The following is a 144,179-nucleotide window of genomic DNA, read 5'->3' on the forward strand; positions in this document are numbered from 1 at the left end:
ATGGTAAAAGCATTTACCTACCCCAACTGGGCCTGACATGTCTATCTAGAAGGTCCCAGTAAATTGCAGTGTAGGTGGCTAAGTTTTCCATGGTGTCTGTCCCTATTTCTTTAACACATTATTCCAAACAGTTCCTTCATTGAACTTTCTTCAATTACCCAAATTTGAAATTGTTATCCATGTTCTGCCTGAATCCTGAACAGAATGATGACTTTTTTAAATAAAGAGTAGCCCTAGGAAATGCCTCCTTGTGGTTCTGGGAATAGGTTGGCCACATATTTGAAAATGTGTTAGTCATTCAGTTGTATCTGACTCTTTTGTTACCGTAGCTGGCCAGGCTTCTCATTCCATTGGATTCTCCAGGCAAGAACACTGGAGTGAGTTGCCATTTCCTTCTCCAGGAGATCTTCCTGACCTAGGGATAGAATCAAGGTCTCCTGCATTGCAGGTGGATTCTTAACTCTCTGAGCCACCACGATTATTAAAATAATCTCATTTTCTAAAGAAAAAGAGACATGGGAAATTTGTGGCCTCTGGTGATATCATAATTACACAATTTACTAACATTTCTGAGATGAGAAGCATTGCTGGTGGAAAGAGAGATAAAGGGATAATCAGATATCTGATTTAAGAAGATAACAAGAGTGCTAAATGCAAATAGAAACCTCTTCTCACCAAACCTTCTTTTCAGTTCCCTATCTGGACTGACCTACTACTCTTGAAGTTTGTGTATATTAACACATATAAATACAAATATATATACATATATATGGGCTTCCCAGAAGGAACTAGTGGTAAAGAACTCAATAGCCAATGCAGGAAACATAACAGACTGGGGTTTGATCCCTGGGTTGGGAGGATCCCCTTGAGGAGGGCATGGCAACTCACTCCAGTATTCTTGCCTGGAGAATTCGACAGATACAGCAGCCTGTTGGGCTACAGTCCAAGGGGTCATAAACAGTTGGACACAATTTAAGCAACTTAGCATGCATGCTCACATAAAGGCATGTATTCCAAATTAACAAATACATTTGCTATGTGCTTGTTGAAAATGTAAACAAAATATAAATGAAAGTCTGTGTTCTTTCTAATTTCCTTTCTTACTTTCAATTCAGCATCTAAAAACATCATTTTGGAGAAAAAATTTTAAAAAGGAATTCATTTAGTCAAAATAACAGCAGCATTTGCATGAATTATAATATGTCATGAAATAGAGGAAATCAGATTAATGAGGTTTTGTTCTAACTACATCTTCTTTTATGTGATTTGTATTTCATGAACCTCATAAATGCATATAAATCACAAGGGAACATTATGAGAGCTTTTATTTTGACTTGTAATCAGAATTACGAAGTAAAGACTACATAGTTATATTCAATATTCATTGAATTATGAAGTAAGGCTGTTTCTAAAATCTTAGAGACACATGAAAAAATGTTCAACATCATTAGCCATTAGGGGAATGCAAATTAAAACCACAATGAGTTATTACTACATTTATATTAGAGTGACTAAGTTTAAAAAATAATAAAAATGCCAAATGTTGGCAAAAATGAAAAGAAGCAGTATCTCATGTACATTGCTTATGAGATGTAAAATGGAACAGCACTATGGAAAATATTTCAGCAGTTTCTTATAAAATTAAATATGCATTTATCATATAACATAACAATCATATTCTTGGGCACTTATCCCAGAAAAAAAAAAAAAAGGAACTTGTGTTTGCACAAAAGCTTGAACACTAAGGTTCTTAACAACTTTATTTTTAAAAGCTCAAAACAAGAAACATTGACAATTTCCTTCAACAAATAGATGGTTATGCAAATGGTGGTACATCCATACAAAATGCTACTCAGTAATAAAAAGGAACCAATTAATGATGCATGTAACTACCTGAATGCATTTTAAGGACATTATACTTAGGAAAAAAAGCATCCAATCTTAAAGGTTTACATATTGTGCAATTTCACTTACATAGTACCCTTGAAAAGATAAATTATAGAAATGGAGAACAGATTAGAAATTAACAAAGGAAAAGGACAGTGGTGGGGCAGATGAATACAATTCTAAAGGGGAAGTAAGGGCGTTTTCCTGTGGTGATGGGACAGTTTGTATTTTGACTGTGTGGGATCACATACATATATATACATGGGATCAAATTAGATAGAGTTAGGCACACACACCACTAATGCTAAAAAAATCTGAAGTTGAACGGTCCTATGAAGATGTACAAGACCTTCTAGAATTAACACACACACACACAAAATGATGTCCTTTTCATCATAAGGCGCTGGAATGCAAAAGTCAGAAGTCAAGAGATACCTGGAATAACAGGCAAGGTTGACCTTGAGTACAAAATGAAGCAGTGTAAAGGCTAACAGAATTTTGCAAAGAGAATCCATTGGTTATAGCAAACACCCTCTTCCAACAAAGCAAGAGATGACTTTATACATGGACATCACCAGATGGTCAATACCAAAATTAGATTGATTATATCTTTGCAGCCAAGATGGAGAAACTCTCTTCAGTCAGCAAAAACAAGACTGGGAACTGACTGTATCTCAGATGAATTCCTTATTGCCAAATTCAGATTTAAATTGAAGAAAGTAGAGAAAACAATAAGGACTGTCATGTATGACATAAATCAAATCCCTTATAATTGTACAGTGGAAGTGACAATCAGATTCAAGGGATTAGATCTGATAGACAGTGCCTGAAGAACTATGGACAGAGATTTGTAACATTGTACAGGAGTCATTGATCAAAACCATCCCTTCAATAAATAAATAAATGTTTCAAGGGAAAATGGTTGTCTGAGGAGGCCTTACAAAGCTGAGAAAAGAAGAGAAGTGAAAGGCAAAGGTGAAAAGGAAGGATATATCCATCTGAATGCAGAGTTCCAAAGAATATCACGGAGAGATAAGAAAGACTTCCTAAGTGACCAATGCAAAGAAATAGAGGAAAACAATAGAATGAGAAAGGCTAGATAGCATTTCAAGAAAATTAGAGATACCAAGGACACATTTCATGCAAAGATGGGCACAATAAAGGACAAAAATGGTGTGGACCTAACAGAAGCAAGAGATATTAAGAGGTGGCAAGAATATACAGAAGAACTATACATAAAAGATCTTAATGAGCAGATAACCATGACAGAGTGATAACTAACCTAGAGCCAGATATCTTGGAGTGCGAAGTCAAGTGGGCCTTAGGAAGCATCACTATGAATAGAAGTAGTGGAGGTAATGGAATTCCAGCTTAGCCGTTTCAAACCTTAAAAGATGATGCTGTGAAAGTGCTGCACTCAATATGTCAGCAAATTTGGAAAACTCCACAGTGGCCACAGGACTGGAAAACAACAGTTTTCATTCCAGTCCCAAAGTGCAATGCCAAAGAATGTTCAAATTACCACACAATTTTACTCACTTCACATCCTAGCAAAGTAATGCTTAAAATTCTCCAAGCTAGGCCTCAATAGTATACGAAATAAGAATTTCCAGATATTCAAGCTGGATATTGAAAAGGCATAAGAACTAGAAATCAAATTGCCTATATCCGCTGGGTCATAGAAAACCAAGAGAATTCCAGAAAAAACATCTGCTTCTGTTTCATTGACTACACCAAAGCCTTTGACTGTGTAGATCACTACAAACTGAAAAATTTTAAAGAGATGGGAATACCTGCCTCCTACGAAAATTTTATGAAGGTCAAGAAGCAATAGTTAGAACCAGAAATGGAACAACAGACTGGTTCAAAATTGGGAAGGGAGTATCTCAGGGCTGTATATTGTCACCCTGCTTATTTAATTTATACACAGATTACATCTTGTGAAATATCGGTCTGGATGAAACACAGCTGGAATCAAGATTACCAGGCAAAATAATAATCTCAAATATGCAGAAGACACCACCTTTATGGCAAAAAGCAAAGAACTAAAGAGCCTTTTTATGAAGGTGAAAGAGGAGCGTGAATAAGCTGTCTTAAAACTCAGCATTCAAAAATGAGAATCATGGTATCCGGTCCCATTTTTTCATGGCAAATAGATGGGGAAACAATGTGTAAACAGTGACAGACTTTACTTTCCAGGGCTCCAAATCACTGCAGATGGTCACTGCAGCCATTAAATTAAAATATGCTTGTTCCTTGGAAGAAAAGCTATGACAAGCCCAGACAATATATTAAAAAGCAGAGGCATTACTTTGCTAACAAAGGTCCATAGAGTCAAAAATATTGTTTTTCCAGTAGTTATGTATGGATATGAGAGTTGGACTACAAAGAAAGCTGAGGTCAGAAGAATTGGTGCTTTTGAAATGTGGTGTTGGAGAAGACTCTTGAGAGTCCCTTGGACTGCAAGGAGATCCAACCAATCAATCCTACAGGAAATCAATCTTGAATTTTCATTGGAAGGACTGATGCTAAAGCTGATGCTCCAATACTTTGGCCACCTAATGCATAGGGCTCACTAATTAGAAAAGACCCTGATGCTGGGAAAGATTGAAGGCAGGTGCAGACAGGAATGAGAGAGGACATGACGGTTGGATGGCATCACCAACTTAATGGACATGAATTTGAGCAAGTTGCTGGAGATGGTAAGCGACAGGGATGCCTGCCTTGCTGCAGTCCATGGGGTCACAAAAGGTCAGTCATGACTGAGCGACGGAACAACAACAAAATGCACAGACACAAATGAGTGCATGTAAACACTGATGAAACTGGATGAGGTGTTTAGTCTATAAAATACTTTATCATTAACTGTTTTCTGGGTTTGATGTCGATCTACAGCTATATGGACTTTTCGGGTGGTTCAGACGGTAAAGCATCTGCCTGCAATGCAGGAGACCCCAGCTCGATTCCTGGCTTGAGGAGATTGCCTGGAGAAGCGAATGACAACCCACTCCAGTATTCTTGCCTGGAGAATCCCACAGACAGTGGAGCCTGGCGGGCTACAGCCCCTGCGGAATAAAGAGCCAGACATGACTGAGCAACTTTCATTTTCACTTTTCCTCCTATAGTGTGACTAACCATGAAAGAGTGTCAGTGTTCACTTTCTAGTGAGTCTCACCAACTGTCCAACATACCATTTCTTGTGGACCATCCATTGCACACCAGCACTTTCATGTAAACTTTTTGACTACATAATATGTAGTTTTTGTGGCCCACCTGCATTCTTTTGCAAGGGTCTCAGTCACAGGGTGGCGGCTGCTTCTGTTGATTAGCTCCATTTCACATATGACAAGTTTCTTTGTCATGTTTGCTTGCTCATGTGATAGCCACACTGGTGGATTCTTTACCATCTGAGCCACCAGGGAAACTTAGTACTTAATAGGTAATGCTAATTATACAATAATAACGATGATGTTAATTATAGTGAACCATAAGGGACATAAAATATTTATATAATTAAGTGCTAATATCAATTATTATTTCTAATTCTTCTAATTAAATCAGTATTGCATTCAGATGCTGGATATTTATTTATGGTTGTGCTTTTATTTCTTGGGTCAAAATTATCAAATAATTGTGCTGTTATTTACTAACAAATTAGTGTTTCACAGATGTGTGGTATATATGTGGAATCTGTTGACTTGTTTCTCTATTTATGATTATTTTCTTTCCCCCATTATTTGCATTACTTGGCTAGTGAAAGCAAAGTAAATGAAGAAACATACAAAATTTTGATTAAAGATTCATCATATATCACAGTGTTTGTGATTGGCCCACTTAAGTAGATTCTGTTTCAGGAAAAAAAAAAAAACAAACTTTAATAGGACCATAGTCTGATCAACATATTCTGATAATAATACATTGATTTAGTTCTGTGTTATATTACCTTTTGTTTTCTATGGCTTCTCAGAATATCTTTAAGTCATGTTAACACTAGATAATCAAAAGATTCCTAAGAGAATAGATTTCAGACTGAGTCCTTCTGGGTCTTTAGACAAATATCGATTACTCTTTGAGGAGCCTTTGGAATTCATCTGTGAGCGTATCATCTCATTGAAAGGCCCCATTTTCCCCCCACCCCCATATAGCTAAAAACTTAAGATGATGACAAAAGTTCTCTACAAAATATTAAAGATGCTCCTGGAAAGTCAAAACTTATAAGATTTCTAGATTCTGAAAAACTGAGAAATCTTTACTATTATGATATGGCACACTCTAAATAAATCCCTGGGACTAAATTCTACCAACAAATGTAAAAAACAAGTAGTATTTATCAAGAATAAAAAATCCTGTGTGATTTAATAACAATATTAGAGGCTTATATAAAAACTCAAGATATGTCTTCTTTTCACTCTTAAACAGTGGTGAGAATTATATGAGTGTATTCTCATTTCTCTTTTGATAAAATAGAATGAATGATGTTCCTCCCCTCGATAAATTCTTTGAAAAACTAGTTATTTTTTCTGTAAAATTAAATGTTTTATAAATATTATATGTCAAATATAAGGTACTGTTCGAGGTTGCAGATCCCCTGGAGAAGGAAATGGCAACCCACCCCAGTACTCTTGCCTGGAAAATTCCATGGACTGAGGAGCCTGGTAGGCTACAGTTCATGGGGTCACAAAGAGTCAGACACCACTGAGCAACTTCACTTCATTTACTTCTAGGTTGCAATCTATGGATAATCTGTACTAACAACATGATGATAGTATTATTTCTTTATCATATTCTCTGTTTTGTGTTGTAAGTGAATTATAAAATTTTTATAAATTATAAAGTCATCATAAAAAAAGGAAAAAATAAAACTCTCAAAAGCATTTTTAATGAGAAGAATTTGATTAAATAAGTACTATGAAGAAGGTAATGAATCAAACCTAAATAACAAAATGGAACGACTCTATTGGGATTCATATAAAAGTATTTACAGATGTGTTTTTTTACAGTTTGTAATATGGAAGAGTAAATTAAAATAACATTTCAATAGATTTGTAACAACATGTTGCAATAAAAGTAAATTGAGTATGTTTGCTTAATTTGAATTTACATTTAACTGTCTCTTAACCTGCAAAAAACTTGGTTAGTAACACATTTCACCCTCATAATGAAATAACATCATCCAAATTAATTTAACCCACTTAATTCCTTCCTCTTCCCCATACACACAGTTTCCCTAACAATAATACTTTCATTAGTGTGGTTCATTTGTTGAAATTATGAGCCGATTTGTTTAGTTACAAAGTTTTGTTCAACTTTTTTGCAACCCTCTAGGCTGTAGCCTGCCAGGCTCCTCTGTCCATTGGATCTCCCAGGCAAGACTATTGGAATGGGTTCCATTTTCTTCCCCAGGGGATATTCCTGACCCCAGGAATTGAACCTACATCTCCTCCACTGACAGGCAGGAAAACTGAGCCACCAGGAAAACTTTATGATCCAATACTGATACATCACTTTAACTTAAGTCCATCTTTCACATTAGTCTTTATACTTTGTGTTTTACATATGCATTTTTGCAAGTGTAAAAATGACAAATGACATGAATCCTCTAGTACAATGTCATGCAGAATAATTTTACAGCCCTATACAAACCTTGAGCTAAACCTATTTTTCTCTTCTTTCCTCCCCTTGAGCCCCTGATAACCATTGATCTTTTAACTGTCTCCATATTTTTTCCTTTTCCAAAGTATTGCATAGCTGGATCATACATTATGTAGCTTTTCAGACTAACCCTTCTTTCACCAAACGATTGATGTTTAAGGTTCTTCCATGTATATTCATGGGTTGATAGTTCACTTTTTATTGATGAATAATATCCAGTTGTGTGCATGTATCACAGTTTGTTTATCCATACACCTATCTTCTTTGTTTCCAAGTTCCAGCATTATGAATAAAGTTGTGATGAACACTTTTATACAAATTTTGTATGGACCTAAACTTTCAGTTAATCTGAGTAAATATCAAGAAGTAGCATTGTTGGAATGTATGGCAAGAATATGTTTAGTTGTGTAACACACTGCCGAAACGTCTTCCAAAGTGGATTTTGCATTTTGCATTCCTACCAATAGTTAGAGATCCTGTTGCTTCACATCCTCACCACCATTTTGTTGTTGTTGGTGGTGGTGTTTCAGATTTTACCCATTCTAATAGGTGTGGTAGTTATCTCATTGCTAAAGTTTGCAGTTCTTTAACATGTGTTGCTGAGCCTCTTTTCATTTGTAATGTATGTCTTCTTTGATTAGTTGTCCAAATCTATTTTCAGTTTTTAAATCAGGTTGTTGCTATCCTGTTGCAAACTTAAGTTTTCTTTGTATGCTTTAGATAATAGTCCTTTATGAGATAGTTTTGCAGATATTTTCTCTTACTTTTTGACTTGCTTTTCATTCTCTTAATATTTTCTTTTGCAGAGCAGAATAACTTCATTTTTTGAAGTTCAACTTTTTTTCTTTCTTTCATGGATTGTTCTTTTGGTATTCATCTAAAAGGTAATTATCAAACGCAAGGTCATCTGTTATGTATCCTATGTCATCTTTCAGGAGCTTTATAGTTGTGCATTTTACATTTAGGTTTATGAATTTGACTGGATTTTCTGGAATGTTAAAAGGTCTATATCTAGATTTATTTTTGCTCATATGGACTTATAGTTGTTCCAGAACCATTTGTTGAAAAGACCATCATTTCTCTATTTAATTGTCTTGGTCAAAGAACAGTTATCTATATTTGCATGTGTTTATTTCTGGGTTCTCTTTTCTGTTCCATTAATATAATTGCTGTACTCCTAACAACACCATATTGTTTTGATTACTGTGACTTTGTAAGCTTTGAAGTCAGGCAGTGTCCATCCTTCATCTTTGTTCTGCTCCTCTAAAGTTGTTGATATTCTGGTCTTCTGATTTTCCATGAGAATCAGTTTGTCTATATCCAGAAAGTAACTTAGTGGTATCATCATTGTGATTGCAGACATTTGGCAATACTGAGTCTTCCTATCTATATAGGTGAAATATCTCCATTTATTTGGCTCTTCTCTGATTTCTTTCATCAGAATATTATAGTTTTCCTCAGATAGACCTTTACATTTTTGTAACACTTATACATAAGCATTTCATTTGGGGATACTAATTTCAATGATATTGAGGTTTAGTTTCAAATTTCAGTGTTCATTAATGGTATATAAAAAAGTAATTGACTTTTGTAGACTAACTTTTTGTCCTGCTACTTTGCAACAATCATTTTTTATTCTAGGAGTTTCTTTCTATGTTAAGTTTTTGTAATTTTCTGTACAGAAATCATGACATCTGAAAACAAAGACAATTTCATTCCTTCTTTCCCTATTATTATTACCATGTCTTACTTTGTTGCATTAGCTACAACTTGCAGTAAGCTGTTGAATAGGAGTGGTGATACCCGGCGTCCTTGTTTTGTTCCTTATCTTAACAAAAAAGCATCTAGTTCTTTGCCATTAAGTATAGGGATGACTATAGGCATTTTTGTAGATATTCTTTATCAAGTTGGGGAAGTTCCCCTTTTACCCTTAACTTCTGAAGAGCTTTTATCATGAGTAAGGATTTAATTTTGTCATTTTTTTTTCTAAACTTGTTAATAAAAACTTATATTAAAAAAAATATTTGGCCTGTTGGCGCAACAGATTACATTAACTACATTTCCAATGTAGAACCACCCTTACATATCTGGAGTACATTTTGCTTCATTGTAGTGTATAATACTTTTTATACATTGCTATTTTTATCTGTTAATAGTTTGTAAGGGAATATTGTACTCTAGTTGATGATACATCTGCCTTGTCATCATGACTCAACCTGTTCCTCAGTCTTATCTCCATTGTGATAGCTCATCTCAGTTTGGGTACACAACTAGTTATATGGATTGTTTTTACTATCAACTAATCAAAAAGCAAGAGAGTTCCAGAAAAAATCTATTTATGCTTTATTGACTATGCCAAAGCCATTGACTCTGTGGATCACAATAAACTGGAAAATAATGAAACAGATGGGAATACCAGACCAGCTGACTTGCCTCTTGAGAAACCTCTATGCAGATCAGGAAGCAACAGTTAGAACTAGACATGGGACAACAGACTGGTTCCAAATAGGAAAAGGTGCACGTCAAGGTTGTATATTGTTACCCTACTTATTTAACTTATATGCAGAGTACATCATGAGAAACACTGGGCTGGAGGAAGCACAAGCTAGAATCAAGATTGCTGGGAGAAATATCAATAACCTCATATATGCAGATGACACCACCCTTTTGGCAGAAAGTGAAGAAGAACTACAGAGTCTCTTGATGAAAGTGAAAGAGGAGAGTGAAAAAGTTGGCTTAAAGCTCAACATTCAGAAAACGAAGATCATGGCATCTGATTCCATCACTTCATGGCAAATAAATGGAGAAACAGTGGCTGACTTGAATTTTGGGGGCTCCAAAATCACTGAAGATGGTGATTGCAACCACAAAATTAAAAGATGCTTACTCCTTGGAAGGAAAGTTATGGCCAACCTAGACAGCATATTAAAAAGCAAAGACATTATTTTGGCAACAAAGGCCTGTCTAGCCAAGGCTATGGTTTTTCCAGTGGTCATGTATGGGTGTGAGAATTGGACTATAAAGAAAGCTGAGCACCAAAGAATTGATGCTTTTGAACTACGATGTTGGAGAAGACTCTTGAGAGTTCCTTGGACTGCAAGGAGATCCAACCTGTCCATCCTGAAGGAGATAAGTCCTGGGTGTTCATTGGAAGGACTGATGTTGAAGCTGAAACTCCAATACTTTGGCCACCTGATGTGAAGAGTTGATTCATTTGAAAGACCCTGATGCTGGGAAAGATTGAGGGCAGGAGGAGAAGGGGACAACAGAGGATGAGATGGTTGGATGGCATCACCGACTCAACAGATATAAGTTTGGGTAAACTACTGGAGTTGATTATGGACAGGGAGTCCTGGTGTACTGAAGTTCATGGGGTTGCTAAGAGTTGGACAAGGCTGAGCAACTGAACCTACTGACGGAGTCCTCACTGATTTTATTTGTGACAATTTAGGAAATTTATTTGGCACTGAAAAGATCAATACCTCCTTCAAAACCAGAGAACAAACATTGCAGAAATTTGAACTTATGCGCATTTGTATTTTATGACTGAGAGAATCTCACTGAATTCTAAAATAGTATGGTAAACAATGGAAGCATTCATAGTTCTAAATGGTTTATTGTTTACAACTTATAAACAACTGAATAAATATACAGACTGGCAGATGTTTAAAGAGATATATTTACCTCATAATTACATTAGAATATCTTGATAAATATTTAATTCAGTATAAAAATTGATATTATTTAGTCTCATTTATTATGCTTCTTGCCATAGGAGTAAAATGAGTGAATATCAACAAATTATTTCTTCAAATGCTTTGAATAAGTTGTCATCAATGGAAGTGCCAAATCAAACAGACATAGCAAGCATTAAATGCTTAGACAGTTCCACACGTTTATTTGAAATGGAAATAACAGATTTCTGTGCTTGCAACTTAAAGCAAATTCTTACATAATTATGGAGCATGGTATACCTTTTTCCATAAACTTAAATTATTTTCCTTCATGATGAAATATAAGTGTACTCTTCATATGCTCACATATAGCAAAATATATAATGAATATTATTAACTAGTAATTGCTATTTAAAAACTCTTAAATAGCTCTTAAATAAAATAATTGAAGATCACAGCAGTATTGAGAAATAACACAAATTTAAAATGATATGTGTAATTTAATATGTAATTATATTTGTAATTTAAATATAAAATTTAGTATTATAATTTTAATATATAAAATTATTAAATATATAGTATTTTCTACATTAGTAATTTAAAATAACATTATACATCTTGCTTATTTAAAATTTATATTAGCCAACAGACTCAGTTATCTGGCTGTACTATATAAAACAGAGTATTAACAGAACATTTGACCAAAGTTTTTATTTTTTTGATTTTAGTATACTGCAATGAGAAGAAAGGCAACATAGAGTACACTTTGGGTAGAGATTCAGAGTTTGATATGCAACTTTTACCCATGAAACTTCTAACAGTAAGTCTTTGATCAATGTTTGTACCAAGTGTGTAAATCTATTTTCCAGAAGACAGAGCTCAACAGAGATACATATTTTTAGACTAAGAATATTGCCCTCTTGTAGAAATTGAGGTATTTCCCAATTAAAAACAAATACTTTTTGGCTTTTTGTAAAATATCTTTAAACAATAGGGAGTAACAGAGTAAGAGCTGTCATACCTAGAAAAGTTCTCACGTCTTCTATACAAATCTCTCATATTATTGACCTTCTTCCTGAACTGAAACTACTTTAGTTTTAACTCCTAATTTAACCTCTTCACGGACAACTTGAACAAAATGGACTAATTCTTAGAAAAGTATAACCTTCCAAAACTTAATCAGGAAGAAATAGAAAAACTTAAAAGGCCCATCACAAGCAAGGAAATTTAAACTGTAACAAAAAATCTTCCAACTAACAGAAGCCCAGGACCAGATGGCTTCACGGGTGAATTCTACCAAAAATTTAGAGAAGAGCTAATACTTATCCTACTCAAACTCTTCCAAAAAATTGTGGAGGAAGGTAAACCACCAAACTCATTCTAAGAGGCCACCATCATGCTATTAACAAAACCAGACAAAGATGCCAAAAAAAAGAAATCTACAGGTCATTATCACTGATGAACATAGATGCAAAAATCCTTAACAAAATTCTAGCACACAGAATTCAACAACATTGTAAAAAGATCATACTTCATGACCAAGTGGTCTTTATCCCAAGGATGCAAGGATTCTTCAATATTTGCAGATCAATCATGTGATACACCACATTAACAAATTGAAAGACAAAAACCATATGATTATCTCAACAGTTGCAGAGAAAGCCTTTGACAAAATTCAACATCCATTTATAATAAAAGCACTCCAGAAAGTAGGCAAAGAAGGAACATACCTCAACATAATAAAAGCCAGATATGATAAATGCATAGCAAACATTCTCCTCAATGGTGAAAAATTAAAAGCATTTCCCCTAAAGTCAGGAACAAGAAAAGGGTGCCAGTTTTGGAAGTTTTAGCCATAGTGATCAGAAAAGAAAAATAAATAAAAGGGATCCAAAATTAGAAAAGACTTAAAACTATCACTGTTTGCAGATGACATGATCCTTTACATAGAAAACCTTAAAGACTCCATCAGAAAATTATTAGACTTAATCAATGAATATAGTGAAATTGTAAGATATAAAGTTAACACACAGAAATCCCTTGCATTCCTATACACTAAATAATGAGAAAACAGAGAAATTAAGGAAACAATTCCATTCACCAATGTAACAAAAAGAATGAAATACTTAGGAATAAATCGACATAAAGAAACAAAAGACCTATATACAGAAAGCTATAAAACACTGATGAAAGAAATCAAAGATGACACAAATAGATGGAAACCATGTTCAAGTATCAGAAGAATCAATATACTGAAAATGAGGATACTGTGTGATTAGTCACACAGTCGTGTCTGACTCTTTGCGACCCCATGGACTGTAGCCTACCAGGCTCCTCTGTCCATGGGATTTTCCAGGCAATAGTACTGGAGTGGATTGTCATTTCCTTTTCTGGGGGTCTTCCCAACCCAGGAATCAAACCTGGGTCTCCCAAATTGTAGACAGACGCTTTACCATCTGAGCCACCAGGGAAGTCCATGAGTATACTACTCAAAGCAATCTATAGATTCAATGGAATCCCTATCAAGATACCAACAGTATTTTTCAGAGAACTGGAACAAATTATTTCACAATTTGTATGGAAATACAAAAAACTTCGAATAGCCAAAGCAATCTTGAGAAAGAAGAATGGAATTGAAGGAATCAACCTGCCTGACTTCAGACTATACTACAAAGCTACAGTCATTAAGTCAATATGGTACTGGCACAAAAACAGGAATATAGATCAATGGAACACAATAGAAAGCCCAGAGATAAATCCACACACCTATGGACATCTTATCTTTGACAAAGAATGCAAGAATATACAATAGAGAAAAGACAATCTCTTTAACAAGTTGTGCTGGGAAAACTGGTCAACCACTTGTAAAAGAATGAAACTAGAACACTTTCTAACACCACACACAAAAATAAACTCAAAATGGATTAAAGATCTAAATGTAAGACCAGAAACTATAAAACTCCTAGAGGAAAACATAGGCAAAACACTCTCTGACATAAATCACAGCAGGATCCTCTATGACCCACCTCCCAGAGTAATGGAAATAAAACCAAACATAAACCAATAGGACCTAATTAAACTTAAAAACTTTTGCCCAATGAAGGAAACTATAAGCAAGGTGAAAAGACAGCCTTCAGAATGGGACAAAATAATAGCAAACAAAAAAAATGATACAGAATTAATCTTAAAAATATACAAGCAGTATTGTAAAGTAAAATAAAGCAAAAATAAAATTTAAAAACATAATACAAGCAGCTCATGAAGCTCAATTTCAGAGAAATAAATTACCCAATCAAAAAAAGGCCAAAGAACTAAAAAGACATTTCTCCAAAGAGGACATACAGATGGCTAACAAACACATGAAAAGACGCTCAACGTCACTGTTTATCAGAGAAATGCAAATTAAAACCACAATGAGGTACCATCTCCCGCCGGTCAGAATGGCTGCTATTAAAAAGTCAGCTTTTGATGTTAAGTCACTTCAATCGTGTCTGACTCTGTGCAACCCCATAGACGGAAGTGAAAGTGAAGTCGCTCAGTCGTGTCCGACTCTTAGCGACCCCATGGACTGCAGCCTACCAATTTTCTCCATCCATGGGATTTTCCAGTCAAGAGTACTGGAGTGGGGTGCCATTGCCTTCTCCAATTAAAAAGTCTATGAACAATAAATGCTGGAGAGCGTGTGGTGGAAAGGGAACCCTTTTACACTGCTGGTGGGAATGCAAACTAGTACAGCCACTCTGGAGAACAGTGTAGAGATTTCCTTAAAAACTGGAAACAGAACTGCCATATGACCCAGCAATCCCACTGCTGGGCATACACACTGAGGAAACCAGAATTGAAAGATACACATATACCCCAATGTTCATTGTAGCACTGTTTATAATAGCCAGGACATGAAAACAGCCTTGATGTCCATCAGCAGATGAACAGATAAGAAAGCAGTAGTAGATATACAGATTGAAATATTACTCAGCTATTAAAAAGAATGCATTTGAATCAGGTCCAAGCCAGGCTTCAGTAATACATGAACTGTGAACTTCCAGATGTTCAACCTGGATTTAGAAAAGGCAGAGAAACAAGAGATCAAATTGCCAACATCCGCTGGATCATTGAAAAAGCAAGAGAGTTCCAGAAAAACATTTGTTTCTGCTTTATTGACTATAGCAACGCCTTTGACTCTGTGGATCACAATAAAGTGTGGAAAATAATGAAAGAGATGGGAATACCAGACCACCTGACCGGCCTCTTGAGAAACCTGCATGCAGGTCAAGAAGCAACAGTTAGAACTGGACATGGAACAACAGACTGGTTCCAAACAGGAAAAGGAGTACAGCAAAGCTGTATATAGTCACTCTGCTTGTTTAACTTATATGCAGAGTACATCATGAGAAACGCTGTGCTGGAAGAAGCACAAGCTAGAATCAAGATTGCTGGGAGAAATATCAATAACCTTAGATATGCAGATGACACCACCCTTATGGCAGAAAGTGAATAAGAACTACAGAGCCTCTTGATGAAAGTTAAAGAGGAGAGTGAAGAAGTTGGCTTAAAGCTCAAAATTCAGAAAACTAAGATCATGGCATCTGGTACCATCACTTCATGTCAAATAGATGGGGAAACTGTGGCAGACTTTATTTTTTGGAGCTCCAAAATCACTGCAGATGGTAATTGCAGCCATGAAATTAAAATACGCTTGCTCTTTGAAAGGAAAGTTATGACCAACCTGGATAGCATATTCAAAAGCAGAGATATTATTTTGCCAACAAATGTTTGTCTAGTTAAGGCTGTGGTTTTTCCAGTAGTCATGTATGGATGTGAGAGTTGACCTGTGAAGAAAGCTGAGGGCGAAAGAATTGATGCTTTTGAACTGTGATGTTGGAGGAGACTCTTGAGAGTCCCTTGGACTGCAAGGAGATCCAACCAGTCCATTCTGAAGGAGATCAACCCTGGGATTTCGTTGGAAGGACTGACACTAAAGGTGAAACTCCAATACTTTGGCCACCTCATGCAAAGAGTTGACTCACTGGAAAAGACTTTGATGCTGGGAGGGATTGGGGGCATGAGGAGAAGGGGACGACAGAGGATGAGATGGCTGGATGGCATCACTGACTCAATGGACATGAGTTTGGGTGACTCCGGGAGTTGGTGATGAGCAGGGAGGCCTGGCATGCTGCGATTCATGGGGTCGCAAAGAGTCGGACACAACTGAGCAACTGAACTGAACTGAATGAGGAGGATGAAACTGGAGTGTATTATACAGAATGAAGTAAATCAAAAAGAAAAACACCAATACGGTATATTAACACACACACACACACACACACACACACACACACATTTATATATATATATGGAATTTAGAAAGATGGTAATGATGACCCTATATGTGAGACAACAAAAGAGGCACATATGTAAATAACAGACTTTTGGCCTCTTTGGGAGAAGCTAAGGGTGGGATGATTTGAGAGAATAGCATTGAAACATGATATTGCCATATATGAAATAGATTACCAGTCCAGGTTTGATGCATGAGACAGGACGCACAGGGCTGTTGCACTGGTATAACCCTGAGGGAAGGGATCGGGAGGAAGGTGAGAGGGGTGTTCAGGATGGGGGACACATGTACACCCATGGTTGTTTCTTATGAATGTATGGCAAAAACCCCTACAATATTGTAAAGTAATTAGCCTTCAGTTAAATAAATAAATTAATTTTTTTAAATGCCAAATGTTGAGAGTTTTAAAAAATTGTTCAACTTAAAAGGAGACCCTAAATTGATAATAAATAGAAGTACTACATCAGAAAAAAATAAAGCAACTTTCATACTGGCAAAAAAAAAATTAAAAAATTTTTAAATCTTGATTTTTTAAAAACAATTGGAATTTTAATTTAAAAAAACCACTTTATTCACCTGTCGTTTTGAAGATAAAGTGCAGTGAAGATTTTTCTGTAACCTATCGTTCCTTATGTAAACTCTAAACAGTTTTTCTAAACTACCATTATCCCAAGAAGAAAAGGAATAGCTAAGTGGCGATGTTACATATGCACAGTCCATATGTGTGCATATATATATACACACACACGTGTGTTATATATATAATCTCTAACATGATTCATCATAATTATTGTTCTCCTTTAAAAAATTCAATTTTGTAAAATTACATTCAAAGCTACGTGAAAGTGGGATTGGACCAAATATCAAGACTTATGTCACAGCATTGAAAGAGATGATAAACAAGAGCTGGTTGCTGAGAAAATGGTATCTCAGACCACCAAGGCAGGCAGTTCAGAGTAACTGAATGTGCCACAGCAGGTATGAAGGATGCAAAGATTTGAAAATAAAGTGAAACCAATACAGTGATTCAATAGTAATTTAGATAAAGCAAGGTTGGTTGATGTTAAGGCAATATCAGGTGGGAGATTTGAGGAAGTGAGAGTGTTAACATCAAAATAAGAGGTTATAAAACCTGACGAAACTTAACTGCTGTACAAAGCTGGAGTCTACCTCTGTGGTTAGGCAGTTCCCAAAAGAAACTGTTTACTTTTACATTTTTCAGTTCAGTTCAGTCGCTCAGTCAAGTCCGACTCTCTGTGACTTCATGAACCACAGCACACCAGGCCTCCCTACTCATCACCAACTCCGGGAGTTTCCCAAACTCATGTCCATGGAGTCGGTGATGACATCAATCATTTCATCTTCTGTCATCCCCTTCTCCTCCTGCCTCAATCTTTCCAAACATCAGGGTCTTTTCAAATGAGCCAGCTCTTCGCATCACGTGGCCAAAGTATTGGAGTTTCAGCTTCAACATCAGTCCTTCCAATGAGCGCCCAGGATTGATTTCCTTTACGATGCACTGGTTGGATCTTCTTGCAGTCCAAGGGATTCTCAAGAGTCTTCTCCAGCACAACAGTTTAAAAGCACCAATCCTTCTGACCTCAACTTTCTTTGTAGTCCAACTCTCATATCCATACATGACTACTGGAAAAACAATAACCTTGACTAAAGGAACCTTGCTGACAAAGTAATGTCTCTGCTTTTCAATATGCTATCTAGGTTGCTTGTAACTTTCCTTCCAAGGAGTAAGCATCTTGTAATTTCATGGCTTCAATCACCATCTGCAGTGATTTTGGGGCCCCAAAAATTCAAGTCAGCCACAGTTTCCACTGTTTCCCCATCTATTTGCCATGATCTTAGTTTTCTGAATGTTGAGCTTTAAACCAACTTCTTCACTCTCCTCTTTAACTTTCATCAAGAGGCTCTGTAGTTCTTCTTCACTTTCTGCCATAAGGGTGGTGTCACCTGCATATCTAAGGTTATTGATGTTTCTCCTGGCAATCTGGATTCCAGCTTGTGCTGCTTCCAGTGCAGCATTTCTCATGATGTACTCTGCAAATAAGTTAAATAAGCAGGGTGACTATATACAGCTTTGACGTACTCCTTTTCCTATTTGGAACCAGTCTGTTTTTCCATGTCCATTTCTAACTGCTGCTTCCTGACCTGCATACAGGTTTCTCAAGAGGCCTGTCAGGTGGCCTGGTATTCCCATCTTTTTCCGAATTTTCCACAGTTTATTGTGATCCATACTGTCAAAGGCGTTGGCAAAGTCAATAAAGCAGAAATAGATGTTTTTCTGTTTCTCTTGCTTTTTCCATGATCCAGTAATGGTGGCAATTTGATCTCTGGTCCCTCTGCCCTTTCTAAATCCAGCTTGAACATCTGGAAGTTCATGGTTCATGTATTGCTGAAGCCTGGCTTGGAGAATTTTAAGCATTACTTTACTAGCGTGTGAGATGAGTGCAATTGTACGGTAGTTTGAGTATTCTTTGGCATTGCCTTTCTTTGGGATCGGAATGAAAACTGATGTTTTCCAGTCCTGTGGCCACTGCTGAGTTTTCCAAATTTGCTGGCATATTGACTGCAGCACTTTCATGGCATCATTTTTTTAGGATTTGAAATAGGTCAACTGGAATTTCATCATCTCTACTACCTTTGTTTGTAGTGATACTTCATAAGGCCCACTTGACTTCACATTCCAGGATGTCTGGCTCTAGATGAGTGATCACTCCGTGGTGATTATCTTAGTACTAAAGATCTTTTTTTGTACAGTTCTTCTGTGTATTTTTGCCACCTCTTCTGAAATATCTTCTGCTTCTGTTAGGTCCATACCGTTTCTGTCCTTTATTAAGCCCATCTTTGCATGAAATGTTCCCTTTGTATCTCTGATTTTCTTGACGAGATCTCTATTCTTTCCCATTCTGTTTTCTTCTATTTCTTTGCATTGATCGCTGAGGAAGGCTTTCTTATCTCTCCTTGCTATTCTTTGGAACTCTGCATTCAAATGGGTATATCTTTCCTTTTCTCCTTTGCTCTTCACTTCTCTTCTTTCCACAGCTATTTGTAAGGCCTCCTCAGACAGCCATTTTGCTTTTTTACATTTTTTTAGGTAAAAGCTAATAAGTGCTTCTTTCTCAGAGTAACAGTTCTGCTGCAGATATTTTCCTTTCTGTCTAAAGATTGAAATTCTCTCTGTACTATTTCACTTTCTCTTGGATTTAAAAAAAAAAAAAGAATGAACCAAAACCAAACGTTTACATTACATGGATACCAGTCCTAAATTTATCATTTTTATGGCCTAATCCATACTATATTAATTGACATGCATATTGTAGGTGAGTAGATTGATCACAGAAACATGCACATACACACACACAGACACACTCACTCTAGTGTGAAGAAGGAGATGCTGTGATGTTGGAAACTGTAACATCCCTCCTCCTTTCCTTCAGTGTTAGATCTTGGTATATGGAGCTATGTTTATGGAACTATGTTTCTTAGCATCCCCTTCCTTATATGTTTCTGGGTTAATGTTGGTCAAAAGTGAAACTTCATGTAACTTTTTTGGAGCTGGAAGTGAAATAGCAGCCATTATACTCTGAAAATGATCTCTTCTTAGATAGAGTGGGACAGGACTGAGTGCCTTCACGTTCTTCTTTCTTTCTTAGATAGGTAATGTAAAGGTACACAAAGGCCAAGTTGCTGTCAAATTTCATCTTGTCTTTGCTGCTGACAATTTTATGTTCCTCTCCTTTTCCTAACTGATAGATTTGCTGACCAACAGAGATTTCATATTCACTATCAGATGCTTCACTGTGCACTCACATACGTGGTGCCATTTCTGAAAACCATTATTCCAGAGATTTCTACATTGCCTTCTTTTTTGTAGTCCTCGTCCTGCATTTGGATATGCCTAACTTCTAGATTTTCTTGCAAGCTCCAGTTCACTCACCACCTCCAGGAAGTCAATGTCCCTCATTTTAGATATGAACTACACTCTGTGTGTGTGTGTGTGTGTGTGTGTGTGTGTGTGTGTGTGTATGCACTCAGTTGTGTCCAATTCTTTGCAACCCTTTGGACTGTAGTCTGCCAGGCTTCTCTCTCCATGCAATTTTCCAGGCAAGACTACTAAAGTGGGTTGCCATTTTGTTGTCCAGGGGATTTTTCCCATCTAGGGATTGAACCTGCATCTCTTGCATTTCCTACATTGGTAGGCAGATTCTTTATCATTTGCACCACCTTGGAAGCCCCAGTTAACAACACTAGCATCTCACAAAATTGTGTAAGTTCTCATATCTATAACAAAAATCTTAGTCCACAAAATTCACCGTGGTTTTTCTTCTAAATTCACCATATCTGAAATAGGATCTTCCAAAGATAGCCACAGAATATCTCTCATGCAATGTAATCTTTGCCATGTGTCCTTGCCTATCTCCTTCTTAGGCATTGAGGCTGGATGGATCATTTCATTGTACAGCCTTTAATGGGCATAGCAGCTTCTATTTTCTGTTTTAGGAAGTCAGATTCTATGTAAAAAAGTGGAGACATACTAAAACTAGCATGCTGTGAAAAACCCAAACTATACTGAGACCCTCTGGAAGATGAAGTGCCATGTGGAAAGAAAAAGAAGCCTAGAGAATCAAGGTACTAGACATGTGAAGGAAGATTATATCTTGGAATTGGATCCTAGCCATCCACCAACCCCAGCCATCTCATTTTTGTCAGAGCTGAACCACTGTGAAATGTACATCTCAAAAACTAGACTCAAAACTGTAAGTAAAATAAAATAGTTGTTTTAGACAACTTAGTTTTACAATACTTTGAAAAGCATCAATAGGTAACCAGAACCTCTCCTTACTCCCAGGGAACATCCCTGATGAACCAAATAGCTTTGTTAGAAAGGACTTTGTGCCCATATCATGAATCAAAAATATTATTTTTAAAAAATATTATGACTACATAACTATAATAAGAGAGTTGTCTATAATCTTAGTTATACCATTTACCTGAGCATTGAAAGTGTAACAGTTTTAGTCACTCAGTCGTGTCTGACTCTTTGTGACTCCATGGACTGTAGCCTACCAGGTTCCTCTATCCATGGGCTTCTCCAGGCAAGAATACTGGAGTGGGTAGCCATTCCTTCTCTAGGGGATCTTCCTGACCTATGGATCAAACCTGCATTGCAGGCAAATTCTTTACCGGCTGAGCCACAAGGGAAGCCCTTACCTGAATATTGTATGTGTGCTCCATGCTAAGTTGCTTCAGTCATGTTCAACTCTGCAATGCTATGGACTATAGCCCACCAGGCTCTTCTATCCATGGGATTCTCCAGGCAAGAATACTAGACTGGTTTCCATACCCTTCTTCAGGAAATCTTCCTGACCCAGGGATTGGTCCTGCATTTCTTATGTTTCCAGCATTGGCAGGTGGGTTATTTATCACTGGCACTACCATTACCTGGCCTCATATTCATCTGGGGCAGTTTTTCTCACATTGACTGACTATTGAGGTTGAGGTTTCTGACCTTAAGTACTTGGCTTTCTTCAAGATTAATTTCTTTCATTTATGTGTTTGCCTTTTGTAATGACAGCTTATAAATCACCATGATTCTAAGTACAAGGAATTATTATAATCTTTTAAGAGTAAGAGTTTATACTATTGTTCAAAAACTACTCTATGACAGTATACGTTTGGTATATTGAGACTATTCTTGCCAAAAAATCATGACAAAGGTGAAATGTTCATGATAAAATAATTTACCACTCCAAGTATGTATCAGTTCAGTTCAGTTCAGTTCAGTTGCTCAGTCATGTCCGACTCTTTGCGACCCCATGAATCGCCCCATGCCAGGCCTCCCTCTCTGTCACCAACTCACGGAGTTCACACAAACTCACGTCCATCGAGTCAGTGACGCCATCCAGCCATCTCATCCTCTGTCATCCCTTTTTTCCTCCTGCCCTCAATCCCTCCCAGCATCATAGTCTTTTCCAATGAGTCAATTCTTTGCATGAGGTGGCCAAAGTACTAGAGTTTAGGCTTTAGCATCATTCCTTCCAAAGAACACCCAGGGCTGACCTCCTTTACAATGGACTTGTTGGATCTCCAATTTATAAACGCTTTCTAGGGTGAATTGTAGTTATATATATAGTTTGTTTGTCTGTTTTATTAACTCTGCTTCAGTATGTGTGCTGTGCTGTGCTTAGTTGCTCAGTCATGTTCAACTCTTTGCAACCCCGTAGACTGTAGCCCACCAGGCTCCTCTGTCAGTGGAGATTCTCCAGGTAATAATACTGGAGTTATTGCCATGCCCTCCTCCTGTTTCAGTATATGCTATTGATATTCTCCAAAATTTTCTTTCTAACGAACCAAAATGTATTTTAATGAGTGGTGTTCCTGCCAAAAAATGCATAAATTGAGTGTATAATGAGGAGACAAGAAAACTCAAATTGAGAAATATACTACATGACAGTCTTGTTGTTCAGTTGCTCAGTTATATCCTATTATTTGTGACCCCGTGGACTGCAGCATATCATGCCTCTATATCCTTCAATCATATCTTGAAGTTTGCCCAAGTTCGTGTCCATTGCATCAGTGATGTTATCCAATCTTCTTATTCTCTGATACCCTCTTATCCTTCTGCCCTTAATCTTTCCCAGCATCAGGGACTTTTCCAATGAATTAACTGTTCTCATCAGATGACCAAAACACTGGCATTTCAACTTCAGCATCAATACTTCCAAAGAGTATTCAAGGTTGATTTCCCTTTAGATTGACTGGTCTGATCTTCTTGCTTTCCAAGGGACTCTCTCAGGAGTCTTCTCCAGCACCATATTTCAAAGGCATCAATTCTTCAGCATTCCACCTTCTTTATGGTCCAGCTCTCACAACCATACATGACTACTGGGAAGACCATAGCCTTGATTATATGGACATTTGTTGGCAGAGTAGTATCTCTGATTTTCAGCACACTGTCTAGATTTGTCATAGTTTTCCCACCAAGAAGCATTCGTCTTCTAATCTCATGAGTACGGTCACCATTTGCAGTGATTTTAGAGCCCAAGAAGAAGAAATCTGTTACTACTTCCACCGTTTTCCCCTCTATTTTCCATAAAATGATGTGGCTGGATGCCATGATCTTAGTTTTTTTGTTTGTTGTTATTTTTTTTTGTTTTGTTGTTGTTGTTGTAAGCTGGCTTTTTCACTGTCCTCCTTCACCCTCATCAAGAGGTTCTTTAGTTCCTCTTTGTTTCTGCCATTAGAGTGGTATCATCAGCATATCTGAGGTTGTTGATATTTTTCCCACCTATCTTGATTTCAGCTTGTAACTCATTCAGTCTGGTATTTCTCATGATATGTTCAGTGTATAGGCTAAACAAACAGGATGACAGCAGACAGATCTGATGTACTCCTTTCTCAATATTGAACCAATCAGTTGTTCCATGCAGGGTTCTAACTGTTGCTTCTTGATCCACATACAGGTTTCTCAGGAGACAGGTAAGATGGTCTGAAATTCCCATCTCTTTAAGAGCTTTCCATAGTTTATCATGATCCACACAGCCAAAGGCTTTGGTGTACTTTCTGAAACAGAGGTAGATTTTTTTTTTTTTTTTTTAAATTCTCTGGCTTTCTCTATAATCCAGCAAATGTTGGCAATTTGGCCTCTGGTTCCTCTAACTTTTATAAATCTAAATTGAACATCTGAAAGTTATTGGTTCCTATAATGCTGAGGCCTAGTATGCAAGATTTTATGCAAGACCTTACTAGCATGGGAGATGAGTGCAGTTGTCTAATGGTTAGAACATTCTTTAGTACTACCCTTCTTGGGAACTGGGATAAGGATTGGCCTTTTCTAGTCCTGTGGCCACTGCTGGGTCTTCCAGATGTGCAGACGTATTTAATTTAACACCTTGATTGCATCATCCTTTAGGATTTTGAATACGTCTACTGGAATTTTACAGGGCTTCCCTGGTGGCTCAGACAATAAAGCATCTGTCTGCAGCATGGGAGACCCAGGTTCAATCCCTGGGTTGGGAAGATCCCCTGAAGAAGGAAATGGCAGCCCACTCCAGTACTCTTGCCTGGAAAATCCCATGGATGGAGGAGTCTGATAGTCTACAGTCCACGGTGTTGCTAAGAGTCAGACGTGACTGAGCACTTTCACTTCACTTGAATTTTGTCACATCCACTAGCTTTATTAACGGCAGTTGTTCCTAAGGCCCACTTGACTGATTTCCAGAATTCCTTTCTCTGGGTGGCTAACCACACCATCCTAGTCACTGGGTTCTTCTGGATCTTTTTATACAGTTCTTCCATGTAGTCTTTCCATCTCTTCTTGATCTCTTCAGTGTCTGCTAGGTCTTTACCATTTACGTCCTTTATTGTGCCTTTCTTTGAGGAAATGTTCCTTTGATATCTCTAATTTTCCTGAAGAGATCTCTAGTCTGTCCCCTTCTGTTGTTTTCTTCTATTTTTATACACTGTTCATTGAAGAAGGCCTTCTTTTCTCTCTGTGCTGTTCTTTGGCAATGTGCATTTAGTCAGATCCCCTTCACAGATCACTTCCGTGCCATGGTGAAGGGGCTTGCATTAGTTTATGAAGCTATCAGTCATGCCATGTAGGGCCACCCAAAATGCAAAGATCATAGGAGAGAGTTCTGACAAAATGTGACCCACTGGAGGAGCAAATGGCAAACTATCCCAGTATACTTGTCATGAAAACCTCATGGAAAGTATAAAAAGACAAAAAAGAAGAAAATAAAGAGACTCTCTTATATATTCCTAAAATATCAAGCTGAAAAAATAAAAGAAGAACTAAGAAACTGACAAAGACTAAAAGAAGCTAAATGTGTTTGAAATTTGGGAGCTCATTTGAACTACAGAGATTGGTAGTTTGTGCAGAAGATTAAGGATCTATTTATTAATCCATCTATCTATCTACACATAGATATATTTTTATTAAGACAATTTACATACAATTTACATACATTAGGGTGCAGAACTAGATGAATTTCTACATGTTCTTATTCAAGTACTGAGAATTCATATTAACATATACAATATTGCCAGCACTGCTTCAGATTTTCTTTTTCTTCTTTTAGTCACTTTCACCCTAAAGATATCAGGAAAAATATGTGAAGAAATAATAGCTGACAGCTTCCCAAAGTTGATGAGATATAAATATAGAGATCCAAGACATTCAGTGAACCCCAAACAGATAAATATTAATAAAACTGCATCCAGACTCATAATGATCAGATTGTTGAAAATGAAAAGAAAAGAAGAGGTCTGGAAAGCAACCAAAGAAAAACATCACATTATATAGAGAAGAATAATTATTGAAATGAATGTAAATTTTTCACTGACAATGATTTAAAAAGCCAGAGGAAAGTGGTAAACCAAATTTAAAGGTTGAAAGAAAAAAACTGTCAATCCAGAATCCTTTGTTCAACAAAAATATGTTTCAGGAATAAAGAAGGAGGAAAAGTACTTCTTGGGTTAAAAGTATCTTAAAAAGAATGCAAATAGAAGTTCTTCAAGTGAAAAAAGTGATAGTAGAAGGGAAACTGGAACATCAGGAATACAGAAAGGCTTCTTAAGCAATATCCCTTTAAAATTTATAATTACAAATCTGCTTTACAGTATCAATAAGATATTATTATATTTGCACACTTTTTTAAAATGCCTGAAAGTAATTTATGCTGACATTACTACCTAGGCAGGGAAGGCAGGGGAAACTAGCAATTCAGAAACAACAAAAACAATTTTCCAAAATACTAAAATATTAAATAGAGGACATAACTGAAAATATACAGGAAAACAGAGATTCAAAATGGGGATCCAATAGGAAACAAACAGGGTTTTAGTATACTCCGGCTCATATTATGCTGAAAGGCATCATTCTTTTCACTTCATCAAGAAAAAATGCTGTTGTTGAGAGGCCTTTGTAAACTAAAAATGTCTGAAAGCAAAAAATTACTATGTCCGACTCTTTGCGACCCGTGAATGGCTGCACGCCAAGCCTCCTGTCTGTCACCAACTCCCGGAGTTTACTCATATTCATGTTTATCGAGTCGGTGATGTCATCCAGCCATTTCATCCTCTGTCGTCCCCTTCTCCTCCTGCCCCCAATCCCTCCCAGCATCAGGGAGTTTCCAATGAGTCAACCCTTCACATGAGGTGGCCAAAGTATTAGCATCAGTCCTTCCAATGAACATCCAGGACTGATCTCCTTTAGGATGGACTGGCTGGATCTCCTTGCGGTCCAAGGGACTCTCAAGAGTCTCTCCTATGCCACATTTCAAAAGCATCAATTCTTCGGTGCTCAGCTTTCTTCACTATTGTTATTAGTACACTTTAAATTCAGTTCTCTCCACTTTCTTATGTTTCTGTATTTAAGTGGAAACTGAATGGGAAATAAAATTAGTGTATTGCTATATTGTAAACTCAGTTCTATTATAGTAACAACATACTACAACAGTAACTAAAAGTCTAGTCATAGTGCCTCCTTATCTGAGAGGAAAAAATACAAATTTGGTATAACATTAGTGCATTAAGAGTGAAAAAATGCCTCTTTTATACTGAATTGGGTATTCGATTTTATAAAGTTTTGTGTTCATCTTTTATAAAAAATAAAACAGTATTTTACTTAAAACTAAGATGTGTATTGGAGTTTCAGTCTCAGCATCAGTCCTTCCAAAGAACACCCAGTACAGGTCTCCTTTAGGATGGACTGGTTCGATCTTCTTGCAATCCAAGGGACTCGCAAGAGTTTCTCCAGCACCACTGTTCAAAAGTATCAATTCTTCGATGCTCAGCTTTCTTCACAGTCCAGTTCTCACATCCATACATGACCACTGGAAAAACCATAGCCTTGACTAGATGGACCTTTGTTGGCAAAGTAATATCTCTGCTTTTTAATATGCTATCTAGGTTGGTCAGAACTTTCCTTCCAAGGAGTAAGTGTCTTTTAATTTCATGGCTGCAATCACCATCTGCAGTGATTTTGGAGCCCAGAAAAATAAAGTCTGACACTGTTTCCACTGTATCCCCATCTATTTCCCATGAAGTGATGGGACAGGATGCCATGATCTTCGTTTTCTGAATGTTGAGTTTTAAGCCAACTTTTTCACTCTCTTCTTTCACTTTCATCAAGAGGCTCTTTAGTTCCTCTTCACTTTCTGCCATAAACATGGTGTCATCTGCATATCTGATGTTATTGATATTTCTCCTGGCAATCTTGATTCCAGCTTGTGCTTCTTCCAGCCCAGTGTTTCTCATGATATACTCTGCAAATAAGTTAAATAAGCAGGGTGACAATATACAGCCTTGATGTACTTCTTTTCCTATTTAGAACCAGTCTGTTGTTCCATGTCCAACTCTTAACTGTTGCTTCCTGACCTGCATACAGGTTTCTCAAGAGGCAGATCAGGTGGTCTGGTATTCCCATCTTTTCAGAATTTTCCACACTTTATTGTGATCCACACAGTCAAAGGCTTTGACATAGTCAATAAAGCAGAAATAGCTGTTTTTCTGGAACTCTCTTGCTTTTTCCATGATCCAGTGGATGTTGGCAATTTGATCTCTGGTTCCTCTGCCTTTTCTAAATTCAGCTTGAACATCTGGAAGTTCATGGTTCATGTATTGCTGAAGCCTGGCTTGGAGAATTTTGAGCATTACTTTACTAGCATGTGAGATGAGTGCAATTGTGCAGTAGTTTGAGCATTCTTTGGCATTGCCTTTCTTTGGGATTGGAATGAAAACTGACCTTTTCCATAGGCATGTTTAAATAAACCACAGAAGAAATAATAATTTTCTATTTAGTTTTGTTTTGTTGCTTTCCATTATTTTTTTTTATGTTTTTGTAATCAACTTTTAGAATTTTTTAAAATCAAACATGCATTCCCATAACATCTTTCTGGGTCATCCCCATGAACCAACCCCAAGCATGCTGCATCCTGCGTCAGACATAGACTGGCGATTCAATTCAAATGATAGTATACATGTTAGAATGTAAATAACTTTATTAAGACTATTAGAATAAATCAAATGCTATGAAGTAAATCATATATAAAAATTATAAGATAAAGTTACAATAATACATATGTTTGTAGATTGATAACAATCAGTTTATTCACACATTCACGTTTTGAATGATATTTGAGCTTGTTTTCACCTTTATCAGAGGCAGGTCAAGTTATATAATTCTTTCAGGATAATTATAGAAGTTGTAAGTGATATCAACCCACCAAATGACTTGATAACTGCCATGTTGCTCCTTGTTAGTTTCAATGGTTAATAAGTGAAAACACTTCCCCATTTTCTGGCCAGTTGGTTACAATCAAGAACAAAAATCAGTGCTAATATTAGCACCTATAATCCTACATATCTGAAGCAACTACTACTTTTAAAATGTTTCTTGCACTATTATAGGTTTTCCATGACTTTACCTAGTGTGGAAGACCATAATTCTATCAAAATTATCTTAAATCATTTTGAACTTATAACTATCTGAGCGCAGTGAAATATAAACAAGATTTAGCTAAAATGTAAAACAATAGAAACAGAGAAAGGAATGGCACCCCACTCCAGTACTCTTGCCTGGAAAATCCCATGGACGGAGGAGCCTGGTAGGCTGCAGTCCATGGGGTTGCCAAGAATTGGAAACAACTGAGTGACTTCACTTTCAATTTTCACTTTCATGCATTGGAGAAGGAAATGGTAACTCACTCAAGTGTTCTTGCCTGGAGAATCCCAGGGATGGGGGAGCCTGGTGGGCTGCCGTCTATGGGGTTGCACAGAGTCAGACATGACTGAAGCGACTTAGCAGCAGCAGCAGCAGCAAAACAATAGAAAAATTAAAATCTAACAGATTTTTCACACTAGACTGTCAAAATGCATTTTCCAGGAACATGTTACTTACGTTTTTAGAAAAGGAAGAAATCACTTATGATTTCTTGATTTTGTGTATTTGTATAATATTTGTATAAGATTCCTATCATTTCTTGTTGAATCTCTTCTCTTTCTCTCACCTTCATACCAAGGAGTGAAATACAAATAAGTAATTATAAGGTTAATGAAACTTAATTATACCTGCACCTATTTATGAATGTCTTCTTCTACTTAATCAGTGTTTTCATTACTGAGTAACAAGCTAGTATTTTGACTTAATTACTCATTGTAGTAATGGTTATCATCAGCCTATTTTTAATATTTAAAAACATTACACAATAATTAGGCTTTATTACTAATATGGACATGATTGGGTTATATGTCATGTATTGAATATATTTATATTCAATATATATAACTACATATAAATAATTATATATATGCATGTATTGAATTTTCCATTTACAATTCAAAATATCAAGTTTTACACAAAGAAAAGCAAGTTGTACAACAAAGATCTAAGTTTTTGTTCCTTTATATAATAATAAATTTGCATGGCTGCACTATATTCAGAGTTTTTGCTTAAATATAACTGCATAGACTCTGCATTCTTCATATGACTCCTCCTCTCCTGCAACATAAACATGCAATAGCTTCAAAGGCATGATTTGATAGCGAATGCCCCTATTAGGTATGGAATATAAGATAATTATGCAATTTTAGGTTTCAAGGACAATTATAGAACACCTAATCCCATAATCCTTAAATTTTTTAGCTAATATATTCCTTTATGAGTTTGACAAAAGTTTGGACCCACTGTATATAGCAATGCAAACATGTATGTTCCTTCAGTTGGTGTTAATTAACTGACTATGTACCTTTATAGGGACTGCTGAACAAACAGAGTTTCCTAGTGGAATGCATAATCTTGTGAGAAAGAAAAGTATTAATCAGATAATCACACACCTATAATTTAACAAATATTAAGTGCTCTCAACTGTATGTTACAAGAATCTTCAACATCCATTAAATCCATCTAGTTCAATCTTGAGCTGTAAACTGACAGCTGTTGTTTGGTCACTGAGTTGCGTCCGACTCTTTGTGACTCCATGACCTGCAGAACACCAACCTTCCCTGTCCTTCACCATCTCCCAGAGTTTGATCAAACTCATGACCTTTGAGTCAATAATGGCATTCAATTATCTTATCCTCAGTTAACTGACCGAAGTTTTACAAAAAAATAAGCAGAAATGGTGCTAAGGACTATGTCCTCCCAAAATTCATGTTTTGAAGCCCCAAATTATTTGTAAAAGAGAACTTGGGAGGTAATTAGGTCATGAGGCTGGAACCCTCATGAATGAGATTAGTGCCTTTATAAAAGACATGTAAGAGATTATCTCTTACCCTCCACCACATGAGGATATACTGAAAGGACAACTGTCTGGAAACCAGGAAGAGGGCTCTCATCTGACACTGAATCTGCCAGCACCTTGAACTTGGACTTGCCAGTAAAACTGTGAGAAATATAGATTGAAGCCATCTAATCTTTGATATTTAGATACAGCAGCCTGGGCAGACTGAGATAGGCAGCTATGTAGTTAATCAGGGGAAGAAGTTGTAAAGCCTTTCAAACAAAAGACTGAAAATTAGAAACAGCACTAAGGTAGAATGCAAATGGCAAGAAATGAAAGAAGTAGAGTGAGATGGAAATGCTGGCCTCAAGGAAAAAAATGGTATGAAAAGAGGTTGAAAAAATACTTGTGGCAGAGTTACTGCTATGAAACTCACATCCTAAGAGTCATTTTAAGGATTTTCAGTTAATTCTAATTACAATGGGCAACCATTTTTTGTTTGTTTGTTTAGAGATGTAAATTTGTCAATTTAATGTTAAAATGCTACAGTGGCAGGAACAATTTTGAAAGGTCAAGAGCATACAATTACTTCCACAAAAGTTTTTATATCCCTTTCCACCCAAAGTGTTAATTCATAACATTTTACAGGTCTCATTTGCAGATAAGAAAACAAAAGAAACACCACTGAGTAAGGGCAAGACTGGTGCTTGCTGAGTAGGCGGGTGCAGGCTAATTTATGAAGAAATTTGTATGTCAAGATAAGGAGTCTGGGCTTTATTCAGAAAGGAAAATGGAAAGATAGAGTGACTTAAAATTGGTGAGTCACATTTCATCACACTTACTTGTGATTATCATTTGGTGCCTACTATGTAACCGACACTATGCTAGATTAACAGACATATTATGACTGAGATAGGTAAGGACTGAAAAAATAGCCAGAATGAATTAGAGAAAGATCAGTCTGTCATCAACAGGAAGAATGAATTATATTTCAGTCCTTCAGATGAAGAATGATGAGGGCCAGAATTAACAGAAGGCAGAAGAGATTTAAAATATGTTAAGGATATAAAACTGCTGTTTCCTAATCAACTGATGTTCACACTGAAAACAACTAAAATTTTTGGATAAAAACTGGTAAAATGAAATTTAGTTATAAATGCAATATTAAAAATAATATGAATATTTATGTGACATAGGAATATGAGATATTATATATATATATATATATATATATATATATAAAGTATAAAAAGGACGCTAAAGAGATAAGGCAATTGTTGATCTCAAAACATTTGACAAGTATGTTGAACTTAAGCACATTATGGTCTTTTTTTTTTTTTTAATCAAAGTAAACAAAGGAAAAAGCTCAGGAAAGGCAGAAGACCACCCAAGCATGGAGATTTAATAGTAGACTTTCTGCTTAGATACAGAACCACCAAATATATAAACTTTAGCATAGCATACAAATATAAATGGTATATAAATACATCCCCTGTCATCTCCACAATTCATGGAGAATTGCAAAAAGAGAAGAAAAAGTCTCCCCAGATTTTTTACAAATAAAGCTAGACTTGTGCACTTTTGCCATATGAGATTATTCCATTTCATGGTGTGAAAAACTCAAGGCAAAAGTGTAGTTAAAATGATTCCTGCCTAGAAGTGGACACAGGCATGTAAGAGAGATAAATGCAAATCTTCTCCAAAAGAAACCTCAAAGCATTCTCACTGGTAAATTTTAGGAAATACAGGCTTATAGAAAATTACCAGAAAATGACAGATGAAGATCCTATGTGCAATAGAATGCAGAACCTGCAAATATTTCAAATATTGGAATTATCACAATATTAGAATTATATCTGGAATATAAATTATAATTGAAATATAAAGCAAGTATATACTAAATTTTTAAGAAGATGAATTGATAATGTAAGAAGAAAACAAAAAACATTAAAAAGGACTAAGCTAATGTTAAGAACAAATAGCTACAAATACAAAATATAATAAATTGAAAATACTATGAAACTACTTTAATAAGTAAATACAAATATCAGGATATTAGCTACTTCTGAAGAGGAAGAGGATGTGATTATGTAGGGAGAAACAACAGATACATTTTTTCAGACTCAAGAGACAGTAGTGTTTATAAAATTTTTGCATTGGTATTTAATGAAAAAAAGTTAACAAGTTTTTAGGTATACTGATGCAATTTGGTTGCAACTGGATGAAAGAGATGATTTAGAATGATTTTTGGGTTTTTAGCTCAGCCAATGAGGTAGATTAGGTTGTTATTTAGGAAGACAGCAAAGTTGTAAGGGGGAGTTGACTTTGAAGGAAATGTTTTTAAAACAGTGCATTTGAAGCGCCCATGAAGTGTAAAGCTTGAAGATATAGAGGGAGTAGTTAGAAGTATTGATTGAAAATTCAGTAAAGATATGCATGAAAATCAAGAAAGTTAAAGATGTTAAAGATTTATTGAGATGCTAATATAGGAAATCTAGAAAGAACCAATATTTATTAATCACTCAGAGTCCTGACCATCTCCATGGTCCCAATTTCATGAACCAGGATTTTGAATAGAGTTTTATATTGCAAGTATGGGCAGGGTATGCAATCAATAGAGGATGTGGAGGCACCAGGAGAATCACAAGAGTGTGAAACACTAGGGGTTGAAAAGCTGAGGGTTACAGGAGGGTAGGCAGTGTCAAGAGCATGGAAATGGAGGTGCCTAACTACCTTTGAACTGAGAAGAAGCTGGGGGCCCCTAGGTGTGAGTGAGCCTGTGTGATGCAGACCACAGTGGTCAGTTCAGCCTCAAAAGTTAGGGCAAGGCAGAGGACAGTGAAAAGGTTTAGAGTGATGAGCAAACTGACACCTATGCAGGTTGAGAGTTCAGTTCAGTTCAATTCAGTCACTCAGTCGTGTCCGACTCTTTGCGACACCATGAATCGCAGCACGAAAGGCCTCCCTGTTCATCACCATCTCCCAGAGTTCACTCAAACTCACGTCCATCGAGTCAGTGATGCCATTCAGCCATCTCATCCTAGATCATCCCCTTCTCCTCCAGCCCCAATCCCTCCAAGCATCAGAGTCTTTCCAATTAGTCAACTCTTTGCTTGAGGTGGCCAAAGTACTGGAGCTTCAGCTTTAGCATCATTCCTTCCAAAGAAATCCCAGGGCTGATCTCCTTCAGAATGGACTGGTTGGATGTCCTTGCAGTCCAAGGGACTCTCAAGAGTCTTCTCCAACACCACAGTTCAAAAGCATCAATTCTTTGGTGCTCAGCTTTCTTCACAGTCCAACTCTCACATCCATACATGACCACTGGAGAAACCATAGCCTTGACTAGACGGACCTTAGTCGGCAAAGTAACATCTCTGCTTTTGAATATACTATCTAAGTTGCTCATAACTTTTCTGCCAAGGAGTAAGTGTCTTTTGATTTCATGGCTGCAATCACTATCTGCAGTGATTTTGGAGCTCAAAAAAAATAAAGTCTGACACTGTTTCCACTGTTTCCCCATCTATTTCCCATGAAGTGATGAGACCGGATGCCATGATCTTCGTTTTCTGAATGTTGAGCTTTAAGCCAACTTTTTTGCTCTCCTTTTTCACTTTCATCAAGAGGCTTTCTCACTCCTCTTCACTTTCAGCCATAAGGGTGGTGTCATCTGCATAGCTCAGGTTATTGATATTTCTCCCAGCAATCTTGATTCCAGCTTGTGTTTTTTCCAGTCCAGCGTTTCTCATGATATACTCTGCATAGAAGTTAAATAAGCAGGGTGGCAATAAACAGCCTTGATGTACTCCTTTTCCTATTTGGAACCAGTCTGTTGTTCCATAACTAGTACTAACTGTTGCTTCCTGACTTGCATACAGGTTTCTCAAGAGGCAGGTTAGGTGGTCTGGTATTCCCATCTCTTTCAGAATTTTCCACAGTTTATTGTGATCCATGCAGTCAAAGGCTTTGGCAAAGTCAATAAAGCAGAAATAGATGTTTTTCTGTTTCTCTTGCTTTTTCCATGATCCAGGAGATGTTGGCAATTTGATATCAGGTTCCTCTGCCTTTTCTAAAACCAGCTTGAACATCAGGGAGTTCATGGTTCACGTATTGCTGAAGCCTGGCTTGGAGAATTTTGAGCATTACTTTACTAGCATGTGAGATGAATGCAATTGTGCAGTAGTGTGAGCATTCTTTGGCATTTCCTTTCTTTGGAATTGGAATGAAAACTGACTTTCCAGTCCTGTGGCCACTGCTGAGTTTTCCAAATTTGCTGGCATATTGAGCGCAGCAATTTCACAGCATCATCTTTCAGAATTTGAAACATCTCAACTGGAATTCCATTACCTCCACCAGATTTGTTCTTTGAGATGCTTTCTAAGGCCCACTTGACTTCACTTTCCAAGATGTCTGGCTCTAGATTAGTGATCAAATCATCATGACTATCTGGGTCATGAAGATCTTTTTTGTACAGTTCTTCCATGTATTCTTGCCACCTCTTCTTAATATCTTCTGCTTCTGTTAGGTCCAGAGTGTGGTCCACTGGAGAAGGGAATGGAAAGCCACTTCAGTATTCTTGCCTTGAGAACCCCATGAACAGTATGAAAAGTCTAAATGATAGGATACCAAAAGAGGAACTCCCCAGGTCATTAGGTGCCCAATATGCTACTGGAAATCAGTGGGGAAATCTCTCCAGAAAGAATGAAGGGATGGAGCCAAAGCAAAAACAATACCCAGTTGTGGATGTGACTGGTGATAGAAGCAAGATCCAATGCTATAAAGAGCAATATTGCATAGGAACCTGGAATGTCAGGTCCATGAATCAAGGCAAATTGGAAGTGGTCAAACAAGAGATGGCAAGGGTGAACGTTGACATTCTAGGAATCAGTGAACTAAAATGGACTGGATTGGGTGAATTTAACTCAGATGACCATTACATGTACTACTGCAGGCAGGAATCCCTCAGAAGAAATGGAGTAGTATTCATGGTCAACAAAAGAATCCGAAATGCAGTGCTTGGATGCAATCTCAAAAACGACAGAATGATCTCTGTTATCTCCAAGGCAAACCATTCAATATCACAGTTATCCAAGTCTATGCCCCAAGTAACGCTGAAGAAGCTGAAGTTGAATGGTTTTATGAAGACCTACAAGAACTTTTAGAACGAACACCCAAAAAAGATATCCTTTTCATTATAGGGACTGAAATGCAAAAGTAGGAAGTTAAGAAACACCTGGAGTAACAGGCAAATTTGGCCTTGGAATGTGGAATGAAGCAGGGCAAAGACTAATAGAGTTTTGCCAAGAAAATGCACCGGTCATAGCAAACACCCTCTTCCAGCAACACAAGAGAAGACTCTACACATGGACATCACCAGATGGTCAACACCAAAATCAGATTGATTATATTCTATGCAACCAAAGATGGAGAAGCTCTATACAGTCAACAAAAACAAGACCAGGAGCTGACTGTGGCTCAGATCATGAACTCCTTATTGCCAAAATCAGACTCAAATTGAAGAAAGTAGAGAAAACCACTAGACCATTCAGGTATGACCTAAATAAAATCCCTTATGATTATACAGTGGAAGTGAGAAATAGATTTAAGGGCCTAGATCCTGATAGAGTGCCTGATGACCTATGTAATGTGATTCGTGACATTGTACAGGAGACAGGGATCAAGACCATCCCCATGGAAAAGAAATGCAAAAAAGCAAAATAGCTGTCTGGGGAGGCCTTACAAATAGCTGTGAAAAAGAAGAGAGGTGAAAAGCAAAGGAGAAAAGGAAAGATATAAGCATCTGAATGCAGAGTTCCAAAGAATAGCAAGAAGAGATAAGAAAGCCTTCTCCAGCGATCAATGCAAAGAAATAGAGGAAAACAACAGAATGGGAAAGACTAGAGATCTCTTCAAGAAAATTAGAGATACAAGGGAACATTTCATGCAAGGATGGGCTCGATAAAGGACAAGTTGAGAGTAGAAGTCCTGAAATCTTAACATTTAAAATTGTCAAGGATTAAAGAACGGGATTCACTTACTACTAAGGTATGAGAAATATCAAAGTAATCTTTCTTTGGAAATAACTGGAAGGTAACCTTTAAGCAGAAGTGTTGGCAATTGTGGCCAGTGCTGGAAAGAAGTCAAACAAGATGAAAATTAGCTAGATGAAATGAAATGGATGGGGATAGGGAAATATTGGAAGCAGTACAATTCTGGAGATAGTTCAGAGCCCAGAGTAGGAACCAGGCAGGAATTAAAGTGGAGAATTAAAGACATATTTAAAAGATGGTTTTTGTTGTTGAGGTTGCTATAATCTATAAGATTTGACAACACTTTGGATACACAGTAAGGAGAAAGTAACACGAAGTGGAAGATATCTCTTAGGATTTTAGTTCAGAAGTATAACAAAATAAGAAATATTGAAAGAGGATCATGTTTTTGAAGGAAAATATAATTTTCTTCATTTTTCATTTTTAATACACATCACACTTACTGAATATGCAAACTGGCTTTGCAAGCAAGCAGAGAACACTCAGATGTAGAATGCAATAGAGATTCAACTGCTTCAATAATAGAGAATAGGGAGGGATTATTATATTGGACCACATTTGGAAAATACAATACCTATTAGCAATTAGCTGAATATACCACTAAACACTGAGAAAAAAGAAAAGCAACCCTTGATAAACAAGTGATTTCTGGCAATGTAACCTAGACCTTGTTGCTGCAAACTGGCTTGGCACTCAGGTCATGGTGCTCGCCTGATGAACATAAATACTTTCAGAGAGCATCAAACTTAGATAAGCCCAATGTGACCATGATGGATTAAAACAAAACCAAGACCACTTCATAATCATGTCTGAACATAGACTAAATAAGATCACTGTCTGAGCCACAAAAATGACCAAACATTCTCTATCCTCCTAGTAAGAGTGGCTGCTGCTTTTTCCTCAATTATGGTTTCAGCCTAGAGTTAGTCTTCATTTTAGATAAAATCTATTAAGATATCCAATCATAGAATTGCCCCTGCCTCCAGAGCAAAGTCTGACTTCTTTAAAATTTTCCCCAAATCACCTAACATAAGCACAAATCTTACAATTTCTTTCTAATTTCTTCTTAATAAGATGTTTCACAGATCCTGGAGGTATGCATTCTCCTTTGTTTCAAAGTGTATTAAATCCAACTTGTTTAATTGCTGCCACTTGTGGTCTTTGGCTGGAGGGAACTGATAAACTTTGATACCATTCATATCTCCCAATCCCCAGCCCCAACACCCCAATGTACATGTAATAAAGAAAACCAAAATTACAGTGTTTGTGAGGAATGGAGGCATGGGGCAAACTTTGTACTAGTATTTTGGTTTTAATAGTTGAAAACAAACATAACAAGCTTGGATCTTTACAAAACTCCTTCAAGCAATTTTATTTGTTTGCTTGTCTTTGGGGTTTTTTAGGGTTAAGGCTTCAGATATTATCCAAATTCATAATACTGTAAGGTATTTAATCCTCATACTTGCTGAATCACTACTAGATATATGTTTAATATCTTCAGTGTTTGGAAATATGATGACCTACTATTATAATCAAGTTATCTCTCTAAAGCATCATAAGCTCTTTCAATTTGCACTCAATGGTCTAAATATCTTCATAACTCAACATTAAAAAAATTAAGATCACACCTGATCCCATCACTTCATGGTAAAAAGAAGGGTAAAAAGTGAAAGCAGTGACAGATTTTATTTTTGGGGGTTCCAAAATCACTGCAGACAGTGACTGAAGCCATGAAATTAAAAGATGCTAGCTCCATGGAGTCGCTAAGAGTCAGACACGACTGAGCAACTTCACTTTTAATTTTCACTTTCATGCTTTGGAGAAGGAAATGGCAACCCACTCCAGTGTTCTTGCCTGGAGAATCCCAAGGATGGGGGAGCCTGGTGGGCTGCCGTCTATGGGGTCGCACAGAATTGGACACGACTGAAGTGACTTAGCAGCAGCAGCAGCAGCTCTTTGGAAGGAAAATTATGACAAACCTAGTCTACCTACACCTACAATCTGCATGCTTAGCCATATCTAACTTTTTGCAACCCCATGGACTATAGCCCACCAGGCTCCTCTGTTCATGGAATTTTCCAAGCAAGAATACTGGAATGGGTTGCCATTTCCTACTCCAGTGACAGAGACATCACTTTGACTACAAAAATCCATGGAGTCAAAATTTAAAGTCTTTGCAGTAATCATGTATGGATGTAAGAGTTGTACCATAAAGAGGAATGAGTGCTGGAGAATTGATGCTTTCAAACTGTGGTGCTGGAGAAGACTCTTGTGAGTCCCTTGGACTGCAAGGAGATAAAACCAGTCCATCCTAAAGGAAATCAACCCTGAATATTCATTGAAAGGTCTGTTGCTGAATTTGAAGCTCCAGTAATTTTGCTACTTAATGTAAAGAGCCAACTCATCAGAAAAGACCCTGATGCTGGAAAATATTGAAGGCAAAAGGAGAAGGGGACAGCAGAAGATGAGATGGTTAGATAGCAGCAGGGACTCAATAGACATGAATCTGAGCAAACTCCAGACGATAGTGGAAGACAGATGAGCCGGCATTCTACAGTTCATGGGATCACAAACGTTCAGACATGATTCAGCAATTGAACAACAGCAATCAGTGGAATCTAAGTAGAAAATCTGTTTGGGCTATCTTGTCAGATAAAAACAGACATGGCATTCATCCTCTCTCTCTCTCTCAACTTCTTCTCTGAGCCCTAGGTTGTCTCTCTTCATAGGCAGTTCTCGAAGTGTGGCAGCCTAACATTTCTACCTGAAAGCGAAGATTCTCAGTGACTCTTGCTTTCTTTCATGTCTGGATGGTTAGGGAAGTGTTATATGGATTGATTTGTACTGATACTTGACCAGTCCCTTGTTTCCCATTTGTCCACTGACAGGTTTTATGAAGGACACTTAGTGCACAGTTGCCACCTCGTTTATGAGTTCATCTGTAATGTTGCACCATGTGCCTTTCCCAGTTTGATCTTGTTTACTGCAGTTTCCTTCTCTGCCAGGAAAGGTGAATGTTATTTTATGGCTGTGCAGATGATTGCCTCACACTTGGTACCATCTATATGGTCCCTTGGTACCTCATATAGCTTCTTGAATTATACTTTCCAGTGGTTTTGGATGTCTTCCTATGCTGTTAGCACTTTGCCATCTGCTGTCCTGATGCCACTACAGTCTTTGGGTAACATTCAATGTTTACAAATCCCTTTGTAGTGTTTCTAGCTATCTCTTGTCTCCAATATTTTTTACTACATTTATCTCTCATACTTGAATTTTAATTTTCCCCAAGCATTTTCTGGCGTCTCATAGAAAAAAAAATCATTTTGTTAAATTCATTATGCTAACATATGTAGCCAATGTTCTAACTGATGATATTAAATTGTATTGCAAATATTTACTGAAATGAGAGTGAAAGTTTATATCCATACATGTACAAAGTTCATTCAATCTCTTAAAATTTTATATAGTTAGCTCATAAGTAAGCTCTATACATCTAGGTTCTCATCGTTTAAGATCTTTTTTAAAATGTATTTTTAAAATATTGAATTCATCCTAGAATATGTTGACCATTTTATGTTTCTGTGATTGTTTTTTTTTTTTTAATTTGGAATGATTTTCAATGGACATATAATATTAATATCTCTGTATTTCAAACTGTTTAATCATTAAATTACTGCCAAAGGCATATACATGTCTACAAATCTTTGAAAGCAATTATCACTTTATTTACAGTTTTTTTCTCTCAAGCTATCACTACTGACAGCTCCCTGGAACATATTTAGACATACCTGCCACTTTCATAAAAAAAAAAAACAAAAAAAACTATTGCTTTGAAATTGAACAAAAAACATTTCTGCTCCTGACAAGATGAATTTATGTGCTACAGTGGAGTTACACAAAATAAATGTCTTCTTGGTTTTTATTACCATCACCTTTATGCATTCTTCTTTTTCAACTAATAGAAACTAGTTGTAATGGGGAAAATTCACAGTCATAAATAAAAGTGATGTGGTGACACATGTTACCAAGTATTATAGAAGTATTTCACAGAACCCAAGGGAAATTTTCTAAAATGCTTTAAAACTTGCAAGTGATGACAAAACCATCTGGAGAAAAATGATTATATATTCACTACAAAGTGCTTTTGTTGCTGCTAAAGACATTCACTAATTTATGAGAACCATTCAATTAACTTCACATCTTTCATTTTCCAAAATGAAGGTTTCCTACCCATCTTGCTTGTTTCTTACCAGACTCTTCTCTCTTGCTTAAATGCATTAGAAAAATAAAGAGTCAGAAATTATATATCTCAGGCTTTTGGAAGTACCATACTTTGTGTTAGTTCAATTATCATTTTCAGGGAGCACAAAATAAAACTAAAAATAAGTAGGCATTGAACCAAAAACTCAGTCTTTTCTCTCTGTCTCCACACACCTCCAGTTTCTTTTACAGTTGAATCAAAGTCCAGATAGTATAAACTACGTTCCATTTTGGTTTTTGTTTTGCCTATGCTATGTTGTTCTCAGTCTTGTCCTACTCTTTGCAACCCCATGGACTGTAGCTCACCAGGCTTCTCTGTGCATGGAATTCTCCAGGCAAGAATACTGGAGTGGGTAGCCATTTCCTTCTTTAGGGCATCTTGGAAAATCCTATGGATGGAGGAGCCTGGGAGGCTGCTGTCTATGGGGTCACACAGAGTCGGACACGACTGAAGCGACTTAGCAGCAGTAGCAGCAGCCTGACCTAGGGATCAAACCTGCATCTCTTGTGTCTCCTGTGTTGACAGGCAGATTCTTTACCACTGAGCCACCTGGGATGTCCCATTTTGCCTTATAATTGATGCGATTAGTATAACCATCTTTTAAAAAGAAAGCTCAGTATCATGATAAGAAAAGTTAAAGTGTAACAGGATCAAGGCTCTTGAGGTGTCCAGAACTCTAAGCCTTCTGGTACTAAATCAACCTAATAAACTCATAAATGCCACAACCTCATTCATCTGCTAATCAAGTAAGCATCCTTTAAGGACTGATTTTCCCCATTGTTCCCTTCTTCCCAACAGTCATATACTTTTGTAAAATTTATAGGGATTATTGTATAGAAGTAGCAGTTCAAGTATAACCAAACAAAATAGCTGCATTCTGAAAATTTCATTATTATAAGCTTTAATATCCAAATAATATTGAGAATATTGCAATATCATGATATGCACAATAGAGAAGTGGGCATAATATGGACTCCTGAATTTTAGTCAGGTACAGAAATAATCTTTATAAATTCAAAGCTTAAGTGAAGCAAACTTTCATTCTGTAGTGAAACAAACCACTCTAGCGATTTAGCAAAGTAAGAAAGTGATTTAGTGTGTCTATCTGATAAAGATAATTAAACGTAGTAAAACCACCGGCTAGCAGAGACATTTTATTTGTTGTTTTTAATGCTCTCTATTCATGCCAACACATGCGTATTTGAAAAAGCTTCAGGTCTAAGAACTGGTGCAGAACAGATGGCAAACCATATTCTTTGAATAGTTCCATAACAGGGGCAAACCAAATAGCATTTTTTATTGTGATATTTCTCATTCACTCTTCTTTCACAGGCAATTTCTTTTGCTAACTCTTACTTATCTAAGGTACATATTTGTCTTATACTGTTGAATCATTTCAAAAGCAAAATGCAAAGACCCATACTCATAGTTAGAAACCTGAAATTTACTGGACATCCTTTTTATTTCTAACATTCTTAGCATTCCATAATTCTTAGCATTATATATATACATATAATATTTTTGTCATTATAATACATATATATAATTGCTCCCAAAGGCTAGCTTTTCTTTATTTCCGTATCCATCCTCTGTCTTTATGATCACATAACATTTTTCATTGCTGGAGTTTTGTGATTACATTGCCTTTTGGACTCTTCTAAACCACAGATTCAACTATGCCATCCCTTAGTTTAATACTTCCATGACTGAAAAATATACAATACTTACTGAAAAATACATAATACTTCCATGACTGAAAAATACATAAATGAATAAAAATCATTAAGTTATGAGATCTTTTTCTACCTAGTCTTTATCAATATCTTCCTCTTCTTCTCTCTCCACATTACCAAATCCACCCTGTGATTTTTTGCGTTCTTAAGTTATACATAACAAATGCCCAGGTGTCCCTCAGCTGCATCTGTATGTTTATATAGAGCACCTTTTATCTTGATTTTCTCTTTTCTTTTTCTTTCCTACTTATCTTCTCTCTTATTTGTTTAGATATTCCTAGTGGCCTCAAGATGCAATTTTATAGCAAGTATCTAAACAACTCAATATATTCTTGACACTGAGGCTTATTTTTCAGCTTTACTATTTGCACAGTTGGGAATACTGCTATATAGAAATACTTATCAGTAAAGTAAACCTTCTATCTCTGATGTTTCATCCTACAAGTAAAAATCATCCTGTTGTTGCCATTAAGTGCTTCGACTCATGTATAAACATTTCTTTTAACTCCAAACAGCATGCTTAAAGTATGTTAGTTCATAATTGTGCGATGGTTGCATATTTTCAGTTTTTCTGAAAATTAAGTTCCACATTGACTCATTTAATGCACTATGGAAAACATTAAATTGTTTAATTCAATATTGGGATACTTTCATTACAGTAATAACAGTTTAACACCCTGCAGTGGCAATTCTGAATGGAAAATTAAGTATATATTTGTGGTAGCTTAGGTTATTTACATGTTAGGTGATACATCTTAGCATACCAGATATTATTCTTCAAAGAGAGAGATACACTTTCAAGTAATTAGCTTAAATGCATCAAATCTATACAGGCTATTGTTAGATTAATTCCCTATTTTTCTGTTGAATTGATTGAAGTTTCTTCCAAACATTTTTCCCATGGAATTTTAGTATAAACTATATTGGCATGGCATGGACCATGAGAGCAATGCAAGACAATAAAAAGTGCTCATCCATTCTAATTTTCAAGTACTAAAGTGTAAAGGAAAAAATTCTGAAACTGAAATAAATAATCAATTAAAAGTTGGTATGCCAATGAAGGGTTTCTTTGGTGACTCAGATGGTAAAGAATCTGCCTACAATGCAGGAGACACAGGTTAAATCCTGAGTTGAGAAGATCCCCTAGAAAAGGGGATGGCTTCCCACTCCAGTATTCATGCCTGGAGTATTCCCTGGACAGAGAAGTCTGGTGGCGGGCTACAGTCCATGGATTGCAAAGAGTCAGGCACAAAATGACTGACAAACCAACACACACAGTCATACACACACAAACACACATGCCAATAAAACCAGAAATGAACATATTGTTGTAATTTTAATTTTTTCATCACGAATTAAAAGAAAAGAAGTCTTTGCATGTTTTTAAATGTATATGTTTCATTTAATGCTTTAGGGTTTCAAAAGTTTATTTAAATTGAAATCTATGTATCATCTATCTACACATACTAAATACTCAAATTATGGTGTTTAACACATATTATAAAGCTTAACTTTCCATTGCATAGGAAAAATAAAGCTTAATTGTAGTGTGAAATTAAGATATGATTTATTTGTAAATAGATAAAACCTTAGAAGCTCTATCTACTCATACCCCTTCAGTATAGATTTGCTATTTGACTATAGAAATTGATCATAAATGTTTTTTTTTTTAATTATTCCTCCATTCATGGCTGATCTTATACCAGTAGGATCTTTTATGTATTTATATTTAATTGACTTGAATTTCCAGGGAGGAAACGCTTTGTTCTTGAGCTATGAGTCAATATAAAAGTATTCTTTAACTAAATGCCTTACCTTGAGGAGAATAGAATTTTAAAAAAAAAAAAAAGCAACAGACTCTTTCAGTTCAGTTCAGTTGCTAGTTGTGTCTGACTCTTTGCGACCCCATGAATTGCAGCACGCTAGGCCTCCCTGTCCATCATCAACTCCCACAGTTCACTCAGATTCACCTTCTTTGAGTCAGTGATGCCATCCAGCCATCTCATCCTCTGTCGTCCCCTTCTCCTCTTGCCCCTAATCCCTCCCAGCATCAGAGTCTTTTCCAATGAGTCAACTCTTTGCATGAGGTGGCCAAAGTACTAGAGCTTCAGCTTTAGCATCATTCCTTCCAATGAAATCCCAGGGCTGATCTTCAGAATGGACTGGTTGGATCTCCTTGCAGTCCAAGGGACTCTCAAGAGTCTTCTCCAACACCACAGTTCAAAAGCATCAATTCTTCGGCGCTCAGCCTTCTTCACAGTCCAACTCTCACATCCATACACGACCACAGGAACAACCATAGCCTTGACTAGACGGACCTTAGTTGGCAAAGTAATGTCTCTGCTTTTGAATATATTATCTAGGTTGCTCATAACTTGTCTTCCAAGGAGTAAGCGTCTTTTAATTTCATGGCTGCAATCACCATCTGCAGTGATTTTGGAGCCCCCAAAAATAAAGTCTGACACTGTTTCCACTGTTTCCCCATCTATTTCCCATGAAGTGATGGGACCAGATGCCATGATCTTCGTTTTCTGAATGTTGAGCTTTAAGCCAACTTTTTCACTCTCCTCTTTCACTTTCATCAACAGGCTTTTTACTTCCTCTTCACTTTCTGCCATAGCTACATTCTCATTTGTTTTGTTTCTAACAATGAATTCACAGGTTAAGTTATAGAATGGATTGTACAGAATAATCCCTTAATATTCTTTTTGTGATTATCTAAACTTGAGAGAGGAAAAGAAGACTGTTTTTTTTTTAAATCAACTACTTGTGCCATGACAAGCAAAAAATAACTTTATCCAAGACAACATAGGCCTAATTTTTTTCCTGGTATAATCATTGTCATCTCCTTTTTAAAATCAAGCCATTAAGCTAAAAAATGTTGTCTCTACTGTTAATGGATGAGTTCTAATACTAAATAGGACAGAGAGTGGCCCTGAAGCCTATTCCCTGCTTCTAATGCTAGGAGCTGATACTACAAAAGATTGAAACTTGTCTATATAGGGAATTCCTGTGAAGATCATTCTGTTTTACAGAGGCACATTTAGGTATCATTTTACCTGTTTGGCTTTCCTTTGGAACAAGAACTTGTGATTATTACCTAGAGATATGCTGTCAAATAGGATAGTGGTTATATATGTGTCTATTTATATTTAAATAAAGTTTAAAAATTCTGTTTCTCAATCTCCCTAGTGCATTTCATATGTAAACTAGACACTTATGGGTAGTGACAAAATGGTTAATAGAACTTTCCTTTATTTAAAAAAAATTATGCAGCCTTTGCTAGGATTTCATTAATGCCTCATCCACTTAAATAGGTTATCCCAAGGACTTAAGATGTGACCAATAACAATTATGACCCTACAGAAGGCCTTCTTCAATGAACAATGTAACAAAATAGAGGGAAACAACAGAAAGTTTAGATTTAGGGATCTCTTTAAGAAAACTGGAAATAAGAAAGTACCATTTTGTTCAAAGATGGGCAAAATAAAGGACAGAAATGGTAAAGACCTAATAGAAGCAGGAGAGGTCAAGGGATGGAAAGACTACACAGAATAACCATACCAAAAACATCTTAATGACTTAGATAACCATGATGGTGCCGATTCTCACTCAGCCAGACATTGTGGAGTGTGAAGTCAGTGGGCCTTGGGAAGCACTGCTGCGAATAAAGCTAGTGGAGAAGATGGAATTCCAGCAGAGCTATTTAAAATCCTAAAAGATGATGCTCTTAAATATGTCAGGAAATCTGGAAAACCCAGAAGTGGCCACAGAACTGGAAAAGGTCAATCTTCATCCCAATTCCCAAGAGGGGCAGTACTAGAGAATGTTCAAACCACTGGAGTGCAATTGTTTGCACTCATCTCTCATGCTAGTAAGGTTATGCTCAAAATCCTCCAAGCTAGGCTGAAGCATTATGTGAACCAAGAACTTCTGATGTTCAGGCTGGGTTTAGAAAAGGCAGAAGAACCAGAGATCAATTTGCCAACATTTTCTGGATCATAGAGAAAGCAAGAGAATTCCAGAAAAATATCTACCTATGTTTCATTGACTTTGCTAAAGCCTTGACTGTGTGCATCATAACAAACTGTAGAAAACTCTTAAATAGATGGGAATACCAGACCATCTTCCTGTCTCTTGAGAAACCTGTATGATGTTTAAGAAGCAACAGTTAGAACCCTGCATGACTGGTTCAGGATTGAGAAAGGAATATGACAAGACTTGTCACCTATTTTTTTAACTTATACACAGAGCATATCATGTGAAATTCTAGGCTTGATGAGTTGCAAGCTGGAATCAAGATTGCTGGGAGAAATATCAACAACCTCAGATATGCAGATGATATCATTCTAATGGCAGAAAGCGAAGAAGAACTAAAGAACCTTTTTGATAATGGTGAAGGAGGAGAGTGAAAAAAAAAAAAACACCTTAAAACTCAATATTAAAAAAAGACTAAGATCATGGCATCTGGTTTCATCACTTCATGGCAAATAGAAGGGGAAAAGATGGAAGCAGTGACATTTCATCTTCTAGGGCTCTAAAATCACTGTGGATGTTGACTGCATCCATGAAATTAGAAGATGATTTCTTCCTGGCAGGAAGGCTATGACAAATCTAGACAGTGCATTAAAAAGCAAAGACATCACTTTATCAACAAAGGTCCATATAATTAAGGCTATAGTCTTTCCAGTGGTCATGTATGGATGAGTGCTGCACAGTAAAGAAAGCAAAGTGCTGAAAAATTTATGCTTTTAAACTGTGGTTCTGGAGAAGACTCTTGAGAGTCCCTTGGAAAGCAAGGTGATCAAACAAGTCAATCCTAAAGGAAATCAACCCTGAATACTCTTTGGAAGGACTGATTATAAAGCTCCAATATTTTGGCCACCTGATGGAAACAGCTGACTCATTAGAAAAGACTCTAATGCTGGGAAAGATTGAAGGCAGAAGGAGAAAAGGGTGACAGAGGATGGGATGTTTCAATGGCATCAGTTGTTTACTGGACATGAACGTGGGCAAAATCTGGAAGATGATGAAGGACAGGGAGGCCTGGCATGCTGCAGCACAAAGAGTCAGACAGGACTTGGTGACTGAACAAACTATGGCAGTGTGTGTCTAAGTACCAAGTAAAATAATTTTAAAATTATGTGTCTATAATTGTGTATTTTTAATTGCAACCTTAAATTTCCAAAGTTAAAACACACACACACACATGCTCACAGTTTTAAAAAAAATTAAAAAAAAACCCTTGGCATTCAAAAAATCAAAATGAAGTAACAAAGAATTGAGGAAAATAAAAAGTAATAGATTTTTGTCTCTCCTAAGTTATGCAGAGTACATCATGAGAAACGCTGGACTGGAAGAAACACAAGCTGGAATCAAGATTGCCGGGAGAAATATAAATAACCTCAGATATGCAGAGGACACCACCCTTATGGCAGAAAGTGAAGAGGAGCTAAAAAGCCTCTTGATGAAAGTGAAAGAGGAGAGCAAAAATGTTGACTTAAAGCTCAACATTCAGAAAACGAAGATCATGGCATCTGGTCCCATCACTTCATGGGGAATAGATGGGGAAACAGTGGAAACAGTGTCAGACTTTATTTTCTGGGGCTCCAAAATCACTGCAGATGGTGACTGCAGCCATGAAATTAAAAGATGCTTACTCCTTGGAAGAAAAGTTATGAGCAACTAGATAGTATATTCAAAAGCAGAGACATTACTTTGCCAACTAAGGTCCGTCTAGTCAAGGCTATGGTTGTTCCTGTGGTCATGTATGGATGTGAGAGTTGGACTGTGAAGAACACTGAGCGCCAAAGAATTGATGCTTTTGAACTGTGGTGTTGGAGAAGACTCTTGAGAATCCCTTGGACTGCAAGGAGATCCAACCAGTCCATTCTGAAAGAGATCAGCCCTGGGATTTCTTTGGAAGGAATGATGCTAAAGCTGAAGCTCTAGTACTTTGGCCACCTCATGCAAAGAGTTGACTCATTGGAAAAGACTCTGATGCTGGGAGGGATTAGGGGCAGGAGGGGAAGGGGACGACCGAGAATGAGATGACTGGATGGCATCATGGACTCGATGGACGTGAGTCTGAGTGAACTCCGGGATTTGGTGATGGACAGGGAGGCCTGGTGTGCTGCGATTCATGGGGTCGCAAAGAGTCGGACACAACTGAAGGACTGAACTGAACTGAAGTTATTTCCACTCCTTGTTTAGAAGTTTATTTAAAGGTTTGACAACAGTCATTTCAGGCCTCCATTCTATTTGGCTACTGCCTATGCATCCACATACAAACATAATTGAAGGTAAAATAATGTGAACATTCTCTCCCATAGAAACCTGTTTGGAAAGTTAAAGTTTTTTTTTTTGTTTTGTATTTTTCCAGAAGATGGCTGTACTTATAATAAACAGTTCGGTAGATCTCACATTTGTGGACCATTTTAAAATATTTTTGCTCATATATCCCAAGTTACAGTAACTGAGGGCCATGTAAAATGAACATGACCTTGATGAAATGATTCCACAAAAAAGTAGCAAACTTTTTCTTTGCTCAGAGTATGCAAATAATTGAGTCAAATGTCAGGTTATCAAATAAATATACATCAATTAAAATAAATAGATTTTTTAAATGTAAGAAAAACAGGTTATTATTTATTATCAGAAACGATGGCTGCAGTATCATAAATAGGCTTCTCATGTGGCTCAGACCAGAGACCCAGGTTCAATCCATGGGTTGGGAAGATCCCCTGGAGAAGAAAATGGCATTCCACTCCAGTGTTCTTGCCTGGAGAATTCCATGGACAGAGGAGCCTGGTGGGCCACATAATCCATGGTATCACAAAGAGTCAGACATGACTGAGCAAATAACACTTTCAATAACACTTTCAACATACATATTCTTAAGTTTTAAAAAAGAACAATGATGAGCTAGTTAATTCTACTTCAGGTGGAGAATTGCTAAGTGTCAATCAGAATTTTTCCTCAGTGTATATCTGGCATCAGGTTTTTTGCCATTCAATAACCACAACTGGTTCCATAACAAACTGTGGAAAATTCTTAAAGGGATGGAAATACCAGACTACCTTACCTGCCTCCTGAGAAACCTGCATGCAGATCAAGAAGCAACAGTTTGAACCAGACTTGGAATGACAGACTGGTTCCAAATTAGGAAAGAACTATGTCAAGGTTGTATATTAACTTCTGTGCAGAGCACATCTTGCAAATGCCGGGCTGGAACAAGCAGAAGCTGGAATCAAGATTGCCAGAAATATCAGTAATCTCATGAAGATGACACCACCCTTATGGCAGAAAGTGAAGAAGAACTAAATAACCTGTTGATGAAGGTGAAAGAGGAGAGTGAAAAGGGTGTCTTAAAAATCAACATTAAAAAACCCAAGATCATGGCATTTGGTCCCATAACTTCATGGCATATATTTGGAGAACCATGAAAAGAGGGAGATACTTTAATTTTTTGTGCTTCAAAATCACTGCCAATGGTGACAGCAAGCACAAAACTAAAAGATGCTTTCTCCTTGGAAGAAAAGCTATGACAAACCTAGACAACATGTTAAAAGGTAGAGATATTACTTTGCTGACAAAAGTCTGTATATCAAAGCGATAGTTTTTCCGTAGTCCTGTATGGATGTGAGAGTTGGACAATAAAGAAGGCTGAGTGCTGAAGAATTGATGCTTTTGAACTGTGGTGTTGGAGAAGATTCTTGAAAGTCCCTTGGACTGCAAGATCAAGCCAATCAATCCAAAACAAAATCAACACTGAATATTCATCAGAAGGACTGATTATGAAGCTGAAACTCCAATACTTTGGCCACTTGATGCAAAAAGCCGATTCATTAGGAAAGACCCTGAAGCTGGGAAATATTGAAAGCAGGCAGAAAAGGGCACCGACTCAATGTACATAAGTTTGAGAAAACTCTGAGAGATGGTGAAGGACAGGGAAGCCTGGCATGCTGCAATCCATGGGATCACATAGAGTCAGACACTACTGAGCAACTGAACAACAAATAGCTGGGGACATTATAAAGAAAAGCAGGCAAATGTGAGGAGTTAAGACCAAATAGTCTATCCCAAGCTTTGAAATTCTTATATTCTCCATCAATATAATTTTTCAACCTCTTATTTCATATGTAGTGAGAGGGAGCTATAGATTACACAAGCAGCCACTCAAATAGTTATGTATCAGGCTATTCACATAATAAAGAAATTATGTCTTCATATTTCCTTTTTATAGTCGGAAATTCAGTGTCTTATAAGTATATCCTAAGTCTAATCAAATTGGAAATTTGAAATCCCCATTGAATCAAGAATCTTCCCAACCAAATTGTAGATGTTATGAGTTACAAAAAATAAACACACTTTCAATTTGAGTGGATATATGTGTTATTTTTCTTTCCCCTTTCACAAACAGCCAGGATACATACATTTCCCATTACACATGCATGACTCATAGAGGAGGAAGTGAATTTAATGGAATTGATGCCGTTTTAATGGCTGTGTGGATCCCATAGGATTTCTCATTGTGTAAGCAAATGGGTGAAAGAGTGGTTAGATGGTAATTTGGGGTAACACTATGCTGCTGAATATAGGACTGTTGATGATAATAATCATTAAATATAGAAAAAGCTAAACCATTGTTTAAAAAAGTTGAAGCAATGATGAAAGCTGCTATTAATGGGAGTATGAGAAAAGAAGCACTATTATGATTTTGATGGGAATTTACATGTGTACAATTTCTTTTGGACTAAGAGTGGATAATATAAAACAGGGCAAAATAAATAATATGAATACTCTTTGACCCAGAAATTTCTCTTCCAGGAATATATTTTAAGATACATTAGTGCAGGTATAAAGAGAAATGACTACAGCATTTTCTGCCATGGCAAGACTTTAGAAATAGCCTGACATCTACCACAGGCACAGTTGGTGGAAAATTAAATATTAATACTAGTTTTATCAGGTGGTTCTTAAGTAGGAGCATCATATGAAAATCTACCAATGTGGGGAACACTAAAACATATTATATCACCATGCTATATATATATATATTAAGATCTTTCCTAGTGGTTCAGATGATTAAGAATCTGACTGCAATGGGTTCAATTCTGTGCGTTGGGAAGATCCTTTAGAAAAGGGAATGGCTATGCACTCCAGTATTCTTGCCTGGAGAATTCCATGGACAGAGTAGTCTGGTGGGCTACAGTCTTCAGGATCACAAAAAGTTGGACACTTTCACTTTTCACATAAACATGTCAAATGTTTTTATTATTTTAATTTTATGATATCACCCAAATACATTACTTTGCAAAGAAAAATATAGGTAAAGAACAATGTTTCTCTTTTAAACAACAGGGTCATATGTACTGAATTATATACTTTCATTTTTATTCTGTAAATTTACTCTGCTGCTGCTAAGTCACTTCAGTCGTGTCTGACTCTGTGCGACCCCATAGACGACAGCCCACCAGGCTCCCCCGTCAACAGGATTTTCCAGGCAAGAACACTGGAGTGGGTTGCCATTTCTTTTTCTTTTTTCCTTTTATTATTATTATTATTTAATTTACAATATTGTATTGGTTTTGCCATACATCAACATGAATCCACCACAGGTGTACAAGTGTTCCCCATCCTGAACCCCCCTCCCATCTCCCTCCCCATACCATCCCTCTGGGTCATCCCAGTGCACCAGCCCCAAGCATCCTGTATCTTACATCAAACCTGGACTGGCGATTCGTTTCTTATATGATATTATATGTGTTTCAATGCCATTCTCCCAAATCATCCCACACTGTCCCTCTCCCACAGAGTTCAAATGACTGTTCTATACATCTATGTCTCTTTTGCTCTCTAGCATACAGGGTTATCATTACCGTCTTTCTAAATTCCATATATATACATTAGTATACTGTATTGGTGTTTTTCTTTCTCCTGTGCATGAAAGTGAAAAATGAAAGTGAAGTCGCTCACTCATGTCCGACACTGCAGCCTACCAGGCTCCTCCATCCATGGGATTTTCTAGACAATAGTACTGGAGTGGGTTGCCATTGCCTTCTCCAGCAAATTTACTCTAGAAACCATTAATTACCTAATTAACTATAAGAATTAAGGTATGAGTTGATGAATAAGAAAAATAACACTTCCATTATTTGATTTTTTTTTATCATGTACTTTTATTATTTTTAATAAGATTATTTTATTATGAAAACAGAGGTCCAGCAGTCAGCTTCTTCAATCATGTCCTGGGATTTTATTGACTCTGAGGAACACAGAAAGCCTTTATCTCACAAAGTACTGTGACCCAAGGATGCTGATAATTCTCTAATCCCACATCCCTCACTTTTCCTTTCTGGCTCAGCACAATGACAGTTCCTACAGAGAACCAGTAGTTAGGAGTCAGGAGGTTAATAAAAATCTTCTCTTAAATGTCATGGTTCCTAGAAAACTGAGGTCAAGTTTTACAGATTGATATTTGACTATTGTTCACGTGAGAATCACCAATAGAACATTTTAAAGATAGATATTAATAGGTGTAGGGGAAGCCTGGTCATCTGTATATATTAATTATTTACTTTGAATGGAGCAAAATTAAAAAGTTAGGATGTTTTTGCAATACATCGTTATGAATCAACCATAGTTATACATGTATTCCCTCCATCTTGAACCCCCCATACCTCCTCCACCCTAAACCTCTAGGTTGTCACAAAGCACTAGCTTTGGGTGTGAAGCCCTATTTCTGGTTTTAATCTACAGTCCCAGTTTCTGTAAGGTGTAAAATATAGTTTCAACATTCTTTGGACTATTTGTGTACACTTTAATTCCTAGAAATATTCTATCTCCTTTAAACACAGAGAGAGGGAGAGAGGAGGTGTTTAAAGTGATACTGAGACATTTCAATTGTTAAGGGTATGCATTTCTATTTCTTTCTGCATGCTTTTCTTCTGGCTTTGCTCAGAAGTCCATTGCCTTGTGAAAGGAAATTCCAGGTTTCTTTCCTTGTTAGTCATCTCAGTCAAGCTGTATCCCTGCTATCTATATCCAGGAGAGTAGCAAGCTAAATTTGTACCAGAGTCTCAGTTAACTCTATAATATTCCTGCAAATACTTTTAGTATAAGGACAATGAAGAGAAAGAATCATTAATTCAGTTTCTGTAGTTTTCAAGCTGTGCTTTATAAACAGTGCAGCTTTTGAGAGTTTAAGTCAGCCATCATCATGCATGCAAAGTATGTAAGATAAGATGTGCTTTTGGCTATGGTTGACCAATATTAGGAGACTAGACAACACTAGGGAACAGATAGAATATGAGATGTGACATAACTCTGGATTTCATTTAGGGACACCACAGATAAGGACAAGAATGTCAGATCTTAAATAATGTCACAATGTTGTCATATTGTCAAATATGTCAAAGAATGTTCATAGGCTCATATTGTCAAAGAATGTTCCCAATTGGACCGAAGATCCTCATTGTGATAATACTTTTTTTGTACACCTCTTACCTTATATTGAGGTTTCCCAGATAGCTTGGTGGTAAAAAAAAACCCACCTGCCAAGTTTCCCTGGTGGTTCATACCATAAAGAATCTGCCTGGACGTAGAAGACACAAGAGATGCAGGTTACATCCCTGGATTGGGAAGATCCTCTAGAGAAGGGAATGGTTACCCACTCCAGTATTTTTGCCTGGAGAATTCCGTGGACAGAGAAGTCCATGAGGTCTCAAAAAGTCAGACGTGGCTGAATGACTAACACTTTCCCTTTTGCTAGGTAAGGAATATCCTAGATTTGAGCTCCTTTCCTGCTCAGTGAAAATGTAAGGACAACTTTTCTGCATTCACTCAGAGGGGTATGAAAAGATGAACCTCTTTGAAAAGCAGATGAGTTTATGAACAAACTAAATCACTACAGAAAGGGGAAGTGCTTCATAGGGAGTCTATCAATCATTACTGAAACCTCTTGGCACAATTACATTCCATTATGACACTTTCCCCTCATTAAAATGTAGCCCTCTAGACTTATCCTGTGGGATTTTGATGATTTCTAGATGAATAATATGCAATAAAATTTATTTTATTAGAAGGAACTAGATATGGTAATGCCTAAAGGCACAGAACATTAGGAGAAATACTTTACTGTTTGATTTAAATTATCCATGGTGATGATAGTGTATCATATTTTTATAGTTATCAGTACATATAACACCACCATTAATATTTCTTTTAATTCTCAAAAATATTTTTGAACTAATAAGCATTCTTATTACCTCCATTTTACAGATGAACACAACTCAAAAAATCAACTAACTTACCGAAATCCAAATGGTAACAATGGCATACACATTTTCCCCTACCTCTAAGTTCATGGCTTTTCCAGCAAAGCACATCAGACTTCCATTTTCAATAATGAATAAGAAATATTTGATTTTCTGGGTTTCTATGAATAGTACATAATTTTTATTCCTTGTCAAAGCTTTCTGGCCTTGCTACTTCATTCAATCAAAGTTTAATAATGTGACCTCCTTGAAGTATACTATTAGAAAATAAAATTAATTAGTTGAAGCCCAGTGGTACAGATAACCTAACTACTGAAAAAAATGGTTCTCCCTCAGGACATGGCCTCTATACAGGGCTAAATTTGAAGCACAGACTTCTTGTTCTTTCTTCTAAGGAGAAAATAATTCATATTCTTGTAACAGACAACAGCACAAGAAACTTATTTTTAAATATGCTCTTTAAAGGTTAAATTGATGTTAAACTGGTTTTCTAAACTAATACACCCGATGAGTCTTCAAGACTGGGGACAGCTGTCTGTTCTTTTACATCACACTCTTGATAGTGCTATCTCTAAGACATGCTGGCAAGAAACAGGAAATCAGTTTCAGCCAAATTCCCACATTTCAGAGTCTTGCTGATGAGAGCAGAAAAGAGTCTGTTGACAAGACAGTGTGGGTGGGTGATCAAGCCCATATATACAGTGTATCACCAACTCACACTTGTCTCAATCTAGAAAAGGACCATTTTATGTCTAGTGTTTATGTTTTAGATAAATACCAATTATTTCAAAAGCTAGTGCTTCAAGAATGGAAACAAGTTTACTAAACAGTGAGCTGTGATTTGAAAATTCAGCAATCACATTAAAAATATTCCTAAGCTCAACTGTTCTTTAAAACTATAGACAAGGCCACAAAAATAAATGTATCTTTTAAATTTGAGGACTTTAGCATTTTGTGCAGTTCAAAAATGTTTTAGAGTACTTTGCAAGTCTGAAAATGTCTTAGTTCAATAAAGAGCTCTAATCAATAATATGATACATAGATTAAAATGTATCTTGAATAGTTAATGTCTCATGTAAATTTTATCTAAATACTGGTAATTTATATTATCATTGATGTGTATAGTCAAGGAATATTCATTTGTTTTTTCTTTTCAAAATTTGATAAATATAATGTCGCCAATGGCATTGAAAACCTGTAAAATGTTATGAGATATATTTATCCATTATGCTTTTTAAAAAGCTTGCCCCTACCCTTAACAAAATTTGTTTTTCTTTATTGTTTTGGAATATATTATTTCCTCTTCAGCAGTGATTTTAATTGTAGCTACAATATTCACTACTTTTAAAAAATCTTTGTTTGACTTAGTACCCCTTTGTATTTCCATCATTGTGACCATTGAGATGACACCACCCTTATTGCAAAAAGTGAAGAGGGACTAAAAAGCCTCTTGATGAAAGTCAAAGAGGAGAGTGGAAAAGTTGGCTTAAAGCTCAACATTCAGAAAACAAATATCATGGCATCTGGTCCCATCACTGCGTGGGAAATCGATGGGGAAACAGTGGAAACAGTGTCAGACTATTTTGGGGGGCTCCAAAATCACTACAGATGGTGACTGCTGCCATGAAATTAAAAGATGCTTACTCCTTGAAAGAAAAGTTATGACCAACCTAGATAGCATATTGAAAAGCAGAGACATTACTTTGCCAACAAAGGTCCGTCTAGTCAAGGCTATGGTTGTTCCTGTGGTCATGTATGGATGTGAGAGTTGGACTGTGAAGAAGGCTGAACGCTGAAGAATTGATGTTTTTGAAGTGTGGTGTTGGAGAAGACTCTTGAGAGTCCCTTGGACTGCAAGAAGATCCAACCAGTCCATTCTGAAGGAGATCAGCCCTGGGTGTTCATTGGAAGGAACAATGCTAAAGCTGAAACTCCAGTATTTTGGCCACCTCATACGAAGAGTTGACTCTGGAAAAGATTCTGATGCTGGGAGGAATTGGGGACAGGAGGGAAATGGGACGACAGAAGATGAGATGGCTAGATGGCATCACCGACTAGATGGACATGAGTCTGAGTGAACTCCGAGAGTTGGTGATGGACAGGGAGGCCTGGTGTGCTGTGATTCATGGGGTCGCAGAGAGTCGGACACAACTGAGTGACTGAACTGAACTGAACTGAACTGACCATTGTGAGAAATGAGAGAATGGGAAAACTTTAGTGACTTCAATATTTTATAAATTCACTTCTTCCATTCTCTGCTGCTGCTGCTAAGTTGCATCGTTCGTGTTTGACTCTGTGGGACCCCATAGACAGCAGCCCACCAGGCTCCCCCATCCCTGGGATTCTCCAGCCTATGATTAAAAATAAATATAAATTTTGAGATTTCTCACTAAAATTAAAACATGTCCTGAAATTTGTCACCTTTATTTTGTTTTACTGTCGCCTTTTCTTAAGGTATCTTTTCTCATCTTGTTATTGAAAGTGAGGTCTGGCTCCTCACCACTCAAAAGCCATTAAAGAGGCCAGGTTGGTGGAAGAGAAAATTTGCTTTACTTTGGATCCCAGCCACCAGTGAGGGTGAGGGGAAGCAGACTCCAGTTCAAAGGCTGAGTAGCCTCCCACTGTCAGTCAGTGTGGAAGAGCTTTTATTGACAGAAGAAGAGGCTACATATAGAAACAGTACAGTCAACTTGGACTGTCATCTTGAAATTGGTCACCAGTCATCTTGATTGTTCCAGGTAGTCAGTTCCAGCGTGTTTGATTCCATTTCTTTGAGGCTAATTCTCAGAATTATAGTAGCTTTGTGATGGCTATAGTCTGGTCATCATGCAGTTAACTTCTATCTGGTGGAGGATTCAGTATCTATAGGACAGCTCACAAGATATGTTTCAGAATATTATGATAGCCCTCAAAAAGGAATGAAGGGTCCTTTACTATGCTTAATGACCACATTATTTTTATTTAGTCTCCTTTGGCAGTTTTCCTTTGTTTTTGCTTGTTCTCATGTCTCTGATTATATTTATTCTTTGGCTAAAGTTTTTCCACAAATAAAAGGCAGACAGAAGACATGGGGGTCAAGGGCCATAGGGTTCTGCTTTGATTTAATCTGACATATTATAATCCCATTCATTTTCCACAAACATGTCTGTACTTTATCAGAGTATTATCTGTGTCCAATATGTTCTGCAATTACTTTGTACTTTTGCACTTCCCTTCTTAAGATGGAAAAACTATTTTGCCTATTTGGTCACTAGAAACAGTCAGCTGTGGATGGAGATCCTTGAGTTGCTTTATCCATGTACTATTTTTACTTTTTTCTCACCCATTCATACTATTTTGGGGATTCTAAACTCTATACTTCCTGCTTGTGTAAAAGTTAAAATCAGGTAGAGAGCAGGGTTTGTACAATACCTTAAGAGTCAGTTAGATTTTTCAGATTCAAATTTAAGAAGAAATTTCTAATTAAAGAAGAGTATCTAGCCTTAAAAAGCAAAGCAACAACAAAAACTATAAGCAACAAAACAATAAAAAACAAACAAAATCTATAAAGCCTAGAGGGAAAGGATTATAAAACATAGGCTATAATATGCTGTCTCCAGTTATTGGAAAGAGGGTGTCTCTATGAAAGAATGAAGGCAGCTGATCCAATCAAATTTTCTGCTAAACATCTTAATGACAGACGTGGGACACAAAGGAAATTTCATGTGGAATTCTTCAAAAGAATGCACTTGGTTTCTTATAATTTTTATTGAGATATAATTGATATATAACATTAGTAGTGATTCTATATATGTATATAATACAAAATAATCACAATAAATCTAGTTAATATTCATCAATACACATAATTATATATTTTTCTTGTGATGAGAACTTTTGATACCTACTCTCTTAACTTTTGGGCTTCCCTGGTAGCTCAGTTGGTAAAGAACCCACTTGCAATACTGGAGTCTGCGTGCAATGCAGGAGAACAGGGTTCAATTCCTGGGTCTGGAAGATCCCCTGGAGAAGGTAATGGCAACCCACGCCAGTATTCTTGTTTGGAAAATATCATGGACAGAGAAGCCTAATGGGCTACAGTCCATGGGGTCGCAAGAGTTGGACGCAATTTAGCAAATAAATTACCAACTAAACCGCCAAACCACCTGTTAATTCTCAAATATTCAATATAGTATTGTTAACCATAGAGATTATACTGTATATTATATCCCTAGAGTTAATTAACTGAAATTTTACATTTTGATCATCTTCTTTCATTTTGACCACTCTCCAATTCTAGCTTCTGGCAACCACCACCACCTTGAATTTCTTATGGAAAAAAAGAAAGCCCTGGAATTTATAGATTTAAGGTAAATGGTTCCTTAGAAAACATCATATAAGCTGTGAAATAAGCTAAATGTAAAACAGAGATGTTTCATGTTGAGATGGCTCTCTTGCAGAAATGAAGTGAATTGCCTATGTGATTTAGAGATTTGATGTATGAATTTTCTATTGCTACTGTAAAAAATTACCAGCACTGAGTGGTCCAGTGACTCAAGGATTTTAATCTTAAATTCCTTTGGTCAAAAATCTGCTATGGATCTTACTGGGTTAAACTCAACATGTCAGCAAGGCTACATTCCACTCTGAGTTCCAGCTACAGGAAGCCACACACATTAACTTATATCCCCTTTCTCCGTATTTTCTCTCTTCTGTATCCTTCTGCTTCCACTTTTAAGGGCCGTCTTCTCTTTTTACATCTTCTTCTTTCCAAGCTATTACACATCACAGGACAGTCATTTAAAAAAATAATACCTATTTGCCATAGTTTTCTTGAAATACAATTGACATATAGAACTGTATAAGTTTCAAAAACGTCTGTGACTCAACGGGTATTTTTCCACTAGTGTAGATTCAGCCAAAGCAAAAAGCCATGAAGAAACATTAAATCTTAAAATAGTCAGAAATATCAGTTTAGCCAGTCTTTTAATTTACTATGAAAGACATTAAGTAGTAAATTATCATATTTAATTTACACTTTATATTTCTAACCACTTTTTGATATAGGTGCTAATAAGCAGCAAAAAGAATAAATGGCAGACATATATAGGAAGAACGCAAATGAAATAATTCACAGGTGTGATTATTAGCCCCTGATAAATGAATAAAATGGCTAAAATTTCAATCTAGGGGATAGAAAATTTGAAGCTAAATAGTATGTAATACTATCTAATGACATATTTTTCCTATGAATTGGCCAATGAATCTAAGATGCAAGCTTAGTCACTCAGTCGTGTCTGACTCTTTGCGACCCATTATACTGTAGCCCCCCAGGCTTCTCTGTCCATGGAATTTTTTAGGCAAGGATACTGGAGTGGATTGGCATTTCCTTCTCCAAGGGATCTTCCTGACCCAGGGATTAAAGACTTCCCAATGACTCAGCAGGTAAGAAATCTACTGGCAATGCAGGAATCTAAGAATCCCATTATACACACAGTCACAACTCATATATACACATGTATATGCACATGTATTTACACATAATGACATAAGGACCAGAGATACCTATGTGTGTATGTATAAAATCATGTACAAGAGCATATTGAGTAGTCTCTCTATGGAGTGAAAAATGTAGGAGCATCATCCCCTTAGGCTGTGATTCTTAAAAATTAACTATTTTTTTATTCTAGCTAGAATATGGAATAATATATGGCTATTTCAAGCCTAGAGAATGGGTTCAAGCATGATTCCCTTAGAATTGAGAAATAAGTCCATAGCTTATGAGATCTTTTCACTGGGTTCCATGAAATATTGCAACAATTGCTCTGCCTCTGCTTAACAGCTCATTTTTCCTGAGACACCTATGAGAATAACAAGGAGTAAAGACAAATTAAAACATAATCTTAGAAACTATATTTGTGTTAGAATTTTAAAAGAAAACTACAGGCCAATATCACTGATGAACATAGATGCAAAAATCCTTAACAAAATTCTAGCAATCAAATCCAATAACATATTAAAAAGATCATACACCATGACCAAGTGGGCTTTATCCTAGGGATGCAAGGATTCTTCAATATCCCAAATCAATCACGGTAATACACCACATTAACAAATTGACAAATAAAAGCCATATGATTATCTCAATAGATACAGAGAAAGCCTTTGACAAAATTCAACATCCATTTATGATAAAAACTCTTCAGAAACCAGGAATAGAAGGAACATACCTCAACATAATAAAGGCTATATATGACAAACCCACAGCAAGCATTATCCTCAATGGTGAAAAATTGAAAGCATTTCCCCTAAAGTCAGGAAAAAGACACGGGTGCCCAGTTTCACCGCTACTATTCAAGATAGTTGTGGAAGTTTTGGCCACAGCAATCAGAGTAGAAAAAGAAATAAAAGGAATTCAAATTGGAAAAGAAGAAGTAAAACTCTCACTGTTTGCAGATGACATGATCCTTTACATAGAAAACCCTAAAGATGCCACCAAAAAATTACTAGAGCTTATCAACGAGCATAGTAAATTTGTAGGATATCAAATCAACACACAGAAATCCCTTTCATTACTATACACTAATAATGAGAAAATAGAAAGAGAAATTAGGAAACAATTCCATTCACCATTGCAATGAAAAGAATAAAATACTAGGAATATATCTACCTAAAGAAACTAAAAACGTATATATAGAAAACCATAAAACACTGGTGAAAGAAATCAAAGAGGACACTAATAGATGGAGAAATATACCATGTTCACGGATCAGAAGAATCAATATAGTGAAAATGAGTATACTACCCAAAGCAATCTATAGATTCAATGCAATCCTTATCAAGCTACCAACAGTATTTTTCACAGAACTAGAACAAATAATTTCAAGATTTGTATGGAAATACAAAAAACCTCGAATAGCCAAAGCAATCTTGAGAAAGAAGAATGGAACTGGAGGAATCAACCTGCCTGACTTCAGACTATACTGCAAAGCCACAGTCATCAAGACAGTATGATACTGGCACAAAGACAGAAATATAGATCAATGGAACAAAATAGAAAGCCCAGAGATAAATCCACACACCTATGGATACCTTATCTTTGATAAAGAATGCAAGAATATACAATGAATTACAGACAATCTCTTTAACAAGTGGTGCTGGGAAAACTGGTCAATCACTTGTAAAAGAATGAAACTAGATCACTTCCTAACACCATACACGCACGCACACACACACACACACACACACCTCAAAATGGATTAAAGATCTAAACGTAAGACCAGAAACTATAAAACTCGTAGAGGAGAACATAGGCAAAACACTGTGCAACATAAATCACAGCAGGATCCTCTATAACCCATCTCCCAGAATACTGGAAATAAAAGCAAAAATAAACAAATGGGATCTAATTAAAATTAAAAGCTTCTGCACAACAACGGTGACTATAAGCAAGGTGAAAAGACAGCCTTTAGAGTAGGAAAAATAATAGCAAATTAAGCAACTGACAAACAACTAATCTCAAAAATACACAAGCAACTTATGCAGCTCAATTCCAGAAAAATAAACGACCCACTCAAAAAATGGACCAAAGAACTAAATAGACATTTCTCCAAAGAAGACATACAGATGGCTAACAAACACATGAAAAGATGCTCAACATCACTCATTATCAGAGAAATGTGAATCAAAACCACAATGAGCTACCATTTCATGGCAGTCAGAATGGCTGCCATCAAAAAGTCTACAAACAATAAATGCTGGAGAGGGTGTGGAGAAAAGGGAACCCTCTTACACTGTTGGTGGGAATGCAAACTAGTACAGCCACTATGGAGAACAGTGTGGAGATTCCTTAAAAACTGGAAATAGAACTGCCTTATGACACAGAAGTCCCACTGCTGGGCATACACACCGAGGCAACCAGAATGGAAAGAGACACGTGTACCCCAATGTTCATTGCAGCCAGGACATAAAAGCAACCTACATGTCTATCAGCAGACGAATGGATAAGAAAGCTGTGGTTCATATACGCAATGGAGTATTACTCAGCCATTAAAAAGAATACATTTGAATCAGTTCTAATGAGGTGGATGAAACTGAAGCCAATTATACAGTGACGTAAGCCAGAAAGAAAAACACCAATACAGTATATATGCATATATATGGAATTTAGAAAGATGTTAATGATAATCCTGTATGCGAGACAGCAAAAGAGACACAGATGTATAGAACAGCTTTTTGTACTCTGTGTGAGAGGGAGAGGGTGGGATGATTTGGGAGAATGGCTTTGAAACATGTATAATATCATATAAGAAATGAATTGTCGGTCCAGGTTTGATGCAGGATATAGGATGCTTGAGGCTGGTGCACTGGGATGACCCAGAGGGATGGTACGGGGAGGGAGGTGGAAGGTGGGTTCAGGATGAGGAACACGTGTATACCCGTGGCAGATTCATGTTGATGTATGGAAAAACCAATACAATATTGTAAAGTAATGAACCTCCAATTAAAATAAAAAAATAAAAATAAAAATAAAAGCATGAGAACAGGACTGGCCCAAGAAAAAATGATGAGGTAAGACTTTTGGTTTTGTCACCATTTTAAGTTTTTCTGTATGTGCTCTGTACAGCAGTTGTTTAAATACATATCTGTGCATGAGTGTGTGCTATGTCTCCTCAGTTGTGTCTGCTTGTGACCCTAAGGACTGTAGTCTATCAATCCCTTTGTTTGTGGGATTCTCCAGGCAGGAATACTGGAGTGGGTTGCCATGCCCTCCTCCAGGGCATCTTCCCAATTCAGGGATTAAATCGGTGTCTCTTAAGTCTCCTGCGTGGGCACACAGATTCTTTACCACCAAACCACCAGGGAAGATAAATAGTAAATATATACATGTCTGCATATGAAACTATTTTGCACATTTTATTTATTGGCTATATTTTTGAGAACATCTGTCTACCACATTTCCACTTTTACCAGGGTGAACTATCCTTTCTATGAAGTCACTTAGTTTTGCCTGTAACTATTATAGCATTCATTCTATCACTCTGTAAATGTATAGTTCTACACATCTCTCCAATAATGCAGTGTTGAGAATGTCTTGTGTATGTCATCTTCACATCTTCAAATTCTGATATGGTGTTTATTACTTAATAAGTAAATTTGCATGTGCTTAGTTGCTCAGTCATGTCCGACTCTTTGCAACCCCATGGACTGTAGCCAGCCAGGCTCCTCTGTCCATGGGGCTTCTCTAGGCAAGAATAGTGGAGTGGGTCGCCATGCCCTCCTCCAGGGGATCTTCCCAACCCAGGGAATGAACCCAGATCTCCTGCATTGTAGGCAGTTTCTTTACGATCCGAGTCACCAGGGAAGCCCAATAAGTAAATACTATATGCTATTTCTGAAAAATAACTATAAGACTATAATTTTTAAAACCCATCTTATGTATGTAAAGCACAATTAAGTACAAAAAAATACAAATAGGTTGCTTCTCTGATCTTTTCTATGAAGAATAATAAAATAAAATCAGTCTACTTATTGGCCAGTCTTTTATTCTAGAGTTACTACTTGTAAACTGTAAGTTGTAAAAATTTAGATTCCCTTTCATTGCTTGTCCACAATGTCTTCAAATGAAATTCAATGTTATCTAAATTTCATGAATTCAATAATATGAAACTCCTAACATACCAGGTTAGTCTTTTGTTTTTTTTTGAAATCTAATCTTGTATTTAATTTGGCTTTGTTGTAATTCTAGAATGTTACAAGCTTTCTTATTTGAAATTAATGAGGGTTCATGCTGTTTAAATAATGGTAGAGGGATAATTATTAAAAGAAAATATATTTGTTGTATAAAAAAAATTGATCCAAAAAACATTGCATAAGAATGTATTAGTTTGCTCAGGTTGCTATAACAGAATGTCACAGACTTCTTGGCTTAAACAGCAGAAATTTACTTCTTTGTAGTTCGAGAGGCTGGAAGTCCAAGATCAAGAGACCAGCAGTATTGGTTTCCAGTGGGACCTTCCTGGCTTACAGATGTTGCTTTCTTGTTCTGAACTCAAATGTCCTTTTCATTGTGCTTGTATGTTCCTTGTGTCTCTTCCTTTTCTCTCTTTTTTTTTTTTTAAATTGTGGTAAGAACACTTAGTTTGAGACCTATCTTCTTAGCAATTTTTTAAGAGCACAATACAATGTGGGGCTTCCCAGGTAGCTCAGTAGTAAAGAATTTGTCTGCTGATCAGAAGACATGTGTTTGATCCTTGGACTGATAAGTTCTCCTGGAGAAGGAAATGGCAATTCACTCTAGTGCTCTTGGGCTTCCCTGGTGGCTCAGACAGTAAAGAATCCCCCTGCAATGTGGGAGACCTGGGTTCGATCCCTGGGATGGAAAGATACCCTGAGGAAGGAAATGGCAACCCACTCCAGTATCCTTGCCTAGAGAATCCCTATGGACAGAAGAGCCTGGGAGGCTATAGTCCACGGGGTCCCAAAGAGAAGGACACTACTGGGTGACTAAACACAGCACAGAGCACCTGGTATTCTTGGCTGGGAAATCCCATGAGCAGAGGAGCCTGACTGGCTATAGTCCTTGGGATTGCAAAACAGTGGGACATAACTTAGCTGCTAAATAACAGCAGCAGTGTTGTTAAGTATAAGCACAATATTGTACAACAGATATCTACAATTTGTTAGTTGTATGAAAAGTGAAAGTTGCTCAGTTGTGTCTGGCTCGTTGGGCCCCATGCACTGCACTGAATTCTCCAGGCCAGGATACTGGAATGGGTAGCTGTTCCCTTCTCCAGGGGATCTTCCCAAACCAGGAATCGAACCCAGGTCTCCCACATTGCAGCTGAATTCTTTACCAGCTGAGCCATCAGGGAAGCCTGAGAATACTGGAGTGGATAGTCTATCCCTTCTCCAGAGAATCTTCCTTACCCAGGAATCGAACCAGGTCTCCTGCATTGCAGGCAGATTCTTCAGCAGCTGATCTACCATACTTTATATGAAGTAGCTTAAATAGTCAAACACACAGAGAATATAATTTTATATGGTGTAATACTTCTCCCAGACAGCTTCAAAACCTTGGATGATATTTTGTCCCTCTTCCTTGTAAATGTCCGTTCCATTGCTCATTGTCCCTGAAATAAACATGTAGTCCCCTAGATTTGCCCTTGATAGTGGCTTTCTCAATATTTCCTCCATAATGATCCATCATAACCTTTTTGCAGCATAAAAATATATACATTTACTATACCACATATATCCATTTCTAGTCACCACTTTACACTGAGTTCACATTATCTTATGTGTTCAAACTAGACTCTCTTAAACCAAAGTCTCTTGAACACTACTTACAAATTTTTAATCATTATCATTTCTATTAAAAAGTATGTTAATGAATCAGCATCACAATAAAATAAAGTTCTAATTTGTTGTTGTTGTTTAGTAAGTTATGTCCAACTCTTTGTAACCCCATGGACTGTAGCAGACCAGGCTCCTCTGTCCTCCACTATGTAACAGACTTTGCTCAAATTCATGCCTCTTGAGTCCATGATGCTGTTTAACCATCTCATTCTCTGCTGCCCCTTTCTCTTTTTATCTTCACTCTTTCTCAGCATCAGGGTCTTTCCCAATGAGTCGGTTCTTTGCATCAAGTGGTCAAAGTATTGGAGCTTCCATGTAGCATTTAAGGCCTCCATACTCTTATCTCTCCTACTTCTCAGCTATGTTACCCACTTATTCATAAGAAAAATCTTTTCCACTAGGTTCCTATGAAAGCATTACTCCCTCCTTTAAGCCTGTGTAAATACTAGCCATTTTTATGGCCTTTTTCCAGTAAAGATTTTCATAGAACTCCCAACATTTATGGCATTTAATACCAGCCTCCAATATATGAAATTTTTACAAGCTTCTTTGTACTAGATTGCTTCTTTTTTTAATTATATGTTCCAATCTAGATTGTGAGACCTTCAAAAATGAAAATATTGTTTCATATTTCCCAATATTCTCAAGCAGAGAGCACCTGTTTATCTGTGTACTGCACACACAGTGCTCATTAATAAACCATTGGTGAGGATTTAATTTAGAATTTGCATATGAATTACACACATTTACAGCAAGTGATTATTATGTAACTAAAGTAAGCATGTAAAGAATAGACATAAACTTTGAAACCCAATAAACTTGAATCACATTATTAATACATACTTAACTTGGATTAATCATTTGGATCTCTGAATTTTTAAAAAAATCTTAAAATGGAGATAATTGCTATCAATTTATTCATGTCATTGTGAATTTGAATGTAAACAATAAAACCAGATCACCTACAAAATTTCTGTATATTCCCCTGGGTGGTTGAAACAACTGCAAAAAGAGTACTGTTATAATTACATTGTGACATATTTACAAGATAGAAATCAAGGGCTTTTTAATACAACATATCAAAAATTACATTAAGTAATAATCTGTTAAAGTTTTACACTCAGTGGCTGATAGTCACATGAAAAAAATTCTATGAAATGATTATATTTATTTGATATGGTGGCTTTCATTGCTGCAAAAGATGACCCCTTATTACACAGGCAAGATAAAATCCTAATTGCTCTGTAGCATTTGAGAAGCTAGTCTAAAAAATAGATTAACTGAGGATAATTAAGCCACCTTGTGTAGAATTTGTCTCACTCGAACTTATATTTACTCTATGTATATGGCTTCTCAACTATCCCTCACACTATGCAAAAAGCAATAACTTGCATTGACATTATCTACACCATGTAGGTCTTTATTCAATTACATCCCACCTCAAGCAATTTTTTTTCTACACTGCATCGATTTGGTTGTTTTTTAACCTTTCCTCATTTCTTCCCTTCAGTCCTCTTTAATTCCAGATGTCACATCAAGATGTCTTTACTGATTGTTTTGTAATAAAATCTCTCACAGCTGAGGAACATAGATCTCTGTGCTTAAAGGAGAAAAAAATCCAGCAATAAGCCATGATGCCAGAGGGACAATTCTTTAAACATACTCAAAGCACTAAAGCTGGCAATTTTTTTGTAACCTGTACCTTACTTGCAGATACTTTAATACTGATGTGAATGAATATAGGGTCACATTTTAGTTCTGAGAGGCAGGTTCATGGGGGAAAATAAAATAAAATTTAGATATCAGCAGAACTTAATTTGAAACCTGGTTCTGTCATTTACTAGTTTAGTGATTTTTGAACAGCCTGTTTAATCTTTTAACCCTCAGCCCATGCATCTATTTAAAAATGAGATGTAATTGCAATAGTGTTGTGGGAAATTAAAAAGATTGTACATGATACCACTGCACTGTCTGGGAATAATTCTCAAAAGACAGGAATATGCTGATTTAAATAACTTTCTCAGAAATCAAAATTACATAATTTGTCTTATTAGGTTTGGCTGAGAAGAGTTTATATATATATATATGAACACATTTTATCCCCAAATTATATAATAATTTTTATGTTTTCAATACAATATAAGTAAGACCCTTGGGGTAAGTTTATGGCTTATAAGAAAATGTATCTTGGTGAAAAATATGCCAACTTAAAACAAAACACTTGATGTAACATGAACAGGTATATTTGTAATGTATATAGGAATTAAATAAGCTTACTTTCAAAAATATTGAGCTCACAGTTACTGTAATTAGTGTGTGCCAACAAGGAATTTACACTGGCCTGTCACCCACATTTGACAAATGGTGATGGTTTGCAGCTAGAATAAGCACAGTTGCTTTATATTTGTCAGACATGAATTTAATGGTTGGTTTATCTTCCTTTATTGGAAATCCATTGTAATCTATACATAATGGATATAAAGTGCATCCAGGAAATGTTTTCCGATTATAAGCTCTAAGAAGCTGTACCCTAAGGATTTAAATATATTACAATGCAAAGTAAGCTACAGTTTAATCATTAAGTGGCATAAGAAGCTTCCAGAAACAATATCTAACATGGCATCAATACTGAAGTAAGAGAACAGACATTGTGGGAAATAAATATTTGACTTTCAATGTTTAATTTTCAATATATATGAACCATGTGATACAATGAATTTATGCAGAATTCCTTCTCTACTTTCACTTTTACCAAGTGCAAATTCCAAATAGAACTGTATAAAATGTACAAATACATTTATTTCACTGAAAATACAGATGTAGAAAAAGTAATGTTAAAATAATACAGCACCAATACATATTCAGTTCTGTTATTTATAAACATAGTTGAAAAGACAATACTATATGGTGTTGTAAGCACCACAATCATCAGATAGTCTCCTCATGATCTAGTTAAATATCCTAGTTATTATCCTAACGGGTTTGTGTTACATAGTAACTGGAAAGATCCATATAGTTATTTAGACCTTAGTTATGTCTTATCTAAATATGGTCTTACTTTTAATTTTTTGATCCAGTTGTAAGCTTGGATTCTACTGCTACTGCTGCTGCTAAGGCACTTCAGTCGTGTCCGACTCTGTGCGACCACATAGATGGCAGCCCACCAGACTCTGCCGTCCCTGGGATTCTCCAGGCAAGAACACTGGAGTGGGCTGCCATTTCCTTCTCCAATGCATGAAAGAGAAAAGTGAAAGTGAAGTCTCTCAGTCGTGTCTGACTCTTAGTGACCCCATGGACTGCAGCCTACCAGGCTCCTCCATCCATGGATTTTCCAGGGAAGAGTACTGGAGTGGGATGTCATTGTCTTCTCCAAAGCTTGGATTCTAGTATAGGCTACTTACTAAATTGATGGAGCTATAACCTCAACTGGAAAGGTTATAGCTCCATCAATTTAGTAAGTAGCCTATTCTATTGTTCCTCACCCATGTTGTCACCTGGTAGCATACTTGAGTGTATCTCCTGATGCCCCAGTCAACTTCACTGAAGTCTGTAGTGCAGAGAAATTCATGTATTGAAAGCAATTGTAAAAGTGGATGTCATATATTAGGAAAAGAATTTTAGAAAAAAAAAAGGTCCATATTTGGTGAATTGATGGTTTGTAAAGAGAAATTTTCAAGCAGAATTCATCATAGAAATTATTTAAACTTAAACACAGCTGATACTTTTTGAAGAATTAGGAGGTAAGGGCTAATTATAAAGCTACTTTGGGATTAGCCGTCTTTTTTATGGGCACATACATCACAAAAATTGACTGACTATAAACTTTTCCCAAATGCTGGGTTATCTAACAATTGATATCATTAGATCCATTACTTAAAAATGATGATGCTAATGTCATTAACTGCTTTTGCTCTTTAATGACTCCTCTTTGTCAAACTTTCTTAACATGTTCTATGATGTTGCATGACCACCTAACTTCTGTCTCTCCACCTCTGTATTTGACACTTTAGACTCAGAATTATGAAACTACTCATTCCCTGTACACAAACCTGCTTTGTGCCTCCAAGATTTTCTTCATTCAAGTGCTTATTTTTGTACAGTCACTGGTTCACTCTGTTGCATCATGGACACAAAATAATAGTGGTGCAGATGTTATTGTTTCTATGGCAAAATCTCTTCCTTTCTAACCTTTGAAAGCATAAGTATATCCGCAATCATGTATATATCTGATCCTGTTTATACCTTACATATTGTCATTTTAAGATTATGCCCTAGTGTCCTCTAGGTCATGAAGTCTTTAGAGGACAGAGTATGCTTATTTTTCAATGTACACATGGTACTTGATATTTGGAAAATGTTCATTTATTATTTGTTAAACCTTTGAAAGGAATGTGTCTTTATTTTATATTTTATTGCTTGTTTCTTCAATGAGACTTTTATCCTCAATTTTGTGATCATTTTTAATTTTATCATTTGCTCTACCTATCTTCATATTATTTAATCATTTAATTTTCTTTTCATACAATTACATCTAGAGATAATATCTTAGATGATGATTTTATAGTAATATTAGTAAAGATGAATCCTGAAAAATAAACAGGCATTAAAAATTTGCAGAAAGATTTTATTCAAAAAATTGATCATATATAAGATATTAAAACAGCATTATAAAATAAATTCTTTAAATATATATTTTAGAACTCAATCTTCTTCTACTAAGTATTTAAGTATTATACTACTTAAATACTTTTAATATTTCAATATTTAATATTTAAACATATTTAATATTTAAATATTCAATACTACTAGTATTTAAGTATTAATAAATTAGCTTATGTGTGTATAATTTAGTACATTTCAAAATGTTTTTTTTCACTCAATAGAGAAAACACTTCCTCTTAACTATTGTTTTTTCAACAATAAAAGTATATATTTATAAGGGTAAATTTTAGCTAATCTCCATAGATTCCCTTGGACTGCAAGGAGATCCAACCAGTCCATCCTAAAAGAAATCAGTTTTGAATGTTCATTGGAAGGACTGATGCTGAAGCTAAAAGACCAATACTTTGGCCACCTGATGAGAAGAACTGACTCATTTGAAAAGACCCTGATGCTGGGAAAGATTGAGGGCGGGAGGAGAAGGGGACAACAGAAGATGAGATGGTTGGATGGCATCACCGGCTCAGTGGGCATGAGTTTGGGCAAACTCCAGGAGTTGGTGGTGGACAGGGAGGCCTGTCATGTTGAGATTCATGGGGTTGCAAAGAGTTGGACACTACTGAGAGACTGAACTGAAACTGAACTGATAATAGCTATTTTCAATTATAAACTTATGAAACCAGATTTGAGATTTTGCTATTGGGCATATACTACTTGTATGATGTCTTAGAGATATATGTGAAGAATAATACTCTAAGAACTATGAAATCATTTCAAATCAGTCATAGGCATAGAAAATTAAGGAGGTTGCTTTTGAAGAGAAATCTGTGCTATAAAATGTGTTATTACTAAAGATAGATTCTGGGCAATTCAGTTTTATTGAGCTGGAGTCTAAAAGAGAATAGATGATGATAGAGCCTGTGTGGAGAATTGAGGCAGACTACAATCAGGCAGACAAGAAAAATACACTGCAGGTAAACACTGAAACAAAATATAGATTTATATCCATAAGCATCAACTCTGGGAAAAGGCAACAGCAGACATATCTTGCTCTCATATGGTCATCTCAACTGCAATGGTTCCTTCGGCACCCATGAATCATTCAGTCTGTGAGGCAAAATGCTGCTTCTAAAGTAGCAATTGGTCATGACCTTACAGTAGTGGCTATGCTGGCTGAGTACAGACTACATGTGTATGCTGAGTGGAAAAAACCTCAGGTAACAAATCAGTCCTGCCAGTGCACATAAACAGGACAGCAGCCCTGACAGATCTTGTCCTAACACTTACATATAAAGGATAGCATTGTGTGAAATATAAAAAGGTACTTCTGGGACTTCCCTGACGGTCCAGTCCACCACCTTCCAATGAAGAGGGTACCGGTTCAATCCCTGGTAAGAGAGCTAGGAGCCTACATTCCTCATGGCAAAAATCCAAAACATTTATATATATAGTAGCAAATGGAATAAAGATTTTTTTTTAAAAAAGGTACTTCTGAAATTCCTAAATGAGGTAATATTGTTTGTGCACCTATCAGATCATCTCCCTAATTTTTTTTCATAATTCTATATTTCAAGACAAAGTTTCTGAGAATTTTGTATTTTAAAGAACTGCAATAGCTTTGAGGTAGTTTTTACTAGTAAACTTCCACACAATTTAGATGTATCACAAACTCTTTCCTCCAAAAGAGTATTGGCTCACTTTTATACACAATGTGGTGTGTACACATAAAATGATATTGACTATCTTCCTATATATAAGTTCATCAAGGAAAGGGGGTCTATATCAGGAATTTTCTGAACTCTAGAAACTGTAATCATGTAGTCTACAAATAGTGTTTTTGTAATCAATTTTAAGCTATGAAAGCAATAGTGCATGAATTGTCAATGAGATTTATGAAAAAATAGTTGTTTCTCTTATGTATTTTATAGTTAGATTAAGGATATGGTCACAATGTGTTTTGGAAAACTCAGAAAGTGTACAAAATATTTATGAGAAAGTGACTATTTAGATTTAGTAAATAGTCACCACTTTTAAATGCAAATACATTAAACTGTTTGCAGTTACATTTGTGTGTAATTATCCATAATTAATATAAATACTTGTTTACAGACTATTAAATCCTTGACAGAGTTTGAAGTACAAAACGGAAATTTTAACAGTCTCAGTCAATTGAGAGATGAGGTCACATCATCTTTTGAATTGTGCACTTTCATTGTAAAATGTGACTCAATTTACAAAAGTTTATTTATATCTGCATTTCTTTTATATGTTTCAGCCAAAACTTGCTATCACTTTTTGTTTCAAAGGAGAAAATGTACCTTAAACATTTAATAAATATATATTCATTATGAGTGTATTCAGGGTCTATGAAATACAAGGCATTTGATGGCCACAGTAGTAGATTCAGACATACACACGGAGTACGTAGTTAATGTTTAATAGAAACTTGCCTTCTAGAAGGATAATTAAAACATTTTGCCAAAATTACCATCAGTTCAGAAAAAAATTTGAGTCATTTGTAGAGAAATGGATAGACCTAGAGAGTGTCATACAGAGTGAAGTAAGTCAGTAAAAGAAAAATAAATATATTAATGCATATATGTGGAATATAGAAAAACTGTATAAATGACTTTATTTGCAAGATAAAAATAGAGACACAGATGTAGAGAACAAATGTATGACTATCAAAGGGGAAGGAGGTGGGAGGAATTGGGATTTAGGATTGACAGATATACACTATTGATCCTTGTGTTTGGTGTTGTCCAGTCACTAAGTTATATCTGACTGTTTGTGTGTGTGTGTGTGTCTCTGTGTGTGTGTATGTGAACGATGCACTGCAGTATGCCATTCTCCTCTGTCCATGGGATTCTCCAGGCAAGCATACTGGGGTGAGTTGCCATGGCCTCTTCCAGGGAAATCTTCCCGACCTGGGGATTGAACCTGCATCCCCTGTATCTCCTGCATTGCAGGCTGATGCTTTACCCACTGAGCCAACTGGGAAGCCTAACACTATTGGCACTATGCATAAAATAGATAACTAATAAGAACATACTGTAAACCACATGGAACTCCACTTAATGCACTGTGGGGACCCAAATGGAAAGGAAATCCAAAAGGGAGGGCTTATATGTATATGTATGGCTGATTCATTTTGCTGTACAGTAAAAACTAACACAACATTGTAAAGCAACTATACTCCAGTTAAAAGCAACTAAAAATAGAAAACTTCTATTAAGATGAATGAAAGAGAGGATTATAAAATTAACGTGTAAGGAGTTAATTTTATTATTATTATAATTGAACAAAATATGATAAAGAAGGAAGCAAAACTTTAATCTTTGTTACAGGAAGAAGATGTTCCTGTCTTCAAAATAGTTTAATTCCAGAAGACTAGTAACAATTCTGGGGAAATATAGTCACTCAAGTATTAGTAGGCACAGCGTCATAGGAAAGCAATTTGGTGACAAATTTGGCGATATGCAAGCTATATTTTTGATCATTGGTAATGGAGAACTATTGTTTTTGTTTGCTTGTTTGGTTTGGTTTTTATAAGTATTTTTTTATTCAGTTCTAGGCTTTGGAAAAAATGCCATTAAATTGTTATTTGAAGATGAAAAATCTGGACATATCAAGCACAGTCAAAATTTCATTATAACTTTCCAACTAATAAAGTAAATAGAAAATGACAGACTTGAGTTGGTAGAACAAACCTATAAAATATATTACTGAAGGGCTGAGGAAGAAGGACTATTAAAGAATGACTTGATATTCCACAGTGAATATTAAATGATTTAGGGGGGAGAGAAAGTGGATAAAATTCTAGACAGAATGTAAATACAGACTGTGGTCTTTTAAATGACTCTGAGGGCAGAATCACTCAGAGAAGACATGGATGGGTGTCATCTACATGGAAAAAATTATCAGGAAGATTTAATATTGCCACTTGTGAAGTCAAAATGGGTGCCTGGGGAGAATGAATAATTTCAGCAATTTTGACTTCATTTATCAGTATTTTCCTTCTTGAAACATTTTCTTCATAGAGTTGATGGGAACACATTTACTTACAGAAATCTGCATCTCTCTGCAGCTACTGCAGAGCATTCTTGACTGCTTCCTCCTTGTAAGAAATTTGAAGATAGGCATTACCAAAGAATTTCTTTTGTCTGCGTGGACAATGTTTAGATGATGCCCTGCCTGTCCACTCCAAACTTGTGAGTTTCTGAAACTCTGCTCTGGAAACAGTGCTGGCAAGAGTATGGCTTCCTTGGCTTCTCTCCTGCCACTCACTTCACCCTGAGATTCATCTGAACAGACCTGGCCTGGTTCCAGAATCTCACAGATGGCCAGGTCCTAAATTCCAGTCACAGTGCCCCTTCAGTTGTTCTTTTTATCCTAGGTTTGGAACAGATCTTATTGTTGTGAATGACAAAGACCCTGTTTGGGTTTCTTATTGACCATGTAATCAATTTCCTCTGTTAAATGACTTTCGTTAAAAATAGGTTGAATGGTTCTGAAATTTTCTAAAAATGTGTAAAACTATTTCCATCAAGGGCTATGCCACCTGTCATGAGAATTAAAAAAAAAAAAAATCTGTTAATCCTTCCAGGGAATCAACATAAATTTGACACTGTTTAGAATGGAAGAAGATTGAGCACTTAATATCCAATCTACTTATTTTTAAAATGATGAAACTGAGATATGAGAGTTCTATTTGTAGTGATAGGATAGACCTATGTTCTCTGTCAGGGAATTATTCTTCATTTAAGGTGTGTTGATTGATTTAGTAGTAGACTCCAAGAATTTATGAGGACATTTCTCAAAAGGCAGCTATATTTCTATAGGTTGGAGTGTAGATGCAACAAATAATGGTAAAAAAATTGTTAATTAAAAGGTTTCATTTTTTGTGCATTGGTGTGTTAAGAAAAATTAAGGTCTCAATTTTAATATTTTCAAAATATAATTAAAGAAACACACAAAAAGCATAGCTTAAACAGTCACAGCTTTGAATATACTGTAGAAATTTATAACTAATGGCTACATAAAGTTTCAGTATCTGGAGATTCCATTGGATCTCATTAAATTTATGTTATAGAATAACTAGGCTGGAAGTGAAGACCAGTAGGTACTATTACAGTCACTTTTCCCCACAAAATTACATCCTATGTATAATGGCATTTTTTTCAGAGGGAGTGTATTGACTCCATAACCAAAAGTTCCATTAAACCCATTATGAGAGGTTGTAATTTTGTATTCAGAGATTCTTTAATAGTGATTATTGACCTATGAGAATGTAGTCATTATAAACTATAAAGATTTCTTTATCATTATAGTTACAGTTTTCTTAAAGGAGAAAAATACTAGGCAAGAATCAGAGGAACCGGTATTGAGTATAGCTCCAAAAATTAGCCAAGGTAGCAGCTTGATGCATTTAACTTCGCTAACCAACACCATCTTAGCTATGAATTGGGGCTGACATCTTTTCGGACAGCCTCATGGAGCTTCTACAAATATAAATAAAAGCAACTTTATATGTTATATATAGAATTATACATAGACACTGTATATAGATATAATATCAAATTACATTAATATGAAATTACATAGCTTTAACAGTTTCCATTATATTTACCTAATAGTTTTGGCATAAGGTTGATGTAAAACTTTTATGTAGCTTTTAATTATAAATTTCTATATGATATTTGAGTCTGCTCTATGGAATAACTTTGACTTATGCTGCATTTTTTCATTTTATTTCCTTTATTTATACATATAAACAAATAGAATTATGAAAATACAAGAAACAAAAGGGATGTGTGAATGACATTAATTTTTTTTATAAATGTGAAATTACTAATCATCTATCCTTCAGGCTTAAAAATTTTAATTTGCATATTTTGTGTGAAAATATTAATAAATAATATCTTGAAAACTTAAGAATGTATCACATTTAAGACTATTTCGTTTCTAGGGCACAACTAGTTTGAAGATACAAAAGAATCTTGTTGGCTATATTGGCTGTTTTATGTATATATGTATACATATATATTTGCATATATATATAACTTCAGGTACAATAACTGTGGATCCAATAAAGACAGAAAATAACAGTTTTGGTTTGTATTTCATTTGGGCTCTTTTAAATAACAAAAGCAGGTTTAAGTGATATTGGTAATTTTTTAAAAAACTTAAGTATTTCACCAACTCCTGTAGAAACAATGGAGATATTAGGTATTATCTGTTTACTGAATTAGTCTTAATAATTTATTATTTCTTCTTTTTAAAATTTGTTCACTTAACAATTAATATTAAGTTCTTACTTGCTTACCCAGGCCACATGTTGTTCTTGGTGGTCAGAATGCAGCACTGAATAAGGGACAAACATCTCTGTCTTCATGGACAACAAGTCTTATCAAAGAGGAAGTAGTAGAGTACAACACTTTGAAGAAAAATAAAGTAAAGAGAAAGCGTGTTGGGAATATTATCTTAGTGTTTACATGTGAATTTTTAGGTGACAAAAATATAGACTTGTCAGAACAAATTATGCAGACAATTTTCATTATCCTCAATAATGAAGGAACAGACTGATACCGTCAGCAACAGTCATCCAAAGCTATTAAGATAATCATTGATGAAAAGAATTGATAACTGTACTTGATCTAATTTTGAGCACCTAATCTTATCTGTACATATGGAAGCAAATTGAATAAAATCTCAGTGTCATGTATTATGATTTTTTTCATAAAATTAAACACTTCCCCATGAAGCATTTATTTTGACTGCCATTGAGATGGAAAAATATAGAATATTTCAAAAAGAATTTCCTTCATTTTACCCATTAATTTTAAATTATATATTATATGTAATATGTAAATGCCATTTTGGCATCTACTTCTGTTTCATTGACTATGCTAAGGCCTTTGACTGGGTGGGTCACATCAAACTGTGGAAAATGCTGAAAGAGATGGGAGTACCAGGCCACCTTACCTGTCTCCTGAGAAACCTGTATGAAGGTCAAGAGGCAACAGTTAGAACTGGACATGGAACAATGGAACGGCTCAAGATTGAGAACAGAATATGTCAAGACTGTATATTGTCACCATATTTACTTAACTTATATGCAGAGAACATCATATGAAATGCCAAGCTGGATGAAGCACAAGCTGGAATCAAGATTGCTGGGAGAAATACCTATAACCTCAGATATGCAGATATGCAGATGACACCCTTATGACAGAAAGTGAAGAGGAACTAAAAAGCATCTTGATGAAAGTTAAAGAGAAGAGTGAAAAAACTGGCCTAAAACTCAACATTCTAAAAACTAAGATCATGGCTTCCGGTCCCATCACTTTATGTCAAATAGAAGGGGAAACAATGGAAACAGTGACAGACTTTATTTTCTTGGGCTCCAAAATTACTGTGGACAGTGACTGCAGCCATTCTAAAAGACACTAGCTCCTTGGAAGAAAAGCTATGACAAGCATAGGGAGCATATCAAAAAGCAGAGACATTACTTTGCCAACAAAGGTTCTTTTAGCCAAAGCTTTGGTTTTTCCAGTAGTCATGTATGGATGTGAGAGTTGGACCATAAAGAAGACTGAGACCTGAAGAACTGATGCTTTTGAACTGTGGTGTTGGAGAAGACTCTTGAGAGTCTCTTGAACTGCAAGGAGATCAAACCAGTCAATCCTAAAGGAAATCAATCCTGAATATTCTTTGAAGGACTGATGCTGAAGCTGAAGCTCCAACTCTTTGACCACCTGATGCAAGGGACCAATTCATTAGAAAAGACCCTGATGCTGGGAAAGATTAAAGGCAGGAGAAGGGGAAGAGGATAACAGAAGATGAAATGGTTGGATGGCATCACAGACTCAATAGACGTGAATGTGAGCAGACTCTGGGTGATGGTGAAGGACAGGCAAGCCTGGCATGCTGCAGTCATGAGTTCGCAAAGAGTTGGACATGACTGAGCAACTAAATAGCAGAAACAGTACAGTGTCATTTAAATAACATGATATTGTAGCCTCTAATATTAATTAAACTAAAATTAGTAATGCCTTAGGATGAATTGGAGAAGGCAATGGCACCCCACTCCAGCACTCTTGCCTGGAGAATCCCATGGACGCAGGAGCCTGGTAGGCTGCAGTCCGGGGGATCGCACAGAGTCAGACATGACTGAAGTGACTTAGCAGTAGCAGTTAGCAGTAGGATGAATTGGAATCATGAGCAGCCACATCATTGATTTCCCAGTCAAAATCTTAAGGTACTTTCAACTTCTACACCTCAAAATAATGTGATAGATTAATTTTGTTGAAGACTTTTTTTAGATTTCTAGGTCCCAGGTGCACTTCTTTATTTTCCTTCAAACCTCATGAGAAAACTGGTGGACAAAATGTAGCTATTAGTAGAGGTAACTTGGATAAATATTAAAAAAGAACAACTTACTTATCTGGACACCTAGTTTCTATACTAATATATATGTGCCTCTTCATGGGAAAATGTAATTATATTGGCCTATAGTTTATTTTTTCAAATTAGGAGAGATTATTAGATGAGAAATTTTACACATATTTAAATTTTTTTCTTAAATATAATTGAACAAATATCATTATCTCTTGACAGTATCTCAGTAAAAGGAATAAGGCACATACAATCAAGCATTTTAAAAATGTTAAAATAAGTACATTAGTAGGCAATATACACAGTCAAAATATAAATATGAATATTTAAGTGGTACAATATATGTATATTAATAAGTAAGACACTTTTGAAATATATTAAATTACAGACTAGAAAACTAAAATACAGATATAAAATTCCCACATAAAACAATTAACATAGGCAATATTTTTAATTTCTGAAAAACAAATAAAATATAATTTTATACCTTTAAAGTTTTCTCCAGGATAATATTTTGAGACAATGAATCATTATCAGAATAACATAAACAGCTTTTACATTGATTAAACCATTTTGCAGTCTTAACATAGTTAATAATTTTAACGTCAAATGAATAAACATAACAGTTTCTAGTGAGGAAATGGCCTTAATTGCCAATTTAATAGAAAGAAACAATTACTAGACACCCAACATCACAATGGAAAAATTGGTTTTGATGATAAAACTGATATTCTAATACACTGTTTATCAAAATATAAATGCACTAAATGTGATATGTTGATTTTGTGTACATAGGCTGTCATTTTGAAATTAGAAAAATAATGATTAAAACACTAATGAAAATGCCTGTTTTTTTCCTTTAAGTTTATATGTTAATGTTAGTTTGAAAACTGGGTAGACATATATCTGAATTATGAATTGTCATATTTAGTCTTTATACATCATATTTTGATTAAAATCATTAATATATTACTCTGCTTTTTAAGGCTATCTCTTTCTTAGAATCTATGGAAAATTACTGAATTTTAGCTTTCAGCATGCTTTTGAGAACCATAGTAATAAACTGCAAATAATGCTAATCATTTTTTTTGCAAGAAAGGTTTTTATTATTTAGTCATATTTAAGTAAAAAAAGTTAAATGGAACATAACAAAAATCATGGAATTTCCAGATTGCATATACATATATGCACAAGTCCCAGAAGCAATAAAGAGAACTATGGACTCCAGACATCTGATTCAAAATTGATTGATGCATATATTTCCTCAGAACTACATAACACTATTTCATGTCTTCTTTTATGAGTCTGATATGTAATTATATTGAACTTCAATATTTTGTATTGATAATATATTCCACTCAAATGTGTCAATAAACTCATTAAATTAAATGTCAGTTTGGTTATGATGATTTTTAGAACATTTATAGTTTATAATCTGTCGATTATAAAACAGATAAAAAAGGTCTTCCTTATTATGTATCTATTGCTATTTATAGGTAATGCAGTTATCTACAGAAGCTTAGAGCAATGAAGTGGTCTACTTTAATGACACATTTTCCTTCAAATTTGACTGCTTTGAGGAGGAGAATAATTGGGCAAAAGGACTGAGTACTGCAATTTCCAGGCATGACCCAAAATATGGAGAATTTTTACCTTTAAGCAGCCTAAACTGTTATTTATGCACAACATTTTTCATTTAGTTTATTGTTTAACATTTATTCTTTGCCTACTCAATGACTAGTACTATGCTAACAGCCAAGAGGCATATGGCCTATCCAAAATTCTCAGTTTACTTGTTTATAAATGAACATTATATGACTCCTAGAGTATTTCTTGCAGTGGCAAGGCAAAAGTACAATTTCTTATGACATTCTTGTATCGAGCAGTCTTAGAATACTTTTTCCTAGAGGAAAATGCCCAAGACAGTATCTTTTAGAATTGTGGCCCTGCAGAAGTTCCTGCCTCTCAGTTTGGTTCAGTTCAGTTGCTCAGCTGTGTCTGCTCTTTGGGACCCCATGAACCACAGCAGGCCAGGCCTCCCTGTCCATCACCAACTCCCTGAGTTCACCCAAACCCATGTCCATTGAGTCGGTGATGCCATCCAACCATCTTATCCTCTGTCATCCCCTTCTCCTCTTGCTCTCAATCTTTCCCAGCATCAAAATCTTTTCAAATGAATCAGCTCTTCACATCAGGTGGCCAAAGCATTGGAGTTTAAGCTTCAAAATCAGTCTTTCCAATGAATATTCAGGACTGATTTCCTTTAGGATGGACTCGTTGGATCTCTTTGCAGTTCAAGGTACTCTCAAGTGTCTTCTCCAACACCACAGTTCAAAATCATCAACTCTTAGGTGCTCAGCTTTCTTTATAGTTCAACTCTATCTATACATGACTACTGGAAAACCATAGCCCTGACTAGATGAACTTTTGTTGACAAAGTAATGCCTCTGCTTTTCAATACGCTGTCTAGGTTGGTCATAACTTTCATTCCAAGGAGTAAGTGTCTTTTAATTTCATGGCTGCAATCGCCATCTGCAGTGATTTTGGAGCCCCCAAAATAAAGTCTGACACTGTTTCCAATATTTCCCTATCTATTTGTTATGAAGTGATGGGACCAAATGCCATGATCTTCGTTTTCTGAATGTTGAGCTTTAAGCCAACTTTTTCTCTCTCCTCTTTCACTTTCATCAAGAGACTCTTTAGTTCTTCTCTTTCTCCCATAAGGGTGGTGTCGTCTGCATATCTGAGATTATTGATATTTCTCCCAGTAATCTTGATTACAGTTTGTGCTTCCTCCAGCCCAGCATTTCTCATGGTGTACTCTGCATATAAGTTAAATAAGCAGGGTGACAATATACAGCCTTGACATACTCCTTTTCCTATTTGGAACCAGTCTGTTTTTCTATATCCAGTTCTAACTGTTGCTTCCTGATCTGCATACAAGTTTCTCAAGAGGCAGATCAGGTGGTCTGGTATTCCCATCTCTTTCATTATTTTCCACTTTGGCATAGTCAATAAAGCAGGTGCTACCTTTCAGGCTAGACCAAATTCAGTCTAGCATGCATGCTAAATCATTTCAGTCACATCCAACTCTTTGCAACCCTATGGACCATAGCCCTCCAGGCTCCTCTGTCCATGGGATTCTCCAGGCAAGAATATTGCAGTGGGTCACCATTCCCTTTTCCAGGGAATCTTTCCAACCCAGGGATAGAACCTGAGTCTTTTATGTCTCCTGCATTGGCACATGGATTCTTTATCACTAGCACTACGGGGGAAGCCCAAATTCATCCACTATTGTTCCTACCAGTTTATAGCTTTGGCAACTTTCATTCCACCTAAGCAAATCTCAGTTGTGGTACCTCTCTAAAATGAGCTTGTCTCTAGATGAGGTTGAAAAACTTGTCTCCAAATTTCATGATGGTCATTTACATTGCAACTTATGTTCTCTGCTGGGTCCAAGAAGAGTCATGGATTTTCAGTTTCTCCAGATTTTTCTTACTGCAAAATCAGGTATGAGAAATTTTGATTCCTTTGCATGTCTGAGTTGAAACTGGAAGTCCCACTTATTACATATATTTTTTTCATATTCTGTGTTCTGTGTTATGATTTGTGATGGACATTTTGCTTTGTGTTTATCATGTTATACTGAAATTACATGCTTATTTGTCTACATCTCCAACAAGGTTACAGGTTCCTCAAGGATACCATATATCAATTTATCTTTGTATATAAAAAGATTAGAATAGAAGTAAATTGTGCTCTAATTCTCTTGTATTGGAAGTTTTAAATATTGATTTCAAGATATATGGCATTGACTTGACTGAATATTTTCAACAGTGAAATTACCCTGATGGAAATGGTGTTTAGCAAAAGTCATTCTGTCCATAATACCTGTCGTAGGTGTAAGAAAAGGGAAGTTATTGTAGTAACCAAGAGGTAATTAGTACCTGTACAAAAATAGACACTTTGAAATTCCAGAAGAAATGATTGACTCAAGAATTATGCTCAAAAGTAAAACTATGACAGTAACATGCTTAATTAATAAATGAATATTTACTACATATGTTCTATATCAGGATTTTAGAACTTCAAAAAGATATCTGAGGGCTTCCCTGGTGAATCAGTGGTAAAGAGATCATGGTTCAATCCCTGATTCAAGAGTATTCCACATGCTGCAGAGAGCTAAGCCTACAAGCCACATCTATTGAACCTGTGCTCTACAACCCAGGAGTTACAATTACTGAACCCGACGTGCCCTAGAGCCTGTGCTCTCAAACAAAAGAAACCACTACAATGAGAAGCCTGTGCACCACAACTAGAGAATAGCCACAACTAGAGAAAAGGTCACACGGTAAAAAAGACCCAGCACAGCCAAAAATAAATGAAGACCCAGCACATCCAAAAATAAGCAAATGAATTATAAAAAAGAGATACATGAGATATACATTAATTAATGACGAACTGATCAAAGCACTAAAGTTGAATAAAGAGAACTGGAAGGAACTCAGTAAAGGCTGGGGTGAAGAAAATTAATCTATATGTTACAGATATGGCTCAGACTATAAAGAGTCTGTCTGCAATGCAAGAGACTCGGGTTCGATTCCTGGGTTGTGAAGATCACCTGGAGAAGGAAATGGCACCCCACTCCAGTACTCTTACCTGGAAAATCCCATGGATGGAGGAGCCTGGCAGGCTACAGTCCATGGGGTCACAAAGAGTAGGACAGGATTGACCATTTTCACTTTCTTTTCTTTCATGTTACAGATGCGGGGTTTTTTTTATATTTTATATCTATTTATAGAAAAGGAAAATAATATTATGTTGTTAATAATCTATACACTATGATATACATTATTTTTTTAGTTTACCAAATCAATTTCTTCCAGAAACATTTACAGAGTGCCTAATATGTAAAAGACTCTATTATATGAAAGGATTGCAAGGAGGAGGAGGAGGATCTGAAGAAAGAGGAAGAGATGAAGAAAGGAGATGAGAAGAGAGAGAGAGAAAAAAAAATACTGCCCTGAAAATCTCACATCTCAACCCATAAGAACACACTTTGTAGTAATTATAAAACAGATATTGCTCCTGGCTTTACTTCAGACTGCCATGGAAGATGCTTTGAGAAGTTGATGTTTAAAGCAAGTCTCAAAAGATGAGTGGAATGAACACAGAAGGATCCAAGCTAAGTGAATTTAATGAACAGTCTCAAAGGCTAAACATATCTTCAGATGCAGAGAAATATACAGGATTTGAAGTCGCTGGAATGTAAACACCCAAGTGATCTATGGAAGAAGTTGAGGGTGGACTACTGAGCATAAACTGGATTATGGAAAGCGTCCCATGTCACAAAAAGAATCTTGAGTTTACTTCTTACATAAGAAAATAAAAATGTTTTTAAAAAGGGAGTGACAAGATCATACTTGAGCATTAGATGGGTCATTTTGATAATTGTATGGTGATGTATTGAAGGAAACAAGGAAAATAAAAACATACTTGATTTAGTTGTCTGAGAGGAAACGTTAACCAGGAATGTTTGTTTATTGAAAATTTCTTTCTCTCCTTTCTTTCTCATTCAATATGTTTCTTCTAGTGGATTTATTAGTTTCATTTCAAAAATTCTGAAACAATTGAGTTAGTACTTTCTATGTCCTGACATTACTTCCTCAAGTGATAATCTATTAAGACATAGGTTTGCTTTGTTTCTCTATGCATCTTTGTTTACTGGTTTGTTGGAGAACCTTCTAAGCATTGTATTACTTTAAATTAAATTATTTTTAATGGTTCTTGCATGTTTTCATAAATTTCTTTTACAATTTAGCATTAATGCACATTCAAAATCCTTTCAGTGAGCAGCATTCTTAAACAGTGCCATTTTGATGTTTAAACTATAGAGTGTATTGAGTATTATAATTTAGTTAATCAAGAATATCAGTGCATATAATTAAAATTGGTTGCCTTGTATTTAGAGATTGATACATAACTCATATTTTATCTGAAACCTATAGGCAGATATCTTGAATGGTGTTAATTGGTACAGTAAACCACAGTACATAAATAAGATATGCTTGTACATTTTCTGAGAGCTGATAGTTCTGAATAAAATGTGATTAATATTTAGTTTAAGCTTGAAAATTATACTGTATTATGTTATTTTTATCTTATAAGACATAATGAAATAATGAAAATAAATAATATCTTATTTCTTTTTTCCTCAAATTGAAACCAAGCAGCACAGACAAGATACTTATCACATTTATTCTCTGTCCCTCGATATATATAAATATGCATAAATTCGCATATTTTAATCTGTTTGATGAGTTTGTGAGATTGATACAGATTTGGATATAATGAATTAGTCTTGTGAAAATTTTAACTTTCTTGTTTTATTTTATTATATTGTACATGCTTTTTAGAAAGAAAAAATAGCCTTGTACTCATCCATAACAAAAGTCTCTTAATACCTATCATCAAAAGACTTGGACACTAGTTAGTGTAAAGAGACTTCAATATGCTTCCTCTTTGATCTCTAAATCCTTCAGTAATTTACATTAACTTTTCTCTCCACTTCTATTCCACTTTAAATAGTGTCTCATTATTCAACAATAAGTCTTTTGAATGTCGCTGTAAATCAGATACACATGCTTTTGGTAGTGCCATCATTAAAAGGGATATTACTCATTGACATCTATGAACTTGAATTTATACAGTGCCCAGAATATCATTACAGCAGCCATGCAAATCATTATGTACTCAGGCCTGAGGGAAATAAATCTGAGTCTTAAGAAAATTAGTCAGCAATTTGAAGTCCTTCAATGGTGCAGATAGCATTTTTAATAAAATCCAAACTCCTTACAGAAGGCCCCTCATGATTTCAATCCTAACTTCATCTCTTTCATTCCTTCCCTTTTGTCTAATCTTCAACCAAATCCCCTAATACTCTTGGAAGTCCATGCTTTGCACAGTCCTTCCCACTGCCAATAATGTCTCTCCCAACTTTTATTCCACTCGGATAATTTTTGCTATCTTCTCAAATGTCCACACAGAAGTAAATTTGCTGCAGGATTATAATAATAGGGTGTATGCAAATAATCACACAGCACTAATGATATGACAATGAATAAAAGTACTCAGTATCCTCAAGTGGCTATTCACTGGTAGATCTTTTGACTCTTCAATCTGTAACAGATGCCCTTCTTCTATTCCCTCAGAATAATACTTGCATATTTCTACGACAGCACTAAATTCCTTAATTACACAATTCATCTATTTTTAAGAATCTCCATTAAATTCGGAGGTGCACTGTAGCAGAGAATCTTTCATTCTCATATCCCAGAATCTAGCACAGGCACTGGCAAGCAGTAGGTCAACTCCCAGTACTGATATTTATCAAAAACATTAATGCATAAATTAAATGAAGGAAGTGTCACAATAATAAATCAACATCTATAGGAGATATATATATGTATATATGTGAATTTTAAAAACTTACTTTATTTGCATGAAAGCATATTTTACATTTAACTACTTTAGATGATGGCCACCTGATGTGAAGAGCTGACTCATTTGAAAAGACCCTGATGTTGGGAATGATTGAAGGCAGGAGGAGAAGGGGACGACAGAGGATGAGATGGTTGGATGGCATCACCGACACAATGGACATGCTGCTGCTGCTGCTGCTAAATTGCTTCAGTTGTGTCCAACTCTGTGTGACCCCAGAGACGGCAGCCCACCAGGCTTCCCCATCCCTGGGATTCTCCAGGCAAGAACACTGGAGTGGGTTGCCATTTCCTTCTCCAATGCATGAAAGTGAAAAGTGAAAGTGAAGTTGCTCAGTCGTGTCTGACTCTTAGCGACCCCGTGGACTGCAACCCACCAGGCTCCTCTGTCCATGGGATTTTCCAGGCAAGAGTACTGGAGTGGAGTGCCATTGCCTTCTCCACACAATCGACATGAGTTTGGGTAAACTCCAGGAATTGGTGATGGGCAGGGAGGCCTGGCATGCTGCAGTTCATGGGATCATGAAGAGTCGGACATGACTGACCAACTGACCTGAACTTTAGGTGCAAATATCTATAATTTCTTACCAATGAAGTGTAGTTTTTTCACTTTAATGTAACTATGTTGTCATGTAACTAGTTGGAGGAGAAATAAACTGAAAGAAAGAGGAAATAATGTCCTTCTCTGAGTTTCAGCCCTACATAATGTCTGTGACAGTCATTTAGTTAATATTTTTATTTAAAATGACTCATTTAAAAAAGTAAAATCTTGTCCAGGTTCGATACATGATACTGGATGCATGATACTGGCTGGTGCACTGAGATGACCCAGAGGGATGGTATGGCGAGGGAGGAGGGTAGGGAGTTCAGGATGGGGAACACGTGTATACCTGTGGCAGATTCATGTTGATGTATGGCAAAACAAATACAATATTGTAAAGTAATTAATCTCCAATTAAAATAAATAAATTTATATTTAAAGAATAAATAAAATGCCAACTCTAAAAAAAAAGTAAAAGCTTATCTATAAAGAAAGCTTATATCTCTACCACACATGGAAAACTAGTAACATCTCTAATATTTTTATCAAAATAAATCTGTACTTAAAAAAAAGAAAGAGAAAATAAGACTTGAATAAAAGAAGAAGAAAAAGAAAAATGAAAGAAAGAAGAAAAAAGGAAAGAAAGAAAAGAGAGAGGAAGAAGGCAGAGTGGAGAATGGAAGAGAGAAATGATCAAATTACTTTTGAGAGTAATAAATTGCCCTCATTTGAATCTGAACCGTTTTACTGGTGATAGTGATAAATTCTCACAAGTCCCTTCTAAATACACATTTTATACAACTTAACAAAACATGACAGATTGGATACTCCCACTTGTTACATAGGTATTTGCAATGAGAGAAGAGATGTCACTGGTTCAAACTGTACTTATACCAGCTGAAGAAAAGTGGCAGCTTGGCATAAAATCAGACAGGGTTAATGATGGTGAAGCTGATGGGCTGACAAATGCGGACAATCTTTAAGCAGTTTGTTGAAAGGTTGGCTGCTGAAATGGTAGCAAAGTGATTCATTTGCTAAAAAGGAAAATAAAGTATAATTATTTATACTAAATTATAACTAAGAAAAGAAAAGAGCCTTAGAAAATAGATTCTGTCTTAATTTGCAAATCCCTGGCTTTCAGAAGTAAAATAAACTTCTCCAAAGTAAATTCTTATCTAATGGGTTTAGCATGGCCACACTAGGACAATTAGATCCAGTTTTTTTTTTCTCTCTTCTATAAATAGTATAGTCTTTAATGTGAATTTTAGCCAACTTTGTTACTCAAAATGCTACATAGAAACCAACAAGAAAAAAATAGCTTGGTGATTTACATAAAGTGATGCATATCTTATTGTTCTAAACCAGTACATGATAATTTTTACAGTGCTTCATTAACATATGTTTAAAAGTAATCCTACAGTTCTACACAGATGAGATTGGTTATAGAAACATACCGATACAGAATGCTGCTGTTAACTGTGCTTTAATCATCGCTAAGTGGGTTAGTTGGGTTTATTCAATTATGAATCATATGCTGTTGCTTCCTTTTTATATTATAGGAGAAACATATTCATAAATATCCAAACCATGTAAACTAAGAGAAATTCATGTGAAATATAAAAGAGAGAAAATCAAGATAGAATATCGTAAATCAGGCCTACCTAACATTTGGAAGTAATTGTTCATCTATTCCAGAGGAGACAATGGCACCTCTCTTCAGTACTCTTGCCTGGAAAATCCCATGGACGGAGGAGCCTAGGGGGCTGCAGTCCATGGGGTCGCTAAGAGTCAGACACGTCTGAGCAACTTCACTTTCACTTTCTTGCTCTGGAGCAGGAAATGGCAACCCACTCCAGTGTTCTTGCCTGGAGAATCCCAGGAACAGGGGAGCCTGGTGGGCTGTCTTCTATGGGGCTACACAGAGTTGGACATGACTGAAGTGACTTAGCAGCAGCAACAGCAGCAGTTCATCTATTCAAAGATGCTTATTTCCTAAATTTTAGCTTTTGAGTGGTACCTTCTAGGAAAAGAATTTTTAATGTTAATCATGAATAACATGGCAACCCATTAATTTAAAAAAAAAAAACCTTCGGAAATTTCTGTTTGTGTCACCCTGCCTCACATGAAAATTAACACCATATTTTTCTACTTCATGACCATCATGAATGACAACATTTTGCCTAACAAATTTCACTTTGCCAAACAAATTTCATTTTGCCACTGCTGACTAAGCCCTGTTATTACTAATCCAACTTAAATTATTGGCTATCTTAAAAAGAAGCAAGAGATAGGAATAAAAGTTATAGCACTATATCCCTCCCTATTTATAAACTCAGTTGATGAGTTATTTTCAGCTATATCCAGTGTTACAAAATTTCTCAGAAGGACTTGATAGGACATTGATTTAAATAGTTTCTGAAGAATATTTTCTCAACAAATAGAATATCCACTTTGGGAATTTTAAGAAAAACATTAATGAATATTTTTCAGAAAAGTCTAGTGGTGAATACCACTAGATTAGGTACTTCCAGTTTGAATTGAGAAATAAATTATAAAATACGTAAACACAAAATCTTCAACTTCATATCCTTGTGGGAGTGTTTTTCTTTTCTTTTCTTTTCTTTTTTTAACCAGGTTTTGCTAATTCTTAAGGAAACTGAATTCTGTAATGTAAAAAACAGGCTCCCTTGGTAGCTCAGATGGTAAAGAATTCATCTGCAATGCAGGAGACATGGGTTCAGTCCTTGGGTTTGGAAGATTCCCTGGAAAATGGAATGGCAGCCTGCTTCAGTCTTTCCTGGAGCTTTCCATGGTTATAGGAGCCTAGAAGGCTAAAGCCCACGGTGTTGCAAACATTTGGACACAACTGAACAACTAACACTTTCAAGGTAAAGAGCAGAAAACTTGAATTTCAGAACTTTTTTCTGGATGAGTCAATAGAATGTACCCATTCCACTGTATTCTAATCCTTCATTCAGGCAGATTCTTTAGCGTTTGAATTACAGGGAAGATCTCAATATTATATAGGGTTTACTTAAATCATAAAGGAGCAAAGTATAAAACAAAGTTCTTTTACATGTATTACTTCATCTTCACAGCCATGGAAGAAGTGCAGAAAAATATTTATTACAGTAATACATTATACAAATCTATTCAAAATTATATCATTTATGGTTTTTAATGATTATAAAGAAATCATAAAGCAATAATTTTTAACACATTCATGAGAAATATACACAATATTTATCTTGCCAAAAAACAATATTTTGTATATTGATTTTATCTCACTGATTTTGAATATGAGAATTGAAGTGAATTTTTTCTAAAAAACTTCTTTGTTAAAAATATTTATTTATTTATTTGGCTGAGCCATATTTTAGTTGTAGCATGCAGAATCTTTAGTTGTAACACATGGGATCTAATTCCCTGACCAGAGAGTGAACCCAGGCCCCCCTCCATTGGGAGTATGGAGTCATAGCCATTGTAATATGAAGGAAGTCTCTCTAAAGAACTCCTTGAGTACATAAGCCTTATTTGCCTTTTCTGTTGTAAATATAATATTTTCTTTATTAACAACAATGAATATGAATCTAAACTGCCCATGCTCTTACATGTTTTTCTTTTCACTCTTTTTTTTAAACTTTTTATTTTATATTGGAGTATAGCCAGTTAAAGTTGTGATAGTTTCAGATGGACAGCAAAAAGACTCAGCCATATATATACACATATCCATTCTCTCCACATATCCCCCTCCAATCAGGCTGCCATATTACATTGATCAAAGTTCCCTGTTCTATACACCAGAACCTTGCTGGTTATCCACTCTAAATATAGCAGTGTGTACATCTACATGTCAATATAAATGCGTACCTACGTATATAAAGAAGGCTGAATACCAAAGAATTGATGCTTTCGAATTGTTGTGCTAGAGAAGACTCTTCTGAGTCCCTTGGACTCCAAGGAGACCAAACCAGTCAATCCTAGAGGAAATCAACCCTCAATATTCAATGGAAGGTTTATTGCTGAAATTGAAACTCAAATACTTTGGCCACCTGATGCAAAAAGCTGATTTACCGAAAAAGACCCTAATGCTGGGAAAGATTGAATTCAAAAGGAGAAGGGGTGACTGAGGATGAGATGGTCAGATAGCATGACCAACTCAATGAACATTAGTTAAGCAAGCTCCAGGAGATAGTGAAGGGCAGGGAAGCCTAGATTGCTGCAATCCATGGGGTCTCAGTGTCAGACACTACTTAGAAACTCAACAACAACATGTTGATCTCAAACTCCCTATCTCTTTCCTCCATTTCCTGCCACCTGGGAACCATAAGTTCTTTCTCTAAGTCTTGCAAGTTCATTTTTCTTTTACCAATGAAAATAAGACTAAAGAAAAACATTTGTTATTACTTGCATTCACATATATTTAACTGTACTTGAAATTAGGAACTACAGGAGGTGATTGACACATGGATAAGATAGTCAACTATACCCATAAAAACAAAGAAGAATAAAGATACTTTATAACCCTTCCTGTTTTAATATTTCTTAAAACATTGTTTCTGAACATAACTCATAAATAAAATACAGTGTTCCAACAAATATATAAGATGTAGTGTATTAAAAATTTGAAATATAGTTTCTTTTTATCTGTTAGGTACAGGCTTGACAAATGATAAACAGTGCTCAGTTCAGTTCAGTTCAGTCGCTCAATCATGTCGGACTGTTTGCGACCCCATGAATTGCAGCACCAGGCCTTCCTGTCTATCACCAACTCCCGGAGTTCAATTAAACTCATGAACATCGAGTAGATGATGCCATCCAGCCATCTCATCATCTGCAGTCACCTTCTCTTCCTGCCCCTAATCCCCCCAGCATCAGGGATTTTTCCAATGAGTCAACTCTTTGCATGAGGTGCCAAAGTATTGGAGTTTATCATCAGTCCTTCCAAAGAACACTGAGGACTGATCTCCTTTAGAATGGACTAGTTGGATCTCCTTGTAGTCCAAGGGACCCTCAAGAGTCTTCTCCAACACCACAGTTCAAAAGCATCAATTCTTCGGCACTCAGCTTTCTTCACAGCTCAACTCTCACATGCATACATGACTACTGAAAAAACCGTAGCCTGGACTAGACAGACCTTTATTGACAAAATAATGTCTCTGCTTTTGAATATGCTATCTAGGTTGGTCATAACTTTCCTTCCAAGGAGCAAACGTCTTTTAATTTCATGGCTGCAATCAACATCAGCAGTGATTTTGGATCTCCCAAAAATAAAACCTGACACTGTTTCCACTGTTTTCCCATCTATTTCCCATGAACTGATAGAACCAGATGCCATGATCTTAATTTTCTGAATGTTGAGCTTTAAGCCAACTTTTTCACTCTCCTCTTTCACTTTCATCAAGAGGCTCTTTAGTTCTTCTTCACTTTCTGCCATAAGGGTGGTGTCATCTGCATATCTGAGGTCATTGATATTTCTTCTGGCAATCTGGATTCCAGCTTGTGCTTCTTCCAGCCCAGCGTTTCTCATGACGTACTCTGCATATATGTTAAATAAGCAGGGTGACAATATACAGCCTTGACATACTCCTTTTCCTATTTGGAACCAGTCTGTTGTTCCATGTAGAGTTCTAACTGTTGCTTCCTGACATGCATATAGGTTTCTCAAGAGGCAGGTCAGGTGATCTGGTATTCCCATCTCTTTCAGAATTGTCCACAGTTTATTGTGATCCACACAGTCAAAGGCTTTGGCATAGTCAATAAAGCAGAAAGAGATGTTTTTCTGAAACTCTCTTGCTTTTTCCATGATCCAGTGGATGTTTTGCAATTTGACCTCCGGTTCCTCTGCCTTTTCTAAAACCTGCTTGAACATCTGGAAGTTCACAGTTCACGTATTGCTGAAGTCTAGCTTGGAGAATTTTGAGCATTACTTTACTAGCATGTGAGATGAGTGCAATTGTGCAGTAGTGTGAGCATTCTTTGGCATAGCCTTTCTTTGGGATTGGAATGAAAACTGACTTTTTCCTGCCCTGTGGCCACTGCTGAGTTTTTCAAATTTCCTGACAGATTGAGTGCAGCACTTTCACAGCATCATCTTTTAAGATTTGAAACAGCTCAACTGGAATTCCATCACCTCCACTAGCTTTGTTCATAGTGATGCTTTCTAAGGCCCACTTGACTTCACATTCCAGGTTGTCTGCCTCTAGTTGAGTGATCACACCATCGTCATTATCTTAGTCATGAAGACATTTTTTGTACAGTTCTTCTGTGCATTCTTGCCACCTCTTCTTAGTATCTTCTGCTTCTGTTAGGTTCATACCATTTCTATCCTTTATCGAGCCCATCTTTGTATGAAATGTTCCATTAGTATCTCTAATTTTCTTGAAGAGATCTCTAGTCTTTCCCGTTCTGTTGTTTTCCTGTATTTCTTTGCATTGATCACTGAGGAAGTCTTTCTTATCTCTTCTTGCTATTCTTTGGGACTCTGCATTCAGATGCTTATATCTTTCCTTTTCTCCTTTGCTTTTCTCCTCTGTTCTTTTCACAGCTATTTGTATGGCCTCCCCAGACAGCCATTTTGCTTTTTTGCATTTCTTTTCCATGGGAATGGTCTTGATCCCTGTCTCCTGTACATTGTCATGAACCTCCATCCATAGTTCATCAGGCAATCTATCTATCAGATCTAGTCCCTTAAATCTATTTCTTACTTCCACTGTATAATCATAAGGGATTTGATTTAGGTTATTACTGAATGGTCTAGTGGTTTTCCATACTTTCTTCAATTTAGGTCTGAATTTGGCAATAAAGAGTTCATGATCTGAGCCATAGTCAGCTCTCGATCTTGTTTTTGCTGACTGTATAGAGCTTCTCCATCTCTGGCTGCAAAGAATATAATCAATCTGATTTTGATATTGACCATCTGGTGATGTCCATGTTAGAGTCTTCTCTTGTGCTGTTGGAAGAGGGTGTTTTCTATGACCAGTGTGTTCTCTCGGCAAAACTCTATCAGCCTTTGCCCTTCATCCTTCCATATTCCAAGGCCAAATTTGCTGTTACTGCAGGTGATTCTTGAATTCCTACTTCTGCATTCCAGTCCCCTATGATGAAAGGGACATCTTTTCTGGATGTTAGTTCTAAAAGATCTTGTAAGTCTTCACAGAACTGTTCAACTTCAGCTTCTTTAGGGTTACTGGTTGGGGCATAGACTTGGATTAGTGTGATATTGAATGGTCTTCCTAATTAACTATCTTTATTACAATCCATATAGAAAAGAATTTCTCAAGTTTTGTTTTTGTTTTTTTTTTTTTTTTTGGTCAAGTGAAGAAAATCTTGGGGATATAGAACATTATATTAATTTATCAATACTTATTCTAGATTACAGAAAATTTCCCTTTTCAGTTTCTTTTCATGGTAGAACATGAATGACAATAATATTGAGTTTCAAGAAAAGTAAAAATTTGAGTTTTATACTGTCCTTTTCAATTGGGAAAATTTTATTGACTAGCCTATTATTTGTCCCTACATTTCCCTTTCTCTCTCACAAAGGTAAATTAAAAAATAATTTTTATTTTCACCTAATACCTTTATTTTGCATCTAAGAACTTGCCGATGAAATTTTTGCAGAGTTTTAAAGTGTATCATTTTTCTATTCAGCATTTAGTTGATCATGACTTTCATTTCTCCTATCAGAAACAAATGCATTTTTATTTTCATGATTGGTAGTCCTCAAGGAGGTCTGTATCTTCTGAAGTGTGAATTTTACACCTCAGATTTCTTCTTGTTGATTTCCCAGCAGGCTGACAAATGTGCCATTTTGTCTTTTCTTTTCTCTTTTTGTTTCTCAGCTTTTTAAGTTCCCATCTTTCTGGCCATTAAAGGCATGCTATGAAAGGTATACTATGCAACTGAATGGGAAAGCAGAAGACAAATCTATTTAGAAATTTATTCAAGATCATAAGACATTCTTGCTTCAGTTAAGCATATATAAATAAATCTTAGAATAAATATTTGTAAAAATTCTGTTATACATTTTTGTTTTTACATATATCTTAAACCGCACAATGTCCATTTTGTTAAATGAAGTAAAAACCACTCCTGTGAACTCTTCATTAACTGTAATATGACCTCCTTTTTTGTGATATATTTAGGGTTTTATGTTATTTTCAATAATTATTTAATGAGTTTGTACAATGTTCTCTAAAACAAACAAGATCCATGTCCCATATAACTTTTATTAACTGAGTAATTAAAAAATAAACAAAATGTATAGTATATTATTGATTATTATAATAATTACAATGATAATATGACATATATCTAAGCATGGAAGAACACACATAATTTAAAAGCACAACAATATAAGATGAATTTGTATATAAACAAGTATGGAATGTATCTGTGAGTGTGAGAGGGAGAGAAAAGGAGTGGAGGTGAGGAGGTCTATTGAGGAAAAGGTCAGAGGCAGCCATCATTTATTGAGTTCCTATACTGACACTTGAAAGATTTCCTGGCATACAAAGCAGCCCAATGGGAAGCAACTGCTTTTAAAGAAAATGAGTGCTATTCATTCTTTTATAAAATATATATCAAGATTTCTGGGAAAAATATCAATAACCTCAGATATGTAGATGACACCATCCTTATAGCAGAAAGCAAAGAGGAACTGAAAAGCCTCTTGATGAAAGTGAAAGAGGAGAGTGAAAAAGCTGGGTTGAAACTCAACATTCAAAAAATGAAGATCATGGCATCCAGTCTCATCACTTCATGGTAAATAGATGGGAAAATAATGGAAACAGTGGGCTCTTGGGTTTTGGGGCTCCAAATCACTGCAGATGGTAACTGCAGATGGTAACATATAGCCAGGAAATTAAAAGACTCTTGTTCCTTGGAAGAAAAGCTATGAAAAATCTAGGGAGCATATTAGAAAGCAAAGACATTATTTTGCCAACAAAGGTCCATCTAGTCAAAGCTATTGCTTTTTCCTTATCATGTATGGATGTGAGAGTTGGACCATAAAGAAAGCTGAGCACTGAAGAATTGATGCTTTTTAACTGTGGTGTTCAGAAAAGACTCTCGAGAGCACTTTGGACTGCAAGGAGATCCAACCAGTCCATCCTAAAAGAAATCAGTCCTGAATATTCATTGGAAGGACTGATGCTGAAGCTGAAGCTCCTATACTTTGGCCACTTTATGCAAAGAACTAACTCACTGGAAAAATACACTGATGCTGGAAAAGATTGAAGGAGGGAGGAGACAGAGACGACAGAGGATGAAATGCTGGATGGTATCACTGACTCGATGGACATGAGTTTGGGCAAGCTCTGGGAGTTGTTGAAATACAAGGAAGCCTGGCATGCTGCAGTCCATGGGGGTGCAAAGAGTCAGACACAACTGAGGAACTGAGCTGAACTGACATATGGTGGGGTGGTGTTTCATAGTACTGAAAAAACATTGAATATAATTTCTAACTCTGTAAGATATCCTCCTTTTTTTACTTATGTTATAGTGTCTAAACTTATGCCATAGTTGTACTATTCTCATAATTTTCATAACTTTAGTTTACATATGTCAATCACCTCCTGCAATTTTCCCCTTTTAAAATGTTATCTAGCCATAGTGCCTTGTTGACTGTGTCCCTGTTATCAATTTCACTGTCACAAGAAAATCTGATTTACCCTCCGAGTAAAAAGCATGTTACTTTCTAAGTTCTTTCAAACGTGTTCTCGTCTAGGCCTTCTGAGAAGATAAAATTATTTGTTTCTAGCTTATAAATTAATAGTGAACTTATTTCCTATCCTTTGAAACTTTTCTTGAGAACTGACCCCTTAAAATATTTAGAATATTTTATACCTTAAAGAGGGCTTCCCTTGTGGCTCAGATGGTAAAGAATCTGCCTGCTATGAGGGAAACCTGAGTTCAATTCTTGGATTGTGAAGATTCCCCTGGAGGAGGGAATGGCAACCTATTAGAGTGTTATTTCCTGGAGAATCCCCATGGTCAATGGGGTCTCAGAATTGGACGCCACTGAGCAACTAAGCACAACACATACCTCAAGGAAATCAGAATAAATCTAGCTAAGTACAAAATATTTGTTAAGCAGACTAAAAATAATGATTTGGAGACATTTAAATGCACTTAAACTAAAAGCAAAGGAATGTTTCTTAATTAAGTCCTTGCTAATTTTGAGTTCAACTTGGAAATATTAATTCAAGAGCAATAATAGACTGAGATAATGATAGTTCAAGCTGTAGGCAATATAGAAAGTAGGTGACATTTATTCTCCTTTTGGTACTCTGCTTCTACATGAACCATTTCTCCTATTAAAACTTACTAAATTTGTTCTGTATCACCTAACTCTGTAAGACATCAAATAGCTATCTTAAACATGAACCATGAAAATATAGTAATGAAATAAGGCTAGAGATCTGCTTCTCAGGCTACAGTTCATTCTTTATTTTAAAATACCATATTTTCCTTATTGTGAAAGTGATACATGTTTATTATAAAATATTTAGAAAATAAAGAAAAACTATAAAAATATAAATGATTTATAATTCAACCAGCTGTCATAACCTCAGTTCAAGTTACCAAATGAATAATGTTCACATGCCTATATAAGAATATTTTATTCAGAACATCTTCAAAGCACTGAATATAATCCTATATTACATTTTGTTGGCATGTCTCCATTTAATATTATCTAATATTATTTGTGGTACTTAGCATTAAATTATATGGACCTTAAAAGCTTCATATAATTAGTAGCATTAGATTATTTTATTCTAATGTGGCTATAAAGTATGCCATATAATTAATAACACTGATGTTGGTTCTAACTATTTCTCCTTATACATTGCTTAGAGGTGAGTGCATTATATGTTGACAGTATATATTGATTTCATCCAAGAAATAGAATTGCACAACTGAAAAATCTATGGTTTTTATTTTTTATATAAAATTCTAGTGTGTTCAGATACTTCCATGAGACAAGGTACTATAAATAACACTAAATAATATACTTCATTCTAATCTTTGACAATCTGGAGTCAAAATATACCTCTTTACTTTACTAGTATTAAAATCAAACACTTTTATTGCTTTAGTTTTAGTTTTATTGCTTTTCTTTTGTGAATTGCCTGTGCATCTAGTTTGCTCATATTTTACTTGTGTCATTTATTGATTGATCTTAAAATAGTATTTTATTTCATATATTAATATCATGCATATTTTGAATTTATTTCCAATTTAATGCCTTGGTTTTATATATGAATCAAGCATAGCATAATTGCTTTTGAAAAATGATGTATCAAAAATAGTTATGAGCATGACTACAAAACAATTAAGCTTTCCAGCTGCCTTTGAAAAGAAACTGCTGCAATCTCTTAACTAATGACATGAATATAGCTATGAGTATACCTAAAAATGACTATGTTTATCTATCTAGCTATAATCTATTTTTCTATCTTTCATGATTCAGTTATCTAAGATATCTATCTTGAAAAGGATATTTGGAAGACAAGACCAGCTAAAGCCATATAGATTAGAAGACAAAAATGCTCTGTAAGTGTTCACAACAATAATAATATTTATTCACCATACCTCCCCAGAATGTCTATAAAAATATTGAATTATTAAAAATCAATATATATTTAGAAATAAGCCATTATCACTTTTGCTGTTTGTTTTAACGAAGTGATTTTCAGTTATTGGGAGAATGGATTCATATGGTATATCTCATTGTTCCATGTGGCATAGTGATAAAGAATCTGCCTCCCATTGCAGGAGATGCAGGAGAGGTGAGTCTGATCCCTCGGCAGGGAAGATCCCCTGGGGTAGAAATGGCAACCCACTCCAGTTTGGAAACTTTTATGCTACAGTCCATGGGGTTCTAAAAAGTCAGACATGACTGAAAGACTGAACACATACACAGAAACAAACACATTTCATTGTCTATTAACCATAGCTAGAGTAATCAATATTATAAAAGTCAAGAAAATGGATTTCTTTTATGTCACTTCTGAAAAAATGGAATAAGCTTCTTCTAAAGAAAACATGAGTTTAAAATTATAGTTTCTAATATTTTTAATGCTAATCATCATAATACATTGGATAAGTGAGTGAGCGAGTGAAGTCGCTCAGTCTTGTCCAACTCTTTGCGATCCCGTGGACTGTAGCCCACCAGGTTCCTCCGTCCATGGGATTCTCCAGGCAAGAGTACTGGAGTGGGTTGCCATTTCCTTCTCCAGGGGATCTTCCCAACCCAGGTATAAAACCCAAGTCTCCTGCTTGCAGGCAGAAGCTTTAACCTCTGAGCCAGATATTTAAGTTAATTGCAAACTTCATTTTATTTTAATTTTGCTTTTCAGATTTTAACAATAATAACAAAAAAGAAATAATCTACCCTGAATTTTTGTAGCTCTCTTGCTCATTATAACACTTACAACACCTACTAACTAGAGGTGAAGTTGATTGGACACTTGTGCCCTCATATATATTATTCTGTATCATCAATTCATTTAATAAATATTTCATGAGTATTTTAAAATAGCCATTATTCTGTGAACTTCTGGGAACAATAGGTAACAAAAGTGAAGTCTTGTACTCACGTAATGTATGGGTCAAAACTGATAGTAATTAGATAATCATGTTAACAAATTTATAATTGTTGGCTGAGATAAGTGCTCTGATGAAAAGACACAGGATCTATATGAGCTCATAAAAAAGCAACATTACTTAGACTGTGCAGTGGGTTTGTGCGGGACCCAGATGAAGCTGGGTGCTTCCCTGGTGGGTCAGATGGTAAAGAACCTGCCTGCAATGCAAGGGACCCAGGTTCAATCCCTGGGTCAGGAAGATTCCCTGGAAAAGGGAATGGCAACCCACTCCAGTATTCTTTCCTGGAGAATCCCAAGGACAGAGGAGCCTGGTGGGGTTGCAAAAAGTCAGACATGACTGAGAAACTAACACACACACACACACACACACACACACACACACACACACACACACAGATGCTGAACTATCAAATCATATGCAAGTGTTACAATATATTTATCTTTGTATCTCCAATGACAAGTATAGTAACTAGGCATATATAATCAAACCATTCAATCAGCTGACTTTCTGTAACGATAAAATTTTAAATAATCTTATTTAGTCAGAACTACAAGAAGCATCGCTAATATTAAAATTAATTAATAGTTCAAAATAAGCTATCAAAAGGAAATATTGTTTATTGTTTTTAAAAATATCATTTATAAAGAGACTATACAAAAATGAGATAACATACTTTCTCCAAAATGTTAAAATATTTTTTCTCACCCAAATCTATACAGCACAAAATATAATTTTTGAAGAATGATTAGAAAAAAATTCTTATTTACCAAATCCTGCCCAAAATTAAGTAGCAAACTTCATTGTCCTCATGAGAACACCAGTCTTTACACAAGAGGATTAATTAGAAGTGAAATTTCCTCTGCACTAATCACATGCTATTCCTGTAAATAGTTATGGGATAGATTTATGAATGAGGATCAGTGGTTACCCTGTGAAATATGATAAATAATAGTGCTTCACCCCACTCCATTACAGTATATAATCTTTGGTGAATGCTTACCATTGTGTAAAGGCTAACAAAATAGATGATAGAGAAAGCAATTATATTATGGATTGATATGTTTCTTTTGTTTGGATACATAAGTGGTAGAAACTGAGTACTATAGATTAGATAACTAGGAGGTTACTGAGATAGCCTACTTCCTTCACATCATTTTGCTATTACTGTCAGTCACTTACTGAAATATAGCCACAGTCAGAGGAAGTTAGGAATCACTTAGCTTTAATGGAAAGGATACTCCCTTTGGGGAAAGGAGTTGAGAGGAGTGGGAAGGAGTAGGAAGGATATAGAGGGAAAAGATTTATTTTATGCTATCAGATTAATGAATATCATCCACAGGCCTCAAGTCTAGAATCAAAAGCTAATGGACTAAAAGTGGGAGTAATTGGTTCAAATGTTAATAAACCTAAAATATCATCGAGCCTATTCAGGGGTGCATTTTGTGGTATTGCATACTGGCCTTTTGCATCATTTAAAAATATGTTAGTTGTTGAAAGATGTGCTATTCATACCTTTTTAAGATATTTACAATTGTCCAATATCTCATGAACATCTTTAATAACTATGCAAGTATGCTTTCTTACAGGATATATTCCAATAATAGTCGCACTTTAATTTCTGTGGTTTTTTGTTTCAACTGTTGTAGCCAGTATTCACTGTTTCATGCAACTCGTTTCAGCCCCATGAACTGTAGCCCACCAGGCTCCTCTCTCCATGGGATTCTCCAGGCTAGAATACTGGAGTGGGTTGCCATCCTCTTCTCCAGGGGATATTCCTAACCCAGGGATCAAATCCAGATCTCCTGCACTACAAGCAGATTATTTTCCGTTTGAGCCCCTAGAGTTGCTGCTAATAGGTTGTTAATCCACATTGCATAAATTGTGTCTAGTAAAATGACTACACAAGAGAGAAGACTCTACACATGGAAATCACCAGATGGCCAACACCAAAATCAGATTGATTATATTATTTATAGCCAAAGATGGAGAAGCTCTATACAGTCAGCAAAAACAAGACCGAGAGCTGAATGTGGCTCAGATCATGAACTCTTTATTGCCAAATTCAGACTGAAATTGAAGAAAGTGAGGAAAACCACTAGATCATTCAGATATGACCTAGATAAAATCCCTTATACAGTGGAAGTAAGAAATAGATTTAAGGGACTAGATCTTATAGACAGAGTGCCTGATGAACTATGGACAGAGGTTCATGACATTGTACAGGAGACAGATATTAAGACCATCCCCAAGAAAAATAAATGAAAAAAAAAAGTAAAATGGCTGTCTGAGGAGACCTTAAAAATAGCTGTGAAAAGAAGAGAAGCAAAAAGGAAAGATATACCCATTTGAATGTCCATTTGAGTTCCAAAGAATAGCAAGGAGAGATAAGAACGCATTTCTCAGCAATCAATGCAAAGAAATAGAGGAAAGCAATAGAATGGGAAGACCTAGAGAAATCTTCAAGAAAATTAGAGATACCAAGGGAATATTTCATGCAAAGATGGGCTCAATCAAGGACAAAAATGGTATGGACCTAACGAAGCAGAAGATGTTAAGAAGAGGTGGCAAGAATGCACAGAAGAACTGTACAAAAAAGGTCTTCATGACCAAGATAATCTCGATGGTGTGATCACTCAACTAGAGGCAGACAACCTGGAATGTGAAATCAAGTGGGCCTTAGGAAGCATCACTAGAAACAAAGCTAATGGAAGTGATGGAATTCCAGTTGAGCTATTTCAAATCCTAAAAGATGAATCTGTGAAAGTGCTGCACTCAATATGCCAGCAAATTTGGAAAACTCAGCTGTGGCCAGTCAGTTTTCATTCCAATCCCAAAGAAAGGCAATGTCAAAGAATGCTCAAACTACCACAATTGCTTTCACCTCACATGCTAGCAAAGTAATGCTCAAAATTTTCCAAGCCAGGCTTCAGCAAAATGTGAACCATGAACTTCCAGATGTTCAAGCTGGTTTTAGAAAAGGCAGAGGAACAAGAGATCAAATTGCCAGCATCTGCTGGATCATGGAAAAAGCAAGAGAGTTCCAAAAACATCTATTTCTGCTTTATTGACTATGTTAAAGCCTTTGACTGTGTGAATCACAACAAACTATTGGAAATTCTGAAAGAGATATGAACACTAGACAACCTGACCTGCCTCTTGAGAAACCTATATGCAGGTCAGGAAGCAACAGTTAGAACTGGACATGGAATAACAGACTGGTTCCAAATAGGAAAAGGAGTACATTAAGGCTGTATATTATCACCGTGCTTATTTAACTTATTTGCAGAGTGCATCAAGAGAAACACTGGGCTGGGGGAAGCACAAACTGGAATCAAGATTGCTGGGAGAAATATCAATAACCTCAGATATTCAGATGACACCACCCTTATGGCAGAAAGTGAAGAGGAACTAAAGAGCCTCTTGATGTAAGTGAAAGAAGAGAATGAAAAAGTTGGCTTAAAGCTCAACATTCAGAAAACAAACATCATGGCATCTGGTCCCATCACTTCATGGCAAATAGGTAGGGAAACAGTGGAAACAGTGGTTGACTTTATTTGGGGGGGCTCCAAAATCATTGCAGATGGTGACTGTATCTATAAAATTAAAAGACGCTTACTCCTAGAAAGGAAAGTTTTGACCAACCGAGAAAGCATGTTAAAAAGCAGAGATATTACTTTGTTAACAAAGGTCCATCTTGTCAAGGCTATGGTTTTTTCAGTAGTCATGTATGGGTTTGAGATTTGGACTATAAAGTAAGGTAAACACCCAAGATTTGATGCTTTTGAGCTGTGGATGCGGAAGACTCTTGAGAGTCCCTTGGACTGCAAGTAAATCCAACCAGTCCATCCTAAAGGAGATCAATCCTAGGTGTTCATTGGAAGGACTGATATTGAAGCTGAAACTCCCATAGTTGGGCCACTTGATACGAAGTGCTGACTCATTTGAAAAGACCATGCTGGGAAATATTGAGGGCAGGAGGAGAAGGGGACTACAGAGGATGAGATGGTTGAATGGCATCACCGACTCAATGTACATGAGTTTGAATAAACTCCGGGAGTTGATGATGGACAGGGAAGCCTGGCATGCTATGGTTCATGGGGCCACAAAGAATAGGACACAACTCAGCAAATGAACTAAACTGAACTGAAATTCACTACGATTATTTTTTTATAACTTAATTAAAGGTAAGTGTTCAAATAAAACAAAAAGCAGTCATGAAATTCAAGAATAATTACATTTTTTGGTTTATTTAGAGTTCCTTTCTTGATTTTTGGGAATATTAGTAACATAAAAGATATAATTTGTATTTATCAAAATTGTTTAAGCCTCAGTCGACATTTACATGTCTGTGTTTGTAAAGATAGGTCTTGTTATACCTTTAAATAAAAGCTTTTTTGTTTGTTTGTTTGTTTACAATTTATGTTAACTGTTAGATAAAGCTTTTATAAAATTGAAAGTGTTAGTTCCTCAGTTGTGACTAGCTCTTCGTGATCCCATGGACTGCATCCAGTCAGGCTCCTTGGTCCATGGGATTTTCCAGGCAAGAATACTGGAGTGGGTTGCCATTTCCTACTCCAGGGAATCTTCCTGACCCAGGAATCTAACCTGCATCTCTTGCATCTCCTCTGTTGGTAGGCACATTCTTTACTGCTCTGCCACCACGAAGTTGAGAAAGCTACAGGGAAGTAGTAACAATACCTGTTTTCCTACTTCTTCTTTTTTTCAGCCTCTTAATGTTCATTAACATGAATTTCCAAAAACAAGCAACCATATTAGTGTGGAGGATGAGGGTGGGAGGAGAGGGAAGAATAGGGAGAAAGAATTCTGTTCTATTGGTAATAAAGCTCCAGATTCATCCCATTGTGAATTTCATTGTTCCCCAGAGACATGTGGTGCTTTAAAATCATGTACCATTTCTTCAATATTATATTGTTCCATCCAGTGCCAGTGTGAGCTATCATCAGCTTCTTAAGATTGCCAATGGTGTCATCAGTATTGTATTTAATGCAGACCTTCTTCCCCAGAGGGCCCTTAAAAAAAGCCTCAGTCATCCTGGATGGAGCCACTTACAGGCCAGGGGATCCTGGAAAGCTGGGTTCTACCACCTTTCCCTAACTGCAGACTCCCCTACTTTACCCCGTCATCTCTTGTTTTTCTTCTTTTGATGAAGTTTTTCTTACAGAAAAATTTGAAAATATATTTTCTTATTCCTCCCATATTTAATACAGTCACAAAGAGATAGCTTGCATGCTTTTCTTGTACCCAAAGCAAATACTAATTCTCTGGTCTTTGTATTTTTTCAAATAGGACCATTAGAGTTCCCAATTATGAACTTGTCAACTACAAATTGGTGCTTACCAAGAGCATTGTGAATGACTGAACATCAAAGGCATTTGCCATCTGCCACTATGGAGATTGAACTCCATGCTGCTATAGCTGTTGAACTTCAACAACCACTGAGGGAGTTCAGAGTGGAGTGAGACACTATGCGCTGCAGGGAAACTGATGGGACAGGTCTTAAATAGTTGGATGATTTTAGGAGTAGATCTTATGATTTCAATTCTTGCATCTCCTCATACCTAGAGAAGCACTAAATCCCTTCGTGGTGACATCAGATCCTCATGAATAACAACAACAACAAAAGAAACCCTTTATAAAATGAGTGCTTCATGGTATTGAACTCCCCCTTCACCAAAACCTTATATATTGACTTTCCCCCACTGCTGCTTTGGAGCAGTCAGTCTCTCAGAGCCATCTGAGATGCTCTCTCCTAGGCTGAAGTCCTCATTTTGCCCCCAAATAAAACTTAACTCACAACTCTCAAGTTGTGCATCTTTTTTAGTCAACAAACTGTATTTATTATGCTATAGCTAGAAATTTGGCAAGTGTCTTCTAATGAAATATTGTAGTACACATGATTGTGTGTGCATGCTAAGTCTCTTCAGTCATGTCCAACTATTTGTGACTCCATGGACTGTAGCCCATCATGCTCCACTGTGCATGGGATTCTTCAGGCAAGATACTAGAGTGGGTTGCCATGCCCTCCTCCAGGGGATATTCTCAACCTATGAATGGAACCCAAGTCTTTTATGTCTCCTGCATTAGCTGGCAGCTTCTTTACCACTAGAGCTACCTGGGTTTCTACCTAATTTTTTGTTTAATATTTAAAAAAGGAGATCTGAAAAAATAAGTGAAAGGAATACCTTATAAATCCTTTAGTTTTGTGTTCTAATAAGGACAATGTTCTTATCAGCCATCACATTGATCACCTTTTTAAGATATATGAGGATGGGGATTGAATACTGTTTTAACAAAACTAATTTCTCTTTAACAGAAATTCCCTCTTCATATTAATTTCTTCTATTACAGTCAGTTGTGAAAAAAAATTAACAATTAAGGATATACTTTTACATACTAGAAATGTTGAATTTCCATATTTTACATCAATGTGTTCTGTTAAAAGGAATAAAATTTGCATTTATTTTGCCTGTGAATAGTATAGGATTCTCTGTGGGGAATCTAACCAGCCAGATTTATCTGGGATGTCCACAGGGACATCCACCATAGGAATATCTCCCAGTCTAGCAGTCTGATTTCAATGAGGAGGCCCACTTTGCAAGTACTCAACTTATTGGACCAACATTGAAGCCACTCTTGCCTCCTCAACTCAGAAAGCTGAGTCAGTCAGACTCTCTCTCCCAGGAGCTTAGAGTCGGCTCAGATACCAGAGTTTGCTCTTTAACTGTTACTGAATCTATGGCTTGTTATCTTGTTGCTGATAATACTGGCTGCCTTCAGGAAAGAACAGGCTTACCCCTAACAATAAGGGGACCTAGAACAAACCTATTAAGCTTTTGTTTGTTTTCTTTCTTGGCTCTGCATTTTATTTTGATTGTTGTAAACTTTTAACTATTTTGTTGGTCAATTTTGATTCTCACACATTTTGCTTTGTTCATTGGTGGCTTCTCTGGACTGGGATGCAAAAGTGGGAAGTCAAGAAACACCTGGAGTAACAGGCAAATTTGGCCTTGGAATGTGGAATGAAGCAGGGCAAAGACTAATAGAGTTGTGCCAAGAAAATGCACTGGTCATAGCAAACACCCTCTTCCAACAACACAAGAGAAGACTCTACACATGGACATCACCAGATGGTCAACACCAAAATCAGATTGATTATATTCTTTGCAGCCAAAGATGAGAAGCTCTATACAGTCAACAAAAATGACCAGGAGCTGACTGTGGCTCAGATCATGAACTCCTTATTACCAAATTCAGACTTAAATTGAAGAAAGTAGGGAAACCGGTAGACCATTCAGGTATGACCTAAATCAAATCCCTTATGATTATACAGTAGAAATGAGAAATAGATTTAAGGGCCTAGATCTGATGGATAGAGTGCTTGATGAACTATGGACAGAGATTTGTGACAGTGTACAGGAGACAGGGATCAAGAACTTCCCCATGTAAAAGAAATGCAAAAAAGCAAAATGGCTATCTGGGGAGACCGTACAAATAGCTGTGAAAAGAAGAGAGGCGAAAAGCAAAGGAGAAAAGGAAAGATATAAGCATCTGAATGCAGAGTTCGAGAGAATAGCAAGAAGAGATAAGAAAGCCTTCTTCAGCTATCAATGCAAAGAAATAGAGGAAAAGTACAGAATGGGAAAGACTAGAGATCTCTTCAAGAAAATTAGAGATACCAAGAGAGTATTTCATGCAAAGAAGGTCTCAATAAAGGACAGAAATGGAATGGACCTAACAGAAGCAGAAGATATTTCAGAAGAGGTGGCAAGAATACACACAAGAACTGTACAAAAAAGACCTTCATGACCCAGATTATCACGATGGTGTGATCATTCATCTAGAGCCAGACATTCTGGAATGTGAAGTCAAGTGGGCCTTAAAAGCATCACTAAAAACAAAGCTAGTGGAGGTGATGGAATTCCAGTTGAACTATTTCAAATCCTGAAAGATGATGCTGTGAAAGTGCTGCACTCAATATGCCAACAAATTTGGAAAACTCAGTAGTGGCCACAGGACTGGAAAAGGTCAGTTTTCATTCCAATCTCAAAGACAGGCAATGCAAAGGAATGCTCAAACTACCACACAACTGCACTCATCTCATATGATAGTAAAGTAATGCTCAAAATTCTCTAAGCCAGGCTTCAGCAATATGTGTACCGTGAACTTCCTGATGTTCAAGCTGGTTTTAGAAAAGGCAGAGGAACCAGAGATCAAATCGCCAACATCCACTGGATCATGGAAAAGCAAGAGAGTTCCAGAAAAACATCTCTTTCTGCTTTATTGACTATGCCAAAGTCTTTGACTGTGTGGATCACAATAAACTGGAAAATTCTGAAAGAGATGGGAATACCAGACCACCTATACTACCTCATGAGAAATCTGTATGCAGGTCAGAAAGCAACAGTTAGAACTGGACATGGAACAACAGACTGGTTCCAAATAGGAAAAGCAGTGCATCAAGGCTGTATATTGTCACCCTGCTTATTTAACTTATACGCAGAGTACATCATGAGAAATGCTCAACTGGAAGAAACACAAGCTGGAATCAAGTGTGCCGGGATAAATATCAATAACCTCAGATATGCAGAGGACACCACCCTTATGGCAGAAAGTGAAAAGGAGCTAAAAAGCCTCTTGATGAAAGTGAAAGAGGAGAGCGAAAATGTTGGCTTAAAGCTCAACATTCAGAAAACGAAGATCATGGCATCCGGTCCCATCATTTCATGGGAAATAGATGCAGAAACAGTGGAAACAGTGTCAGACTTTATTTTTCTGGGCTCCAAAATCACTGCAGATGGTGACTGCAGCCATGAAATTAAAAGATGCTTACTCCTTGGAAGAAAAGTTATGACCAACCTAGATAGCATATTCAAAAGCAGAGACATTACTTTGCCTGTAAGGTCCGTCTAGTCAGTTCAGTTCAGTTCAGTTCAGTCGCTCAGTCGTGTCCGACTCTTTAAGACCCCATGAATCGCAGAACGCCAGGCCTCCCTGTTCATCACCATCTCCCAGAGTTCACTCAGACTCATATCTATCGAGTCCGTGATGCCATCCAGCCATCTCATTCTCGGTTGTCCCTTTCTCCTACTGCCCCAATCCCTCCCAGCATCAGAGTCTTTTCCAAAGAGTCAACTCTTCGTGTGAGGTGGCCAAAGTACTGGAGTTTCAGCTTCAGCATCATTCCTTCCAAAGAAATCCCAGGGCTGATCTCCTTCAGAATGGACTGGTTGGATCTCCTAGCAGTCCAAGGGACTCTCAAGAGTATTCTCCAACACCACAGTTCAAAAGCATCAATTCTTCAGTGTTCAGCCTTCTTCACAGTTCAATTCTCACATCCATACATGACTACTGGAAAAACCATAGCCTTGACTAGATGGACCTTAGTTGGCAGAGCAATGTCTTTGCTTTGAATATGCTATCTAGGTTGGTCATAACTTTCATTCCAAGGAGTAAGCGTCTTTTAATTTCATGGCTGCAATCACCATTAGCAGTGATTTTGCAGCCCAGAAAAATAAAGTCAGCCACTGTTTCACCATCTATTTGCCATGAAGTGATGGGACCAGATGTCATGATTTTAGTTTTCTGAGTGTTGACTTTTAAGCCAATTTTTTCACTCTCCTCTTTCACTTTCATCAAGAGGGTCTTTAGTTCTTCTTCACTTTATGCCATAATGGTGATGTCATCTGCATATCTCATGTTACTGATATTTTTCCCTGCAATCTTGATTCCAGCTTATGTTTCTTCCAGTCCAGCATTTCTCTAGATGTACTCTGCATATAAGTTAAGTAAGCAGGGTGACAATTAACAGCCTTGATGTACTCCTTTTTCCTATTTGCAACCAGTCTGTTATTCCATGTCCAGTTCTAACTGTTGCTTTCTGACCTGCATATAGATTTCTCAAGAGGCAGGTCAGGTGGTCCGATATTCCCATCCCTCTCAGAATCTTCCACAGTTTAATGTGATCCACACAGTCAAAGACTTTGGCATAGTCAATAAAGCAGAAATAGATGTTTTTCTGGAACTCTCTTGCTTTATCCATGATCCAGCAGATGTTGTCAATTTGATCTCTGGTTCCTCTGCCTTTTCTAAAACCAGCTCGAACATCAGGGAGTTCATAGTTCATGTATTGCTGAAGCCTGGCTTGGAGAATTTTGAGCATAAGTTCAGTTCAGTCACTCAGTTGTATCCAACTCTTTGTGACCCCATGAATCGCAGCATGCCAGGCCTCCATGTCCATCACTATCTCCTGGAGTTCACTCAGACTCATGTTCATCGAGTCTGTGATGGCATCCAGCCATCTCATCCTCGGTCGTCCCCTTCTCCTCCTGCCCCCAATCCCTCCCACCATCAGAGTCTTTTCCAGTGAGTCAACTCTTCACATGAGGTGGCCAAAGTACTGGATCTTCAGCTTCAGCATCATTCCTTCCAACGGAATTCCAGGGTTGATCTCCTTCAGAATGGGCTGTTTGGATCTCCTTGCAGTCCAAGGAACTCTCAAGAGTCTTCTCCAACACCACAGTTCAAAAGCATCAATTCTTCGGCGCTCAGCCTTCTTCACAGTCCAACTCTCACATCCATACATGACCACAGGAAAAGCCATATCCTTGACTAGACGGACTTTAGTCGGCAAAGTAATGTCTCTGCTTTTGAATATACTATCTAGGTTGGTCATAACTTTTCTTCCAAAGAGTAAGCATCTTTTAATTTTATGTCTGCAGTCACCATCTGCAGTGATTTTGGAGCCCAAAAAAATAAAGTCTGACACTGTTTCCACTGTTTCCGCATCTATTTCCCATGAAGTGATGGGACCGGATGCCATGATCTTCATTTTCTGAATGTTGAGCTTTAAGCCAACTTTTTCATTCTCCTCTTTCACTTTCATCAAGAGGCTTTTTAGCTCCTTTTCACTTTCTGCCATAAGGGTGGTGTCCTCTGCATATCTGAGGTTATTGATATTTATCCCGGCAATCTTGATTCCAGCTTGCGTTTCTTCCAGTCCAGCGTTTCTCATGATGTACTCTGCATAAAAGTCAAATAATAGGGTTACATTATACAGCCTTGACGTACTCCTTTTCCTATTTGGAACCAGTCTGTTGTTCCATGTCCAGTTCTAACTGTTGCTTTCTGACCTGCATACAGATTTCTCAAGAGGCAGGTCAGGTGGTCTGGTATTCCCATCTCTTTCAGAATTCTCCACACTTTATTGTGATCCACACAGTCAAAGGCTTTGGCATAGTCAATAAAGAAATAGATGTTTTTCTGGAACTCTCTTGCTTTTTCCATGATCCAGCCGATGTTGGCAATTTGATCTTGGTTCCTCTGCCTTTTCTATAACCAGCTTGAACATCTGGAAGTTCACAGTTCACGTATTGCTGAAGCCTGACTTGAAGAATTTTGAGCATTACTTTACTAGCATGTGAGATGAGTGCAATGTGTGGTAGTTTGAGCATTCTTTTGCACTGCCTTTCTTTGGAATTGTAATGAAAATTGAACTTTTCCATTCCTGTGGCCATTGCTGAGTTTTCCAAATTTGTTGGCATATTGAGTGCAGCACTTTCACAGCATCATCTTCCAGGATTTGAAATAGCTCAACTGGAATTCAATCACATCCACTAGCTTTGTTCTTAGTGATGTTTTCTAAGACCCACTTGACTTCACATTCCAGGATGTCTGGCTCTAGATCAGTGAATACACCATTGTTATTATCTGGGTCATGAAGACCTTTTTTGTACAGTTTTTCTATGTATTCTTGCCACCTCTTCTTAATATCTTCTGCTTCTGTTAGATCCATACCATTTCTGTCCTTTACTGAGCCCTTTTTTGCATGAAATGTTCCCTTGGTATCTCTAATTTTCTTGAAGAGATCTCTAGTCTTTCCCATTCTGTTCTTTTCCTCTATCTCTTTGCATTGATCACTGAAGAAGGCTTTCTTATCCCTTCTTGCTATTTTTTGGAACTCTGCATTCAGATGCTCATATCTTTCCTTTTCTCCTTTGCTTTTCTCTTCTGTTCTTTTCACAGCTATTTGTAAGGCCTCCCCAGACAGCCATTTTGCCCTTTTTCATTTCTTTTCCATGGGTATGGTCTTGATCCCTGTATCCTGTGCAATGTAACAATGCTCATTCCATAATTCATCAAGCACTCTATCAGATCTAGGCCCTTAAATCTATTTCTCACTTCCACTGTATAATCATAGGTACATTAAGCTCAGGTGGCTGTGACCGGCACACTAAGTGCAGCTGAGAGGAGCTACCCCACGTCTGAGGTCAAGGGCAGAAGCCAGGAGGACCCCATCCCCAAAGGGCATGGCCAAGAAGAGTTATCCCACGTCCGAGGTCAAGGGCAGCGGCCGAGAGTGCCAGGCTGCGAAGGCACAGGAACAGCTGAGAGAAGCTACCCCAAGTCTGAGGTCAGGGGCGGCACCTGGAGGAGCCATCCCGCGCCAGAGGTCAGGGGCATCGGCCGGGAGAAACTGTTATTATGTCTTTCCAAATAAATTTTCTGTTTGATGCTATTTCATTAAAAATCTGAGCATGAGAAACAGGAGTTTAACAAATTCATTTTTCAAATTTAGGGTTTTTGTTTTGTTTTGTTTTTTGGTTCTTAGGAATTTTGCTGTTCCCAAGAAATATTCGTGTTTATCTGTTTTTATCCTTCTTGGGGTTCACAGAATTTGTTGCCTCTCTGGATTTATGCCCTTCATTATCTCTATTCTTTTTCTTTTTTTATTTATTTGGCCATGCTGCACAGCTTGTGGTATCTTAGTTCTCTGATGATAAATCAAACTCAGCCCTAGGCAGTGAAAACAGGGAGTCCTAACCACTGGACAGCCAAGGAATCCTCTATGCCCTTCAATGTCTTTAGAAAATTTTGTTCTGAATGACTTCAAGTGTTTTGCTATATTTATTAATACATGTTATTTTTCACTATGATTCAGAACAAATAATTTTCATTGACTTGTTTTCAAGCTCACAATTTTTTTTTTCTTCTCCTATCAGTGTATTATTAAAACTCAATACTAGTGATACTTTTCATTTCTGGCATTTTCATTTTATTTTCTATTTTGTATTAAATGTTCAGTGTTTCTAATTGAGAATTTTATATGATTTCATTTTTCTCTCCTTGTTTAGTATATGAGTTATCTTAATCTTTCCACTTTAAAAAAATTTATTATTGGTATTATTTTTTTTTTACTTTACAATATTCTATTGGTTTTGCCATAGAGCAACATGAATCCACCATGGGTGTACATGTGTTCCCAATCCTGAATCCCTGTCATAGAACTTGCAATATTCTTTACAACTAAGTCAGGTTGGCTTTCCAGTAATACGAGGCTGACTTTACAGTAATTTTATGCCATTCCACAAGCTAGTGCAAATACCATAGAATAGTAAATTATTACTTTTATACCCTCTCATCCTTTGTAACATTGCTATCATTAATTATTTATTCATAAACTGTAAAGTTATAATCATCAAATCATTATTATTTTAAACAAACTTTTCAGAATAATTAAGAATAGGAAAAATAAAAGTTATTTTATTTATTACTCTTCCTATATTTTGCTTTTCTAGTGTGTATCCTCACACAAATCTCTCTCCTTCACTCTTTGTCTCAGCAATGATCCTATAGATAAATTTATAGAAGTTAAAATCCAAAATGATACATGATTGTAGTGTGTATATGCATCACTTATTTTGTAATTTAATCTTTACAATATTGGAAACTGGTTCACTTTTTCTACCACCCAGCTATCTTTAGGACAGTGGACACAATACTATAATGTAATTGTATTTTAATACAACATATATCTGTGTCAGGAAAGGTTTAAGTGAGGTTCTGGTTGGTTTACTTTCAGTGTCTGTAATATTAGTATGGTGGATTTTATTTTTTACTCTGTTGTTAGATTCAAAAAGAGTGCTGCTTCCTAACAATCTATGCACCTTTAAATAATAGTCATGTATGGATGTGAGAGTTGGACTATAAAGAAAGCTGAGCACTGAAGCACTGATGCTTTTGAACTGTGGTGTTGGAGAAGATTCTTGAGAGTCCCTTGGATTGCAAGGAGATCCAACCAGTCTATACTAAAGGAAATCAGTCCTGAATCTTCATTGAAAGGACTGATGCTGAAGCTAAAACTCCAACACTTTGGCCACCTGGTGCAAAGAACTGACTCACTGGAAAAGACCCTGATGCTAGGAAAAATTGAAGGCAGGAGAAGGGAATGACAGAGGATTAGATGGTTGGATGGCATCATTGACTCAATGGACATGAGTTTGAGTAAGCTCCTGGAGTTGGTGATGGACAAGGAAGGCTGGCTTGCTACAGTCCATAGTGTTGCAAAGAGGCGAACACGACTGAGTGACTTAACTGAACCGAACTGAACTGATCTCTTTAAGCCTGCTTTACACTCCACAAAACAGTGACAGTATTACCAATCTTACTTAGCTTTCCTAGTATTCAACTAAATATACTGCATACTGCATTTAGTACACTGCTTAATGCATTTAGTATATTGCTTTGCAAATATTAAACACTCAATACATGACTAACTTATGAGCAATATTGTAATTATATTCACTGCTAATAGTAGACAAGCTTCAGAATGATTTTAATACCATACCTTAGAGGAAAAAAAATCAAATGTGACATTTAAATGGAGTTTATCAGTTTTACTAACATAAATTAAGAGCTACCATCCAGTTTTTAGACCTGGAAAGATGGATAAAATTACTCTAAATAGTCTGCATCTGAAAACATCAGCGGTTTTAATATTATAACTTGCATTTTTTGTGCCAGTTTGGACTACTATAACTAAGCAGTGACAAATATGTAAACCTTCTATTGTATTGTTTGCATCTTTTCACTTTCTTTACTTTTTTATCCTATGCCATATTGAATGAGCTATTTCTGTCTAATTGACAAATGTAACAGTTTACTGGGTTAAATGCTTAGAGGATTGCAATGAGAGATTTAAACTTCAGTGTTGAGATCCTGTTGTTGCTGTAGGCTATTCACCTCTTTCAATAGCAAGGTCACCTCAAGCATCATCTACTTTCTTGGATGTGCAAACTCCTTTGAAAAAAAAAAGGGTTTGAAATTCTCATAGCTCGTCATATACAGAAAGAATATTTCAGTATTTTGCAGGTAACACACACACACAAGTTTGTTGGGTTTTTTTTTCTGCCCAGCTGGGTTACATCTTCATTTTAACTAGTCTTGTTACATCTGCCTCTGCCAATATTTGTCCCTTGGCAAACTGGCACTAGAGACCCCTCTTCGTGTGTTAGCCATTCCCAGACAGGACACATACTCAATATGAATTTAGCCATGTATCTGAACAAACTTTACTTGTTCTTTGTTCTTACCATGGTTTACAAAATTTTCTTGATTTTGCTCATCTATTTGTTGCCTTTTATTTCATTTTTTTCCCTTCAAGTTTTTTCTAAGCAAATATATGTGTAATTTGTTTACAAAATATATTTTATCACAGTCAAGTTATTACCCCTTGTTTATTATTTATATTATAAATATTCCCTGTAGGCGGTTTTCATTTTTAAATGTGTTTTTAAAAAATAATGGCATTATTATTAAAAAAATAAGCAGTTAGAAAATGCACTAAATTAGACAGCTTAGAGGTCAAAGAACTACAAATTTTAACTGGCCCTTTCCTTGTATTTTTATACATAACAGAACTAGTACCTTTAGTCCTGCTGCTGCTAAGTTGCTTCAGTCATTTCCAACTCTGTTCAACCCCATAGACGAGAGCCCACCAGGTTCCCCTGTCCCTGGGATTCTCCAGGCAAGAACACTGGAGTGGGTTTAGTCCTAGACTTCATCAGCTCTTTGATGTACAATGCAAGCATCAACTGGCAGAATGTGAACAGCTTCAGCCTTATCCGCTTACAAAAATCGGTATACATCTTAGTGGCTAAAGACCCCATATTTTGTGGGTCAAGTTTAAAATGTATTGCAGTTATTTAGAAGTTGGTTTCCAATAACCTCCCTCTTTATCCCTTTTGTTATACTGATTCAGATTATCACTTGATATTTTTGCTTCATTTTTCTGTACGTTAGCATGTTAATTCCTCTTTAAAACTGCAACTTCCCACGAAACTTAGCACTGGTGTGAAGAACAGTAAAATCTCTCTTTTTTTAGCACCATGCAGTTTAGGATTTTCTTGACTCTTGAGTAGCTCAGGAAAATTAATTTCATGAGGGAGGCTCCCCTGAGTTGTGGGAAAGAGCAAGTTTGGGCCACAGGTTTAAGAAGTGACAGGAGAGGACAGTGGAAAGAAAGGTTATAAACAAGGAAATGTTTCAAGAAATCCCAAACCTGGAAAATGATTCAGACTGTTTGACATAAAAAGAGAGGTTGGGTACAGCCAAGGCTGAAAAACTCACCTGGTGACATGCTCATTAAGTTCCAGCTTCCCAGTGTTTTTCCACTCTGCACAGTTACAATAGATATTATTGTCCTCACCATTTTATAGATGACTAAGATATGCAGATGACACAACCTGTATGGCAGAAAGTGAAGAGGAACTAAAAAGCCTCTTGATGAAAGTGAAAGAGGAGAATGAAAAAGTTGGCTTAAAGCTCAACATTCAGAAAATGAAGCTCATGGCATCTGGTCTCATCATTTCATGGGAAATAGATGGGGAAACAGTGGAAACAGTGTCAGACTTTATTTTTTTGGGCTCCAAAATCACTGCACATGGTGATTGCAGCCATGAAACTAAAAGATGCTTACTCCTTGGAAGGAAAGTTGTGACCAACCTAGATAGAAGATTAAAAAGCAGAGACATTACTTTGCCAACAAAGTTCGTCTAGTCAAGGCTATGGTTTTTCCTGTGGTCATGTATGGATGTGAGGGTTGGACTGTGAAGAAAGCTGAGCGCCAAAGAATTGATGCTTTTGAAGTATGGTGTTGGAGAAGACTCTTGAGAGTCCCTTGGACTGCAAGGAGCTCCAACCAGTCCATCTTAAAGGAAATCAGTCATGGGTTTTCATTGGAAGAACTGATGCTGAAGCTGAAACTCCAATACTTTGGCCACCTCATGCAAAGAGTTGACTATTTGGAAAAGACTCTGATGCTGGGAGGGCTTGAGGGCAGGAGGAGAAGGGGACAACCAAGGATGAGATGGCTGGATGGCATCACTGACTCGATGGACATGAGTTTAGGTGAACTCCAGGTGTTGGTGATGGACAGGGAGGCCTGGTGTGCTGCGATTCATGGGGTCGCAAAGAGTCAGACATGAGTGATCGACTGAACTGAACTGAAATCAAGTCACAGAGGGGAGTAGCTTGTTGAGGTATGCAGCTAATAGGAAATAAAGGAAAAATCTGAATGCTGGCAGTTGACTGCCCCACAGAGGTTGTGGTGGTTTAGTCACTGAGTTGTGTTCGACTTGTGACCCCATGTACTGTAGCCTGCCAGGCTTCTCTGTTTGTAGGATTCTCCAAGCAAGAATACTGTGCATTCTGTTAATCACCTTTTATATCAATTTATGAAGTAGTAATTACAAAAATCAGGTTTGATAGTAAAAGTGAATAGGAATAAGAAAATTGTGTCGCACAGCAATGATCAGATTGAAAATGTAATGACATGATGGTTAAGACACAGAAGACTGCATCACAAACCTATCCAAAGGGGAGCAAAATAATTCATCATCCAAATCTAGGCACTTTTAAAAATAAAAGAGGGCTATTAACTATGCTGAGGTTGCAGGCTTAATTCAGGAACCATCCTAGGCAATCTGAGTATGTAATCACTTAAAATGTAATGTATAAATGCCTTCCCCAATATCTCAGGTGGTCAAAATAAGGCCAATGCATAAATAGAAAATTGCTATGTTGATCTAACCAGTGGGAATAAGGCAAGAAATCACTGATTTGTACTGTTTTTAGGTAAATATTTTGTGCTGTTCTTGGGTTACCGAACATCTATTACAAGTTCTCAGACAATAATGTTTACACTTTCCAGAATACCCTTTCCAAAAGTTTATTTTAATGCTGCTCCCTTGATTTCTGTTTCAGGGTATGACAAGAAATAATCATATACAATCTCTTACTGCACCTGTTTAAAGATGGACTTGTGACAAGTGTATATTATGTCACCCGGTATCCTTTCTAAAAATGTCACACTTGAAACATCTAGAAATCGATATTAGAAAAAAAAATTATCCAAAAAATAGGTTTAGTTTTCTCATGAAATTATTTAACTCTTTGTTTTAATTTGGCCTGTTAAATATGCTGACTCTTTCTTCTGACCTGCAAAGTTGTATTCTCATGCACTCTGTCCTCATTTTCTCTGTATATTTATATTCAATTTTGACTGAATTTTTTACTTTACTTTTATATTTAAAAATATAAGTGATTTTTTGGCCCGCAGCTTTAGGACTTTCCTGAAACGAGATTAAATTTAAAAAATCAAAAGTATCTTTATGTTGTAGCAAACCAGTAGTCTCTGAAAACATCTTCATTCTGTAGACAACTGTTGATAATGTTCTTATTTTTTAAATTTTCTTTTCAGAGAATTATCTAAAATAATGCCCACTGATTGCCTCATTAGTGCTTTTGTATGGCTGATTTACCTGTACTCTGTCCTCTAAATCAAAATAAGGGCAGCCTTGTTCAATTCTTGCCACTAGCTCCCCTAAGTGGGGAAGGGTGGCATAACAATGATCAGAAAATCAGATGTCAAATCATGATTATCATAAAAGTCAGTAAGTCTTCCCAAGAAATCTCTTTTTATACCTCTTTAGATACAGTCTAGGTGAAAACATGTTAGGAAAGATGTTTTCTCTCTTCTAACAGGAGAGAATAGATCTTAGTGCATTTAATATAAAAATTCATAGTTTGTGGAAGAAAAGAAATTTTTTGAGGATTGAAATTTGCAAGAACATAAACCTGTGTCTGAGTGAATATGTTATATATTAAACTGCAGTGAGCAGAGAGTTGTCAGATGCACCTGATTCCAGAACAACCAGAGCTTGAGAAGAGCCTGATCCAGTGTGTCTCTGCCCAACATACTGAATGACTTTCAGACACAGAAATTTAGTTTCTGTGTATAACATTTATGGTATAACATGTATACTATACTGTTTGGGTTGGTTGCTCAGTCATGTCTGACTCTGTGATCCAGTGGACTGTAATCCACAAGGCTCCTCTGTCCATGGAACTCTCTAGGTAAGAATACTGGACTGGATACCCATTCCCTTCCCAGAGGATCTTCTCAATCCAGACATTGCATCCAGGCCTCCTGCATTGCAAGCAGATTCTTTACTGTCTGAGCCACCAGGGAAGACCCTATGCCATACTAACATATATGAACATAAAGAACATGATTTCAAACATAATTAGACAGAAAAGGATTGGAGGGCAGAGAAGATATTAAAGAATTCCTCAAACACTGACCAACAAAACTGTGTGTGGGAGGGCAGGCACTCAACTGATCTACTCTTATTTGAAGGAATATAAATATAAAAATACAAGTATGGATCTCATAAATAATTTTGCAACCACTGGAAAAAAGATAGAGGCCCTGAAGATACAGAGCAAAAGCAAAAAGAAAAAAAAAATTGCTTTCTGTGGCAAACATAAAAATGTTATGATGGCAATAGTTCCTTTAAAGATCCTAAGAATCAGGATAAGTAAATAAACATAAAGAGAAGTAAAATGAGATATATAGTGTCTAAACAGCATAGATTTCAAATACAGATAGAAGGAATGTAGATGGCAGTTTTTTCAGAATAAAATAACAACAATCAAAGACACAATAGAATATTTTTATCTTCTAATATGCTTTTTTTTTCTAATATGCTTTAAAGATATTTTATCAACATATTTAAACTAATTGAAACTTACAGTGTGTTGGTTGCTTAGTCATGTCTGACTCTGCAACCCTATGGACTGTAGCCCATCTGGCTTTTCTGTTCATTGGATTTTCCAGGCAAGAATACTGGAGTGTGTTGCTATTCCCTTCTCTAGGGGATCTTCCAGACCCAGGGATTGAGCCGAGGTCTCTTGCATCGCAGGCGGATGCTTTACCATCTGAGCCACCAGTACATGACCACACTAATCTTAATTGAAAAGCCAATTCTCTTTGCAAAATGAAACATTCATATCAGATTCATGGTAAGAAAATATCTGTCCTTGTTTTTCAATTTTAATAAACATGCTAATATATGTCCCTGAGACACTCTTTTTTTTTTTTTAATTTCAACTGTAATATTAAGTAGATTAGGTGAAGACAGATAGGGAGTGAGATAAGTAGTTCGATGCATGAATGCATCAATGACAGATAGGTAGATAGAGTTTGTGGCTTGAGTTGTATCCCGCCAAAAGGTATGTTTGGGCTTCCCAGGGGGTGCCGTGGTAAAGAATCTGCATGCCAATGCAGGAGATGCGAGACAGAGGTTCTATCCCTGGCTTGGGAGGATCCCCTGGAGTAGGAAATGGCAACCCACTCTAATATTCATGCCTGGAAAATTCCATGGACAGAGGATCCTGGTAGTCTACAGCCCACTTTTTACATCCCCCATCTGTAGTGTATGAATATTCCATTTTCTCCACATCCTTATTTTCTTTATTCTTTTTTAAATTTTAGCTATGATAGTGTCAACTAAAAATTAGTCACAACCTGAAAGTAGAGAGCTATTTTGCTCTGAGCCAGGAGACATCATCTTAGTAACTCAGAAAACTCTTCTAAGCAGAGGGATTCAGACTGCACACAAGTTTGCAACAAAGGGAGCAGTTAGTATGAACATCCAAGATCAGATATCTAGTTAAGGAATTTAGCATTCTATGTATGGGAAGATGTAAGCCTCTGGGCTCACTGAATTCATTACTTTAATTTGCACCTGAGCTATCTGGGGCCAAATCCTATTTCCTTGTTCTCCTTAAGGAGTGGCAGATGTGTCAGAGAGCTGCTTCTTGCATTTCCGTGCCCCCACTTCACCACTCCCCCAGTTCCTCAGCAATCAGCCTGGGTGATCGTGGCATCTTCTGGATCTCAATTTTGAGAGAGTTCATTCACATTTGGAGGCCAGGAATAACTGATGGCTGTGGCATTTCTTCTTTATTGATATGGCAGGAGATATTTTCATTTCACAATAGGATATATAGTCATACTTGATGGTAGTTTTAATTTACATTCCCCTAATGGCTAGTGATGCTATCTTTTTATGTACTTATAAAAGTTTAAAAGATATAAAAATGTACAACCTCATTGGTTAAGTATCTGTTTATGTCTTTTGCTCTGTTTGCGTGTGGACTGCTTGATCTTTTTATTGGTGATATTTGAGAATTTTAAAATATATTCTAGATACTTGTTTTTTGTTTGATATGTGGTTTGCATACATTTTATCCCAATCTGTTGTTCATATTGTTCTCATATTTACATGATCTTGCTCAAGAGGAAAGTTGTTAATGTTGGATGCAGTATATCTCATATTTTTACATACATCATGCTTTGGGTGTTAATTCTAAGAACTGTTTGGGAATCTCTAGATTCCCAGAAATTTCCTCCTAAGGTTGGCTTCCCAGGTTGCTCAGTGATAAAGAATCCACCTGCCAATGCAGGAGACATGGGTTCAATCCCTGGATGAAGAACATCCCCTGGAGAAGGAAATGGCAACCCACTCAAGTATTCTTGCTCAGGAAAACCTATGGACAGAGGAGCCTAGAGGGCTACAGTCCATGGGGTTGCAAAAGAGCTGGACATGACTTAGCAACTAAATAACAGCAAAGGTCATTAGGCTTTTTAAATTTATCTTATTTTGTTTTGTTTTCAAAATCAATCTTTTTGCCCTGCCTTTGAGCTCATTGATTTTATCCTCTATTTTCTCCATTTTATTATTGAGCCCAATGAGCAAGTTTATTATTTTATTTTTCTGTGATTTTTTTATTTAAAAAAAATCAGTTCTGTGATTTTTTTAAAAATTTCATTCCTTTCCTTTCATCCATTTCTTTGCTTAGATTTTATACTTTTTGTTTGAAGATCATTTGAAATTACTTATTGAAGCATTTTAAGGATGACTGCTTTAAAATTCTTGTCAGATATTTCCAAAATCTTACTTATCTTGCCATTAAATTCAGTTGAATATTTTCACTCAATTTATTTGTGATTTTCCTGACTTTTTTCTTTTTTTATAGCCACTTCTTAATAAACATCTTAGACATCTTGGGTATTAAGTTAGGAGACTGTTGAAAACTGTTGGCTTTATTTAAACAACTTATTCAGCAAGCAATCAACTTGTTTAGGTTTATCATCCAGGTCTATGTCTACATTTGTGAACGGTGATTCCAATGAAACCTAATTATCAGGGTCTCTGTAGTGCTATTTTCATCTGTTTGGCTTACCTCTTACTAGTGGATCTCCCATTGTTTCTTGCTAGAACTGTTTCCCAAGGTGAATTTTGCTTCTCAGGCAAGGCTGCCTGGTATGTCTAGTGAGGAAAAGGTGTCACCAGCCCAGCGGGCTTAAGAGCTCTTCCCAGATCCGTTATCAGTTGTAGCATGATCTCTCCTGCTTTGAGCAGGGATAAAAAGTATGCCCTAGGTTGTGTACCAGTGACCAGATCAAGCTTCCTGGTACTGCCTACTTGCCTGGTACCTCTAATTGAGAGAAAATGACTATTGGGTTTATGGAGACAAAAGGATTTCCTGGACTGGGCACTCATTGTAGCTGGACCTTTATTGCCTGCCTGTTCTAACACTACTGCTTCCTTGCGTCTCTTGGTTGGGGAGGGGATTCTCAAGATCAGCAGTGAACAAAAGCGCTACAAGAGCTGGATTTGCTCATTGTAGTGGAAGGTCTTTTGTAGGTGCTCCAGGGCCACATGCTGTCTCTGAGTGTGGGAGAGGAATCTCAGTGCCTTAAGGGAAGATGTGTACTTTTCCTGACTTCCTATTCCTGGTTTCCTATTCAACTTTTTCTCCCTCCTTGGCTCTTGAGTATTAAATTCTAGCTAGGGAGGTAGAATGTACACTTTAGAAAATATGTAATTAAAAAATCTGCTGAGGCACATGCCCAGCAAATAAATAGTGTACTGGCTCCTATTAATTACAAGTTAGAAATGTAAGAATATTTGTGTCATTGGATGTATGTCTTCATACAATTCAATCAACTTCACTGCAGTTCTTTTTTAGTGTGTGTAGATCTAGCCAAATGTATTAGAGCTCACAAACAAGTGCAGTTTGATACAATTCAAGTTATATATGACGTGGGAGCATTAAGGACATTTTCTAATAAATCAATTTGTAGAGTAGTTCACTTTGAAATTTTTAGTTTTGTTTTTCATAAGTAGCAGCCTTTAAGACTATTTCCTAAATGGATTGTAAACACTTGATATACCAGCACTTTTATTTACTCTTCTCAACACAGTAACTGAGAGCTATGTTTATTATATAATGTCCTAAAAACATAATAGTAAAAATAGTTATTTACCTCTTACAATGTCAGTCACTCTTCTAAGTACTTTATATGAACTTTTCCTTTAGTTCTTATAGCTACCTTATGAATTAAATACTTTTTATCATTCTTTGTATATGAGAAACCTAAGGTACAGGAGTTAACACCTTACCTAAATTCAAATAGATGGTATTAGGGCTAGGATCCAAACACAGGGATTATGGCCCATATTCTGGTCCTTATTTCTAGTAAAAAAAAAAAAAAAAAAAAAAACTACAAACAAACAAACTTTAGATAGTAATTACCAAATCAGGAAATTCTGGGGACAAATAAAATAATGTGTGAATAATATGGCCATACCACATTTACAAAAAATGATACGATTTGCCATAGGTAATTTGATACGTCTCCTCCTTAAGATATGCAAAAAGAAATACATATATTGGTTTGCCATGTTAACACAATTTTTCTTATTAATCTGAGTATGAATATTTTGTTTTCTCATTGCCAAGAGTATTTTTTCATTTTGCCAATTTTTTACATAAGAAAGATAGAGATAAATTCTTCAAGGGAGCTCTGATTACCTACTTTACAGTTGCTGTTCAGTCACTAAGTACTGTTTGACTCTTTGCAATCCCATGCACACCAGACATCCATGTCTTTCAGCATCTCCCAGAGTTTGCTCAAACTCATGTCCACATTTTACAGTAATTATTGCTTGCATAGACATCCTGGGCTCCTTCACATTCAGCATCTGAGTATAGCACAAAGCTTATCTCCTGTCAGGTATATATTTAACCTTTGGTATCTTGGGATTACTCATATGTCTAGCAAAAGTGATGAGGGATTTTTTTTTTTTAAGTGATCCTATGCAGTGTCAGGAAGAAAGCAATGGCAACCCACTCCAGTACTCTTGCCTGGAAAATCCCATGGATTGAGGACCCTGGTGGGCTGTAGTCCATGGGGTCACTACCAGTTGGACATGACTGAGCAACTTCACTTTCACTTTTCACTTTCATGCGTTGGAGAAGGAAATGGCAACCCACTCCACTGTTCTTGCCTGGAGAACCCCAGGGACAGGGGAGCCTGGTGGGCTGCCGTCTATGGGGTCGCACAGAGTCAGACACGACTGAAGCAACTTAGCAGCAGCAGCATGCAGTGTCAGATTTCTTTATCTTTTGGGGCTCCAAAATCACTGCAGATGGTGACTGCAGCCATGAAATTTAAAGACGCTTACTCCTTGGAAGAAAAGTTATGACAAACCTAGATAGCATATTCAAAAGCAGAGACATTACTTTGCCGACTAAGGTCCGTTTAGTCAATGCTATGGTTTTTCCTGTGGTCATGTATGGATGCGAGAGTTGGACTGTGAAGAAAGTTGAGCGTGGAAGAATTGATGCTTTTGAACTGTGGTGTTGGAGAAGACTCTTGAGAGTCCCTTGGACTGCAAGGAGATCCACCCAGTCCATTCTGAAGGAGATCAGCCCTGGGATTTCTTTTGGAAGGAATGATGCTAAAGCTGAAACTCCAGTACTTTGGCCACCTCATGCTAGGGGTTGACTCATTGGAAAAGACTCTGACGCTGGAAGGGATTGGGGGCAGGAGGAGAAGGGGAAGACAGAGGATGAGATGGCTGGATGGCATCACCGACTCAATGGACGTGAGTTTGAGTGAACTCCAGGAAATGGTGATGGACAGGGAAGCCTGGCGTTCTGCGATTCATGGGGTCGCAAAGAGTCTTACACGGCTGAGAGACTGAACTGAACTGAACTGATGGAGTTTGATAACGTTACTCTAAATCTTTCTAAAACCTTATGATGTTCTACTTTTGCATTGAAGCTATGGGAGTTTAAAACGATCTTTAAAGATGCTGCTTATTGCCACATTTTAATTTGGTTTATTTTCTATTTTCTCATGCTAATGTTACAACCCAGTGTAAAACATCTCTTTGTTGTTGTTTACTAGTAACTGACAATATTATCAAATCATGCTGAATCACAGAAATGTTGTAGCCAAGTTGAATACACTTGTGATTATTTGGACTAATCTATGTGTTCACTGATGTATATAAGACACATGTAAGAACATAATAAATGCTGAGTTTGTCATTATTACTGTGTCAAGGGGAAATGCATAAATTAGTAAGATTCACTGAAGAAAAACAATTTAGCTAGAAAAGTACATAGTTAAATATAAAATGATAACCAGTCTTATTAACAACATAGTTTCTTAGAAAACATTTTACCAAGGAAAAGTCGTTTAAATTTAAAAATTATTTTGCATTAATGAAATTCATAAAGCTAAATGAATTGACCTTAGATTTTATGAACTAAACAATAATACTACAGAATCAATTGTTCTCAGTGAGAACACTTTCACAGGTACCTATTTTTGTCACTTCCTGTTAAATTTCAAAGAGAAATATTGAGAAAACATTTTAGGTTAGTAAATTCCATGATATCTGGTGTTTGCAAACATTGCCTATTATTCTTGATGAACTTTTGACTAATTGTGTAACCATAGCTCTCTTATATAGGAAGAAGCTGTCAGGACACAAATCATATAAATTAAGAGTCCTTATATACTAACTAAACATCTTTAAAATGTAACAGCTAATTTAAATAAGCAGGGCTATTTACATATCTGGGCTGCCCTAGTGGCTCAAGTAGAAAAGAAGCTGTCTGCAATGCAGGAGACAGGGATTCAATCCCTGGGTCGGGAAGATCCCCTGTAGAAGGGAACAGCAATCCCCTCCAATATTCTTGCCTGGAGAAATCTATAGAAAGAGGAACCTGGTGGGTTACAATCCACGGGGTCACAAAGAGTTGAATATGACTAAGCAACTAACACTGCCACTTTTATTTTCATATCTGTAAGTCTGTACCTCCAATAGAACTTAATTATTCTTCCAGTTATGAACTTGAAACAATGTGTTTTTAAAAAAGGACTTTACAATCTTGTTTCATTTGACCTAAGTCAGCTTGTGAAATACCTTTTTGTTTCATCTAAAAGCAGCAGGTTTGTAAAATACTTATCATCACAGGACCAAAGAAATTTTTCTTTGCTCATCCAAGTTGTAGTTTACTGAGCTCCATTATCATGGTAAATAATTCCAGTATTTGAAATTTAGACTTGACTTTAACAGGTGCAGTTATTCCAAGTTATCAGTATAGCCATAGCTTAGATGGTAGGAAATAAAACAAATTAATTAAATGTCATTATCCTAAAATAAACTTTTTTAAGTACAACTTTTATTGTAATACTAAACCAAGGGCATTATATTTAAAAGTAGATATTTACTGCTCAATTTAAAAATATAGGAGAAGGTAAATGATGAGAGTGAGATAATAGTCAAATGGAATAATTGTCAAATGGAACTATATCTGGTATTTTTTCTTTGTTTGTTTGGATCCTAGTTCACTAATCATGGATGAAACTCACACTCCCTACAATGGAAACATGAAGTCTTAACCACTGGACCACCAGAGAAATCATGAGACTCTGCATCTTCTTTTAAATTAATCTTTATCAGAATATAATTGCTTTACAGTTATCTGGTATTTTGTGGAAAGTCTATCTTTCAAATACTCAAAAGCAAAGTATGCGTACTGCACTATTTATGACAATTACTTCCAATATTTTTGTTGCTCCAATCATCATTTTTTTAATGTCAAATGTTGAGTAAAGACAAATAATTGATAGACAGAAATTTATTATGCCAACTCAGCGAACTCATTGTTGTTGTTCAGTCACTAAGTCATGCCTCACTCTTTGTAACGCCATGGATTGCAACACTCCAGGCTCCTATGTCCTCCACTATCTCCCAGATTTGCTCAAATTCATGTTTATTGAGTTGATGATGCTATCTAACCATCTTATCCTCTGCCTCCCCCTACTAACTCATAGTTATATTTAAAAGTATGTTTATTTCTGATATGGATAGGATAGGATAGAATGCTTCAGTTCAGTGGCTCACTCATGTCTGGCTCTTTGTGACCCCATGGCATGCAACCTGCCAGACTTCCCTTGTCCTTCATCAACTCCTGGAGCTTGCTCAAACTCAAGTCCATTGAGTCAGTGATGCCATCCAACCATCTCATCCTCTGTCATCCCCCTTTTCTCCTGTCTTCAATCTTTCCCAGCATTAGGGTCTCATCCAATGAGTTAGTTCTTTGCATCACGTGGTCAAAATATTGGAATTTCAGTGTCAGCATCAGTCCTTCAAATGAATTTCCAGGACTGATTTCCTTTAGGATTGACCAGTTTGATCTCCTTGCTGTCCAAGGAACTCTCAATAGTCTTTTCTAACATCACACTTCAAAAGCATCAGTTCTTTGGTGCTCTGCTTTCTTTATAGTCCAACACTCACATCCACACATGACTCCTGGAAAAACCATAGCTTTGACTAGATGGACCTTTGCTGGCAAACTATGGACCTTTCTCTGCTTTTTAATACTCTGTCTATGTTTGTCATAGCCTTTCTTCCAAGAAGCAAGCAACTTTTAATTTCATGGCTGCAGTTACCATCTGCAGTGATTTTGGAGCCCAAGAAAATTAACTCTGTCACTATTTCCATTGTTTCCCCTTCTATTTGCCATGAAGTGATGGGTCTGGATGCCATGTTCTTCATTTTTTGAATGTTGAGTTTTAAGCCAGCTTTTCCACTCTCTTTCACCTTCATCAAGAGGCTCTTTAGTTCCTCTTCATTTTCTGCCATAAGGGTGGAGTCATCTGCATATCTGAGGTTATTGATATTTCTCCCAGCAATCTTGATTTCAGTTTGTGCTTCATCCAGCCCAACATTTGGTATGATGTACTCTGCATATAAGTTAAATAGGCAGGGTGACAATATACAGCCTTAATGTACTCCTTTAACAATTGGGAACCAGTCCATTGTTCTATGTCTGGTTCTAACTGTTGCTTCTTGACTTACATACAGATTTCTCAAGAGCCAGGTAATGTGGTCTGGAATTCCTATCTCTTAAAGAATTGGACTATAAAGAAAGATAAGCACCAAAGAATTGATGCTTTTGAACTGTGGTGTTGGGGAAGACTCTAAGAGTCCCTTGGACTGCAAGGAGATCCAACCAGTCCATCCTAAAGGAGATCAGTCCTGGGTGTTCATTGGAAGGACTGATGTTGAAGCTGAAACTCCAATACTTTGGCCACCTGATGTGAAGAGCTGACTCATTGGAAAAGACCCTGATGCTGGGAAAGATTAAGGTCAGGAGGATAAGGAGATGATGGAGGATGAGATGGTTGGATGGCATCACCAACTCAATGGACATGAGGCTGGGTGAACTCTGGGATTTGGTGATGGACAGGGAGGCCTGATATGCTGTAGTTCATGGGGTCACAAAGAGTTGGACACGACTGAGTGACTGCACTGAACTGAACTGAACTGAACTGAAAGAATATTCCACAGTTTTTATGATGCACACAGCCTTAGCTTAGTCAATAAAGCAGAAGTAGATGTTTTTCTGGAATTCTCTTGCTTTTTTGTGATCCAATGGATGTTGGCAATTTGATCTCTGTTTCCTCTGCCTTTTTTAAATCCAGCTTGAACATGTGGAAGTTCTCCATTCACATACTGTTGAATCCTATCTTGGAGAATTTTGAGCATTACTTTGGTAGCATGTGACATGAGTGCAATTGCGCAGTAGTTTGAACATTCTTTAGCATTGCCTTTCTTTGATCTTGATATGAAAACTGATCTTTTCTAGTCCTGTGGCCACTGCTGAGTTTTCCAAATATGCTGGCATATTAGGGTACTTAGTAAGACTAATAACTGTGAAATAACACAAAAGACAAGTGAATGAGAACTCTGAAAGGTGGTAAGGCAGGGAAGTCCACGGCTGGAAGAACAACAATGCCAAAATGTCTTCACATTCCCTGCACAAAAGAAACCCTGACTTGACATTTCCCGTCCCTCTACCTACAAGAGAAATCATGACAGGTAGGATCATCACTCCCATGATTCACCCAGCAGTCTCTCTGACAACACTAGGAAAATCAGAGTACGTACACACACACACACACACACACACACACACACACACACACACACACACACACACACACACACAAGCTATAGTAATCAAGGCATTGTGGTATTTGCAGAAAGAAAAACTCATAGATAAATGGATCAGGGTGGAGAACTATAAAATAGATCCACACAAGTATAAACAATTAAATTTTGACACATAGGTACTAAAACAATTCAGCGGAAGAAGGAGAATCTTTTCAATAAACGGTTTTGGAACAACTTATTATCTGTACGTAAAAAATATGTACTCAATATAAATCTCAGATTGCATACAAAGGTTACTTATTTTTTAAACCTGGACTTAGACATAAAATGTTAAACTGTAGTTTTTTTCCTAAGAATAATAGGAGAATATACTTGAGATCAAAGTATAGGCAAATGAGTCTTATACCCATAGATTATTCAAATATTTTTCAACCTTAAGAAAAAAGGAAATATTAGCATTTGTGACAACTTGGATGAATCTTAAGGATATTATGCAAAGTGTAAGAAGTCAGAGATAAGATACTGGATGATTTCATTTATGTTTAGAATTCTAAAAAGTCAAACTTGCAGGGTAGAAAAGTGGTTGTCAGGAGCTGGAGGAGGGTGGGATAAATAGAAAGGCAAGCATTTCTTGACTACTTACTAGCATTCAGAATTATTGACTGAAATAAAATTGTCTCTAGACATTTTAAGAAGAAAAGACTTAATACAAGAAATGAGGTCATAAAAAAACTCCAGAAGAATGAGAGGAACAGAAATTGAAAAAACTGTGAATACTGGTTTAACATCAATTACCACTGACACAAGTTGGTGGCCACGATGTTGCTGCTGCTGCTGATGCCTTAGGCACTGTCATGGCTTCTTTCTATCATGAAGGTGGTGATTAGGCATCCAGCCACTGAAAATTTTGAGCCTGTCAGAATCAGTAGCCAATTGCCACAGCAGGAAGGTGGCCTCTGTCTTACGTCTGCCTTTCAAATCTGTTAGGGATTTATGTGCTTCTCCAAACCTTAATCTCATTTAGGACTCAAAAAACAAAGTCATCTGGGAAATATGTTTTGAGACTAAAGTGCCTGCTGTTCATAGGTCTTATAAAAGTTGTGAAGGACGCCACCTTATTTAATGTTCTGCTTTCAGCTAGTTTCTCTTATCCCATTAATTTTGTATAGTATTTATTTTATATTGTAGTTTTTCTTTGTCCATTATAAGTTGTTATATTGGCTATCAATCTTATCCACTAATATGCTGTATGAAAAAAAAACCGGATCATTGATCATTACTATATTATCAGAAACCAAAACAGATATATGATCATTGTTTAGTATATATTATTAAATAAATATGTGAATTTTTATTTATAACTCCAAATTCCCTAGTCACTTCACATTCAAGCAGCAGGGAAGCTTGCTAATAGATTAGTAACAAGAATCTATTTCCCTAATATCACTACTTTCTGCCCTCTCTTTCAGCTCCTTTGCTTCTTAATCAGGAAATGTTAATAAGATTTTCCTGACTCCCAAGAAGTCCACTAGTTTTGTGAGCCAAGACAGTCATTTGGTTTTATTTCAATCCAGCCTTGCCAGAACACTATAATTAGTACATGTTTGTCAGTTTCTGGGATGTGTGCATCAACATTCCTAGTTTAGAGCACCATGTCTTATAAGAGTAAGGCCATATTTGCCTCTTAAGGGCATCTCTTCTGTTTACCAGAGCATAATTCATTGTATGTTCAGTACCCCAAAAATTTCCTTACATGTGATAAGTAAATAAATATTGGTCAAAGAATGAATAAACAGACATATGAATAAAATGAACTAAAAAAATGGGAGAATCATACTTTATTCGTTATGTTGCTAATTTTTCCAAGAAGCTCACTCCTCTGATGAATTTTCACTCCTTGAAAACTTTTCAAGCCTTTTGTCTACCAAAAAAAAGGAAAATTAATTTCTTAAAAATTTCCTTTCTGTTCATTACTTATGTGACATTTTTAATATATTTAAATATATGTTTATGTATTTATTTAGCTATTTTTGACTGTGCTGGGTCATCGTTGATGCATGTGGGCTTTCTCTAGTTGCCGTGAGTGGGGCTAATCTTTGTTGCACTAAGTGGGCTTCTCATTACAGTGGCTTCTCTTGTTGTTCAGCACGAGTTCTATGAGGCTGAGTTGCTCCATGGCATGTGGAATCCTCCCAGATTAGGGATTGACCCAGGGCCCCTTGCATTGCCAGGCAAACTCTTAAGCACTGGACCACCAGGGAAGCCTTATAAAAGATAATTTATGGTGACTGATTGCTTGCTTGACTTATTTAAAAATAAAACAAAAACAGAAAATAAGGTGAACTGCATGGAGTATTTACGATGAAACACAAATTAATTTAAATATTATTTTGTAGGCTGATATCATTCTTTAATAAAACTAATGATTAAAGTCTATGTTTTAAGCTATAATATTTGATTATCAAATCACTGTTCACCCAAGCCCAATGTGTAATGTGAACTAAAATGGAAAAAAAAAAAAAAAAACAGTTCTGCTCTACTAAATTTATCTGAGTTTAAAACCTAGAAGTCAGCAGTGGCACATGGCAGTGCAAGGCCTTTTTGAAATCTAGTTGCCTCTGAGACTGGCTGGACAATGTCAAAATCAGGGAGAGCCACACTTGCCATATTTCAGTTTAGCATTACCTCAAATATTAACTGTCTTTCTTTTTTCCTGAAGTAAAAGACACAACATGGTCTTTTAATAATAATCTGAAAAACTAGGTAAGTTAAAGTTATATATGATTCTTCCAAAGTTCTTGGTTTATTTACACCTTACCTGTCATTGCTGAAACCTGAGAAGAAGATAATTCTTATTAGTCCAGATGATGTTTTATGTGTTTGTCTTCCAAAATAAAGAACTAATCTACCTCCTTATAATTATATTAAAATTAGCTTACCCTTTGGGTTAAGAGACATCCATTGTAAATTGGTGGCCTCATAGTTCAAACAGATGGGCTTCCCTAGTGATTCAGATGGTAAAGGATCTGCCTGCAATGCAGAAGACCTGGATTCAATCCCTGGGTTGAGAAGATCCCCTGGAGAAGGGATAGACTACCCACTCCAGTATTCTGGCCTGGAGAATTCCATGGTCATAGGAGACTTGTGGACTACAGTCCACGGGGTCACAGAGTCAGACATGACTGGGTGACTGCTGCTGTTACTGCTAAGTCACTTCAGTCGTATCCAACTCTGTGTGACCCCATAGACGGCAGAACACCAGGCTCCCCCATCCCTGGGATTCTCCAGGCAAGAAAACTAGAGTGGGTTGCTATTTCCTTCTCCAACGCATGAAAGTGAAAAATGAAAGTGAAGTCACTCAGTAGTGTCTGACTGTTTGTGACCCCATGGACTGCAGGCTACCAGGCTCCTCTGTCCATGGGATTTTCCAGGCAAGAGTTCTGGAGTGGGGTGCTATGGGTGACTAACAGACATTATTAAAAAAAAAAAAAAAGTAGTGCAAACAGACACATTAGAGTATAGTAAAATGCCAGCCTTGGACATATATTCACAGCTTGTGATTATTTTAATGGACGGAGTTTCTTTGTGCTACAGCAGAACCCAAAATTTGGCTTATTTTCAGTCATTGTTTCATTGTCTAAGAAGCAAAATCAAGATAACCAGAATTAAAGATATATCATTTATTCTGATACTTAATTATAAAAACCATAAGAATTTTCAAAAATATTCAATAACAATCTTAGACAGCTTTCCGAACCTAGAACTTTTATCATATTTCTAGAGTCTAAAACTGTGTATTGGTTGCATTTAAGTAATATATATGTCCAGTAAATATTACCTTTTGAAAGTAGTTAACATTGTCTTTTTAACTAATTAAAACAATAATTTGATGTCAAATTTGTTTTCCTTATATTCCAGAATATATAAGGAAATTGAGTTATTTATTCATAAAAGACATAATTTCATCAAATTTTATTACTCTTAAATGTTTCTGTGAGATTTGTAGAAATTATATTATTGATGATTGCCCATGTATGCTTTTTCTAGCAGAAAAGGGTCACTAAATGACACTTTAAATATCTCCCACATTATTACAGATGAATTTTTCCTCAAATAAGTTTTATTTGAAATGTCACTTGAAAGTGTAATAAGTGAAAGAGAAAGAGCTATTTCTGACAACACTAAATAACATTCAACTGTAGAGTCAGTGTGGTCACAATTCAAGAAGACAGAAATAATTATTTTATACAATCACTATTTCTGATATTCATTTAAAAAACATTTTCTTCTCATATAGAAAATCCTATTATCAAGTCCTTACAAAATAAGTTTAATAGAGTATGCAAATAATCTCCACTCATAACTTTATACTTTCTTCAAATGACTTCTTCTGCAGTATGTGGAAGAGAACTCCATATGTGTTGGAACCACAAATTAAAAATGTGAACATATAGTAGTTCCTACAGTTTAACTGCCTTGAGCCTGACATCTGGCAGTTACACTGCTGGGACTCTCCACTTGAGGGCAATTCTGGGCTTATTTTTAGGTTAGTGTAACATTTTTCCTGTGCAGTAACTTGTTGTGTCCATAGTATAAATTGTTCTGTGGTAGGAAAAAAAAAAAAAAAAGCCAAGCATGAACTGATGGCAAGGTGAGGGAGTTCATGAATAAAGCCATTCTCCCTTATTCTTTCCCTCTCTCAAGAGTAACTCATGTCATATACAGCATACCACTGATAAATGACATGGAGTGGGAAGGATTGTAAAATTGTTCTCATTTACTCTAGGTTATAATTTATTCTAGAATTTACTACTCTCTTAACTTTGATTTATCCTATATTTTAATAGTTTTATTATCATAAACTATTTTAAATAATTCCAGAAAGCTATAAATGAGTAAATCAACATTCACAGTTTCTAGTTGCAAAAGATACTGAATGAATTAGTTTTCCCAAGATGAAATAATGTTGGGATATGCTGTATTTTATACTTCTGTTTGAAAATGCACAATAGCTAATAGCATAACAAAATATATGAGAAAATCTAAGTTAAATTTTCTCTTAAGATTTGTTCACCAGAATTTTTAAAACACAGTGGCCCTTTTGACATAGATTAGTTCCACATGTAAGAAGTTGGAAAACACTGGAATGAATAATTTGGTTAATTAATAATTGAACATGTGTGTACCTATAGAAATGAATTTTATCATGACAGATTCAATTTTGAATCTATTCTGAATCTACTGAAATTTGATACAAGTAGTAATAAAGGTAGTAAATAATGTCAGATGACTTCAGACATCTGCTTTACATGGCATATTCATGAGAATGTTGGAGGCAGGCTGTTATACTTACTTCCCATGGGTGTTTTTGACAGGTATGGTCATTATAGTCAATATTAAACCAGATAGAATCATAAGATAAATAATACCAGCTATTTTAAAAATGTTTTGAATACAATACTCTAGTGTGGGTCTAGATTAAAAAAATAATCATCAAAATTATGGCATGGTGTCATGTGTTATTCTTAAGATCCAGAAGAAAAAAAATCTCAATTTTCTCAATATTGGGATGCATACATGCAATTTTAAATAGCAAGAATGTCTTTCAATAAATTGTGTATTCCATCTGTCACAGTCTCCACATTTTACCATTGACAACATGTGTGATATGATCTAAGAAATTGTTCCCAGCAGGTCCCATCATGTTGAATAATAGTTTCTTTTATAAGAGCAGGTTGTTAAATCAGCAACACTCCCAGTTTCAGAATACTAATGAAAATCAACACTGAACTTACCAGATGAGTGAAACTGATGAATTCCTGTAGAGAACTACATGTGTGAATTTAGAAACATAGTGAAAGAAATACAAATCATTTAAAGAAAAATAATAAAATAAAACAAGGAGAGGTTTTTTAGATTCTCTATTAAAATATGATTCTATTGTAGAAAAAAATGTGACTACTTCCGTGCATCTTATTAATTTTTATAATTAACTCAATAATTTTTTAGTATTGTAGTAACTCTCAGTATCCTTCAGAGTAAGAAAGAGTATGAAAATCTCTTCAGACAGGCCAAGTTTAAATCAACTAGTCACTGTAAATTTTTAATGGCAGCCTGAAGTGATCAGTATGAGAAACTTTGGTTTATCACATGGGTATTTACAAATTGGGCATTCCAGGCGGCACAGTGGTAAAGAATCTGCTTGCCAGTGCTGAGAGGCATGAGACACAGTTTCAATCACTGAGTCAGGAAGATTCTCTGGGTAGGAAATGACAACTAATTTCAGTATTCTTTCCTGGAGAATCCTATAGACACAGGAGCATGGCTGGCTACAGTCCATGTGATTGCAAAGAGTTGGACATGGCTGAGAAAGGTCAGTTTTCATTCCAATCCCAAAGAAAGGCAATACCAAAGAATGCTCAAACTACTGCACAATTGCACTCATCTCACACTAATAAAGTAATGCTCAAAATTCTCCAAGCCAGGCTTCAGCAATATGTGAACCATGAACTTCCAGATGTTCAAGCTGGTTTTAGAAAAGGCAGAGGAACCAGAGATCAAATTACCAATATCCACTGGATCATCGAAGAAGCAAGAGAGTTCCAGAAAAACATATATTTCTTCTTTATTGACTATGCCAAAGCCTTTGACCCTGTGGATCACAATAAACTGTGGACAATTCTGAAAGAGATGGGAATACCAGACCACTTGACCTGCCTCTTGAGAAACCTATACGCAGGTCAGGAAGCAACAGTTAGAACTGGACGTAGAACAACAGACTGGTTCCAAACAGGAAAAGGAGTACATCAAAGTTGTATATCGTCACCCTGCTTATTTAACTTCTATGCAGAGTACATCATGAGAAACGCTGGGCTGGAAGAAGCACAAGCTGGAATCAAGATTGCTGGGAGAAATATCAATAATCTCAGATATGCAGATGACATCACTGTTATGGCAGAAAGTGAAGAAGAACTTAAAAGCTTCTTGATGAAAGTGAAAGAGGAGAGTGAAAAAGTTGGCTTAAAGCTCAACATTCAAAAAACGAACATCATGGCATCTGGTCCCATCACTTCACGGGAAATAGATGGGGAAACATTGGAAACAGTGGCTGACTTTATTTTTCTAGGCTTTTTTTATATTATATTTTGTTTTATATTCAAAATTTTCCAGTACAAGACAGAAAAAGTGAAAGTGCTAGTTGTTCAGTCATGTCAGACTGTTTTCAATGCAATGCATTATAGCCCACCATACTCCTCTCTCCATGGAATTTTCCAGGCAGGAGCGAGTAGCCATTACCTTCACCAGGGGATCTCCCCATCCAAGGATTGAACCTGGTTCTTCTGCATTGCAGGCAGATTTTTTACCATCTGAATCACAGGGAAGTCCAAGACAGAGCATCAGTTAATTAAACAAGCAATCAAAAAGTATGTAAAGTTGAACTGAATGAATGTTTTTAGTTTAGGTAATATTCCACTAAAGGCAAGAATATTTTTATATATTTTATATGTATTACTTAGAATTATGTGTGATAAATGATAGTGCCATAGAAAAGTAAGATTTCAAAACACCTACTTTGAGAGTTAAATAAAGAATTATTCAATAAGATAAAAGTACAGCACAATCATCTTCAAGAACTTTAGTCCCATATGCAAGGCTACATGTCTTGAGAATGTTGATGCATCAATACATTTCAGTACAATTTGATTTATAGTCATGAGAAACATAAAAACTATACTTCATTATTTTTGTTTTGTTTCTATTTACTACCAATTAATCTTCTGATACATCTTGACCTCTAAGGAATCTCCAGTTAGAATAAGTCAAGTTGACCTTGTTATTTCAGTTAATTAATAGCAATATTTTCTATCAAAAAATAAGTTACCATTCTGATGTATATCCTAGTTTCTGTGAGCTTGCCTAATGTAATTCTCCCATGGAATCATTTTTTTGTTTAACTTAACAAACCTAGTTTTGAAGCCAATTTTGTAGCTACATGTCAACAGTGCCTCTGTGTAAGTTCCTTAGCACATACACAGAAGCTGACCATTTTTCTGAAAATCCTATCATCAGTTCTTGCATTAAAAAGCTTAGCCATGATTTTATTCATTTTCTTTACAACGGGGGAAAAAAGACATATTCTAATTTTGGAACTTTCTGATCACATGTTAATTTCAGAGACAAAAATAGATAAAAAGAGGAAAAGCAACAAAAATATGTTTTGCAAGTTATTTTACTTTTTTATCATTTTATAGAAAACATAAGTGAATTCACTGCTTTTATTGCAAGAGAATCATAAAAAAACGTATTTAAGTTTTAGAGCAGATATAAATAACAATAACACAAAGTAAAAACCACAATTATGTTTTTATAAATAACTATTAATACTATGACATATATGGCATCTCTGGTGGATCAGACAGTAAAGAAGTTGCCTGCAATGAAATAGACATAGGAGACAAGAGTTCAATCATTGTGTTAGGAAGAAACCCTGGAGTAGAAAATGGCCACCTGCTCCAGTATTCTTGTCTGAAAAGTCCAATGGACAGAAGAACCTGGCAGGCTACAGTCCAAAGGGTCACAAAGAGTCAGGCATGACTGAGTAAACACACACACAAACTATGATATGTATTTCTCCATACTGTACATATGTTGATTAACATGGTTGTATTGTATTCCAAGAGAATGCACTGGTCACATCTTCCAATCACAGAAGAGAAGACTCTACATATGGACATCACCAGATGGCCAACATCGAAATCAGATTGACTATATTATTTGCAGCCAAAGATCAAAAAGCTCTATACAGTCAGCAGAAACAAGACCAGGAGCTGACTGTGGCTCAGATCATGAACTCCTTATCACCAAATTCAGACTTAAATAGAAGAAAGTGGGGAAAACCACTAGACCATTCAGGTATAACCTAAATCAAATCCCTTATGATTATACAGTGGAAGTGAGAAATAAATTTAAGGGACTAGATATGATAGAGTGCCTGATGAACTATGGAAGGTTTGTGACACTGTACAGGAGACAGGGATCAAGATCATTCCCAGGAAAAAGAAACACAAAACAGCAAAATGGCTGTCTGAGGAAGCCTTAAAAATAGCTGTGAAAAGAAGAGAAGCAAAAAGCAAAGGATAAAAGGAAAGATATACACATTTGAGTGCAGATTTCCAAAGAAGAGCAAGGAGAGATAAGAAAGTCTTCCTCAGCAATCAATGCAAAGAAATAGAGGAAAACAATAAAATGTGAAAGACTAGAGAACTCCAAGAAAATTAGAGGTACCATGGGAACGTTTCATACAAAGATGGGCTCAATAAAAGAAATGGTATGGACCTGATAGAAGCAGAAGATATTAAGAAGACGTGGCAAGATTACACAGAAGAAATGTACAAAAAATCTTCATGACCCAGTTAATCACAATGGTGTGATCACTCACCTAGAGCCAGACATCCTGGAATGTGAAGTCAAGTGGGCCTTAGGAAGCATCACTATGAACAAAGCTAGTGGAGGTGATGGAATTCCAGTTGAGCTGTTTCAAATACTGAAAGATGATGCTGTCAAAGTGCTGCACTCAATATGCCAGCAAATTCGGAAAACTCAGCAGCTGCCACAGGACTGGAAAATGTCAGTTTTTATTACAGTCTCAAAGAAAGGCAATGCCAAAGAATGCTCAAACTACTGCATGCACAATTGCACTCATCTCACACACTAGCAAACTAATGCTCAAAATTATCCAAGCCAGGCTTCAGCAATATGTGAACTATGAACATCCTGATGTTCAAGCTGGTTTTAGAAAAGGCAGAGGAACCAGAGATTAAAGTGCCAACATCTGCTGCATCATGGAAAAAGCAACAGAGTTTCAGAAAAACATCTCTTTCTGCTTTATCGACTATGCCAAAGACTTTGACGGTGTGGACCACAATGAACTGTGGAAAATTCTGAATGAGGTGGGAATATCAGACCACCTGACCAGCCTCTTGAGAAACCTGTATGCAGGTCAGGAAGCAACAGTTAGAGCTGGACATGAAACAACAGACTGGTTCCAAATAGGAAAAGGAGTACGTCAAGGCTCTATATAGTCACCCTGCTTATTTAACTTATATGCAGAGTACATTATGAGAAACGCTGGGCTGGAAGAAGCACAAGCTGGAATCAAGATTGCTGGGAGAAATAACAATAATCTCAGATATGCAGATGACGCCACCCTTATGGCAGAAAGTGAAGAGGAACTAAAAAGCCTCTTGATGAAAGTGAAAGAGGAGACTGAAAAAGTTGGCTTAGAGCTCAACATTCAGAAAACTAAGATCATGGCTCCCGGTCCTATCACTTCATGGCAAATAGATGGGGAAAAAGTTTAAACAGTGGCTGACTTTATTTTTCTGGACTCCAAAATCAGTGCAGATAGTGACTGCAGCCATGAAAATAAATGACACTTACTCTTTGGAAGGAAAATTATGACCATCCTAGAGAGCATATTTAAAAGCAGAGACATTACTTTGGCAACAAAGTCCATCTAGTCAAGGCTATGGTTTTTCCAGTGGTCATGTATGGATGTGAGAATTGGACTGTGAAGAAAACTGAATATTGAAAAATTGATGCTTTTGAAGTGTGGTATTGGAGAAGACTCTTGAGAGCCCCTTGGACTGCAAGGAGATACAACCAGTCCATCCTGAAGGAGCTTAGTCCTGGATGCTCATTGGAAGGACTGATGTTGAATCTGAAACTCCAATACTTTGGGCACCTGATGTAAATAGCTGACTCATTGGAAAAGAGATTGATGCTGGGAAAGGTTGAGGGCAGGAGGAGAAGGGGACAACAGAGGATGAGACTGTTGAATGGCATCACCAACTCAATGGACTTTATTTTGGGTAGATTTTGGGAGTTGATGATGGACACGGTGTCTTGGCGTGCTGCAATTCATGGGGTCGCAAAGAGTAGGACACGACTGAGCGTTTGAACTGAGCTGAACTGATTGTATTCCAAAAAGACGGTGAAACTAATTACATATCCCATTTATTTTAAAGCAGTGTTATTTTAATGAAGGTTTTCTATGTACAATTATAAATATACTTCCGTTGTTGTTCTCTTGCTCAGTTATATCCAAATCTTTGCAACTGCATGGAATGCAACATATTAGGCTTCCATGTCCTTCACCATCTCCGGGAGCTTGCCCAAATTCATGTCCATTGAGTCAGTGATGCCATCCAACCATCTTATCCTCAGTCCATCCGTGTTCCTCCTGTCTTCAATTTTTCCCAGCATCAGGGTCTTTTCTAATGAGTCAGCTCTTCACATCAGGTGGCCCAAGTATTTGAGCTTCAGCTTCAGTATCCATCCTTTCAATGAACATTCAGGGTTAATTTCCTTTAGGATTGACTGGTTTGATCGCCTTACTATCCTAGGGACTCTAAAGAGTCTTCTCCAACACCACAGTTCAAAAGCATAAATTCTTCAGCACTCATCTTTTCTTATGGTCCAACTCTCACATACATACATGACTCCTGGAAAAACCATAGCTTTGACTAGACAGACCATTGTTAGCAAGGTAGTCTCTGTTTTTTTAATATGCTCTCTAAGCTTGTCATAACTTTTCTTCCAAGGGACAAGCGTCTTTTAATTTCATAGCTAAAGTCACCATCAGCAGTGATTTTGGAGCCCAAGAAAATAAAGTCTGTCACTGTTTCCATCATTTTCCCATCTGTTTTCAATGAAGTGATGGAACTCAGTTTCATGATCTTTATCATTTTTACTTCTGTGGCTGCTTAGTCACTGAGTTGTGTCTGACTCTCTGTGACACCATGGATTCTAGTGCACCAGGCTCCTCTGTTCATGGGAATTCTCCAGGCAAGAATACTAGAGTGGTTTGCCATGCCATTCTTCAAGGGATGTTCCTGATCCTGCATCTGAACCCAGGTCTCCCACATTGCAGGCAGATATTTTCACCATCTGAACCACGAAGAAAATTACAAAACTTCAAATATAAATGACATTTTAAGAACTATGATTCACAAATCAACTTTAAACTAATTTGATATTGTTCATTCCTTAGTCATATCCGACTCTTTGCGACCCCATGGACTGCAGCACAACACGCTTCCCTGTCCTTCACCATCTCTTGCAGCTTGCTCAAACTCATGTTTGTTGAGTAGGTGCTTTCAAACATCTTTACATAAATATTGAATGCTTAAACTTAATGTTAATGGCTAATTCGCCACCCTCTAGTCTGAATGTGTACTTACATTCTAGGTATTGAATTAATCACATTTGTGTACAAAACAATTATTTCAGTATACATATTTACTAAATAATTTTATTTACAATTAACAAACTGATTAAATAAGTGTAAAAATATATCTGTGAGAACATCTTCGCATATTTGTAAATAGTAATTTAAATAATTAATAGAAAATTATTATATTATTAAATTACTATATAACTACTTGTTATATAAGGAACATATCTATGAAAGATTGATAAAAATTTGAAAAGCATCCTGAGGTTTCATTGAATATGGCTTTGCAACACTTTTAAGTGTTTGGTATGAGATTCTGTAGCCTATGAATTTAAGTGTATTTTTGTAAGAATAAGAGAAAACAAAGCAGTGGTAGGCTCTAATTAGAGTTTCATATACAAAGAATTAACATACAAAAAAAAAATCCTGGTCCTACAGCTGAGAGTTAATGAATAGACACATTATTTGTTTTTGCAACAACACAAGAGAAAACTCTACACATGGAGATCACCAGATTGTCAACACCAAAATCAGACTGATTATATTCTTTGCAGCCAAAGATGGAGAAGCTCTATACAGTCAACAAAAACAAGACCAGGAGCTGACTGTGGCTCAGATCATGAACTCCTTATTACCAAATTCAGACTTAAATAGAAAAAGAAGGGAAAACCACTAGGCCATTCAGGTATGACCTAAATCAAATCCCTTATGATTTTGGAAGTGGAAGTGGAAGTGAGAAATAGATTTAAGGGCCTAGATCTGATAGATAGAGTGCCTGATGAACTATGGAATGAGGTTCATGACATTGTAGAGGAGACAGGGTTCAAGACCATCCCCATGGAAAAGAAATGCAAAAAAGCAAAATGGCTGTCTGGAGAGGCCTTACAAATAGCTGTGAAAAGAAGAGAAGAGAAAAGCAAAGGAGAAAAGGAAAGATATAAGCATCTGAATGCAGAGTTCCAAAGAATAGCAAGAAGAGATAAGAAAGTCTTCTTCAGCAATCAATGCAAAAAAATAGAGGAAAAGAACAGAATGGGAAAGACTACAGATTTCTTCAAGAAAATTAGAGATACCAAGGGAACATTTCATGCAAAGATGGGCTCGATAAAGGACAGAAATGGTATGGACCTAACAGAAGCAGAAGATATTAAGAAGAGGTGGCAAGAACACACAGCAGAACCGTACAAAAAAGATCTTCATGATGCGGATAATAACAATGGTATGATCACTCATCTAGAGCCTGACATCTTGGAATGTGAAGTCAAGTGGGCCTTAGAAAGTATCACTACGAACAAAGCTAGTGGAGGTGATGGCATTTCAGTTGAGCTATTTCAAATCCTGAAAGATCATGCTGTCAAAGTGCTGCACTCAATATGCCAGCAAATTTGGAAAACTCAGCAGTGGCCACAGGACTGGAAGAGCTCAGTTTTTATTCCAATCACAAAGAAAGGCAATGACAAAGAATGCTCAAACTACCACACAATTGCACTCATCTCACATGCTAGTAAAGTAATGTTCAAAATTCTCCAAGCCAGATTTCAGCAATACATGAACCGAGAACTTCCTGATGTTCAAGCTGGTTTTAGAAAAGGCAGAGGAACCAGAGATCAAATTGTCAACATCCGCTGGATCATAGAAAAAGCAAGAGAGTTCCGGAAAAACATCTATTTCTTCTTTATTGACTATGCCAAAGCCTTTGACTGTGTGGATCACAATAAACTGTTGAAAATTCTGAGAGAGTTGGGAATACCAGACCATCTAACCTGCCTCTTGAGAAACCTGTATGCAGGTAAGGAAGCAACATTTAGAACTGGACATGGAACAACAGACTGGTTCCAAATAGGAAAAAGAGTATGTCAAGACTGTATATTGTCACCCTGCTTATTTAATTTATATGCACTGTACATCATGAGAAACGCTGTTGGAAGAAACACAAGCTGGAATCAAGATTGCCAGGAGAAATACAATAACCTCAGATATTCAGATGACACCACCCTTATGGCAGAAAGTGAAGAGGAACTAAAAAGTTTCTTGATGAAAGTGAAAGAGGAGAGTGAAAAATTTGGCTTAAAGCTCAACGTTCAGAAAACGAAGATCATGGCATCTGGTCTCATCACTTCATGGGGAATAGATGAGGAAACAGTGGAAACAGTGTCAGATTTTATTTGGGGGGCTCCAAAATCACTGCAGATGGTGATTGCAGCCATGAAATTAAAAGATGCTTACTCCTTGGAAGAAAAGTTATGACCAACCTAGATAGCATATTCAAAAGCAGAGACATTACTTTGCCGACTAATGTCCATCTAGTGAAGGCTATG

This window comes from Ovis aries, chromosome 2, assembly GCF_016772045.2.
Source record: "Ovis aries strain OAR_USU_Benz2616 breed Rambouillet chromosome 2, ARS-UI_Ramb_v3.0, whole genome shotgun sequence".
Classification (NCBI taxonomy): Eukaryota; Metazoa; Chordata; class Mammalia; order Artiodactyla; family Bovidae; genus Ovis; species Ovis aries.